This window comes from Salminus brasiliensis, chromosome 25, assembly GCF_030463535.1.
Source record: "Salminus brasiliensis chromosome 25, fSalBra1.hap2, whole genome shotgun sequence".
NCBI classification, from domain to species: Eukaryota; Metazoa; Chordata; class Actinopteri; order Characiformes; family Bryconidae; genus Salminus; species Salminus brasiliensis.
This window is the reverse complement of record NC_132902.1, coordinates 21,282,465-21,407,255: the sequence shown is the minus strand read 5'-3', so window position 1 is coordinate 21,407,255 and position 124,791 is coordinate 21,282,465. Positions and strand designations below refer to the sequence as shown.

Sequence of the window (124,791 nt, the reverse complement as noted above, 5' to 3'; positions counted from 1 at the left end):
GTGTCACTTTTCTTTCATCCTAAACAGCAAGTGTTGTCAACTATGTACAACATCAGCACTGCAATTATCATTGCAGTGATATTAAAGGTACACATGTATTCAATATCTTGTCCTTTATAAGATACATCCACTGCCTTTCCTAATTCTGTGGACATTATTTATAAAAAAAAACTATTAAATATTATATAAAATTAGATAGATAGATAGATAGGGGCGTGGCCACCGTGACCTGGTAGGCAGCGAAGTCAACAAGACAAAATGGCCCAAGTGAATGGCATCAGGCTGGTGTAGGGCTCTCTCCTGCCTCCTCACCTCCACAATATTTATATATATATGTGTCTGTATATATAAGTCCCTTTAATCACTAAGTAAGACACCTTAGAGTGTAATAAGCCTTGGAGTGTTAAGGGGTTAACAAGGCTGATTTAAATATTTGATCATTTATGTAAATGACCTCTGTTCTACATGGCTGACCTGTATTGGGCCTCCTTCAAGAAGCAGTCCAAACTTACTCACTTCTTGCAACTTCCACATGAATGGGTGGGGCTAAACTTCTGTAGACTGTAGACTGTAGAGGATTTATGTAAATGAGTTAGAGCTGTTTTTGCGACACCATGCATGCAAAACACTCATATCTCCAAAATGGCAAACAGGAGAGGCAAAAAAAACTTCTGAACTTCTGAATGGAAGTCAATGTAAAAAGGCTGAATTCCACATGGTTTTGGAGGATTTCTATTGGTCCATTCATCATAAAATTTGGACATGATGCAAAGAACAACTGCCAGCATTGTATTATAGATTATATATAATATATATATATATATATATATATATTATTATATAGATAATATATATATATATATATATATATATATATATATATATATATATATATATATATATATATATATATATAATATAAGTAAAAATGTTTGGAAAATTTATAGCACCAATTTTAATTAAATAAATAAATAAATAAATAAATAAAATGAGAAAATAAACAAATGTTTGCTTTTGCTTTGCACATAGTTTTCCAACACTTCACATTTGACATCTGAAAGCCTTAAGAAAAAACATGATAAGGGGAGAAAGGGGGTTACCCCAGCTCTAATACGGCCCCAAAATATAAATATGATATTATTTACCTCTGAATAATTATTTTAAAAGGTCAAAATGTTTGATATACAAAAGTGGTAGCTATAAGTGATACCATTTGTGTGTGTGTGTGTGTGAGAATGCGTGTATGTGTGCTACATGGGCTGTACTGAAAGTTCAGGCTGTGAAGAGGATGTGTTAAATCAATGATAGCTCAAAGGGTAATGACCTCTACCCTAACTGCCCAGGCCTCGAGCACACATGCACACACACAAACACACACACAAACACACACCAACTTCCTGTGGTCTGCTTCCCCTCTGAGACAGCCCTGAGGAGGGTTGTGGAATTTCAGTCTGGGTTAAGGATCAGAGGGTAAGGGTGAACAGTGTAATGCTGGAGGGCAGGTGCTTCCTATGGGTTTAATAGCAGGTTGCTCAGGGCTCTGGCTGGCTGCCTTTTCCAAGTAAGTATATATGAGCATCCACATATGCTAGCTGTGTGGAGCTGCCCCTTAAAGAGCAAAGGCCCATATGTGACCAGTGAATACACTGGTTATCTGGTTCCAATGGCATCAGTCAAGGAGTGGAATGTACATGTTAGGCAGTAAACAGATGGAAGCAGGATTGGAGGGTGTACGCATGTGGGCAACTTTGACATTGGTCCAATTGTGATGGCTAGATGACTGGATCAAAGCATTTCCAAAAAAGGCAGATCTTGTGGGGTGATCCAGGTATGCAGTGGTCAGTAGCTACCCAAAAGTGCTCCAAAGAAGAACAACAAGGCCCATTGATGCAATCCATGGAGGTCCCACCCCATACCTTACAGGCCTTCTACACAATCTGCTGCTAATGCCTTGGTGCCAGATACCACAGGACACCTTGAGAGGTCTTGTGGAGCCCATGCTTCAACTTGTCAGAGATGTTTTAGCCTTACAAGAGGGGGATCGGTGTATATGGGGATCATTCTTTAGCTCCTATGACCCAAAACCTCTGGTCAGTTATTAGTTCAGCTCTGCAAAATAAGGCTTAGATACTTTCTTTTAAAGATATGAGATGCACTGCTACAGTCATCAGGGTATGAACTCAAGATGTTTACTGAAGTTCTTTCATGTAGTGTTCTGACCTTCTCCTCATTGTGCCTCTGCGATTTCCTAAATTATTCAGGGGAAAAAAAGTTCTTTTGAGGCAGTAAGCACTTCAGACCTCTCTGAGGAGGACTTCAAGGTTCGTGTTGTGCACTCTTGTGAATAAAAAGATTAGAAAGTTGGGCCAGGCTGTAAAACTATGCTATGCAGATCTTCTTACTATCATTTAAAACAACAGGCAGTCAAATTCACAACAGTGTTTTGGGCTATGCAGCAAAACACATGTTTACTGCTTAATGTTCAACACACTGCATTTATTATTATCCACTTAATAATGGTACAACTCAACCAAACATGCGAACGTGGCTGCAAGTGAACGGACGCTTGAGGTCATTGATCAGCATGATGCCATTTGTCTCTTATTTCTTCTATAAGTTGAGTCCCAATTCAGGGGCTGCATCCAATGGGTGGATCCTTCTTCAGCCAACATGTCCCAAAATTCATTGCATGCCAACTGTAGCCGTCAAGGTTGCTCAGTGACGGGAGGGGCGTTTCATGACACAACGGGAAGGGCAGGAACAGTGGTGTAGGAAATCCCCCATAGAGCAGACTGTCGTATTTCAGTTCGGCAATTGCGATCTACGCAGCCTTCGAAGACTGCACCTTCGTTTTCGGCCTCCTTTGAAGGATGCAGCTCCCTGATTGGGGCACAGCTATAGTTTGTAATTGTGCTATTGTTTCATTTTGGTACAAAACTGAAAAGTGCTACAGAAATAAAGAGTATTGATTTATTTATTTTATTGATTTAGTTACCAGGGACATTAAACATTACCCCACTTTTAACATTAACCCTAAAAGTGTTGTTACAAACCTCTAATACCAGAGAATAGCCCCACCAGTTTGTACAGAACTGTAACAGTAACTATATATCATCATTATTATTATTATTATTATCATTATTATTATTATTGTTATTGTTATTATTAACAATATTATTATTATTAGTAGTAGTATTGTTATTGTTATTATTAACATTATTATTATTATTATTATTATTATTAATAATAATAATAAATGTTGCCTATTGTGTTTCACCCACTGCTAGCAGCAATAGCATATTGTCAACTTTTCTTTTAAAAGGAAGTGACTGCTATAGGACAAATTGACATCAGCTGACCTCACATCAGTCACAAGCCCACCATGTGGATAACCTTCCCTGTTGTGCTTTAATTACACAAAGATTTCATGACCAAGGTAAACAATTAAGAACACCTTTCTGATTTTTAATAGAAATTATCGTGGCTTAATAATATAGATTTTTCTTTGTGTTGCCTCATGCTCACTAGTTTTAAGACAGTTTGATGTAGATGGCTATCTTCACCTCAGACAGCTGACCAAGGAAATATTTCACAAATCAAAATTCCAAGATTAACTTAAACCCTATAAACTCTGCATGTAAGCTCACTACTTTCAGAATTGACATCAGTTTCATAGGCCATAAAATAGAACCCTGTGGGACTCCAAAGTGGCTTTACAGTCATTATCGCTTTAATTTTAGTAACTAAATCATGTCCAAGCCAATGTTCAAGCCTGCATTGTAAAACATGGCCTAGAACTCCAGATAGCTAACAGATTAGCTCGTTAGCAAGCTCATGTTACTTATCCTTAAATTCAGCTTGAGAGGACACGTTTTGTACAATCTGATTAACACCCTGCTGAAGAATCCAGCTCAAGACCAGCTTTTGCTGGTAGCTGGTTTTGAATGGTCTAAGCCAGCTGATGCTCAAGGAGGTTGAAAGGCTGCTCATCCTGAGGAAAACCTACCCTATGCTGGTAAGCTAGCTGGGGTTAAACAGCTCATGATGGTCATACAAGTTGGTGATGCTGGTCAACCAGGCAGTTTTAAGTTTTGTATAGACATGCATTAGACAATTATTGTGTACTACGCATGTGAGGTGGGGCTGAGCAGACAACAGCTTTTGTGCTTTTAGTGCTAATTTAAGTTATAGAGTAATATTTGAAAAATTAGACTATTAAAATATTTTTTTAAAGGGAAAATCATTCAAATAACCAACAATTCTACAAAACTAAGCACTTCTGGGTGGCTACAAACATTTGTTTTGCTAGTGCAGACCACGGTCCGAGATAGAACAGGAGGGTGGACTTGGAGTGATGGAAGAAAGAGAGAAGATGGGGTGGAGGTGGGTGCAATGTTTGTTGGGCACAGAGTTGGACTGAGAAGTGGTGTTATATAAGGGGTTTAAGGGCCTGGAGTAGGAGTTTGGGGTGTGGGCCTTCTCCCAAAATTCAATTATGTCAACTTCACTTATCAATGTACCACCCGTGGCACCCAGATGTTTGGAGATACAGTAAGTTATAATCCCATAATCACACATATATGAGATTCAGAACTCAATATAGAAAATATGCAACATTAAGTGCATTCTCAATCCCCAGAGTACCCAATGGAGATGAATGACAGCTTACCAAAGCCAGAGATGGACACTATACTGAGTAGTCCTCCCTAAAGGTAAGCTTAGGTGTGAATATCCAGAACTAGGCCAAAATGACAAAATGTTAACTGAGGCAAAGTAGTCTGTTGAACATAATTAGCCTGCTGAACGTCTCGCGAGGACTGGCATCATTACCTTTTAAGTGCATTGCGTTGTTAATGAGTCAAGGGAGCATTGTTCTACTGTAGGCTAACAGCAAACAAATACCAAACCATAATGTCATTAACTCGCTAAAGCAGAGCGAATAATAAAGGAACAGTCAGCCTGGATTACAAGGGACAAGAGTGTGGGATCAGATTCCCCATACAGAAACATGATAAATGACCATAAATGTACATAAAGGATCATAAAGGATCTGAGATATGAGCATATATATTGTATACATGTAGGTATGTATCATACAGTGGTCATATTTGCATAATGTATGAAACATACACATATTTGTAATTGCATAAAATTAAATATCTATTATTGTACATATATATGATATATATGATAATATGATACATGCCGCTGCTGTCCTGCAAAGACCTCAAAACCCTGTTCAACAAATATACACTATATACATAATGTGTCCAAATATTTGTGGACACCTTTACTAAATAATACATGCAGGTACTGTAAGTCACACCCATTGCTGACACAGATGTGCAAATGCACACACACACAGCTTGTCTAGTCCCTGTAGAGAGGTATCGCCAATAGAATAGGACTGAAGCAGATGCCAGGCATGGACTAGAGGGGCTTAAAGCCCCCCAGCATTGAGCTGTGGAGCAGTGGAAGAACTGTTTTCTGGAACGATGGTTGGTGCTCCATCCAATACTTTTGAGACGAGTTGGGGAGTTGGGGATGAGGTGGAGTGGTGATCATCCAACATCCTGACCTCACTAATGCTCTTGTTGCTGAATGTAATCAAACCATCACAGCAATGCTTCTGCAAAATCTGGTTGAAACAGATGTTCCCTGTACATAAGAGACAGTTACTCCAACAAAAGCTGGATTAACTGCAGGATAAACAGGCGTTCCAATACTTTTGTCCATATAATGTATGTTAGATTTGAAGGATTTTCATATTATGATGTTCCATATGGGACCACTGTGATTAGATTTCTTTAAGTTCTTTGAGGTGGCCCTGGAACATGGTGGTCTGACGTCTATTTCAGATATACCCTTTTCTCTCTCTCTCTCTCTCTCTCTCTCTCTCTCTCTCTTTTAACACACTGAAGTTGAAACAGAGCTCAGCAGTTGCTGTATTTTTTTCACCCACACAAAAGCATCTCATGCTGGGCTTAAGTTCCACCATTAGCTTTCTGTTGGAAGGCAGATGCATTATGGAACAAAGTGAAATTTTTAAAGATCACAGAACATTGTCATAAAGCGTTGCATAATACTCTGCTGGTGAGACTGGTGGAGAAAATATTACTTACAGTCCCGTTAAATATTGCAAGGCAAGCAGTGCTCATACAGGATAACGGAAGCTTTGCATGCTCTGTGTTACGGCACATTACCGAGCATACACTGAGCATAATGAGCCTAAAAATGTGTCCATTACTTACAATAGCAAAAATGAAAGACTGGGCAGTAGTTAGGGCTGGGCGATATGGTAAAAATATCAAAATCTTGATATTAAAATTTTTGTGATACATGTAATCATACTACATAATCAGACTAGCGACGATAATCAGTAGCGACAGATTCTCCCGCACTGAATGCAGTGACTTTTCTTCATCATCTGCTGCCCTTCATCTAATTAAACCAGTCTAATTACACTGTTAGTAATGTAACCTGCAGCTGATCAGTGTTTATGAAGCACTAACAGTCTCCTCCACATGCTTAGAAAAGCTTATTGTTATCACCATAACAAAATTAATCACGATATGATAAAATATCATCATATTGCCCAGCTCTAGCTGTGGTACCTTCTTAAATGTTGGACACATTTTCACATCAGAGCACCTTGCAGCGAGGCGTTGGTGGCTATTTCTTGGCTGCCTTCAAACCTGCTTTCTTATTACCGAGAGCATCTCTCGCTATTCAGAAGACTGTACGAAAGAATCCAAACATGAGTATGAGAGGAGTAGGCTGATTGTGGTGTCTGGCACAGCCTGCTGCAGGAAGGAGAGAGACATTGAGCCAGAGAGAGAGAGAGAGAGAGAAAGTGTTGAATGACTCATCCTGACCCACTTTAAGGAGCGAGCTGGGTAAGCAGGCATTGGGCTGAAATATGCTAATGAAAGCCTTTCCTCTTTTCTCTCTCAGAGCCATAGACATTTCAATGGGGGTGCAGTTGTGCTATGCTAGCATTTCAGCAGGTGGATAAACCCGCATGTTCTACCCGAAGACTCTTTAAACATGAGGGCAGTAAATCAGAAATTTAATCTTGACAGATAATGGGATGGGAACAATGTTAGCAAGTGAAACTGTTGATCGTCTTTGGCGTTGAGGGACTTTTGGGGATTCTTATCTTAAAACTGTGAAGGAACCTCTTAAGATGCTTTGAGGAACCTTCAAGCAAAGTTTTTTTTAGAAGAAAATAGTTCCTGGAAGGTTCCTCAAAGCACCTTGAGAGGTTCCTTCACAGTTTCAAATCAAGGAACCTTCAGAAGTTCCTCAAGGATCTTATACTTGTGACAGTCTAGTGCTGCATTAAGGACAACTGGGAACTGCGAGCAGAAAAAAGGATGCTCACAGCAATCTAGCGCTTGTTTGGCAGCTGTTTGGGCATGAAACAAAGTGCTTCACACGTGAATTAAAAAGTTGCTTTGATGCTTTTTTTTATATTAATTTGTTTGCTGAATGTTTCCCTTTTTCTCCAAATTTGACACTACTGCCAATTGTAGCTCCCAGGTGCTAACAATGCTGCCGACACTAGGACTGGTGTACTTGGTAGTACTGACTTGGGGAGGACAGGAGGACACCACAGCGTGGTACGTAATGCATTCTGGGATATTTGGCTGTGCCAAGTCCACACAAGTCACGTCCTGATGCATCCTCGATAACACGGGGGAACAAGAACACGGACTGCACTTGGCTAGATGTGAGCTTTTGAATGGAACAGGACTTGGGCTGCAACTGATGAAAACTGACATTTGCAAAGTCCACAGGAACCCAAGCACAGACAAGAACGCAGATCGAAAATCGGCCTAGGAGGGTAAGGACATAGCACGTCTCCTCCGATACATGCATGTGTTGAGAGAAGAGAACGCCATCTACATGCATGGAGAAAGGATGTCTAATTGCTCTCTCTCAGATTTTTTTAAAGCCCCCCCTGCATAAAATCTTGTCCATGCATTCTTGCCAAGAAGCTGTGATTGATTAATGTTGCTTAATCACCATGGTGGTGTGACATAGAAAAATTATTTCAAAACTTTTGAGAAAATCAACTTTTTAAGTGGGAATTCAAATCCAAAAGTCCAAATGAATTTTTGTTCTACTTGGAACCGTCCCATTTCCCACTTGGCCTTGAATGCAGCATGGTCTCCCAAACAGTTAGCTACATTAGTCTTTAGCTGTGGTGCTAAACTACAGAAGCAAATTTCATACACCAAACATGTCTTGGCTGGTCACCCTGCTAAAGAATCCAGCTCGATACCAGGAGCATACTTCTCAGATTGTACCAGTCAGGCAACCGTCATGCCTAGAGTACAACAAACACAAGGCCCTGCACTGGAATGCAAGCAATCACCTCAGCCCAAAAAGCTGTCATTAGAGCCGTGGTTTATGTGTCGCTGTGACCCTGCCATATGCAGCCCAAGTCTATTTTGGAGTGTGTGTCTCTCCAGCTCTGTAATATCACCCTCATGACTGCTCATAAAGCTGGGATTCAAGCCTAAACACTCAGTCAGGAATGGAAGTAAAACCCCAGACCAGTCAAAAATGCCCAGTGTTTTACTCAAGAGCTAGTTAGTGGCTTGTGGTATCATGTAAAGACCCAGTGGCATTCTGCAGACCAAAACACTAATATTAGCTCTACATAACATGGTTTAGGATGGTGAGCAGGGGGAGGGTTTTAGCTGTTTACTAAAGGTTATCGCTTCTCACAGCCAGATACTGGAGTGTAGTGCAGTGGCCTCAGTGACACGTCAGTATTGGGACGACTAGACTATGGACGGGACCCCTGAAACGAAGGAGAGGTTTTCTTTGGCTCATGGAGGATGAAATATTTTCCATAGATATTTGACACATTAAATCATTTTAATCACCATTAGAAACCATCCGTAATGTAATGAACTCAGGAATGCAGCTTTTGGCCGACGTTTCAGCCCTCTTTTTGGAATTAGTCTCTCGAGGTTGCACAATGTATTTGGAATTTGGTTTTGACTGCATTAAACAGAGAAAGCAAAAAGAGAGACATAGATCACAGGTGATATAACTTAATTTAATAATTTTAAAGGGATAGTCTGGCAAGGCATCAGCCAAGTACAGGCAAAATTAAGGCTCAGAAACCACTCGAGGCTTGTGTGTAACACTTTGGCATTGTGTTTAAATGAAGCTAATTGCTGTGCAGTAGGGCTGCACGATATCAGAAAAAAATTAAATTGCAATATTTTGTTATTTAGTGATATTCATATGCTGCAAAATAAAAAAAAATCCAGGAATTTTCACCAGATTTCACCTAAAAAGTCAATGATCCATCTGATGATTAATAATGCACTCCATGTATCCAAGATTGGAGCAAAATAAATAGTATAGGGCAGATATAAGCTGCCTTAGGGGCCCAGAGTGCTCCAGCGGAATAAGGTGCTGTCACTATGACCAGAGGATCGCTAGTTCGAATCCTGGTCATGCTGCTGGCCATTGGCAGCTGAAGCCCCAAGAGAGCACAATCTGCATCGCTCTCTCCAGGGTACCAGCCACTGCAATGCTGGCGTATGCTGGTCGATGCATCAGAGCCAGGTACACGGCGCGTTGGTTGCCTGGTGACATTGCATCAACTGCAGTTCGGAAAAAGAGGCGCTGGAAGCACCTGGGTTGTAATTCACCACATTGAGGCCAAGATGGGACCCATTTCAGATTAAGGTAGGCTGTAAAGATGGGGCCTATTTGGGTACACAAACTGGGTCCCAGTAACACAATATGTACAAACCCATCTGGAACCCACCTAGCCCACGTTCCACCCATGTGAGCCCCACATGAGCAAGTTCGCTGTAACATCATCCCAAACACATCTGAGTCTACAGCGTTTCGTTGTCTTCTCACAGTGGAAGGATGGGCCGCAGAACCTGTGGATGTTGTCATAACTGAAGCCACATTGGTGGTCTATCAAATAAAGTAAAAGGTTCTCATTGATTTTCTATGTGAAAGTATGATAATGTGATTTTTGTAAACTGGTTTCCCATCACTGATTGATTTAATGATCATTGCTTTAAAAACCCTAAACTGTCTCTAGATGACAGTATCCCATTTCCCTTAAGGTCAATGGCTGAAATACAGGCCCGGCAAGCCCCTCACACACACATACACCCAGAGGAAATAGCAGTGTGACACATGGAGGGTCACATGGCGTTCAATAGCGCTGAGGCTGAAAGTCAGGGTTGACCCTTGACCTGCTGTGTGGGCTGAATGAACTGAGTCCTTCAGAAGAGGAAGAGGAGTCAGGAAGGAGAGCACTGCACAGAACAGCCTGTCCACAGTCATACACACACACTGTATATCCTGCATGGTTCCCGTTTCAGCATCAATCAGTGTTAGGACACTAATGTGCATCTTATTAGACATCGCATCACAGCACCTCTAGAGGTCTACATTGTCCCAAACGTTCATTCCACCCATCTCAGCTCCCCCCCGCAGTCTAATCAAGCTGGGGTGCCGTTCCGACAGGGCGATATCCTGGTATTGTAATGCTGAGTCAGATGGACAAGGACAAAAAGACATATCTGATCAAATCTCCTCCCCTTGTCTCATCACTCATGTAGTCGTGTATGTCCTTATCCAAGCTCTCTCTCTCTCTCTCTCTCTCTCTCTCTCTCTCTCTCTCTGTATCCCCATGCTCTTGCAGAACCCCTGGTGTGATTTCTGCTCTCTGTTATCCAGGGAGACTTCGGTAGAATGTGGACCATATGTTATCAGTTTAGCCCGCTCTGTCCTATCTGGGCCCCCTTGTCCATCTGCTGCACATGAATGGGGAAAAGGTGAAAGCGGAGCAGAGGGGATGAGACAGCAGTGAGGCGGGAGGTGGAGAGCATGGTGCTATGACAGCATTGGCATTTGTAGAGTAGAGGAGAGAGAGGAAAGGCAGAGTGTGAAGGAGGAAGGTACCTAGAACACATCACTTACAGCCAAACAAGTTCCAGAAAAAGGTAGAAAAGAGGTTTAACTGATATATCAACACCATCCAGACAAAACCTGGTATCTCCACAGTGGTATGTTTAAGGAGAAGGCAGACACATTTTTAACCTCTAATGTGGGTTGATGCAATGGTGGTACGTGGTTGCTACGTGGTTGCTATGGTATTCCATGTGGGTGCTAGAGTGCTGCCTGATGCTTGCCAGTGTGTCGCTTGCTGGTTGATAGAATGTTTCATGTGATAGCTAGGGTGTTGCTATGGTATTCTATGTGGTTGTCAGAGTTCAGCTTGCTGGCTGCTAAAGTGTTGTTTGCTGGTTGCTATGGTGATCCAGGCCATAACCAGGTTGTTGCTTTGGGTTTGCTACAGTATGTAGGCTATGTGGTTGCTATGGTATTCCATGTGGTTGCTGGAGTGCTGCCTGATGCTTTCTAGAGTGCTGTTTGCTGGTTGATAGGGTGTTTCATGTGATAGCTAGGGTGTTGCTATGGTATTCCAAACAGTTGCCAGAGTTTGGCTTGCTGGCTGCTAAAGTGTTGTTTGCTGGTTGCTATGGTGATCCAGGCCATAACCAGGTTGTTGCTTTGGGTTTGCTACAGTATGTAGGCTATGTGGTTGCTATGGTATTCCATGTGGTTGCTGGAGTGCTGCCTGATGCTTTCTAGAGTGCTGTTTGCTGGTTGATAGGGTGTTTCATGTGATAGCTAGGGTGTTGCTATGGTATTCCAAACAGTTGCCAGAGTTTGGCTTGCTGGCTGCTAAAGTGTTGTTTGCTGGTTACTATGGTGATCCAGGCCATAACTAGGTTGTTGCTTTGGGTTTGCTACAGTATGTAGGCTATGTGGTTGCTATGGTATTCCATGTGGTTGCTGGAGTGCTGCCTGATGCTTTCTAGAGTGCTGTTTGCTGGTTGATAGGGTGTTCTAGATGAGGGCTAGAGTGTTGCGATCTGGTTTCTATGGTATTCCATGTGGTTGCTGGAGTGCTGCCTGATGCTTTCTAGAGTGCTGTTTGCTGGTTGATAGGGTGTTCTAGATGAGGGCTAGAGTGTTGCGATCTGGTTTCTATGGTATTCCATGTGGTTGCTTGAGGGCTGCTTGTTGGCTGCTTTAGTGTTCTTTGCTGGTTGATAGGGTGTTTCATGTGATAGCTAGGGTGTTGCTATGGTATTCCAAACGGGTGCCAGAGTTTGGCTTGCTAGCTGCTAAAGTGTCGTTTGCTGGTTGCTATGGTGCCCCAGGCCATAACAAGGGCGTTGCTATGAGGTTGCTACAGTATGTAAGCTACATGGTTGCTGGGGTATTCCATGTAGTTGTTTAAGTGCTGCTTGTTGACGCCACATGTTCCAGATTTGGTTGAAAATGCTGGAGTGCTCCTTTAAGCACTGGATAGGCGTTAGCAGGATGAGTGGCAGGTCTGGGCATGGTGGGAACACTCTGTGGAGACTGGCAGGATGCTGATGCCAGCAGCTTCCGTCATGCTGAGTAATGCACAGCCTGGCATTGGGTCCCCTAGAGAGCGTAAGAGAGAGAGAGAGAGTGAAAGGGAAAGAGCAAAAATGAGAATGAACACAAAGGGAAAGTCCATCAAAGATGCTTTAATATACATCCAGCTCAAGAAGGTCCCTCTGTCCCTGAAGTGTGTCCCTTTGTATGACCTCTGCCCTCTTCCTGCGATCCACAGCTTCACTGTCCACTCTCCCTCGCCCTCCTCAACCTCTGTCTCTGTCACAAGTCACAATTTCATTGACATTTCATTACCCTTCCTCTGTGCATAATATTCCAACTTATGGAACGCTGAAATATGCAGGCCGGATCTTTTCCATTATTATTTTTTCAGACTGGAAACAGTGGTGGCTCAGTGGTTAGAGCATCCGGCTATTGATGACAGGGTTGTGGGTTCGAAACCTGGGCTCGGCAGGCTGCTACTGGTTAGCAAAGCTGACTGTGTGTTTGTTTGATCAGTAGTGTGTGTGTGTGTGTGTGTGTATGTTCACTGCACTTGTGCACTTGACTCGTTGTCTTTCGGTGACAGAAATGTAGCAACAACCAATGGTTTGAATCAAATATGGTATTCTGTAGAGTCTGTAGATCCATCTTGGTGATCAATATGAAGAGGGTGGGGGGCCATAACAGGCTCTACTGGTCCTAAAAGGGATTACACTAGTTGTTGGAGCTTTGCTGTAAAGATCTGATTGCCTTCAGCCACAAGACCATTACTGAGGTCAGGTACTGATGTTAGACGATCAGTTCCGGATCACAAACACCACTCCAGCCTATCCCAAAGGTATTGGATGGAGCTCCATTACTCCAGCGACTGCAGTTCCACTGCTCCACAGCTCAGTGCTGGTGGGCCTTATAGGCCTCTAGCTAACACTTAGCATTAGGCATAGTGACCAATGGCTACAACAGAGCAGCATTGTGTGTGCACAGTTGAGCTCTTGTGTCAACAATAGTGCACCTTAAAGTGTCTCGGAAACTACATTTCCCACAATGCACTCAGGTCAGTAATTGCAGGTGTCTGGATATTTTTTAGACTTGCAGTGTATGATGGAAAATAACAGAAAATGTGAAGAGAGCTTGCAAGAATGAAGAGGGTAGCAGTATAGCAGAGTACAGAACACCATTGTCCCTTAATGCAGAAAGGCTTATTTCTCAGAGTAACTGCAGAGACGTCTGTACAAACTGTTGGGGCTGTTCTCTGGTAATAGATATTTGTAATAACAGTTTATAAGCCGGTGGGACATAGGCTGTTTAAGGGAGTTCAGTCCCTAAGACATATGATAAATATGAAAGGCTTGTGTTTCCTTTTGAGTAGACTATTAAAAGTTTTAAAAACTGTATATATATATATATATATATATATATATATATATATATATATATATATATATATATATATATATATATATTATTTTATTAACATTAAAATTAACATTGCAGCATTTTCTGGTGCCCCTCAGCACCCATGTACCACTGTCATTTATCCCTCTCTAAAAATAATAGCTTGATCTTTGATTATTTTGAGGAAGTGACATCATCAAAATCTTTTGACTGTATGGTTCTATATATCTAGAATCTATATATTAAACAAAAATGGCTCGTCAAGCTCAATATGTTCCTATTTAAAATCTTAGTTAACAAAATTTCTCATAAAATGATCTGGCATATCACCTAGTACATAAATAGCTCACATTCAAGCATAATTTGTACAATAGCTTCTGCTAGCATTAAAAAGCATCAGCCACTTTAGCACAAAAAACACTTTGTCACTTTTTCCTTATCTCTGAGGGGCACCCGTTCCTGAGAGTGACTCATAAAGCCATGCCCAAATTTGATCATCATGTATATGCTTTTAATTATTTACCCAAATGAATGTGACTGATTGACGTGAGCCATTATCTGTTTACACTTTATACATAAATAAATCCGCTTCTGTTTAGACTGTATACAGAAATACAGGTAAAACAGGTTCACCGTAGTTATGAGGCTGGTGCTACAAAACATTTGCAATGACCCCATGTCTTTCTTCAATATCATTATTAGACCCCTCCTAGGTCTCTCCTTCCATATCTGTTTTGATGTGGGTATGTGTATTTAAGTCTTTGTGGGGACTGAATGCTGCCTTGATGACAGGCCATGTGACATTATTGGGACATCTGGGTGGTTCCCATAAGCAAAGCTGCAGCTTTTATTTAACCATGTCAAAGTGGCCAAATATTTGCTCTTGGTTCGTGAGGCTGAGGTTGGGGTGAGGTTGGGTGCAGCAGCATTTAGCTATGCTCATACAAAAGGCAATGGGAATGTCCAACAATGCGAGAAATACAAACTAGGGTGTGTGTGTCTCGTCGTGTCCCCCTTCTTTTTTCCTCCCCCCTCTTCATGTGACAAGAAATCTGTCCTGCCCCCTTTCCATTCCCATGGATCAGATTACTGCCTCAGTCGTCCACGTTTTTATTCCACCTGCATTCCGGCAAGTCCCGTGTACCGCGCTGGGATTGGTGGATTGCTTAGTCGGAGCTACTAAACGTTTATTGAAGGTTATTATTATTATTATTATTATTTTTAACATTATTATTCTCACTAGCAGGAAAGAGAAAACACAGCAGCCCGACAAAAACACAAGCCTTAAACAGCCATTCTTAGAAATATCAACGAATAAGCGCAGTGTTGCGTTTCGCTTTGCATTATGGGAAACGTAGTTTCTGAGACGCCCACTCAGCGCTAATCGCGTTGAAATAAACTACAACTTGAAAAAAACGTTGCAAATCAAACTCGAGAGAGCATCAAACATATAAACGTATGATAATCATTTATTAATGAACAAATAATTATTCATTATTTATATTTAAGTCAATTCAAATTCGCGTAATTATCTCATTTTTGTAAAAATAAAATAAAATAAAGGGTTGTAAACAAAACAGGCTCTTACAAAAAAAAAACAGTGTTTATTGTTATTGTTATTAAACATAATTTTAATTAAAAAATAAACAGATATTTATATTTATATTGCAGCCAATCCCATCAGGCTGGAGGCGGGGCTTGTTTGAATACGGGTGGGGAATTAACACACACACAACACCGTCAGTCTGAGTCTGCACCGCAGCTGAGCTCGCGGCATCTCCTCACACACTCGCACCCCCACACCTACACACACACACACACACACTCACACTCTCTTCCAGCGTCTCTCCTCCAGCTCCTTCCTCACCTCCCTATCCGAAGATGACCGTGATTGCTGGGGTGCTCTCAGCGTGCCTGACCTCCACCCGTGGGGAGTAGACCCGGAGCTGGGAAGAGAGAGAGTCTCTCTCTCTCTATCTCACTCACCCACTCTCTCTCTCTCTCTCTCTCTCTCTCTCTCTCTCTCTCTCTCTCTTTCTGTCTCTCCCCTCTTCCCCTTCACCATAGTTGCCCCAGATCGCAGGGCACTGGGGTGACTGCACCGCTCCATCCTTTTGCTCTACCGACCACTGAACCATCTCGACATCTTCTTGGGGGGGTTCACACGCACCTCTTTACCTAACGGGAGGGACATCGGCGCGCGCTGCTATCCTGGAAATCGTTCTAGAGGGGGGCTGATTTTTTCCCTTCCACCCTTTTCCTCTTACTTAAGCCGTTAAGGCTCCCTCACAGTCAGCCAAGCTGGATCCTATAAACATGGAGACGGTGGAGAAGGAGTGCGGGGCGCTTGGTGGACTATTCCAGGCGATTGTCAATGACATGAAGGTAGGTGGTGCGTTCTCCGTGCGTTTTTCCTCCATGCAGAAGCTTCCCTCATAGCTGAGCACATGCAGAGCCTATTCTCCCCTCCCAAAGTGCACGCCTATATGGTTTAGGTGGAGGTTCTTGTGCTTTCCCTCGATGCAAATCCCAAAGCTTTACGTGCAGATAGATGTGCCTTCTCCACCACCACCACCTTCCATGCAGCTCCATTCAGTATGCGCATAGGCGCTTGCTGCTGCTGCTGCTGCTGCTGCTGCTGCCATTGCATGGTAACCGGGGCTGCTATGCCATTCACTGAGCCATGCTGTGGTATTTGAGGGCAGCCAGCCTTCTAACAGAGCCTCCACTATGTGCCAAATACGTATGGCTCAATGTAAGGCTCCTTGGGCAACCCATGCGAGGCGTTTAGACAGGGAATACCAAGTGGATGTTTACGCACACAATGAGCCAGACGTGTGGCCGGTCTGCTGCTGATTAAGCAGATGCAAAGCACGCCATTCTCTGCCATTCACTCTCTCACTGTCTTCCACTATCTCACTTTTTACCTCTCTGTCTTATTCCAGGCTCTTTTCCTTTTCTGTAGCCTGGAAAGCAATCCATGGATCTTTTATTTTTTTAATGATTATTATTTCAGACCCCATGATAGAGCAGACACATCAGATGTAGGACACAGCCATGGGGTGTCCAGCTATGCAGCCTGCTGTGTTATTGTCCCTTCATATGTGGGAGAAGGTGTTAGATCACATTGACTAAATATACCAGCACCGCCATGCTATTCTGATGTCTACATGGGATACCGGATAGTCGTATGAGGTATGAACAGCTATGCGCCCTGCCTTATCTGTCTGCACAGTCTGGATTGGGTGGTCTTCCCTCCTCCTGGTACCCCTGCCCTTTCATTTATAAGCGATTTAAGACCTTGATTAGAGGCTCACTGCCTCTCACTGCTATTCTGATGTCTTCTGGACAGTCATGGGCAGCGGTGGTCCAGCTGCACCCTACCCAGTGCACTCTGTCCTGTGTCCTTTTCTGCAGCCTGGAAAGCAATCCATAGATCATTTTTATTGAAGACCCCATGATAGGGCAGATGCTTTGAATCTAAGACGGTCATTGGGGTGTCCAGCTAGGCAGCCCGCTGTGTTATTGTCCTTCCCCATGTTGTAGACACACTACATCTTATACATCCAGCTCAATGGACCTAGGTGTTCCATCTTGACCATGTTAACCAGCACAGCCATGTCTAATTGGGTTGGGGGGTATTCCCTTGTCCTGGTACTATACTGGTAATATAAGACTGCCGCTCCATTCTAATCAGTGCATAAGAGATTGGACAGCCATGGTGTGACCAGTGACCTATGTGTCAGGCTGGCCTATGCTTTGTTCTTCTCTTTTATGTGCCGGCAGAACGAGACTGACCATAACAGAACAAGGTGTTGGGTTATGAGCTACTCATAGCCAGTGTAACCGACACTGCTGTGCCATTCGAATGCCTACTGGACAGTAAGTGGTGTTGGTGGTCTAGCTGCACCCTGCACTGTCTGACAGTATAGCCTGGCTTTGATGTTATACAATACAATACAAGACAAATAGCCAATCTGACTATTAACACACATCAACATAATGAGAACCCTTGTTACTAGCCTTCTAATAGCATTCTAGGCCTTTTCCACCCTAGCCAGCTGTATGATGCAATGCCAGCAGTTTCTCAACTACGTAGCCTCTCGCCTCCTGTCTGATTTAGTCAAGCAGGACTATGCAAGCCCTCTCATTCCTCCAGATCACACACAGACACACACACATTCATCTCATTCATAATTTAGCCCCAGATTCTCCAGGTTGCATGCTGATGCTGATCACTCTGCACCGGGAGATTGCAAAATGTGGGTCAAAACATGAATCCCCACATTCAGCTCTGCGTGACGAGGAGTGCAGGGTGGGCTATAGGTTGGCAGCGACGGTGGTGGTCGTGGTAGAGGATGCTTTTGTCATAAGGCTACACAACACCTGCATAAGGTGTTCATGATGAGTCATGTAAAGCTGTGTAAATGTTTATAAATGCTTATTCCAGCAGGCCAGTGAGATGCCCTCAGAATTGAGCCTTTATGAAAACTGATGTCAACTTGAATTAAGCTTCTACGAATGGCTGTGCAAAAGCATTATGTAGATGGAAGCGCAGCCTTAATAACATGTTAGTGAAATCGAGTCCTGTCTGTTGGTCAGCCTAAATGAGTCTGGTGTTCCACTTAAACAGTGCCACAGGGCGCATTAGCAAAGCCAGTGGTTAAAATAGTCCAGTCATATGTGCTACAGTTCAGGTTCTCAGTGTGTTGGCAATGCCTCAGAGCGCCTCCTACTTTGGTGGCTTGGTCACTGATCTGGATGTGTGTTGGACCTTTAATTGTGCACCAAGTTAAATAGTGGAGACTTGAATGGGGCTTGAATTATGACATTATATTGAAGTTTATACATTATATAAGCCCTTTATATTGAAGTTATAAAGAATGTTTTAGAATGCAGCACAATACAGGAGAGCCAATCAGAACTGAGGTTTATTAAATTGTCCTTGGTTTGGATGTATGGTTCTAGGTAAGATTCTAGATAAAGGGGCCTATAGCTATTTGAAATAAAATGTCTTAATGATGTCACAACAACTGGGACATTTACATTACTCCACTTACTAAGCCTTGAGTAGTTTAGCCACACCCCTTTACATTGAAGTTATAAGGAGAGTTTCAGCCTAGACTGCTTTTAGAATTAAGCAGAATACAGGACAGCCAATCAGAACCAACCGAGACCATATATATATATATATATATATATATATATATATATATATATACATAATGTTTAATAATGAGGGATAGAGAGAGGTTGGGAAATGGTTATGGAAAAATAAATTACAGCTGGTTTTGGTCTAGAAACCCACCCAAACATAATGAGTGGACTCAAGTCTTTTAATTAAGATAGTAGAAGTCTTCTGTGTAAGTTCTTTAATCTTCAAAAAGGTTCCTTACACATCTCATCTACATGAAGTAGGTTCATAAAAAAACATCCATTGGAAGAGTATTTTATGAATGAAAGCTGGTTCCTCTGTGGTGCACCTCCAAAGAGCCTACAGTGGTGGGACAAGCAGCAGAGACCTGAAATGGTTAAGATAACAATGGTAAAATAACAATGATTCTGTATGCTGCGTATTGAGTATTGCCAAACTGAGTATTCCCAAATTTCCTCAGTCATTAAAGTGCCATTAGTGGGTATACTGGGTGAATTCTCACAGCTAAGCGTAGTGACATTTCAGTACTCTTTGAAGCCAAAGAGGGAGATTATTATGATCAGATGGACCCAGAGAATGTCGGTTATTCATTGTGGCTTTGCTCATTCTTTACGTCAGTGCTGGGATTGCTTCACAATCACTGAGATTTTATTTAGCGTCTTACCGGATGCTGCAGTTTCTTGGCGATTTCTCTGAAAATGGGATAATCAGACATCTGGTTTCTCTGGATATGCAGACGCCAGCACCACTGCTTCTTTTGTTGCATATGTGAAATGCAGGCTCTGTATGTGTGCATGGCTTATTGAGCTTTTGATCCGTCTCCTTTGCTCTCCGATTCCCTGCCTCCCTGCCCGTATTCCTTTGTTGCTGGGGGTTGGCACCCTAAGGGCACGCCTGCTCACTTCTCGTATGTATCTGACAACGAGCATGATGTCTGGGCTGTCTTTGTTCTGGTGGAGGAATACAGTAGGAACCCCATTAAATCAATCAGCCCTGGACTCAATCCACTCTTAATCATCTGTGTTGTCAATAAGGATATGATGTAAGTGAAGAATGATTAAATATCTCTATTAGGTCCAACAATTGGTCCAACACTCTAAAAATAAAGGTGCTAAAATGAATGAATGCCATTGAAGAAGCAATTTTGGCTTCGTAAGGTTGTGATGCCACTTTCGGTTCTCTAAAAGATATTTACAATGGATTTGTAAATTATACCTGAGTGTGAACGAGCATCCACATAATGTAAGGCTTCTAAGAAGACCATTTAAGCTGGTATGTAAGGTTTAGATCATGTCCAGGCTCATTTTTCAAATATGGTTCATTGCCATTGCTCAAAGAACCCATATTTTTACGAGTAAGGCCTAACTAAGGCCCAACTTTTCTATGTCAGTATTGACACACACATACACTAAACGCTGTTAAACCAGATGAGTGTTGGTGAGGCCTGTCTGTTTGATTTAAGGTATTGTAGTAATTCTACAAGCTGAACACTGGCTTGGATTACAGAGGAGAGTGATTGGATTTAAGTCTAGGTAGAAGGGTCATATGCTGGGTCAGCTGTCAGCATGTCCTGTGTGCTTAATTCATAGAGCTGTGGTGGAGGGAAAAGGCAGGGGGACATGCTGGGAGACCTGGAATAGAGGCCAGTGATGCAAGCGCAAGTGGTCATGTGTTTGCCAGCTGGACTTGCCATATATATCAGTACTGTTTACATTTACTGGCCTCACGCTGGGTTGTGCATACCAGTGTATAGAGGAGAGGCATTTGGCACGCAAACATAGACAAAGGTAGCTCGGCTTTATGTGTGCTAAGATTTAGTTTAGGTCTATGTTTAGACCTCAGTCTACATTTGGCTGTTCTGACTATATACATACATACATACATATATATACACATTGTAAATACAACAATGATATAACATCCCAATATGTGAATGCACTTTCATCACCGCTGCAAACAAGTTGAAGTGGACATTGAACATTAAAAAAAGCCATTAAAAGACTGATGTTTAATGTTTAGTCCAGTGATTGTTGTAATTTCAGCATTTACTACCATCAACCAGCCGGTTGACTTGCCCGGTTAGGGTAATTCTAGGCATGGGCTCACAGGTATTACAGAACAGTCATTGTAATACAATAGTTTACTGTGCTAAATAAAACATGGACAGATTTGTCAGTTCCTTTGATTATAGCCACATATCCATGTTCAAGTAAAATGTCATGTTTATAGCTGCTCTATTTAATGCAGTTCTACCCAGTGTTCTTCTGTGAGGACCAGCTATGATGGATATGACAGAAAAAATAGCCGGTACAATTCTTATTATGTAAGATTAAGTGGCTTTAAAGAGATGTAAATCTGAAGGTAAAACATACAACACATGTTGAGCTAATGTTAGCTTAAAATTCTGTGTACCCTAACTGGGCAACTCAACCGAGCGGTCACACATGCTTTTTGGGGTAACATAGAGGTATATTTTATTGTCACGTTTCTGCCATTCAGCAAGAAAGGAATTATAAGTGGGTGTAGAACATGAAATTCACAAAAGTAAATAGCTGCAATATGCTGCATTGTGTTTTTTCCTTGGTTTTCAATTATATAAATTTATGATCATTTGATCTGTTCTATTCAATGAGGGGAATAAGGTCAAACTGTCAAAGATGGTTTTTTTTTATGATTTATTTAATTTATTTATGATTGATTTATTTTTTCCCCAAAAGTTCTACCCAATTTGAAAGGCCAACTATGAAGACTAGTACTTCTCCAACACATGAAAAGAAGCCATCGCTTCTTTTTGACCTGCTGCTGATGCAGCGCTGCTAGGTGGCTCTGTAGCATCGAAACAACAGCTAACAGATGCCTGTGCTCACTAACATCACACTAGGAGTTATGTAGGGAGCAAATGCCATCAACCAACACCTAAGGGGTAGGCCAAATATGCTGTCTTGGCTGCTAATGGCAAGCAGCATGACCTGGGATTTCAATCAGTGCTCCCTGTCCAGTTTTTATTACAGCAATTTGATCACAAACAAAGATCTACCGTGCAGTTACGATGGCTGTTTAAGGGTTAGGGGCCTATTTAGGGAATTACGTACTAAGAGAGCATTTTAGGAATCGCCAGATTTTAAAAAATCCATCCATGCATCCATTCATTTATTAACTTTAAACTGTACAGAGCTGCTGCTGGTTTGTCCACAACGTCTACGCACTTTGCTCTACGTTTAGCTGCTGTAGTCGCCTACTGGGTACACCAGAAGTCACGAGTGGACTGTGGGAGATGGTAGTGCCCTCACAATCACTTTGTATTTCCATTTTACGAACAGTGAGAGAAAAGTGGGCGATGTTCCCACCAGAGCTCTACAGCACAAATATGGATCCATTTCAGTTAGAGCCAGACAGTGTGCTCTGATGAAATGTGTCACGATAAAAATCAGACATTGCCCACCCCCAGTGAGTTCTATACCATTGTTCAATCCCAGTCTGCCTTGGGCTAATCAGCACTACATCTTAGCTTTAACATCCTTTACCACCGACAGCACATTTTCAGACCCTCATCTATAGCCTCAGCATTGGCTCTGCTGTAACCCGAGTTGTCCAAGGGGCTTACTGAGTGGACAGCATCCACACAAACAGTGTTATTCGCAGGGCTAGAGAGCGTGTGAACGAGAGCACGTGTTCCCCCTCTCAGTTCCACTCCTTTTTCGCCCCACCAGCGAGGCTGAGGATCCTCGTGAGGCCGCTCTTCGTGTTCTCTCATTTATTTATTTATTTAGTCGTCGGGGGGCTGCCGCTGCATTCGCGTGAGGTTTGCCGTATCTGCATGAGCACGTGTTTCTCGCAGCCTTCGTTAGGCCGGTTAAAGATGAATTGGCCCGTTTTGGCCGGTGGAGCCCTCTCTGGAAGTGTGCCAGCTCGGCTGAGGCTTTGTTGGACCTGTCAAACCCATCTCGTCTTTTACGTCTGCTGACTCGAGGGAAAGCTGCTGAAGAGTGATCGCTCTGTGTAGTAGGGGGGTGAAATATGGCGGATCGAAGTGTGTGTATTCCAGCTTTCCATTTTTTCCAGATCCTTTGCCAAGGGTTATATTATGCAATGGAGCTGTAGCAAATTATTTTTACAATAACCGATTCATCTGTTGAATATAATTTGATTAACAGATAGTTAATCAAAGCACTGTCATCAACGACAAAGCCTTTTCCTCTCCTTTTGCCCCCTTTATAGTGCTGCCATTGTTTAGCTCTGAGCAACCAACAAGCCAATGCACTGCAAAAATGGTATTTTGGCAAGTGAAATAATCTTAAATCTAGTGGATATATGTAATACTTTCTATTTTGTAACAAAAACATATTTAATTGGCAATATATTTAACCAATTTCCCTTGATAAAATGACTTAAAAGAAGTAGGAAATGTCCACAAATAAAGACGCCATAAAATGCATTTACTCAGTATCTTTGTTTGATGTATAAATAGTAGGTATGTGACTTGGTTGGGGTGAAAAATGCTTAGATGCAGTTTTACAAGCCTATTTACCACCCTGTTATTATACCTCCTAATGAAACACGCTGAATTTCCTTAAACGATGGGCACCTGAATAAATTGATGAGCTCTATTTTTATTGGCTGGTTTACGACACTGCGGCAGCTCACAGGAGCCACATAGCATAGCATAGCTTTGTCTTTAACACTGTAACAAGACCACTTCTCACTTCCCAGGGTTTGCTGTCCTTGCGCTGTATAGCGCTTTTGAGTTTCTCATCAGATGTATAGCTAGTTTCTGAGGGAGAGATAGTACCAGAGAAAAGAGTAGCTTTTAGCCTGGCATGGACACTCTATCGCTTTCCTTGCTTTAGCTTCCTCGCTCGCAAAGTTCAAAATACCCTTCTGTGGACACTGGCATAGGAAAAGCAATGTTCACGAGGCCTGGATTGCATAGGAACCTGTTGTCGTTTACTAGCAGTCGAGTGATGTTCATGTTCGTCTCAGAAAACTGACTAAAAGTGTCAACACCACCATATTCTCCTGAAGTCTGAAGTGGTTGTTGTGTTTGGTGTTAGGTGTTGAAAGGCTTTTGAGGGTGGGCTTGTCTAAGAGGAATCAGCCCATTTTGGTGACCACAGAGTGGACCGTTTCAAAGACAAACAAATGAGAGGGGAACGCCAGTAAAGGCATTTAGCATCTTATAAGATTAAAGACATTTATTAGAAAGAGAGAGAGACAGAGAGGGGGAGAGAGGTAGCGTTTCTCATGGTAAGTGAGTTTCCATTATTCATTAGAGCATGACTGCAGGCAGGCTGCAGTGGTAAAAAAAAAGCTGGACATCACTCATTCACACCTATGAGTAGGTCATGCAGTCTGGGAGTCCGCCAAACTGCCTATTTTCATCCTCAGCCCACAAAAGCAAAGAGCCAATCAGCATAGACTCTGCACAGCCCAGCGGAAGTGGCTCAGCCAATCAGCCCATCTCTCCTGGAACCTTCAGTTGAGCCGTTCCAATGTTCAACCTTCTGTCCGTTTGTCAGTGATGGAGGAGGGGGTTGTGAACACAAGAACCCAAAAAACAAGATGTTCTTCTCAGTGTTTGTCTGTTGTGTAACGTCTGCATGCCGTAACGTCAAGTCCAAGAGACAACATCCTTATCAGGACACATCGAGGTCTCTGGGACAAAAGGCCGAAGCTCGCTGTTAGTCAAGGATGCGGGATAAAAAGGAAAGAAATAAACATATTCATCTGTTTGTGTCAAGGATTTCAGCAGAGGCTGACGATTCATCAGAGCCCCGTGGCCAAAAGGCATCAGCGTTATCATTGCTTTTCATTAGCGCAGCGAAATTGCTGCGCTCTCCAGCTCATAAATTATGCAGCATACAATTTCTCTGTTTCATCTGACAACAACTTACTGCCTGTCTGCTAATGTAATTTGATTGTGGTGATTTGCCAAACGCAGTGTTTAAGTAACCTAATGCACACTGGATGCACTGTTAGCAGCACTGCTAGTGTACTGTTTTCAGGCCACGTGCTGTAGCGCCTTTTGTCTGCGAGCTAACGCCGTCCCAGAAGAGCTTCTGTTTGTGGAGTTACAAATACTGCTATGTCATTTCGCCTGTCGGTTTAAGAATCTGTGGCTGGGAAAGATTTCAGGAGGGAAAACAGCTGCAGGATCTGCAGAGCTTTGTCTGTATATTTCATCACCACCAACACCTGCAGGTTTTCACGCCAAGCTAAGGGTCCATCTATAAATTGTGGGAAAGATATTACGTAACAAGACATGCGCATAAAGGTATGTGCATGGGAAATATTGAGTGTAGCAAATCATGGAGGACCTTGAGGTCGACAGCATAGCTTTAGTTGCTGCATTGGTGATAGTGCTGGCCTTAACATGGTCAGAAGTGGTATGTTTAGTGGTGTACTGGTGTTAAATGTTAAATATACTGGACCCCAATCCAGTTTATTTAACCCCTGATCTTATCTTAGTACTGTAATTCTGAACATCGGCCAAAACTGGTCCAACCCTGGCTGATCTTTATGTTTCCATAGATTATACAGCCACATAGTTTAGGGAAGATATGCTACCAGTTAGTATATATCACTGTTATAAATATCTAAGCGCAGAACTTTATAAATGCAATATGTTGTTCCTTTACATTCCATTAAAACGTTCAAGCTGAATGGACCAATAGAAATGCTCCGAAGTGACTTGAAGAGCATTGGCATTGTAGAGATACAAGGTTTTTTTTTTTACGGGCCAGCGGCGATACATAGCTGTGTATAATACACATTAAACGTATAGATTACAGTGCCAGTACCCCCCTTTTGTTTTTCCTCATTGGCGTCTTTGTTCCAGTGCCTGATCTGGTTCAGTTGTAGGGATGGAATTAGGCTAATGCGGTTCCACTTTTGTCTCCCTGGATCCCCACTGCAATCAATAGGGAAGAAAGGAGAAATGAAGCTGTATAGTGAGCTATTCATTTTAGTTGCAGAAATGAAAGTGATTCATTTGAGCACTGACAGAATTTGTTCTTTTAAGCTCGCAGGCAGTGTCTGCTCAATGGCTTTTCATTAGCGCAGAAGTTAGCGAAGAGAAGCTCTTTGTTCGGAAAGATGGGCGATTGTAAAATCAGTCTTTTCTGATGGTACAGACTGTTATGGACAATTGGAGCCGGAGACGAATGGAAAGCAATAACACTGAGAGGGGAATGCCACTAAAAGAGAGGCTATTCATAGTGGGATATAAAAGCAAAGTTGACATAAGACTGACATTCATCCAGATCAGATACTTACCCTTCTGCATATATATTTTTTATTTAGCTTGAGCTGGAAATGCTTCGGGATGCACCACACACAAACAATGGAGTGTATACTGTGCTGTCCTACGGCTGATCAATAGTAGCATTGATCAAGCAGCAGATTGACCTACTATGTGCCTGTTTCTATGGATCCGTTTAATTCAGTTCAATGGTAATCCTCCTCAGGATCATTGTAGTGTCCCAAGTCTCAGGCTTATTGTGATCCTGGCATACTCCACTATGGAACAGGATGCCTTTGTCCTTTTATCATATGCCAGCCTTCTGGTTGTTTCCTTGCCCTGATTAAAATGCACCTTTAATGCCTTTCTTCTGCTTGGTTAGACTAAACAGAAAATAGCCTGCTTCCTTACCCGGCATCTGAGCATCCCTCGCTGCGGAGAGTGTGCAGCGGAGGCAGGTACTTATCCAATTGTTTGTGGATCACTTGGTGAGTCAGGAAAGAAAAAGAGAGGAAAAAATGGCAAGAGGAAGACAGGAAATCGCGAGGGGTGTGTGTGTGTGTGTGTGTGGGGGGGGGGGGGTGAAAACGAGCCGGTCGATGGTCTTTGCATAATTGGGATTGCCCGGCTCTCCTATTGGATTAGCTGAGCGAATATGCTAATGAGGTGCGAGAGGATGTCCTGGGATAGAGGAGGGGGGTCATGCCTCTCTCTTTCTCTCCCTCCTTATCTCTCCCCCACAAGCCCCCCTTAGTACGACGGACCTCAGGCCTGCACCCCAGATTAGAGCACTTCAAACAGTGCAGGGGGGGGTTCCACTGGGAATATCACGCTCCGGTTTCAGAGCGAATTAGCAGACATCAAACAGGCCGAATGAGACAGTGGATCAAACGGGAGATGCCCGCAGTCTCCCTGCCCGAGCATTCTTTGCTTTGCTGCTGTCACCAGTGACTCTCCATTGTACCCTCTCTGTCCTGGGCAGGTTTACTGTCTATTGTTCCTCTGTCTTCACATTTTACACCTCCCATCCCGGGACACATAAACTCAACATCTGGGGTACATTTTTTTTGTGGGCTTTTTCTCTCTCTAAATTTACATCAACAGTGCCAGTACTGATTCAGTATGTTGGTTCGAAGCATTAGATGGGCAATTCTGGTCCTGGAGGGCTGGATTCCTGCACAGTTCCTGCTTAAGCACACCTGATTCAACTCACCTGTTAATTGCTGATTGGTTTAGTAGGTCTGCTACAGCTGGGTAATCAGCAAACTGTGCTGGACATTGGCTCACGTTGCCCACCCTTGGTTCGGTGTGTCCTAGTGCCATCTATCTAGAGCTGATCTAGAGTCTCAAGCCATACCTAAAATTACATGTTCCCACCCCTGGTCCTGGAGTACCCCATGCCCTGCTTTACCACAATTTTGGTGGCACACTGGCGCAGCAGATGAGGTTGTGGGTGGTTCCGTGTTGGTCTACCAAAGCACACATAGTAAGGGAATTAGCCAGCGGGGCTGTGTGTGTGGTACTCTGGTATGGGCACAGTGTCCAGAGGGTATTCCTGGTAGTATCTGGACCCACCAAAAACCCTACAGGAAGAAGGGAATGAGAAGATGGATGGATGGATGCGTTACCACACCCATTCAGGAAGGGCTTTTTAATCCACTGATTAGTTGGACCAGAAAAACAGCGTCCATCTGAAAAATGTGCTGGGTAGAGGTTTCTCCAGGACCAGTGTCTTAGATCAACAGCATTCATTTAATTTAAGGGTTTTTGTTACTTTGAGCCTGCCAACAGTGCCCCTGCACTCCCCTGTACCCTCTGCTGGTTTGGAGGAGTTGCCAGTTAGCCATTGTTCATTTTGTCAGATATACCTTCTATATAGGAACATTTGCAGGTTTATAATTACTGATTGTATGTCATCTGTTGGTGTTAGGTGGTGGTCCATTCTCGGCACAGCATGGACACCATGGTAGGGGCATGTTGGGATCAGGCACAGCAGCATTGCTGGGTCTATCCTATTGCCCTTTGCCGGCTCCTTCTCTTCCAATTCCATACTCTTTTGTCTCCCAAGGCTGACATTTATATAGATCCGATAGTTACCCTTCAGGAACATGGACCGTGAGGCAATACCTTAAATCAGCAACATTCATTTCCTTTGAAAGCCTCAAGAGGATTATTTTTTTCACTGCTTTCACCAGTGACTCTCCTGTGCCCTCTCTGTCCTACGCTGGTTTACTGTCTTCTCTATTGTTCTTTATCATTCCCTTCTCGTCCTATTTCATACCCTTTTGCAGCTTGTCTCCCTTCCCCCTGAGTCAGACCTTTTCATTTTAAATCGAAATCATTCCCTTTATGTACCCACTGTGTCTTTGCCCCCCTCCCCACCAAGCCCAATGAAGTGCTAAAGGCTGAAGGGATGCGGTATTGGGGTGAGGGTTGCGGTGGCAAGTCAGGAGGGGGGTGTAGCAGTGTTTGGGTGGTGAGGCGAGGCAGTGTGTGTGTGCGTGTGTGTGTGGGGGGGGGCGGTGTGTTTGTGTAGTGGCGATAGTGTGAGGAGTGTTGAGCTGAATCCTGACCTCCAGCTGTGCTCTCAAGTGAGGCTAATTTCACCCCTCGCTACGCAGCCGTCTGATCTGCTGCACTTAAAGCTTGCCTAAGCCTGCACACTAGCATCGCTAACAAAGAGGACCATGGCCAAGCACACTTACAGGTATGCAGGCACAGGAGCCAAGACAGCCATGGGCGGGGCTCTGTATAATGTAGCAACTTGTCAGGTAACTAGTAAGTCTATTGGTCCAGTCAGCATGAAGTATTCACACAATGTAAAATGTGTTGTTTTCAATTGGTGTATTAAAAGGAGCAATGCCCTAGAATTGACAGGGTAAAGTCAACGTCAGTGGCGTTTATCTGAGGATGTTATGATGCACATACCGAGCCATGTAGGCCCATGTGGAAATTCCTATCTTACTCATAAGAATGCCACTTGTAGCCCATCCTTCCCTGATCATTTGTCTGTATGAGAGGATACTATTACGGGCCTATGTGAAGCCAGTTGAAGATGTTGCCCCACTTGTAGCCCATCTTAGTCCCATTAGTGAAACCTGGTTTGTCCAGGTATCTTAAATATCGCTATCCCATGTGGACCCACAAAGGCCTTACATGTAGCCCACTTGTGTGCTCATCATTTGCCCATATAAGGGAACACTATATGATGTGTGGCAAGTCTATGATTGCCCACATGGGCCCCACTTGCAACCCAGATTGGCCCCATCAGTGACACTTGGTGCCAATAGAAAGCCAAAAACCACCCAACTTTTGTGGGCCCTAAATGGACTGCCCAAAGGGGGCCCAATTGGCAACTCATATTTAACCCAGGTGGGGCCCACATGGGCATGTTGGCTGGATAGTTGACTAGCTGACAATATGACACTCGTCAGACATTATTATCAGGATTATAAATATTTCTAAGTTTGGACTGGGCTGAAAATTGCAGACATTTTATCCATCAAAATACAACTGGATTGGCACTGATCTCGAACCTGGATCAGATCGGGACGTAGATATCTCAAAAAGTCTTGTTATTTAAAGTAGCAAAAAATGAGGAGGAGGGTTAAACATATTTTTAGGATTTATATTTTGGTAACACAGAGATGGGTACAATGGTATGTCGGTCTTGATGATCCCACATTGTGAAAAAAACAGCAAACCAGAATTCTGATTCAGCGATTAATCGTGGTATCGGCACAGCTGTAGTGGACATAGAGTATTCTGCTCTACAATAATTAGCTGTAATTACTGAGGCCATTACGGAGCGCCATTGTCTCGAATAAGACGGTAATCAACACAAGATGCTAATCACTAGGTTGGGTGTCCCTGTGATCGCGCTCAGGCTTTGATATCCTATTTTACTGATGGCGATGTTGGGTCGAGCCACTGCTGCTCTTTTTTTAAGCAGACATCACAGAAACTGGTGTGCCCTCTCTGTTTCCGTGGTAACAAGGCAGAGAGCCTTGTATGCGGCTTGTCCTCTTATTGTGGGACGACACCCCTCTTCCTGCTGCAGGGCAACTCACCCCTCCTTCCTGATACTGACATACACACACACACACACACCCTTTACACACTGCATACATCTAGCATGACTATGCCTGATACTCAACTGCCAGTGTCAGAGCATTGACCTTCTAGCCTCTTTCTGTTCTAAAAGATGTTATAACATTATGCCAGTGTTATAACAGTGTTATAACATATTGTAACAGTGTTATTCCAGCTTGTATCAACACCACATAACAAAAGCTGGTCCACACTCTGTGTGTCTGTCTGGTCTAATGCATGCCTTTGTTCTGTTGCAGTGTTCATATCCTGTCTGGGAGGACTTCAGTGCCAAGGCTACCAAGCTGCACGCCCAGCTCCGGTGAGACCACCTGTCATTGCGAGGGCACAAATTAGGGGTTTAGGACTGTGGATTAAGAAAAGCTAATGTCATAACTTCTGTATTTATTTCAGAACCACAGTGCTAGCAGCAGTGGCCTTCCTGGATGCCTTTCAAAAGGTGGCAGACATGGCAACCAACACACGAGGTAGGATGGGTTGTGTGTGTGTGTGTGTATGCGTGTGTATGTGAGAATCGGGATCATGCTGGAGAGGAGGTCATGGTTTGGCTTTCCAGACTGAGGGACTTTTGAAAGCACTGTGTTGGATGGACCAGTAAGCAGCCTTAAAAATAAAGGTTCTGTACTTGGATGCTTCACATTAGGTGGACTTTTTAATAGTGGTTCCTTAAAAGTTGTTATTTGTTCCATTCCCACTCCCAAAAAATATTTTTCCTGATCACTATATATTTACGTGGGATGCAATTTATTGTCCCATTACAACGTTCCAGTTCTCTGTTTATCCCTTTGAGTTAAACATGCTGTTTTTGTTACTGCAGTATGTAAATGAGCTTGAGACACAGTATGTAAATTCTTGACATCACATCTTTTCATTTCAAATTAAGGAAATTTGGGATTTTTTATGATATGGTCTGGTAGCACGGTGGTGCAGCAGGTAGCATGAGTGTCATGCATAGCATGAGGGGGTTCAATCCTTGCTCTGGTTTCTGTATGTGAGGAATTGTGTTTCCTCCCACCTCCAAAAAACATCGTCATGGTAGGTCCCTTGGCTGTGCTAAATGCGCTAGATGCTAGGTTGTGTGTGTGTGTGTGTGTGTGTGTGTGTGTGTGTAGCACCCTATGATGGATTGGAATCCTGTCCAGGGACTATTCCTGCCTTGTGCCCAGTGATTCCTACAGGACAGGGTACCCATTCCTACCTGGAATCAACGGAACAGCCTGGTGTTCCTGTCTAATGGTAAAGTACAGTAGAAATCACAGGAGTTCATCTTACCTCCGGGTAGGCAGGGGTTAAGGGGAATGCAGATGGAGGGAAAGAAGAGTGACTGGCGTATTAAAATTATGGTTTTGCAAAATTTCCCTACACGGAATTACAAGGAGCAAGGCAAGAATACCCCCAGATAGGGTAGGAATAACTGTTCATCACAGGCCTTCCCAGAATTATAATGGGCAAGGCAGGAATACCCCCCAGACAGGGTAGGAATAACTGTTTATCACAGGCCTTCCCAGAATTATAATGGGCAAGGCAGGAATACCCCCTTAGACAGGGTAGGAATAACTGTTCATCACAGGCCTATGTGGAATCAATGGGTGCAAGGCAGGAATACCCCCCAGACAGGGTAGAAATAACTGTTCATCACAGGCCTATGTGGAATCAATGGGTGCAAGGCAGGAATACCCCCTTAGACAGGGTAGAAATAACTGTTCATCACAGGCATATGTGGAATCAATGGGTGCAAGGCAGGAAAACCCCCCAGGCAGGGTAAGAATTACTCTGTGACCTAAGACAGTCCTTAGCCTTGGTAGGCGTGACACTATGTGGCCAATCAGTGACATTAACCATTCCCTTAACTCCTTTACTGGAAACTGGATTCAAGGTCCAGATTTGAGGAGCTCTGCTCTAGGGCACGAGGAATGCGTTTGAATCTGGTGGATTTTGCATGGAACGTTATGCAGTAATGTCACATAAGATTAGTGCTGCCTTAAAGTGCATTTTTTGGAAAAACTAACTTCACCCTAATTGTCTTTGGCATCCCCTTCAGAAGATTTTTATCAGGCATGATAATTATATTCATTGATTAAAAAGTGCAGCCCTACTTATTCAGCCCTTGAGGTACACTTGGCTTATGCTCATTTAGCTACTAGTGACAAAAAGGCTGAGGTTGTCTTTGGGAAAAAAAAAAGATGGATAGAGTGCATGAAGCGGAACAAAGCTTCAGTTCATAGCTGGAGAGCGAGCGGGAGGAGGATAGAGGTGGTGGGCGTTGAGGTTATTTTTGGATTGCCTCTCCAGTCATTGTCAAGTCGAGATCCTTTAGGGAAGCGGGCTGGTGGTAAGGAACACACGTAAAAGGATACTGAAAATCCACTGCCGTTATTACGACTGTAATTGTCTGCCGGTTCGCCTTTGTAGGGAGGTTCTCTCAATCGTTTTCTGTCATCTCGTTTTAGGCCGCCTCAGGTTATGGTCATATCCTGTCCCGAATGAGTGTATGTGTGTTTGTGGATGTTTGTGAGGCTGAGGAAGTGTGTGAAAGAGATGCAGACAGGCTCGGAGACTTTAATGAGCTGACAGGGTTTTGGAGCTTTCCTGTATGGCCTCTTAAAGCAGCAAGGGGTTCATCCTACCTCCCCTGCAGACGGGCTGGGGGGGGTAAGGGGTCTGCAGATGGAAGGAAAGAAGAAAGACTGCCGCATTGAGGTGATGGTGTTGCAAATTATCAAGTTTGCACAGTTTGTCTTTTTAATCAATCTGCAGATACAAGGCTAATGTTGCTAGCAGCTAATGGACGCTTTGGACCATGATAGTGTCTAAATCGGGGACACTTGAAAAGATAGCATTCATAAACCTACACAAGACCTACATAAGCCTTTCAGGACAGTTAACATACACCTGGATGAACATTAATATAGACTCATTTCAACATTTCATCATTTCACCTGAGTTGTTCGAACGCCTGATAAGGTCATTGGACATCAAGGAGTCTCACTCGTCTCATTTGTTATAAAAAAAGTCTTTATAAATGTTTATGTAGACCTTAAATTTACATTTATGGCATTTAGCTGACGCTCTTATCCAGAGCGACATACAAGGATACTCGTATTACAGAGGTGGGCAGCGTAGTGTTAGGAGTCTTGCCCAAGAACTTGCCCATTGGCGTAGCACAGCATAGACACCCAGACCAGGAATTGAACACTGGTCTCCCTCATGGTGCGGTAGCTCACTGGCAGGTAAAATGGTTATCTGTTGCGTCACACCAACCAAAGTTTCGGGTGCGCCGACATTGACCCCACTGACCCCACAGGGCATTTACATTTACAGCATTTAGCTGACGCTACTATCCAGAGCAACTTTCAAGGTTACTCGTATTACAGAGGTGGGCGAATGTAGTGTTAGGAGTCTTGCCCAAGGACTCTGTATTGATGTAGCGCAGCATAGTCACCCAGACCGGGAATCGAACCCTAGTCTTCTATGTGGTGAGGTAGCTCACTGGCAGGTACTGGTGTTGTCTGTTGCACCACACCAACCACTTAAATCACTTGTCAGGAAAGGCTTATGCACAGTACCTTTAACAATGTTTTGTACAAAGTCATATTTTCATGTAAAAGTATTTTATATATTTACATTTTTTATTAGGAGTGTAGCAATACATAATTATTTTTTAGGGGTGTGGCTATTCACTGGGTATTCGATACGATTCCCAATACTGGGTTCACAAGACGATATTCTCATGATATTTTGAGCAAAATTGAAATGAAGAAAAATGATGACTGTATCCATGTTGTTGTATAATCTACTAGTTAGACTAGAGCTGGGAAGCGAGAGGCACTGCTGCTAATTGGTGCGAGTTGTTTGCAAATTGTGGTTTGCATTAAGACCTTAGCTGTGACAGTGAAAGTCAAGCAAACCATTATAGGCATGATAAACCTTGGTTGAGCTACAATGGCCAAACCGTATGCTTACCAAAGTCAACACTGTCGAGAAGAAAGAGAGAGCTGCTGAGCTTCGTAAGGAATTAGCAAAATTAGATGTGAGAGGCCTGTCTTTGTGGGCTCTTGAGGATAGATAGCTCAGGAATGAGCGGCTCGGCTCCATCGAGGCTGTCCTCACAAACAGCAGCGAACACGCTGAACAGTGGTTTATAGAATGAGGCGAAGCCTTCACCCTGCAACCTCTGTGATGTTGAGCGCTCAGCCGGTGAATGGGACTGTCGCAGATGCTTGCTCGGCTGTGATTCCAGCAGATCTGTGTGCGGGCAGTGTTCACAGCTGATCTGCTGAATGTAGGTCAGGGACACATGTCCCCAAAGAATAGGCTGTGAATGATTGTTCAGTTAAGGGCAATTTCGAATGCTTGGCATTTTTATCTGTGTTAAATGTTCATTACATGCATGTATTTAAGAAGATTTAGGGATGGACAAAATATCCTATATGGACAAAAGTATTGGGACACTTTATTTCATTGTTTATTCCAAAATCAAGAGGTAATTCTGTTGTTGTTGGATTAACTGTCTCTACTGTCCAGGGAAGAAGGCTTTCTACTTTGAAGGAGCATTGCAATTGATTGGATTGCAATCAGCAACTAGAGCGTTAGTGAGGTCAGAATATCATCAACTCCCCAACTCATCCCAAAAGTACTGGTTGGAGCATTACCATCATTCCAGAGAGCACAGTTCCACTGCTCCACAGCTCAATGCTGGGGGACTGTATGCCTCTCTTGCCCATGCCTGGTATTAGACATGGTGCCAATAAGCTCCAAAGAGCTCCAGAGAGTCCTATAGAGTACTTCTCTTCTGGGGATGTCTACAAATATTTGGACATATAGTGTGTGTATATATACTGTTTGCTGTATACTGTTGTTTAGTTTAGTAGTATTGACAGCAGGATTGTGTTAATTTGTACAAATTACACCAGTAAAAACCACAATCATTGGAAATTAGGCCAGTGCCAGCAACACTATCCTATTATTCTATTAACAAAACTATGAGAAAACTCACACCTCTCCACACCTCTCCACGTCTGCTCCAGGGTTAGGGATCATCCAGAAATTGTTGAAAAGTGTTGCTATTATTATCTCTGTAAGAACATCTGCTGATGGTTCCAGGAACATCTTTGATGATGTGTCCAGAATAGCTCATACACTTCCATATCTTCTACTAGTATTGCTATTGCCACTACTACTGCTAATAATGACAACAGCAAGACATTTCCTTCTGGTGATTTTTAGGTAGTCCTACTGAACTACTGAAGTGGCTGCAGGAGTAACCAGTGATAGCACCTCAGTTGACGCATAATTTGAAGGCTCTGTGACAAAAATGACATTTTCTGAGCAAAAACAATTAATTTGTGAGGTGCGGTGTGCACTAGCTGCTAAACAGAACCACCTCCTTTTTTGTTCTGAGACCTCCTCTAGACTGCGATTGGTCCTAATGACTGCTTCGTTTGATCCAAGACCTCCTGGTCCACAGAACTGGTTCACATTTCACATGGCCACAATTCACCTCTGCGTGATCCAGGCCTTTAGCAGCACTGAGTGATTTTTTTAAGTATGCTTACAAACACCATGTTTGGCAGTAGTTCAGTTTGGTTTAGCCCTTTTTGTCGTTTGAGGTGCACTGCCAGCTTAAGTTATTAACTGCTCCAATGACATTTTCTATTAAAGGCCTTGGACTGAGTCAGTTCGAGACGTTGTTGTTCGTCTCTGACTCAGATTCGAGCCCTAGGGCTGGCTCAGGCCTCATCTCAGGATTAGAATGGGCTGAAGACAGATGCGCTGTTGTTCTCTCACTGCCATGTACTTTCCCAGATAGCTCTTGGAGCTCTAAGTGGGCAAGAAACGGCGTGACCTAGCATGATTTTTTTACACTCTGATGTTCCAGTGATCTCAGCTCTACTCACAGTAGATTTTTAAAAGCCCCCTCTTTCTCACCAGTTCTAGGAGATCTCCACTGGTTTATATGTGTTAGTGTGAATGGCTGTGTCACTCTCAGGCCAAGCACAGCTTGGGGGCCCTGGCCTGCCTGTTGGTCATGTGATGTGATCAATGAACATGCTGGATGCCAAAGGACAAGCTCTCGCCAACCGTCTACACACCTCACAAACCTGCCCAGGAACAACATCAGAGAGAATCAGAGAGCGAGAGAGTGAGAGAGAGGCATTTAGGCTTGGGATCAAACAGTCTGGACTACACCACAGGGCAGCTGGAGGGGATAGGTGGAGAGCAATGGAGAGACAGACAAAACAAAAGAGAGAGTGAAGATAAGTGGAGGTGAGGTCAGAGTGGAATATTATACGCTGGTGCTTCTCAAACTCGTCCTTAGGGACTTCCAGATGGTCCCTATCCCTATGCTTTATCCCTGTGTGTTGCGCGTTGGGTTGGAGCAAGGATATTGACCTTCTGGGGGTCCAGAGGACCAGTTTGAGGACCATGCCGCTTTGCCATCAGCGTCCAGAGTCCGAGAGAGAACAATTGACCGCGCTCTCTCCCCTTATCACTCTTAAGAGATGTTGGCACAGACGTCTGTTATCTGGTGTGGCAGAGTTGGTGTGGCGGAGCTGGAGACCCAATGGTTTACTCAGCGCGTGTCGGCTGCCCGGCAATGCTGCAGGTGGGTGGAGGTGGTGGGTGACAGCTAGTGCTAGGGGAAGCTACGAACGTGGGTGGGTTAATTGGCAGAACTAAATTGGGAGACAAAAACTGAGAAATTTTAAAAAGGAAACCCTGCATATAATATAAATATATATATTTGAATTCTATTTTTGCTGTTTTATTGAACAGTGCTGTCATTTTTCATTATTATTCTCTGATTAATCAATGAGTTAATAATCAATTACTCAAAAATATGGTGGGCTGGTTAATTAATTTTAAAAATTGCTAATTGTTTGCATTTATGAACCAATAATATCTCAGCTGACAATATATTAAGCATTTCTAGGATTCATCAGAACAGTTGCTGATCAGTGCTGATTGGCCCTCGTCATCTTACCTTACCATCTTGCCTTATCTCAGTTTTCAGCAGCATACATGGGTGCAAAAGTGTAGAGGCAAAATAGCAGTGAACCATTTTGTAATGGAAACAAATACACACAAAAACACACACACACACACACACACACACACACACACACACACACATACAGATTCCAGACCTTCATCCTCTCAGTGGGGGTCTGCTGTGGCGAGGAAGGAAATGAACGCTTCCTGCCAGTAACTGCCTTTAATCTGCTTCTCATTTGCTATCGTTTTACTGCTCTTCCTTTGCCTCTATTCCTCCTTCCGTTAGTCTTCCTCCTCCTCCTCTTTTCCTCTCTTTTGCTGCGCTGCTCTTCAAGCCTCTTGTGTAATGCAGGAACACTTGTGTTATTGCGGCTGGCTGGGAGCGGAGCTGTTGAGTTTCTAATGATGTTGACTGCAGCCTGCCTTTGCTTTAAGGGGAATTAGGAGCTTTATGCTTTATGAGATATGAGTGTATAATATGTGGCAGTGAGAGCGAGGAGCACTGGGAGGACTTACATGGATGCTCTATATAGATGGAGTCAGTCTGGCCTTGTGTGTTTGCTTTTGTGCATTTTCATGGCAGACAAACCAACCAGATAATCTACCCTATCAAGACCAGCAATGGCCCCAGGTTTCCTTTTTCAGAACTTTTTCAGAGTCTTTTTTTTGGAATTGACCCATTTTACAGCTCTGTTTTGGTTGTGGCAGATTTTCTTTAGGTCAATTCCTATTCGGTAAAACTCAACATGCGGCTTGTGTGAAATTCGTGAATTATGGATCTTTGGAATTATGGCTCTTTGCCTGCTCTCCTCTGTTCTTCTTGTTCCCTCGCTTTCTCTCAGTTTCACACTCGTACTCGCTCTCCTCTGGCAGCCTCTGCGCTCACAGCTGTGCTAGGCGTGAATATTAAAAGTGCAGGGTCTGGCCCAAACAGCCTGGCACGGCGGCGCTCGTAAAGGGAGAGCATGCAAATGTGTGCCGAGCGCCTCACCCGCCACTTTACTGCCTGTCTGTGTGAGCCCAATCGCAGCCACCGTAATGAACGTCATAAATCTAATTTATACACCAGGGGGCAAAATGGCTCCCCTCCTCAGACACACAGAACAGGGGGAAAAATGTCCGCCAGCTCAGCAACTGGCACAATGGGTCAGGTTGTATTTTGCGGTGCTGTGTGTGTGTGTGTGTGTGGGCTGGGGGTTACTGTTTCTCCAGATGTGAGGAAAAGAGTTGTGTAGGCAGTAGGGTGTTACTGTTCACACAGCCATGTTAGCAAATACAGGCTGAATAGGTCCCGGTGGGGTGCCGTAAGTGGACTGGGCCATGTGCTGGAACTTTTTGGAATTGAGCTACTCAAAAAGGGTCAGTCCCTCGGGTCAGCGAGGGCCCACACCCCCGTGCAGAACACCCAGCTCTTCTTCATCTTTTGAGAAAGGCTACTGATAGATCGCAAGGCTGCAGTCTGTACGTAGCACAATTCAAACAGTGGGCACACACACTCAGAGCAGGGTTAGGCTGAGATGGCCTTGCTCAGAGTTGAGGCAGGAGAGGGTGCTGTTCCTTGCCCTGTACTCTTGCCCTGTTGGTCCAGGGGATCAAACTGGCAACATCCTGGTACCATTCCTGCTTCTCTGACCTTTAGGCTATGGCTGTCCCCCCAAAAATTCTTCTGTTTGCATGTCCCAGCTTTAAAGCTACACACTGTCCATAAAGACCCACGTTTGTATTAGAGATTCTTCTTTAAACCTCTAAAGGGTTCTTCACACTCACACCTCTCTCTCTACTGCTTTATGGAACCAGAAACTGTTCTTCTGTGGTGTCGCTCAAAGAATCATTTTGGTGGATGTCTTTGCTGGACATTGGAAATCTTTAATGCATTGATTTAAAGCCAGGACAAATGTAATTGGACACCTGCTGGACACCATTTATTGTTTGTTCAGAAATCAAGGGTATTAAAAAAGTTTATCCTACTTTTACTGTGGTAATTGTCTCTACTGTCCAGGGAAGAAGGCTTTCTACTAGATTTTGGAGAAGCATTGCTGTGGGGATTTGATTGCATTCATCGACAAGAACATTAGTGAGGTCAGAAAACCTCATCGCCAACTCTCCAACTCATCCCAAAAGTTCAGAGAACACAGTTCTTTCACTGCTCCACAGCTCAATGCTAGGGGGGCTTTATATCCCGCTATGGCGATAGAGGACTATAAAGGCCCTCAGCATTGAGCTGTGCCCCCAGCATGGTGCCACCTGGTTCGTGGGTTATCTGCTCCAGAGTCTTATTCTATTGGCAACACTTCTCTACAGGATGTGCATTTGCACATCTGTGTCAGCAGTGGGTGCAACCTAAAGTAGCTGAATGCAGTCATTAAAAGGAGTGTCCACAAACATTTGGACATGTAGTGTATGTAACATCATAGCAACCTACCACAGCAAAACTACCACAGAAAACACACTGGATATTACATTGGAACAGTTGCCTATAGCAACCACCTAGCAACCACTAAGCAACTCCATAGCAACCATCTAGCAACACCATATATCATATATTTTATGTAATTTAAAGGCATAATAGGGTCAGAAATGTATGACAGTGTCTTTTTATGAGCAAATTTAAGTAAATGGACAGGACTGGACATCCAAGGCAAGACTTATCAGCTCTGGCTGTGATGAAAGAGCAGTTTAGCGAGTTGAAACAGTACTCACTGATTTAGACAGTCGTGTGTTTGTCCATCCATATCAAATGGCTTATAATCTTGCAGTGTCTCTCTCCTCTAAAGAGTTCAGTGTCTTCAGTGGGCCTGTCCCAGTACAGATATGCACTATTATGCCTGTCCCCTTATGTCTGAAATGAATGAAAGAGACTGGGATTGACTTAAGGAACAGACTGGTTGGAAGTGAGTCTAATAGAGGAAGTTTGGAGAAATGGTTTGGTTGCTTATGCACGGGTCACATGGCGGCAGTGTAGGGAGGAACTGTAGGGAAGGAAGGCAGGAGGGCTGTGAGAGAGAGAGAGTGAGTGAACGAGAGCGAGAGAGGACAGAACATTGTGTCAACTGGTGTCAAGGTCGGCCAGAGACCCCGAAGGTTGGTCTCGTGTGTCTGTACATTCATGCCAAAGTAAAAAAGAAGGGAGAAAAAAGCTCTTACTAAGCACGTCCGGCCGGCACGTTCCCCTTCAGCACTCCTTCATTACAGGCAACAGGAGAGGAGGTTAAGCACTCTAGTTCTTCTGGGTTGGTGTAGGTCTTTAGGACCTCCCGTTGGCAGAGGGCTACTGACTCAGCTTTTTCCATGCCACCCCCTCACTCCTTCCCCCTGGAGAGCACCTGTTTCTTACAGAGAGAGTTTATGTGGAGATCAGCACTCTTAAGTACTCCTTAACACACACACACACACACACACACACTCACTCACACCATTGCTGTCATTATTATCACCTCACAGTAAAGACTATAAAGAGCATAAAAAACCCACATTGGATTGCACTGATTCAAATGTGCATGTCTACGTCAGTGCATCAAGAAATGCCAAATGTTTGTGGACACCCCTTCTGGAATGACAAAAATGAATGCAGTAAGCTACTTTAAGTTGCACCCATTGCTGATACAGATGTGCAAATGCACAGACACACACAGCTTGTCCAGTCCCTGTAGAGAAGTATTGCCAATAGAATAGGACTCTCTGGAGCAGACACATATGAACATATTGCTTAATGCCAGGCGTGGGCTGTAGGGGTATAAAGCCCCCAGCATTGAGCTGTGGAGCAGTGGAACTCTATTCTCTAGAACAATGGTCTAGTAGAAAGCCTTCCTACCTGGACAGTAGAGACAGTTACTCCAACAAAAGCAGGATAAAGTCTTTTTAATACCCTTTATTTCAGAAGAAACAATGAATGAGCAGGTGTCCCAATACTTTTGTCAAGATACTGTAGGTACACGTATCTCATATGTATAAAAGCTCTCATGTGGTCTCTGTCAGTGATGCTCTCAGAATTTTAGGCCAGCCAAACAGCTCACAATAGACCCTCACCAATGGCTCCTCAGAGTGATATTCCGCAGAATCTATGACCCCCTCATAATGAAGACCACCCATGGTGTCCTCTCATAATGAAGACACTCATCTTTTCGGTGTCATGCTCTATATAAACAAAGGAGCGAACAACCTCGCCTCTGTCCATCTCTTGGCAGCCATTTTGTCAACACCTAGCGCCAAGAGTCCCCGATCGTTAATTAGAGGAGAGGAATGTCGATTTCCATTAGAGCTGCCGGCCACCGTGACCTTTGGGTTCACATGGCCGAGATGGGACGTGTTCTTTATCAGGCTCGGCCCATGATGGGCACCCTTGGTGGTTGTTCTTTACCTGTATCTCTGCTTTTCAGGTGGTAGTTCGAGATTTCTCAAGGTTTACTACATCTGGGTATTCGTTACTCTTCGTCGTTTCGTTTGTTCCCTTCCCTTATTAAGGTGTGGATGGATGGAATGGATTTGCCTCTCCGGTGTCTGTGGTGAAATGTCCACGCTCTGCATCTTCTCAGTGTTTGAGTTTGTAGGTGGTTGTATTTTCTATGAACAAATGTGAACTCTAATTATAATGACCTGTTTAATTAGTCTATGTTACCCTGATTTTCTAATTGACTATGTTTTTTCTTCTGCTGCTAATGGCCTCTCATTGTGGAGACCATGGAAACAACGTTCTACCACCAAGGGCCAAGTACACGGTCACAAAAACTGCCAAAAGCATTCAGTGTTTTTATGATTTGGGAAGCGTTTAATACAGATTCAAGGCCAGGCAAGTTTTGTAGAGCACTGTCGGCTCTTTTTCACTATAATTCCCCCAATCAGCTAATAAGCATTTAGAAATGGTGCATAAAAGAATCCAGCTCCGTAGTCAATAGAAAGGCAGAGTGCAACCTTTATTTCTGTATAAAGTATACAAAACAGGTAAAGACTAAGGCACTACATGTAATGCGTTAGCCTGAGACAGCCAGCACTCTCCAAAAGCAGTCTAAACAGTGGGGCTCCTCTTGGGCCTTATATACAGTCCTTATCTAGCTGTGGCTACCCCCACGCATATTTTTTTATTGTAATATTTTATGGTTGGATCCGCTTATAATACTATGGGAAGCCCCTTACTCCTTAATCTTGTCACTATTGTATTCGCTTATATCCGTCGTTTGTAAGACTTTGTTTTTTAAAAAGAGCGCTAACACCTGCAAGGTCATTTGTGCTGACGATCGCACTACTGCAGAATTTTGGGTGTTTTCCACTGAGTTTACCTCAGATTCACCCCAAGTGGGCTCTGCCAAGCCCCCCTAGGGAATTTACACTAATCTTGAGTACAGAAATGCTGACTGGCTCAGACTTGGTCATTATAGCAGAATACACATACAATCATGTTTATGAGTACATAATGTGTTCTTACACACAAATAATCCATCAGCACCTTTCATAAACAGAGGCAATTTAAAGTGCTTTACATAAAGAGAAAATACACAAATACATAACTAAAAATAACGAAAGCATTGCAATGCATTAATAAATAAATAATTAAAAACCAAATAAATAATAATTACCAATTTTTAACTTTTTTTGGAAAGCTGTGCTAGCAAACATTTAAGACCTCCAGGAGCTAAAAAAGATTGGATAACATGACCTTGAATTATTTCCAGCACCCTCAGTGAGGAAGATCAACAAAAATCTCTAAGCTGTTAAAGGATCTTTAGGATCTCTGTGCTTATGAGACATATGACGTACTAGAGATGTATGTATGTACATGTAGAGAAAATGTGGTGTGTGGTTCTTCTATAGCATTGCGCAAGGAACCCTTTGTAGTGCCTTTATTTTCAGCAGTGTAAGTCAGGAAGAACAACAGGGTGCCACTTTCACCTGTTGGAGCGTACTTACCACTTTAACGTCATTTCCAGCACCCGGAGTGTGAGAGATATTTAGAGTTTGCCATGTTGAATATCAGACATTGCCAACACCCTGTGTGGGAGGTCATCAGAAGATACGTTAAATAGCAGCCATAACGTACATAACTATCCTCTAAGCTGTTAAGTAATCATTGAGATATCTCTGCTAGTAAACTTTTAAAACCTCCAAGGAGTTGATAGAGCTTAGGAGAACATTTAGATGTCGCATGAATTGGAAGGAAGGAATAAGAATAAGAATAAAAGAATACAAATAAAGATTCTGTTACTGGTTAGATGTGTTGTAGAGCTAACAGTGTTTTAATGTGAGGTCTGCCTAGAAATTCAAGAAATCAAAGAGCTGGACAGATCCAACAAGGGGTCTGCCTGGAAAAGCAAGAAATCAAGGAGCTGGACGGATCCAATACGAAGTTTGTCTGGAAAATCAAGAAATTAAGGCGCTTGATGGATCCAATATGAGGTTTGCCTAGAAAATCAAGAAATCAAGGAGCTGGACGGATCCAACAAGGGGTCTGCCTGGAAAATCAAGAAATCAAGGAGCTGGATGGATCCAACGAGGGGTCTGCCTGGAAAATCAAGAAATCAGGGCGATGGACGGATCCAACGAGGGGTCTGCCTGGAAAATCAAGGGGATGATCAGTGCAGTGCTGAGTTTAGTAATGAACAGTAGGAAATTTGACTGGTGATTTTCTCAGAGGAGGAGGGAGAAAAGGACAGACATGGCCGATCCAGATGGAAATAAAACAGAGTAGCACTTTGAAGAGATTTTTGTGCTACTGGAGATACGAGGAATTGATTTCATCAGAACAGCAACTTTTATAAGGGGTAACCCCATAAGGGGTTTGCAATTTGCATACCGTATAAACTCTACCAGTTGCTGATGTTGTGTTCAAAACATCTCACACTAGTGCTTCACCAGCTGCCCATTTCAAATGATATTCCACACCACCGCGACCTTCTCATAATGAAGACCACCCTTCCCTATCCTCCCATAATAAAGATGCTCCTCTTTTCAGCGTCAGGCTCCATAAAACAAATGGAGATTTCCAGAGGTTGACTGTGTCTCGCTCTGTGCTTTATATTGCCCATCCCGGGAAGCCCAAATTCCTATGAAGACCCTGAAAAAGCAGAGCCTCTGCAGCAGGGCTCTTTCATCTTATTTCTGATGAAATATTAACACAGGTTTGGATTGCAGAATTATAGTGCTAATTAAGATGTCTGCCTTTGTAGCCCCTCCAGCTATGCCCCCCTGAGAGCCTGCTCTGCTGGGACGTGGAATGGAGCTCAGGACCAGAGCTGGAAGAGATATCAGAAATTCAATGAAAGGCTCTGCTCCCTATAGGTAGAGCGTGTGGTTTCTGGCGAGTGTCTGGAATGCCTTAACCGGTCTGAAAGTGCTGATGAGGGGAATAGACATGCTATCTCTGTGTGTGTGTGTGTGTGTGTGTGCGTGTGTGTGTGTGTGTGCGTGTGACAGAGTATTTCCTTGTCTGTTTCCATCCCACAAACGATGGAGGTTGATGATGTTGCAACCTCAGCTGTGCTTTTTGGAAAATCTGACACTAACTACAGCAAACAATGGAGGGTCGCTGGGTTGGGAGGGGGCTGAAGGGGGGGGGGGGCAGATGCAAGTCATGGCCACAGACGGGGGTTTTGTCAGCCTCCCCCTCTGTCTGCAGCATCTCTCCTCGGTTTTATTTCTTTCCATCTCCACGATTGGTTTTGACAGCTCAATATGGCCAAAGCGCTCGTCATAATGGACTAATCCATGCTGCAGGAGGAGGAGGAGGAGGGCGATGAGGTGGGTGGGGTGAACTAGGTGGCCCAGCTTATAGGTTGGCTTTGTGTTGGGCCGGACTCAGTCAGTACGTTCATATCAAGACCTTTTCATTCTTACTGTTTGATGCATTTTTGTTATTATGTGCTGCCCTTGGTGTTGTGTGAACATTTTCAGGATGCATGGGCCAGTAGAAATGGTCTAAAACTTGACATCTGATTTGTAGTATTAGCACTGTCAGATTCATTCAGAATGTACAAGATGAAGAATGGTATTAATGACCGCATGGAATCACTTGTCATTATTAACTGCTGTTATTTTATTCAATGCCAACTGATAAGTGTACGCACATTGAATATACTGTGAGCTAGACAGCAGAAGGTACTTCAAGACACTATTAGGAATCAATACGTTATTGAATAAAGACGTCATCTGTCTTGAGATTTGATCTCAGACAAATCAAGATCAATACAAGACATGTTGGATTTCATTGTAACTTCCTTGTTAACATACTGCAGCGTTCTCGGTTATTATGAAATTGTCAAGCTCTCCTTTCATCATTCTGAACACATTTCTTCATTTTGATTTTCTTCTTGAAGCTTATTTTTGTATTATAAAATACAGTCAGTGCGTGTGTCACACAGCTCCAGGGACCTGGGGTTGTGGGCTTGTTACCCCCCACCTTCCACAAATACACACAGTAGTTGAACTGGCTTAATTTGCTAAATTGAAGAACCTAGATAAGTGTGTGAGTGTGTGTGGTACCCTGCGATGGACTGGCACCCTGTCCGGTGGGTGTTCCCGCCTTTTGCCCAATGATTTCGGATAGGCTCTGGACCCACCCTGACCCTAAACAGAAACAAGAGGATGGATGGATTATAGAATTGGTGTTATTGAAATGATTGCAATGATTCCAAATTTTTGAACTCCTGTGTACATATTTATCTTATTCAGAGTGGCTTATAAGTTGAATTTAGTGTGTGTTGAGTATTTACCATGAGTTACTATTGATAGACTGTTCAGCTGCTGAGTATTCCAATAGTATTCCACCTGCATTTGATCCATATTATCAGATGTAGTGTTTTTTTTTATGTATTTCTTTTAATTTTAGTGATTATTTGTGAATATATTTGTATTATATTTCAGACATTAAACAGATACAAAGGTGCAATACTTACACAGAATAATAATAATATTCATAATAAAATAATAACACAGTAAATTAATTAATTAAATACAATACAATACAATTTTGCACTAAGCACAACTTCATATTTAACTAGAGATGCCTTTAACAAAATCAGTAACTTCAGACCACTGTTCAGTAGCGGCAGCCCTCGTGTGATGTAGAGATGGCAGTGGCTCATATTCCAAATTAGGTCCCAGTCAGAATCTCCATCCCCTACAGGAAGACCATGACTCCAAATGTTTACTATGGCAAATGTTTGTGGAACGATAGATTTTATAGACCAAATCATGGGAAATCGATTAAAAAAGGAGCATCTCATGGAAAATATGCTCATATAGCTACATAGAGTCTGAGATATAAAAAAGTTGGAACCTGGAAAGGAATAATTTTACAGTGATGGTTTCAAGCTACAATTTCGTATTCAGACCAACCTGATCAGGTGATTATGCGTCACTTTTGGAGCAAATCTTGTACGTCCACAATAGTGACTTTACAGAAGAAAGAAAAAAACCTTTATAACTTTCAATTGAACTCAAGTAATTTTAGAGCATTTCTATTGGTCCATTCATCATGAAATTTTGGCAGCATGTAAAGAATCACTGCCGGATTCACTATATGCCAAAAAGTGAAAAATGGCAAAAATGGAGATACAAGGTTTTTGTTGGACAGCAATAAATGTTTAGTTTTAGCACTCTTGTCCGGCATTTTTTCCATGAATAATTGGTTCCTGTTGCAGCACCTTCCTAATAAGACATATTAAGTCCCATCCCTGTTGCTGCATTAAGGAATCCGTGTATTGGAATCTCTGCTCCGCCTGTTTTCTGCAGCAGCACTGCTGTTCCCGTCACTACGGATCGCTGGGCTTCGTAATAGCAACACTTTCTCTGAGAGTGTTAGATGCTCCACAGTGGAACATCATTCAGGTAGACACAGCATCAGGCTGCCAATCAGCTTAACGCACTGGGAGGCGGATCTCGGCGCTGTTGCTTAGCAACAGTGACAGAGGTGCCCCGGCTGCTTGTAGTGTTGCTAGGCGACTGGGAAAAATGTCACTGTCAGTCACAGTGTTTGGCGAGTAGCAGAGAGTAGCAGACTTGGTACAAATGGATGCATGTGTTGTCCCAAGCTGTTCCACTGTTGTTTGAGGCCTCAAAAGGTCATCAGGGAACCAAAGTCCTGTCCAGGACTGCTTAAAAAAATACTGTGGCAGACACTCTTATCCAGTTACCGTTTGGTCATCTTACAAAAGCCAGATGAACGTAGAGCTATGAGCCTTGCCTAGGGATTGTTTGTGCTATAGTTTGGTGCTCCGGCCCAGTCTGCTGCCCTGAGGGCAGTGGTGTTACCCACTATGCAGTACCAGCCATTCCTTTGCTATCTGAATACCTGTAGACCCTGCTCTGTCTATTACAGACCATTCAAGGTGAACGCCACGTGTCCAGTGGTTTCCAACCCTCGTCTTGGGTCCTGGAGGACCTCCTGTCCTGCACCTTTTAGGGGCGTCCTGCTCTAACGCTCTACATTCAACTCAGGAAGGGCTTGTAAAGGGCACCTAGGGCAGTGGTTCCCACCCTATTCATGGATGACCAGGGGATGCCTTAGGCCACAGTGTTAGGTGGCAATGTTAGTAACGCTGTACTACATCCTGCTAAACACAGTAAACAAATTATCTCCATATCCAGTTCTGGCCCACACTTATACTGGAAGCCAGGCCACATACTGGCATAGAACAAAGGAGATGACTTTGTCTGAATCCTGGTTCAGGAACACAACCACATCCACTTACAGTTGGGCCAGTTTTGGCTCAAAATAGAAATGCTGTACAAACACTTGACATGGTAGGTTGCATGTGGGCCACATGTGGCCTGGATGGAAAACCCTGAATGTGGCTGCTACAGCTGGGCTGGTTTTGGTTTCCTTGATGCACTTGCCATTGTTATCACTGACCCACCAGTCCCGTAACTGGGCCGGATTTGGCTTGGAGTGATGTACTGTCTGGGTTACAGTCATAAATTGGGGTATCACCTTTATTAGTTAGCTAGGAGTGAGAAATAATTCATGTTGAATTACACTATGCACTGTAATTACTGCAGCTTATAAGACACACTATATGGACAAAAGTTTTGGGACACCTGCTGATTCCTGTATCTTTTATCTTGTGGCATTAGGCATGGAGCAAATTTGTCATGTTTATCTGCTCTTAAGAGTCCTATTCTATTGGCAGGACTTTTCAACAGGGACTAGACCAGCTGTGTAAGTGAATTTGCACATCTGTGTGCCTAATGGGTGCAACTTAAAGTATTAATGCATTCAGTAGAAGGAGTGTCCACAAACATTTGGACATACGGTGTATAATCTTTGACATTGGTCACATATGGACACTGGTGATCAGCAAACACGCCCATGTGCTTTTGTCACTTCACGAGTCATGCTGTGGGTCAGTTTGTGATATTGTGATACACACACACACACACACACACAAACTGCTCTCATTAAGAAGAGAGACGACTTGGCCTTGGCGACGGAGGCCAGCTTGTGCTGCTTCCCACGTACTTGCTGCTGGCTGCGGACACAAAGAGAGCTTGTGACATAAGGAAGTGTCCTCACAGAGCAAAGAGACAGAGCGAGAGAGATAGAGAGTGAGAGAGAGAGAGAGAGAGAGAGAGAGAGAGAGAGAGAGAGAGAAGCACATAGATGAACATTGTGACTGGAGCTTAATTAAAGACAATAATGTTGTTTTTGTTGCACATTTTCAAAAACAAAGGGGCAGAGTGAGGGAGCTGGACATGGCCTAGATACTCCACACAGAGAGAGAGAGAGAGAGAGAGAGAGAGAGAGAGAGAGAGAGAGAGAGAGAGTGAAGGACTCTGAGAACTTCAGCAAAAGAAGGGGTGATAGTGGATGAGATGGGATGTTGCGCAAGCTGTGTCTAGCAGCATATCTTTGTGTATTGGGCTTCATGTGCTGGGGTTTGTAGTGTTATTTGTGCATATCATACCCTAATCTCCCAAACAGCATTTCTGTTGGTCCATTTTTATTATTATTATTATTATAATTATTATTGTTATTATAATTATTATTTTTTTAATTTTTTTTTGCTTGTTGAATTTTCCCTTTTCCCCCCAACTTGGTACTGCCAATTAACCCCCCTAGCACTAGCAATACTCCCAACACTGGGAGGGTAAGGACTTTAAGGACAAGGACTCCCTCCGATACATGCAAAGTCAGCCACCACCTCTTTTCAAACTGCCACCGATGCGGCATCGCCGGGCAGCCGATGCACCCATTTAACTTTATGAGAACATATAGCAGAGTTATTAATTGTAGAAGTCTTTTATATGTGTGTGAAAGGCCATACAGTTTGGATACATCAGGTGTAATTTTTATGTAGAGTTATGTTATGTAATGAGTTAAAACATTAGCATTTTCAACGTACCTAGTTTGAGTTACCTTAGACAAAAGTATTGGGACACCTGCTCATTCATTGTTTCTTCCAAAATCAAGGCTATTAAAAAAGACTTGGAGTAACTGTCTCTACTGTCCAGGGAAGAAGGCTTTCTACTAGATCGTTGAGCATTGCTGTGAGGATTTGATTGCATTTAGCAACTAGAGCGTTAGTGAGGTCAGGATATTGGTTGATCAGCATCCCACCTCATCATCCCTAACTCCCCAACTAGGGTAAGACTCTGGTAAACCTGGTTTTGAGCACCAAAACAATATGTGACTATTTCTCCAGACAAATTAAGAGTTTCTAAAATCAGACTTCAAGTTTAGGGTCAGAGTATCTCTTCACACAGTGCTCTGGGTCTCATTGGGTCTCATTATAGACAGAGCTGAGTTGAAAAGTATTGGATGGACAGTGGTGGCTCAGCGGTTAGAGCACCGGGTTATCGATAACAGGGTTGTGGGTTCGATTCCTGGGCACTGTTGGGCCCTTGAGCAAGGCCCTTTACCCTCTCTGCTCCCCAGGCGCTGGAGTTGGCTGCCCACCGCTCTGGGTGTGTGTGTGTACTCACTGCTCCTAGCTCATGAGTGTGTGTGTGAGTGTGTGTTCACCACCACAGATGGGTTAAATGCGGAGGACACATTTCTGTACAGTAACAAATACATGCACCTTTACCATCATCATTCTAGAGAGCACAGTTAGTCCCACTGTTCCACAGCTTAATGCTTTGTATCCCTCTAGCCCACTCCTGGCATTCAACATGGTGTCAGAAGGTTGATGTTTATCAACCCAGAGAGTCCTATTCTACTATTGATGTTTATCAACCCAGAGAGTCCTATTCTACTGGCAGTACTTCTCTACAGAGACTAGACAAGTTGTGTGTGTGTGTGTGTGTGTGTGTGTGTGTGTGTGTGTGTGTGCATTTGCACGTCTGTGTCAGCAATGGGTGCCACGTAAAGTAGCTGAACGCATTCATTAGGAAGGGTGTCCACAAACATTTGGACACGTAGTGTAACATTTAACTTCAACAACATTGGCTGTGTTTTAAAAACAGAAACTCAAGGTTATGTTTTGGACCAAAACAGCCCTGAGTTTTGTGCTACAGTTCCTCATCAAGTTAAGCGAGGTGTTTGCTGATATTGCGGGAAGCTTGTCTGAACGTGCCACTGTTGCTTTGGGAGAACACATTTGTGGGTGTTAATATTTGTGAACAGGTCACTTTTGTTGTTGGTGTGATTGGACAGCTGATCACACTGGTTCAGCTGCTGGTAGTCTGGCCTCATATCAGAGGTGTCAACACATTTTCCAATAGGTTTGCAAGTATAAGCAAGACCTTTAGCTGGCTCCTGTTAAATAGAACTTTTTAAGATACTTGGGTTTCAGTTATTAAGCAATCCTGAGCAACATCAGAACTGCTGTCTGAAGTCGTTTTTAAAGCTTTTAAGGCCCTTTCTGTCACAAACTCCATTTCCCAGAATCCTCCTCACCTGACATCTGATCTATAACACCTGTTTTACTTCTGATTAGTTTATTATAGAAGCCTGGGCTTTAGACTAGCTCATTGCGAAGTATTGTATCCCTGTTTTGGCGATCTACTGAGTAATTATCCCTGATGGTATATTCAGTGTATGACTATGTTTTTTTTTACCTTGCCTTTTGCTTACCCCTTTTGGACTTTCTGATTGTGTTTCTAGTACTTTGGATTTCGACCTACTGCCTGTATTTTAGGCTACATTTTTTAAACATTAATCCAGTTTGCCGATCCATTTTTTTCGGTTACGATACAGGTACCAATACAAGACTGATCTGATACCATAGTTGAATTAATAAACCCTATACCTGACCATCTGGGAGAGACTTAAGGCCTCAGGATTGATGTAAACATTCCTTTACTAACTTTGTAAAACAATAAATAATATAATAAATGAACCTGATTTCTGTTTGTTGGTCACTAAAGTGAATAACTGTGCTGGACCTCAGCACAGTGTTGTTTGGGCTCAGGAATTCTGAAATTCAAAGTCTATGAGACTAAAGAGGAGCTAGCAGCCCCTCCCTTATCAGTTTACCTTATATTGGAGACGAGCTGGATTCCTCGCTGATAGTTGATGACAGGTCGAGGGCACCATACTGTTTAGATGGGGATGTCTTGCTGTTTGCTATGATGTGTGTATGATGTCTGTAGGTTACTCTGATCCTGGGTTATGAAGTTTTGAATACCAGCAGTTCCAGAATTAGGTTCAGTGAATGGATCGGTTTTCCTTGGATCAGACTAATTATCCGATACCTGATCCTGCTAATTTTCCATGCTTTCCTCCGAGTGCACTGGCTACTTACCGATGCTGTATTCGGCATTTCTTGCTCCAGGGATCCCCCTGCAGTCGGGAAGTGAAGTTCATGTTTTGAGCCACCAACCATAAGGTACTTTTTTCACATGGATTTTACAGACTGAGAGCTACAGAACTGTCACTGAAAGTGAAAGGAACTGAACTGTTATATTCTTCATGTAACAGTTCAGTGGAGAAACACAATGATTTTGAAGTTGATATTTTAAGGTAAAAATGCTACATATTGTTGCTTTAAATCAAACATTTTTGGCCCTTTTGCTGCTTGTTACAATAGAAAGTTTCATTTTCCATTATACCTGCTACTTCTTCGCTATTTTACTATTAATATCATTAGCTTATCTTGGTTTATTGACCCTATTGATGACTGCTGGTGAAAAATCTTTCTAAATATCGCAAAAAATATATATATATACTGCAGAACAACAAAATATTGCAATGTCAAGTTTTCCCAGTATAATACAGCAATATCATGAATTATTGGCTCTTTGAATTCTAGAGAAATCTGATGAAAATTCCTGTATTGCAATATATACCACAGAACAACAAAATATCACAGTATCAGTTTTTTTTCCGTAATCGTGCAGCCCTATGCTCACCTAATGCTCATAGTTTTATTATAGTAATGTTTCAGTAGGAGTACTACTTACTCTCTTTTGCTGACTGAAAACAGAAGCCTCCAAAAAAAGGCATTTCATCTTGTTTCAGACCAAAATCACTTGAACAGAAATCTTTTCGTACTTACGAGCTCCAAAGTCTTAAGCCTGAACTTCCTAGGAGGACCTGAGGGCAGCATAAATCCCAAGTCAGACTCAGTTTCAACTTTTTTCAAGCCTCTAAAATCACTTTTATTACTGAATCTGCTCTGAAAATACTATTATATAATGTAACTAACATTATAAAACACATCAATCAAAAAAAAACATTCCGACCACTGTATAAAAATCAAATTTTTCGTCTCGTTCATGTCCTAAAACAGATTTACAGATGGGTAATACATCCTGGATAGTTTATTCTGTTCCGGACATTAGTTTGGAGCCTTGCTACACAGTAAAAGCTTATCACAGTAGTTCACAGGTTAACATGTAGAGCATTTGATGACTGATAAGGACAGATACCGAATGTAACAGCCAGAAAGTAGATTACAGGGCCTGTGTTAAGATTACATGTGCGCTAATGCTTCATAAGTCCCATTAAATTCTCTCCATTTTAGGAACTGACTGGGCCTCTGGCCTGGCTCCTGTTTCACGCTCTTTCCTGGTAGGCTAAAACAATAAAACGCAGCGGACAGCAAGGCCCAAGCAAGCTGCAGTCTAGTCTGGTCTAGTCTAGTCATGTAGATAAAACCACCAGACCCTTATGATGGGAATACTCTGTTAGTGCTCAGCCTTGACAACGGTCTGCTCCCAGGGCCTGTGTGACACAAACACACACACACACACACACACACTCATTGCACCCAAGTTTATGTGTGTGTGTGAGGGTGGCTGAGGGTGTTCAGACAGGCCAGGCCAGGCCAGGCTGGAGGTAATCCTCACTATTAAGTGTTAGTAATCAGGCGTGTTCTCCCTGCTGCTACTACTACTGCTGGCTCAGCTACTGCTATCATCACACGTTTTATTAACCCTGCTGTGCTCTCTCGCTCTTCTCTCTCTGTCTCTCACACACACACACACACACACTGTCACTTTCTCTCTTGTTATCTGTAATAAGACTGCATTATTCGGATAAAACCCCATATTGTCCCTTTAAAGTTTCCTGCATGTTCAGAAGTAGAATAGGAGCAGTAGACTTTTATTTTGAATTTAGTTAAAAGTTACCGTACCTCCTTTTTTGGGAGAAATAAAATGATTATTATTTTTTTCTCCTCTCTTGTCTGTCTCTGTGCGACTGTCTCTGACTCTCTCGCTCTCTGTCTCTCTTTGGCAGTGTGTGCTGTTGTTGCTTTGTGTCTGCTGCGTGGCCCAGACGCACTGTGACAGTCCAGGCTCTTTAATCTTTCTGCTCTTTGTCTGCTCAGCTCTCTTTGTTTCTCTCTCACTTTTCCTTCATTCCAATACATCTGAGGCTCTCTGGTGCCCTCATTTTATCCACCATTACTTACCATCTCACACACACTCACACACACACATAAAGATCCCCTGATACAGTGACAGAAGCCAGTAGTGCCAGTCGTCCTTCAGCCTGCCCCATGCTGCCAGCACAGACTAGGAAAAGACAGGGTCGGCAGGTCCAGGCAGAATTTCCAACCCATATATATATATATATTTCCCCCCGAAAAAGCCCAGGCTGTGTTTTGGAGGTATAGGATATCTCAGTACTGTCAGAATGGTGTAAAAGTGTCAGTTTTGGATCTAAATGTAAGGAAGGACGGCTTGGCTCGACCTGCCATCCCTCAAAATCCATGGAAGACGAGCGTCCAGACTTTTTTCTGTCCTGCACCGAAGTGGTGGAACGAGCTTCCCCTGGGTGTCTGAACAGCAGAGTCACTCGCTGTCTTCAAACCCAGGCTGAAGACCCTCCTCTTCGGAGAGTACTTGGACGAATAGCAGAATACTATGGTCCCCCTATTGACTTGTGCTTAGTAGAGTCTAAACTTAGAGGTATCTTTGAACTATTAGTCTATTCTAACTAGCTGAGGTTTTTCTTAAGTAAATAGCAAAGCACTTTTGTAAGTCGCTCTGGATAAGAGCGTCTGCTAAATGCCTTAAATGTAAATGTAAAATGCAATGATAATTGAATGTTAGCAACATATTAGTCTGGCCTCTTAACCTGCTCACTTATCAAAACATCATTATAGTACGAAGTGCCTACAGTAAAACAATGCCAGCATGAATTCACTGCAGTTGATCTGACCATCATCCCCCAAATGCATATTTTTAACAACTACTGCTAGGCTAAGACAAGCTAGGTTAAGCAAAATCCCACTCACCCCAACATCTATTGAGAGACTGCTATTGAATTATAAAATACACCATGCTAATATTAAAGTTTAAAATATATTAAAAATATTATGAAAAAAAAATATTTAAAACACAACAAAAATATTCCTCTGTACCATAGAAACTATGGATGTAACAATACTGCCTATACATTATACAATTGTGCCATGCCTGACGTATTGTGTTAGCTTTGGCCAACATATTAGCTTGTGTTATGTCAGGTCACTATAAAGCCCAGCTTTATAAACTGAAACTGAAAATGTTGGCATATTAGCATGAATCCATTCAGTCTTTTTGCTGTATCAAAAATGTATCAAATCAAGACCTGTTCCAAATGTTGCTCCTAGTAGACCTTTGATTTCAACACATATAAGAAAATAATAACAAAACAAATAATAATATTATCTTGGCTAAACTCATGTATCATTTATCACGGAAACCACTTTCAATGAGACAGTAAAGTGGGCGGGAACAGGGAGGGGCTTGTTACATCCATGACACCCATCCTCAACTGACTGGACTTTTTATGAATCAGTCATAAATTCTAGGATTTGTAATGTTAGGGTTTTGTTTAGTTCGAGAGTTTTGTTTAGTTTGATTGTTACTAATGTAGCTGGCCAACATAGTGTTAGGAGTCTTGCCCAAGGACTCTTATTGGTGTAGCACAGTATAGCCATCCAGACCGGGAATCAAACCCCCCACATGGTCTCCCACATGGTGTGGTAGCTCACAGGTGTTATCTGTTGCCCCACACCAACGTGGCAGCATATCGGAAACCGCTATCTTTGTGGGATGTTCGAGAGCCGTCGTAACAGCGGCATAACAACGGTGCCCCTATGGGCCATTGATGCCAGGGGGGAACGACGACTCTGGTGAGTGGTACAGAGCAATCGACATGCCACTGTGGAGCAGTTACCCTCTATATTGAACTCCTTCCATCACCTGAAACAGTCAAGTTATAGTTGGTACATAGTTTGTTAATCCCACTATTGGGTAGGTGGTCTGTCATTTAACATATTACCATTTACACATGAACACAAGGCCCAGCACATATTCAGGCACTGCTTATTTCAGCTTATACTCTACTACAGACTAACTGGAGTATTAGAGGAGCAGATCTGGGCCATTGATGCCAGGTGGGAACGACGACCCTGGTGAGTGGTACAGAGTAATTGACATGCCACTGTGGAGCAGTTACCCTCTATAATGAACTCCTTCCATCACCTGATACAGTCCATGTCATGACGTCTCGGTAGTGTCATCCGAGCCATAGTTGGTTATTCCCACTATTGGGTAGGTGATCTGTCGTAAACATATTAACATTTACACATGAAGGCCCAGCACATGCTTATTTCAGCTTTATCAAAAAAATTATTTAGACACCACTGATTCGAATCGTATTGTGATGAATTCTGAATTTTGTGAATCGTTACACCCCTAGTGTGCTTGTATGGAAATCCGCTCTACTGATTTCACTTTGATTCATTTAATAATGAGTAATTGTGGCTTAGTTTTGAACTTTTAAACAATGAACCTGGCAACCCTGAGAATATAGCATGCAGCGTGACTACTCTACTACAGACTAACCGGAGTATTAGAGGAGCAGATCTGGTTGCTGTGAACTTAGATAGATGTGGGATGTATTTAGCCAGAAACGTCTTCAGATTCCATGCTGTTCTGCTGGTGCTGTTTACTCTGCTCCAGTCTCACATCTTCTCTGTCTTTTGTTCTTTAATTCTGTGCTTCTTCTTCTTCTCTCTCTCTTTCCCTCTCTCTCTCTCTCTCTCGCGCGATTCCTCTCTTTCCCCCCCAAGCAAAGCTTCTTTATTTATAGTGCCTTTATCTCCCTCTCTGGGAAACGGCTTGCTGTTTTTGCTCGGTTCCTTTCTTTTTCCCTCGTCCACTCCACCTCGTTCTCTCTTCCTCTTTTTCCTGTTTCCCTCTCACCCTCTTCTTGACCTCCCACACTTCACTTCTCCCTCCTCTCTCTCTCTTTCCCACTTGGACAGTGTCTTTAAAAGGTCCCAGTCTGGGCACGCAGCTGTGTTGTTTGGTCCTTTGGGTCCGTTGGCCTGGCAACTGGTCCGTAAGGGTGTACATATAGAGCGCCTTTCTTTTTCCGTGAGTGTTTATGTCTGTCCTATGTGTTGACAGTCCGTGTCTCGGTCTGATCTCTAGTCCCGGTTCAATATTGACTGACAAAATAAAGGCGTTTTTTTAGCCGGAGCCTTCTTTAAGCCTAATGTGTTCATATATCTAGGAATAGATGCCGCTCTTTCTTGGATAACACCCGGCTAATTGTAGCCTGTGATTGTCCGACTTTTCCTGTGGAGAGCCAAAAGGCTGCATGTGTGCGTAGGCGGATTTATGCTCCATATACTGTAGCTGAGAGCTGGAAGATTAGTGCGAGAGTGAGAGCGGATGGGCTTTGGCAAGCCCTCTCATCCACCCCCTCCTCTTAGTCCCTGCTTGTGGTGGAGGATTTGTGCTCCCCCTCTGGAGGTGTGAGGAGTGCACCAGGGTACAGATTTCGGCCCCTTCAGGTTTTTCCTAAATGGCCTCCTTTTGCTCCCCTCCTGGTACACTGCCATTGTCCCGTCACTCTTGAATCGTTGAACACGGGAAAGGTCAGTGGGGGCTCAGGGTTTTCAGGCCTGATGAAACGATTACGGAGCTCTGCTGTCCGGGACGCTTTTCCCACACTCCGCACACTGAGGCAGGCTGGGCCTGGGCCAGACGGGCCGTTCTGAACGCGCCCATTCTCAGGGAACCCCTTCAGTTTAGCAAAACAGGGTGATCTGGGGAGCTTGTTTGGGCTGGGAAGGTCAGGGTGAAGATACTGAATTTTTATACGCAGCTCTGCAGTGGCTTGTAGGTAACAAGTAATGGAGGATTCATATGTTGAGTTGTTAAAGGGCCAATGTTTCATATTTTTTGCATATTTTATATTCTTCCCAAGCTCTACTTATAACATCCCTGTGGGTTTATGTTACAAAAACACTGTAATTCACTTTTACAAAACATATTAACAACCTCTGTTTATCCCTTTACAGTTAAACAGGCTGTTTTTGTTACTGTGCCTTTAAGACTGATATGTAAATTAGCTATATTATATATTGTGCCTGATTTATAACAGTAAACAAGCTCTGTTCTGATTGGCTGGGCACATTGACACATTCCTTTCAATGTCCAGCTGAATAAACGAGGTTAAACTGATGTAGGCAGAGTAGGTGGCTATATGGGAATTCAGGTGGGTGGTAACGATGGGGCCCATTTTGGAAGCCCAACTGGGTCCCAGTAACAACGCATGTACAAACCCATTTAGAGCCCACGCCTAACTGGAACCCACCTAGCTCCACTCATGTCCATGTCTTGGCTGGGAGGAGAACTAGCGAGGTCAGGATGTTGGATGATCACCTCATCCCCAACTCCCCAATTCATCCCAAAGGTTCACTGCTCTACAGCTCAATGCCCCCCTCCCCGTGTGTGTGCATTAGCAATGGGTGCAACCTAAAATAACTGGGGTGTCCACAAACATTTGGACACATAGTGTGCCATACAGTTTCAGAAACTACAGAAGTTCAGTCTGTTGAGAACTGCTAAGGTGAAAGCTGTGACCTCTACAGATCACTCTGTTTTGCTAAGCAGATATGTATGTATATATTGTGTAAAATTAATTTCCCATAGGCAATTCCTGTAAATTTCCTCTCTTCAGTTTTCCCATGTCGGAGTCTAGCTCACTCTTCTCATTTCCTTTGCCCCAAAACCAAAAACATGGTCTAAAGTCCACATGATGCTTGAAAACCTGCATACCCAGAACCACTTCGGAATCCTCCAGTGACCCCAGTGCACTGTGTCGAGGTCCCTGCAGAGAGTACAACTCAGTGGATTTCCCAACAGGTCTGCGGGGTCAGCGCCCCTCTGGGAAACCCCTGGGGGGAGGATCTGAATGTTCTCTGAGTTCTATTCTGAGCTCTGTAATGAACTTGATGATACAGCGATTCTTTGTTTATCGGTCACAGTTGAGTATATGGTGCTCCAGGATGTCATTGTTTTAATGATTTGCTCCGTGTTTGACTTCATCCGTTTGTCACAGTAAACAGATCCAGGACTGTATGACACAACAGGAAGCAATAAGGGAAAATATGATTCCAGCTTAGTGAGGAAGGACGTGAGCTTCCATTTTGGGGGGGATGAAAGCCCCTCTTTGAATAGAAAGGTGTTGGACCTTTATCTTTCATGATAACTGGCTTCTAAAGCACTTTTGTTTGGGGATTTGTGTGTGTGTGTAGGTGCGGAGGAAGATGCCTGGCAGGCTGCCGAATGTAGATGGGACCCATGTGAAATTAAGGCTGTAACGATGGGGCCCATCTTGGAAGCACAAGTTTGGGGGAAGAAAGCCCCTCTTTGAATAGAAAGGTGTTGGCTGTTTATCTTTTATGATAAATGGCTTCTGGTGTGCTTTTGTTTGTGTATTTCTGTGTGTGTGTGTGGGTGTGTGGGTGCATAGGAAGATGCTTGGCAGGCTGCCGGCTGTAGGAACTGACTCGGGCAGTCTTCACTTCCCCTGATTAAGGTGGGCTGTAACGATGGGGCCCATTTTGGAAGCCCAACTGGGTCACAGTGTACACATGTACAAACCCACTCAGAGCCCATGCCCGCCTGGAACCCACCTAGCCCACGTTCCACCCACGTGAGTCCTACATGAGTGTGTTGGCTGGGAAGAGTGCTAGTTAGGTCAGGATGTTGGATGATGATCACCACCCTACCTCATCCCCAACTCCCCAACTCATCCCAAAAGTACTGGGTGGAGCACTAACCATAATTCCAACACAGTTCTTCCACTGCTCCACAGCTCAATGCTAGGGGTCTTTATACGCCTCTATTCTACACCTGGCATTAGGCAGGATGTCATTGTTTTAATCATTTGACTCCATCTGTTTGCTACAATAAACAGATCGAGGACTGTATGACACAACAGGAAGCAATAAAGGGAAAATATGGTTCTAGCTAAGTGAGGAAGGACATGAGCTTTCATTTTGGGGGGAGGATGAAAGCCCCTCTTTGAATAGAAAGGTGTTGGGCCTTTATCTTTTATGATAAATGGCTTCTGGTGTGCTTTTGTTTGTGTATTTCTGTGTGTGTATGTGTGTGTGTGGGTGCATAGGAAGATGCTTGGCAGGCTGCCGGCTGTAGGAACTGACTCTGGCAGTCTTCACTTCCCCTTATTCTCCAGAGCTGCAGGGTGTGAGTGCATGGGGTCAGACATCATCTCACATCCATGTCAACCACACCCGAGACAGACAGCTGAATATTAAGCGAAAAGCAGAAAGCAAAGGGGTTTGTGTTAATGGACAGTTTCAACCTAACCTCTATTGATTTCAGTGTATGACCGTTGATTGCCACACACCTTGCATTTCTGATGTGGACGCTGCTAATGAAACCTCGAGTATCGCCTCATATCTCTGATATCATCCGATTCTGATAAATGAAGCTTTTCCACAATTTGTCTCCTCAGTTCTGCTTCTCCCAGCTCCCACCCACTAGCTAGGTATTCCCACTATCACACCATGCCACCAGCACTGGGAGGGTGAAGGCTAGCAGGTGTTTCCCCCAAGACTTTTTGACCTACTGCCATTGCTGGACAACTTGACACACTTTAGGGAGGCCTTCCTACCCACCCAAAGAAAGGCCAATTATGGTGTCTTAGACTCCTGACCATGGTTGGCTGTGGCATCCCCCCAGGACCGAATCACATTCTCCTGATCATAAGGCCATCGGTTAGACAGTTGCTCCACCTGGGAACCCCCCGAATGAGCTATTTTTAATTGAAGCACTTCACTTAAGACCGGCAACTAACTACACAAATGCTCAAAAGTATTGGGACACCTGCTCATTCATTGTTTCTTCTGAAATCAAGGGTATTTAAAAGAGTTTATCCAGCTTTTGTTGGAGTAACTGTCTGAAGAAGGCTTTCTAATAGATTCTGTAGAGCATTGCTGTACATTCGATTTGATTGCATTCACCAACAAGAGCGGTAGTGAGGTCAGAATGTTGGATGGTCATTACCCCAACTCATCCCTGAAGTTCATGGTTCCCATGCTACACAGCTCAGTGCTGAGGGGCTTTATTTCCCTCTAGCCCAAACTTGGCATTAGGCATATATATATATATATATATATATATATATATATATATATATATATATAATGTAAGTGTGGAATCTGCAGTTTATAGGAATCCTAGGCAGTTAATTGCAGGATTATTGTAGGAGTAATGGAGGGATATCATACACAGCATGGTATGTGTGTGTTTAGTGTGTATGTGTGTGTGTGTGTGTGTGTGTGTGTGTGTGTGTGTGTTTGAGTGTAATCCTCTTTTCCGTGTCGTGACACACAGACCGAGTTATTCTGACGACCTGGCGTGCCTCTACAGATGAGTGTGTGTGTGTGTGCGCGTCTGTCTGTGTGTATGTGTGCTGGGCGGGGCGGTGCCGCCGTAAGCCACTGGCAGACCCTGGCTCTGCAGATGGCGCGTAACCACGGTAACCATCTGGCCGTAGCCGAAAGGGAGGCGGCACGCGTGCAGCAGTGTGAAGGTGGACACGCGTGTGCTGCAGCCATACACACACTTCCTAACATGCACCACACACAGACAGACACACACTTACACACTTACACACACACACACACACAAATACACTTAGCATTCAGAACAGGAAAGCACTGCACCATGGTGAGCGATCAGTATGCAAGCACATAGCATTGAGAGAGAGGGAGAGAGAGAGCATGAGAGAGAGAGCATGAGAGAGAGCGAGACCTGATTCTGATCTGGGATCAGTTTATGCATTTTTTCATTGAAAAGGACTGAACAGGACTAATGAGACCTGGGGCCCTATCACACACACCCTGCGCAAGGTGCGTCACGATGCTCATTGCCATCTTCATACCCCAGTCTTTTCACGCCTTCCGCCTGCACCGTTTAAATAGCAGCGGTGCTTGCTAATGTATCTACCCCTGATGGGCGTGGTGGTCTCCAAATGAGGTGTGTTCAGGTCAATTTCTGGCGTGCTGCTATCCTGGCAACAGAAAACACAGGAGCTCCACTGACTGAAAACAACGTAGGCAGATGTCAGCAGTCAGACGTTCGTTGCTATCTTGGCAGTGAATTGTCAACACAAGCGCATGCAGCCCAACGCACGTACACCCCCGCGTGTTACACACACATGGACATGCAGCGTGCCAGTTGGCAGCTATGCAAACTTTTATATCAATGATAAACAACAATACAAAATAAAATAACATTATTCTAGAGGCGAGGTGCTACACTGCATCAGCAAGCCTTCCCAGACAAGGTGCAATGTGACCGCACCTGGCTCTTTAAGGGAACGGTGAGTGGCACGCTGATTGGTTTATTGCACGTTATGCCCAAAACACGCCCATGATTAATTAAGACACATTGCTTTGTGAGCTGCACAAGGCATACTTTTTCCATCGCTACGATAGCAAAGACACACTGACTCAAAAAATAAATAAATAAATAAATAAATAGGCGCTAAAATAGGACCCCTGATCTTGGCAAGTCGAGCCCAATGGGTTCTTAAAGGTACTTAAGCAAACTGAAATCAGTTATTCTGTGAAATTGCTCCAAAGAACCCTTTTGGCACCTGTATATCCAGGAGTGTAGATGGTAGATGGATCACTCCTGATAGCTACAAGAACCACAACAACAACTTTGTGTTTTTATGGAAATTTAAGAACGCCCAGTGTGAGGCATTTGTTTGAAAGAGCACGGCAGAGTGAAAGCAACTGGCCAACATAACCGCCGTTTATGTCGTCAGACTGATAACTAGAGTTGGAAATCATCTTCAGACAGGTGAAGAATCCAGAAACCTCTGTCTGCTGGCAACAGTAACAACAGCAAACATGTATTAGCTTCAGTGCTGGCTTCTTCAGTCCAGTTCAAACTACTGCTCTCTTGATCTGTGCTGAACTTCACGATGAGCAGATTATGAAGCTGATGTTTGGCTGTTTAGTCTAAGAACGTTTCATCTGGCAGCTCTTTAGCCCAGTGTCTTACGCCTGCTAATGTGATCCAGAAATGACGCAGTATCACTTTGCTGAAAACCATGTCAAATAAGCCGTTAATACTTCTATTTTTTACCTTACACCATCACCTAGAAACTTGTGGAGGATCGTCCTGGCTTTTGTAACGTCCTGTTGAAGATGTATGTGCAACATGCTAGCATGCTACCCAGATAACATGTCCATGTGGGGCCTGTATGTGTAGCCCACCCAGGAACCGGAACATTTTGTCCATGGGTTGGCCCCACATATGGATGCCCACAAGGGTCAGTGATGGGACCAGAAGAGGGGCCTCATCTGGTTCGTACACTGCACATTGAGGCCTAGATGGTACCTATGTGAGATTAAGATGAGCTGTAATGATGAAGCCCAACTGGGTCCCATTAACCACACATATACAAACCCACTCAGAGCCCATGTCCACCTGGAACCCACTTAGCCTGGAAGTACCACCCATGTGAGCCTCACACGAATACGTTGGCTGGATATCATTTTCAAACATAACTAGCTGTGTTTATGCGCTGCTGCTGGTCAAGCTGGTTAAGATGGTTGACCTGGTCTACAAGCATGATCAACCTGTCCAAGCTGGACAACCAGCATGACCAAGCTTGACCATGCTGGGTGACCAGCATATGCAGCACGACCAAGCTAGTCGCCCAGCATGAAAAAGCATGACCAAAATCAAATGCAACATACACTATATTTACTTGGGTGACCAGCTTTTCAACCACCTTGACCATCAAAGAGCTTGAGCTGGATTTTTCAGCAGGGTAATTTGATATTTATTGAAAACAGGTGGTCAGTATTTGGATTGCCATCTACTACTGCATTATTTAGCTCTAGTGTTAGCATTAGCAAAGTTTAGCTCATTAGCTCATTTCATGTAGCTTAACAGTTTGACTGTCCTGTCCTGCTAAAACTGTCCTGTAGAGATTTTTAAGTTCGCCATGTCTGTAGGCAGTGGTTAGTGTTTTAGGCTATTAATGACTGGGTTGTGGGTTCGATACCTGGGCTCAGCAAGCTGCCGCTCTTAGGCCCTTAAGCAAGGCCCTTCACCCACTTTCAACTCGACGGGCGCTGGAGTTGGCTACCAAAGAGGGGTCAAATGCGGAGGGCACATTTCTCTGTACAGTAACACTTTCTTGCACCTTCATGTTTCACCTCACAGTTCATGAAATATCTTCACATTAACTCTTCTTTATGGATCCAATCAGTTTCTCCTCAGGTAAGTTAGCATTACTTCCAAGCACTAAGCTAAGCTCGTGTACCCAAACCAATAATAACAACGGCCCTCTTCCAGACTTAGCAACTGTTGCTGAAGAATCTGATCTGCCTGCTGCTCATACCAGCATTAAAAGAGCTGAGGCCACGGTACCAAGGCACATAAGCTGTTTTTCAGTTCTGGACCACATGTGGAGAGTCATATGATACCAGAGAACGACCAGCTGTCATTTTGGAAAGTAAATAAAATGCCTATTTTTGTGTAGAGATTGCAACCACTGGATTCCATCACCACCACTGTAAGGAAATCTGAGGTTCTGTACAACCTCAGGTATCAACCATTTCACACCAAGTCATTCTGAATGAGTGTGTCTAAATGGATTTCCTTTTATAGCAACTTTATGTAGCAGTTCTGTCCTAAAACAACAGCTTCAGAACTGTAACAGGGAGAATGGCATCTCTGTCATGGCCACTCCGGGCCAGAACGCTGTTACTGCACGAGCGACAATTCTCCAGAACTGTGTAACCCTGCATAAGACATATTAGTGTGGTGTACAGCTTATGTATGCATATGCATATGGGGGGGGGTGCTCAAATTACTGTTATGATACAAATGAAATATAAAAAAGCTAAGGGACTGAAACAGGGGAGTGGTTTGTGTGTGTGTGTGTGTGTGTGTGTGGTGATGGCTTTCGTTTTCCCTACAGCTTGTCATTCTCTGGTATTATATGACTCTCCACATGTGGTCCAGAACTGAAAAACAGCTTATGTTCAATGGCCTCCACATTTATGTGCTGACCTTCTGTCTGTTCTTGAATTTGGAGAGAGGGAGTGTGTGTGTGTGTAGGAGAGAGAGTAGATACCATGATTAGTTACAGTTCCATGGTTACTTTAATCTATGTCACACACAACCCACATATATAAATGCAGGTGCATTGAACATATGTACCTCTAATATGCTCACCTATCTACTCACAGGTTATGTTGAGATCTTGTACATAGAGACCAGAGCCAACATGTAATTCAGTAGTCTCTGCTTCTGACATGGTTAAAAGATTAGGAGTCCTCTGTTAGGAGTCTAGTTTTGTTGTTGGTTTGTTATACTATAAGTGTTATAACTTAATTACATAAATAATTAATGACATTTGATTCATTTAATTGAATTCTATTCATTTTTAAGTGAAAAACAATGTGAAAAACTATACTTAATACAAACATAAATATGAATAAATGAATACAATACAATGAAAAAATCGTTAAAGGGGAATTTTACTGATTTGCCAGCATTGCAGCCAATAGAATAGGACTCTCTGGAGCAAATAAACATGAACCTATTGGCACTATACCTAATGCCAAACGTGGGCTAGGAGAAAGCCTTCGTCCCTGGAAAGTACAGACAACAGTTACTCCAACAAAAGCAGTATAAACTCTTTTAAATACCCTTGATTCCCGAAGAACCAGTGAATGAGCAGGTGTCCCAATACTTTTGTCCATGTATCATTTTGAGTAAATGTAAATGAAATTAAGCATTTTACACCAAGCCAATCTGAATGACTGTGTCACAACTCAGCAATTAAATGAATTTCCTTTTAAAGCAGCATTATGTAGTAGTTTTATCTCAAAGTCTGTCACTGACTGTAACAGGATGGCGTCTCGGTCATTGCCACTCTCTCCAGGCTCTGCCTGGAGCTTGGTCAGAACTATATAACACTGCGTACAGGATTTGTGAAAAATGATCTTTAATATTACTCTACCACCTTAGTCCACAATTTTTTTTCCCTCAGATGATGCTTCTGTATCTCTCAGCTTGTCCAGAAATGCGTGTATGTGTGTGTACAGCTGTTCATGAGGGGGTGCTTAAATCACAATTTGTATTTACAGCAGTGCAGTAAAAGTATATGACACTAAAAAGTGTAACAATTTTTGCATATTGCTGCTTTGATGTAAATTTTTCCAACACTTTTATTATCAATAGAGATAACTTCTAAGAGCTACCTAAGATTTCATGAAAAACATCAGGAGATCAAAGGATTTTTTGTATGTTTTTCACTGCTACAGGTCACTGCTGTCTATATTACATGTGATGCCGGTCACATGTAATAGAGAGGCCACTGTGAAATAACTAATCTTCTACAGCTGATCTGTGAAATCCGAGCTTTTAGCGTCAAATGAAAGTGGTAGAGCATTTTTCCAGCACCATATCAGTAGCCTGTTTGATCTGAAAAGGTGAGGTAAGGAGAACCAACAGTCAGCCAAGGCCACGGCAACCTTTCAAATAAGGAGAGAAGCAGTGCAGTTGTGTTTGGTCACTAAGCTCACATCCTGTGCTGATTCTACCGCCTACTGTACATGGCCTCGGCAGCTCGCGAGCCATGAAGTCAGCATGTTTCCAGAAATACCGCATCGGCTATGTGAAAGAGAGAAAGAGAGAGAGCGAGAGAGAGAGAGGTGAGGCCTCTCTACTAACTTTTGCACTTTTTTCTCCTTTCCTTCTCCGTAATACGAGGCACATCTGGACGGGGCAGTGCTGTTCAAGAATATTTTTAGCCGCATTACTGTCCCTCGGCAGAAACTTCCTTTTGGGAGTAAAATATCTTTCAGCCTCCGTCTTTTTCGCCTCCCCCCCACGAGCCCCAAGAGAGTCTCGAAACTGTGCGCTAATCAAACCCAGTCCCCGGCGTGGCCCGGCGCCCAGCTGATTCTAATCTGGCTCTGTTACACCACTGAAGTTAGTAACAGCTGTCCTGATTGACTGACTTGACTGTCTTTCTTTTTTTTTTTTACCCGCCTGGGGACCAATCATATGCTTTGGCTCATGCTAATGCAGGCGAGCTAATGCTTTGAAGTGTTCGCTTCAAGCGGACCTGACATTGTGGGTTTTCTTTGAGGTACAGCAGCGTTGCTACCCCCCTTTTGCATGTTAAGGTCATTTGGAAGTGAATGAAAATGTGGCAAAATGTCAAGAGATCATGGGCAGCAACTACATGTGCGTGGGTGGGTGGGGGGCTGTCATTGAGCTGTTTGGCCCCCAGAACTAAAGAAGAGGGGGCAACTTAGGATTGTGAAACGGCTAGAACAGTGGGAAAACAGAAGCGGTAGTGATTTTTTGCATTAAATAGTTGGAAAACTGCATGGATTTTAAGCTGCTGGGTCGCTACGGCAAGCAGAAACACATGGGGGAGGCATCAAGTTGATTTCCCCCAAAAAAAATAAACAAGGGGGAGGGCAAAGCCTTACAAATTCTACCACCAAGCATGAGAAAAGCAGTGGCTGTAAAACTGCTGGAACAATCTGAAAACAGCAGTGATAGTAAATAAGGCTTAAGGCAATATTTTATTGTATCGTGATCAATTTTGTTATTGTAAGACACAATATACTTTTCTAAGCATATCGAGAATATTGCCAGTGCTTGAAGATCACTGATTAACTGCACACTTTATTAATAACGCTGTAATTAAGTCATACTGTCATATACTGCACTTTTTAAATAGTACTACTAATAGCTGCTAATGCGTTTTGTCTGCGATCATGTATATCACAGTTTATATCGTGTATCGTGAAAATGTCTTTAAATACCAATATTTTTACCATATCGCCCACCTCTATTAAGGCTGTGACTGGAATGGCTCCCTATTTACATTACAGGCCAGTGTTGAGTATGTCAGCCATTTTTCTCTGAGTGTCTAAATTGTAAAGTGATTTGAGGGCTCTACAGTCTCCCACAATGCACTCGTAATTTTGTGAACAATGCAGCTGAATGGGGACCCAAATGCATTGCCCGTCTCTTCGTTACTGAGAAACAGCCAGTGGTGTAAAATGAAGCCGACGGCGTCACAAGCCGATGGAGGCTGTGTTTTTCACATATTTTCCCATGTAGATAAAGTTTTAGGGCAATACATTTGAACTATTAAATTTTTTTTTTAATTAACCTATGGGTCTAGGGGTTAAGGAAATGAAAAAGATGGTGTGAGGTTGCTGTTGGTATGGGCAGATTCTCAAGGTTGCAGAATCGGTATCGTGCCACTGCAGTACACCACAGTGTGTAAAATAGATAAAAATGTCAAAGTTGACATAACTCAAATATCCAGGCAGCAGAGCAGAGCAATCACATCCTCCTTATCTCCAGATTCTTCTGGTAGAACAGCCGGCGTAGCGTGAGAACCATGGTGCGTTGAGACGACGTGTTTATGTGTTTTCTAAATTGTCTGAGAATACGCTGGGAAAGACAAGTGTGAGACGAGGACGGTGGCCTCCTGACCTAGGCTCATGTCTAGCGAGCCAGGCCTAGTTATGTGAGGACACAGGGCCTTGTGGAGAGTTCCACATGTGTGAACTGGTGAGGAAGCAACATGATTGGCTCGTTAAAGGCTCTCTGGAGCTTGGTGTCCTCAATCAAAGTGGGCATTGTGGAAGCACAGACCTATTTTTTCTTTCGTCTTTTAATTAGTCCATGGAGCTGCTGGATAAGTGTAATGAGCAGATTTGGACCAAGACACCTGCCCCCTTTCAGAACCAGACTGACCCAGAATTCTGGACTGAGATGACCAGTGTGGCATTCGCATATCGGGGTCATTTATGAAAACTCAGGAAATGAATGAGTGGATTATTGTTGTCTAGATCAGAGGTTCCCAATCCTGGTCCTGGAGGGCCTCCTGTTCACATATTTTACGTGGTGTCCCGCTCTAACACACCAACTTCAGCTCAGGAAGAGCTTGTAAGTTAGCTGATTAACTGGACCAGATGTGTTTGGAGCAGTGTAAACCCTAAAATGAGCAGGATAGGGGGTCTTTCAGGACCAAGGATGGGAGCTGTAGGTCTGTGTTGAATGGTGTGGTCAGTTATGCACTATATGGTCATATGGTACTAGACCTTGGAGCAACAAGAGTGTTAAAGAGGTCAGGATGTTGAATTATCTCCAACCCACCTCATCCCCAACTCCCCAGGTCATCCCAAAAGACTGTATGGAGCACCATCGTCCCAGAGAGCACAGTTCCACTACTCCACAGCTCATGACTGTGGGACTTTATATATAGTCTTATTGTATTGGCAATACTTCACAACATCTCAACTATGACTAGACAGGCTGTGCGTGTGTGTGCATTTGCACATCTGTGTCAGCAATTAAAGTAGCTAGTGCATTCATTAGAAGGGGTGTCCACACACATTTGCACATATAGTGTATCACAGAAGAGATGCAGTATGCAAATGAGCCATGTTCTGTGGTGTGGCCTTATGGTACAGGCCTTAGGGACGTATGTAGCCTACACAAGATTCGCCAGCCAATCAGTGATGACTGCAGCCGAAGACTGCACCTTCCAGAGCTTCCAGACTACATTATAACATCACCTTTTGGACCTTTATGTTAATCTACTGCTGATTGTGTGTGTGTGTGTGTCAGCAAGTATTTGCTATGCTTGTTGCCAAGTCCTCATTTAAAAAAGCACATGCAATTCTAAGCTAATCCAGTCTAAACATATGTGCTTATTCAGAGGTAGACTACGAACAAAGCAGTCCTGCCTTGCCCCCGAGGCCTGCAGCCAGAAAAGACCGTTTTCACTTTGAATTAGGGTGACCAGTTTGCATCAGGGCGACATGTTTGGCCCACAAGCCGGAATGTGCTACAGTAGAAACTATGGCCTATAAGCTTTGCCTTCTGAACACAAAGAAGCCTAATGAGGCTCGCGCATTGCTTCTGTTCCAGAAAACTGGAATTAAACACTTCCTTGGGTTTGGGAAGCTAAAGTAGGTCATTCTCAAAGAAGAGCAGGTCTGTGTTTTTTATAGTCATATCTTGTATTCGTCATTGTGTGTTTGAGAGCAATGGAGTCAGCACTGTTTGGATTACATTTTAGTAAAATCTGATTTGGTGTTATATAGAAAGGAATACAGCATCACATGTGACTAGTTAATACACTGATGGATACATATGTCAGGTTCTATCAAGGTACCATCGTTTGTATTTTTCCAGATTCTGGTACCTGAGTTTTATCAGTAGTCATGTAACATCTGTGGTTCATCAGCGGTTCAGCAGTTCAGTGCTGTGTTTAATGTGTAAAAGGTGTGTATATGACTTTGTGACAGTGCCTGGTTACTGACATGCTCAGTTAATATAAGTTACTAATAAATAGTTGGTAATAAAATCCTGATACATTGAATTACATTGAGAATTACTATATATATATATATATATATATATATATATAGGTTTATATATTAATACTTTTTTATAGTATACTGTACATTGACTTTATATAATCATTTTAAAGTATGTATATTATACCCTGGTTTAAATGACTAGTTTGATTGTGTACATACTTTACTGTTGCTGCCACACATAATACCTTGTATCTCAAAAATATCTACTTAACAGGAGAAGAAAAACCCCTTCTTAAATTTCTAATGAATTGCTAATTGCTAATGAAGATTATATTGCAAGTCAGTTTGAAGCATTCCTATTGGTCCATTTATCCAGAATTATTCACACATGGTATAGGTCAGCTACAGAGTTCAAAGGATGGAGAAAACTAAAAAAGGACAAATGGACAAAAATGGAGATATGTGTTTTTCACAGCAGGGATATACTTCTAGTTTATAAACACTAGCTTTATAATATGTATGTATGTACCATTTATCAACTACACCATTAATATCCCATTGTATAATAGAATATATATATATATATATATATATATATATATATATATATATATATATGTGTGTGTGTGTGTGTGTGTGTGTAAACTATATACTGTTTTTATAGGAAATGTAGGCCTGTTCTGTATGTTCTATTTCTCTCAGCATCAATAATTATGCGTCTCTCACACACAGAGTGACACACTCATCAGTCATTTTCAGAGATTCCCCATCTGAAATGTGTCAGTGGTTGTGCTCGGCGTCAGTGTAATCACACACGCAGCCGCTGTGTTTTTGGGGCACGAGCTAAGAAGCCTGGATGCATGCTGAGCTGGGAATACAGGCGTGCATGAATTATTCTATTTTATGTGCTTCTACAGTCTCTTCCCGCTTCTCGTTCCTTGCTCTCATCTTCAGGCCTCTTTGTTTTCCTGTTGTGGATGGCTGGTCCTCTTGTTTTTAGCTGTGTTGTCTATAAAAAGGGGTGCTACTGCCGTGTCACAGCAGGATTACTCATACGTCCTTTGCAACAAATAGACATTTGGGGGTGAGATGAGGGGGAGTACACCTATAACAGATGGATTAAATTAGCTTGCATTAAGATTTTTTTTTAATTCACTAAAATTCAATTTGATTTTATTCAAGAATTTAATAATTTAAAAATACACATTAAAAATAGTGCCTGTTTACACAATTTTACATTAGTGAGAATAAAACCAACACAGCAGGCTTTTTATTGGATTTTATTGGTTTTCCATTAATAAATATTAATATTTTGGCCAATTTTTAAAAATAAATATTAGCAAAAGTGATAATAGTCAATCATAACTCTCAATGCAGTTGAATCATGGCCCTCAAACCGATGTACCATGTGTCACTAGTCCTAGTTCTTACAGCGTGTACTGCACACTTTCAGAGTGTGTACAGTGCTGTACAGTGCTGCTGGGAAAGCAGAAGAGCTTTAGCTGTGGCTGTTGCTGCTGCTGCTGCTGCTGGGGCTGCTGACTAGAGATAAGGGGGGTTGGCCTAGTTAGGAGGAGGCACACAGGAAGAAAACAAGCTGATGAATGGCTCCAATGTCAACTGCTGGCTGTTGATCTCTCCATACAGATCTGTATCTGCAGTAACTGTGTGAAGTCCAGTTCCTCTGACCGTCGTCTCAACCACACACACCCCCCTTTGTGGGATAACAGTGACCTTCTGACCCGTTCGAGCGTGAATATGTGTGTATCTGTGTGTGTTATTCACGTTGTCAAGAAGAAAAGATGTTTATTTTGACCTTGTGGAAAACAACATTCCTGTATAATGGGATTCTTCCTGGGGCTCATCCTAAAAGAGGACATGTAACATTACTGTAATCTTAGGATGTAAGAAAATATGAATACATTAGTTGGAATGAAGAGATAATATGCTTTAAACAGATATGAAGAGGAGGGGCAATGTAGGTCCTAGTTTGTGATTGGTAGGAGTTTGCTACTTCTTCTAAAATCCACTTCAGTCCAGACACGATCTCCGGACTCACCTTAAACTCCAGTCGTTCCAACTTTACTTCCTCTTCTGCCTTCTTTCCTTAATTTGGCCTGATCTGTATCCCATGGCCTCAGTTAATATACCATCAGAGCTGACTAACTGATGGATCCACATGGCTACCAGATCAGGGAGATTCTTGGAAAGGTTATTTCAGTAAAGTATTCGGACACATGCCTTATTCCTGATTAAGAAAACAAATTCTGGGATGAGTTTGATTACCTTTAGGCCAACAACCAACCTAATATACAATACCTTCTGTGTGTGTGTGTGTGTGTGTGTGTGTGTGTGTACGTGAGGGTGTCGTACTCTCGGCTGTCGTGCCGGAAAGGACTGCTGGCCAGTTTGCCCTCAGGCCTGTGTTCAGACTCATTGTGGGACAATGCTCTGTCTGGCCCAGCCATGAATGAGGAGTAGAAAGCAGCTCATGACCTCAGACGTACAGTCCTGGTCAGATTTGTTAGCATCTGGAGCAGATAAACAAGAAACTACTGGCACCGTGCCTAATGCAGGCATGGACTAGAGGGGTATAAAGCCCCCCAGCGTTGAGCTGGGAAGCTGTGTTGTCTGGAATGATGGATGGTGCTCCATCCAATTTTTTAGGGATGAGTTGGGAAGTTGGGAATGAGGTGGGGGTGATCTTCCAACATCCTGACCTCACTAACGCTCTTGTCGTGTCCCAATTCTTTTGTCCACATGGTTTCGCAGCGCTACAGTGACCCAGCTGTCTAATTGTCTGCTGGTCAAGAGAGACAGAAGCTAATTGATGGTTACATGAAGCGTTTGGAGACAGTTAACCTTCTCCAGGCCTCTTCTCGACTTTCTAAACAAGACATGCTAAAATCAGACCGGCACTTGGGTCAGACTGCATTCCTTATTTTAGTCGCTTCAGCCGATATGATGAAAGCTGATTCCTGTAAAATGTGCATGTGTGTGAACTTTGTGTGACTTGATTGTTTATATGCAGTATGTGGTGCTCATGTTGAGAGGCTGTGTGTGTGTATGTGTGTGTGTAAGAGTGTGCGCAGCAGGGCACCCTGGATGCTCAGTCACTTGTGTAAAGTGTGAGCTGAGGGTTTAAAGGCCCGACGGGCTGCTGAGGGGTACAGCGGGCTCTGAGAACTAGGCCAGTCTTGGTGAGTTACTGTTCTACTGGGGCCTGCAAATGAACACACTCACATACCAACACTTACACACATATATACACAGTCATATCAGAATATTATGACCCCTACCTAGTAGTAGGAATAACCACCCTTGGCTCGGAGGACACTAGCGAGACGTCGCGACTGTATTAGGTGACGGAAGGTGTTCATTATAGAGGTTAACCGCTCTACAGTGGCGTGCCGGTTGGAGTTGTCGTGCCTCACTGCCATTAGTGGCCCATGGGGCATCACTGTTATGCCGTTGGGAGGCATTTTTCTTTACACTTTCACCATAGCGGCTCTAGAACATCTGACTTCTTCATGTCTTCATGGTCTGAGATGCTACCACTGCACAGTACCCTATTATCATGCCCTTTTGGACCTCAGTCAAATCACAGCAGGAAGCTGGAAATATGGTCAAGCGTAAGGATCTGAGGCTACTGTGAACTCTGACGGCTAGACGACTGGGTCGACTGTGGGATGTTCCTGGTATGCAGCGGTCAGTACCTACCAACAGTGCTCCAACCGATTCATTCACAGAGGCCCCACCTCACATCTCACATGACTTAAAGGATCTGCTGCTAACGTCTTGGTGCCAGTGTTCTTGTGGAGTCCGTGCCTCGACAGTCAGAGCTGTTTTGGCGGCATGAGGAAGAGCCCACACATTTCGAGGCCGGTGGTTTTAAAGTTATGGCTGATTGGTGTACACCAAAATGCAAGTAGTGATGAATTCATAATGAGCTGGAGCAGAAAGGGACACATGAAAGGGAATAACCACATTTCATCTTCAGTCGTACCCACTCATCACACACACAAACACCCACACACATACACACACACACCTCCAGCCTATATAGGCCACATCAGCGTGTCTCCAATGATCCACTTTCTGCAGTTTGTGCGTAAGCTGTTGTGATGTGCGTCAGCAAAAATCCCACACGGTTCTCTCTCGCTCCTTCTGCATGTGGGAGCGCAGAGCCGGTCTTGTATGTATACTTTGTATGTTCTTGCCGTGTGTGCATGTGCGTGTGTGTGTGTGTGTGTGTGTGTGTGTGTGTTAGTACCACTGTAATCCTGTGTCTCCCAGCAGGAGAGTAACCCATAAAACTGAGCTATTAAAACTCCCCTAATCCCCCAGAGGAACTATTGATAATTAGTACCAGCTTGCTCTCGCTCTCCCTCTCTTTCCTTCTCTCTCTCTCTCTCTCTCGCTTGCTCGCTCACTCCAGATGTTTAAATGCTCAGAATGGAGAGAGTGTGTTTGCATGTGTTCAGTTAGAGAGGAGAGGCTGAGCTGCGTACCTGCTTACATGGATGTCAGTAGTGTGCCTTGACATTGTGGAGAGAGCCTCATACACCCATCCGTCTGTCCGTCTGTCCGTCCATCTGTCTGCCTTTCTGTCTGCTTCTTCCTGATCAGGGTCACAGTCTTGAGTCTGGTCCTTTGCAGGGCACCACACACACACTCATTCAGTCACAGCTGGGGCAGTTACCAAGCCCCTCACAGATAGAGATTGGGGCGAGAATCGAACCAACAACCCACACTACCTGCAGCACCACTATACCTCATAAAGCTGCATACGTCTGAAAACACCAGCTGTCCCGTACGTTGTGTGAACATTGCTGCTTCTCAGCAGATGTAAGGCTGATAACCAACACCTAGTTCAACAGCTCAGCGGTTCAGCCTTGACATGTCTTTGTCTCTCCATTGTCTCTCCAAATATTCATGCATCTTGGGCTTTTAGACACAAAAGAGAGGAGCATGAGATTTCCGTCTGCTCTGATAGACTTCTGAAAGATCTCTGAGATGTAGAAGAGAGTGTTATTAGAAATGAGGAGATCACTGACACTTATATGAATCTTATGCAGCAGAGACTGAGGTGAGATCAGTCTGACCAAAATGAAGAGATTAAGCCACCTGTGAGGCTGGAGCTGAATTTCAGAAACAGGAGAAAATTGCTTGTCTCACATTAGTCTTAAACTGGACTCCTCAAACTGCGTCTAGGAGAAATTACGAGACGACGAGGTTGTGTCACAAATGTCTTGCTGAACGGACCAATAGAATTTAGGATGCAGGAATGTGCAGGAAGTACATTTTTTGGTTCACTTTCACCACAGCGGCTCTAGAACATCCTACAAAGTCGTCATGGTCTGAGATGCTGCCACCCTTTGCACAGTACCCTGTTATCATGCTCTTTTGGACCTCAGTCAAATCATAGCAGGGAGCAGGAAAAATGGTCAAGCGTAAGGATCTGAGGCTACTGTGAACTCTGATGACTAGACGACTGGGTCAAAACACCAGGTTTTTGCATCACAGTGTAGGTATTGATCCACCTACCAACTGAAATTTACCAGAATTACTTGATAATGGACTTTTGCTGCATTCATGGAAATTGATGAATATGATATGATCGTTTCCGTCTTCCGTCCCCTATAGTTACTTCTTTAACCTGTTGTGATAGCAGCAATATATTAGTTTTGTGTGTGTGTGTGTGTGTGTGTGAGTGTGTGTGTGTGTGAATGGATGGCGCAGCAGAAAGAGGAAGGGGATCAGACGAGTCTCTCAGCAGATTTCATCTCTGTCGTTGCCATGGCAATGTACTAGTGGTAAGGCCATGGGTTTGAGGATGAGAGAGAGAGAGAGAGAGAGAGAGAGAGAGAGAGAGAGAGAAGGATAGAGAGGGAGAGAGAGAGAAAGAGGGGAGAGAGAGAGAGAGAGAGAGAGAGAGAGAGAGAGAGAGAGAGAGGAGGGGGTGGTACATACTGTGCAGAAACTACTAAAGAGTCTCTCATTGATATTCACTGCAAAAGAAGGGCTGTGTGTTTATGTGGTAAATTAGTTTCTCTCTCTCTCTCTCTCTCTCTCTCTCTCTCACACACACACTCTCCCTCTCTCTCTCTTTCTGAATGATTAGGTTTGTTTGAGGGTGATGGGACGTGTATCCCCTTTTCTGCCTCACTGCATTGAAAGAGAGCCTCTCATTCAGATGAATGAACTCCAGACCAACTCTGTCCAAACCCTGACTTACAGTCCAGAAAAAAAACCCAAATAACTACAAGACCCAAAACCCTGCTTTATAATTTACCAGGACTGACAGTTTCAGGAATGATGGGAAATGCAGTTCAACTTTTCAATTGTTTACATGCTTTCTATAATTGGTCTAAATCTGTCTATGATACATGTAGTTATTCAGTGTTCTGGAACATCTCCATGGTCATGCAAAAACCTACCCCCTCCCCCCCCCCCCCAAAAAAAAAAAAGCCTAGTTTAGAAACCTAAACTTTTAAAGAACGTTTACGGAAGTGTAAAAAGATTTTATTCCATGTGTCAATTTGGAGCTTTTCTTATGGTCCACTCGTCATAAAAGTTATGTCAGAAAGTAAAAATCAGGTGAAAAACAAGAGTTTTGCATGGCAGTTTTGAGATTTTCAACAAAAAAAAAAACATAGTGTATCACGATAGCGATATATTGTTGTAATGCCCACCCCTACTAATGACCCCCTCATTGAGAAAAAGTGTCCGTCAGTAAGACTGACTGATGATGCAGCGAGCGCGCAGTATTAGTTACTCTCCAGCAGTGCTGCTTTCTCGCTCTGGCCCATGTGCATTGTGGTAAAACAGCTATTTTCTGCTCATGCAGTAATCACTAAAATATGCATGTTCGGTTCATGAGACAGTATTCTGGATCACGCCATGGGCTTGAGTGCGACTTTAGAGTGGAGTTTGTGCTAGTATGTGTGTTTCATGTCTGTGTGGTGCTTTATACACCATATTTAATCAAATAAACCCGACAGGACCCCCAATAGTAGTAATAGGAACTATGCAGTGTATTCTTGGACCGTCTCTGTGTGTATTGACTGTATGTGTGTATTAGAGTGAGATCCATCTTGTCTGACCTATTTTCCCAGTCTCTCTTCACTGAGTGCTTGCTGACCCATTCTATCAGTCAGTGTGTGTGCACGTGTGTGTGTGTGTACTGTATTGGGATGAGGTTAGTCCTGACAAGTGGGGATGACTTAATCTGATTGTGTCATGCTCTTGTGGTTTGAGGGGAAGATGCTCCTACATACTGTCACTACATCTTCAGAATGACTCTGTATTCTGTGCATAACTGGCAGGACAACACACACACACAGAGGAGTGTGTGGAGTGTGTGCAGTTCCTCTTTGCTGTGGTGCTGCGGCTCGCTGCGTAAAATGAGCCTTGACTTCCAGGAAGCTGAAATGGGATCATAATGGATTGGAGTAATTGTCAATATCAGATCGATGGCATTCAGAGCTGAACTCGGTTCACCTTTATGGTATCGGCCTTAGTGGACATTACAGGATGTCAGAGGATCATATGGTCCATTAGGCTTTAATCTGCTTTAATCTGCTTTATTTGAGCTATTTTTTTAATGAGCATTAAGTCTGAATAGTGTCTTTGATTTGTTTTAGCATGAGCTGTGAAGCTAATTTTCTGAACCTGTATGAATTAACTGCTAAATATATAGACCGACCTGTAGGAATATGCCTAGTAATATAAACAGGTCAATATTAATTATGCAGCTAGTTTGTGTGTGTGTGTGTGTATATTGGTCTGTGTAGGAAGGTTTTGGACTTAGGAATGTGTGAGAGCTTGGTGTGAGGGTTTGGGGTATGTGTGTGTGTGTGTGTAAGAGAGAGAAAGAGAGGCCTGCAGGCTCCAACCTCAGTCACACTCACTCATTTCCAAAAGCTTCACACACAGTCATGGGGCAGCGCTGCCTGGTCTCATGACGGATAGAAGCGAGACATCTGGATTAATGCTGTGAGGTAGAGAGAGAGAGAGAGAGAGAGAGAGAGAGATGCACAGTGAAATAGAAGGTATATAGAAGTATATAGGTGTATAATATGTATAATATAATGTATAATATATTACATTGCTTGAATTGCAGGCTAGCAGAAGGCTTGCATGCTCTAAAGGCTGGTGATTCAGCCCCAACTCTAATAAACTGGGACTTGTTATGCTAGTTATGAATTAGGACTAAACAATATGCTAATATTTATCATTTTCAGTATCACCTGCTTGTTCCCCTAATCATACAGTGCTTCCAGCAGGCTACCGGAAGGCCTGCACATGGCTTGCATGCTCTGCACTACATCTAATTAGCCAGGACTAGTTATGCTCCGGATCAGCCAACACTTTTGCACTTAACCTACAAGACTAACGCAGCAAAGAAGTAACCGGTTCCTACCAGTTAGCACTGTGCAAACTGCAAGCCTTAATCGCCACAGCTAATTGCCTCAAATCGTGTCGTGTTGATTCATGTCGAAATCCTACTTGAAAGCCTGGGGAGCGGTTAAAAACTGGACCAGGCAAAAGAGCAAACCAGAGGAAGCCTTGGAAACAAGGGGGGTGCTTGGCTAAAAGCTAACCTCAGGCAGATTGGAGAAGGCAGGCGGGCCAACTAGAGGAAGCCTTGGAAACAAGGGGGGGTGCTTGGCTAAAAGCTAACCTCAGGCAGATTGGAGAAGGCGGGCCGACTAGTGGAAGCCTTGGAAACAAGCGGGTGCTCAGCTATAAGCTAACCTCAGGCAGATTGGAGAAGGCAGGCGGGCCGACTAGAGGAAGCCTTGGAAACAAGCGGGTGCTCGGCTAAAAGCTAACCTCAGGCAGACTGGAGAAGGCAGGCTGGCCGACTAGAGAAAGCCTTGGAAACAAGCTGGTGCTCGGATAAAAGCTAACCTCAGGCAGACTGGAAAATAGAGACAGGCAGACCGGAGGAAGCCATGGAGGCAAGCAGGTGCTAGGGTAAAAGCTAACACTAGGCCTACAATGAGGCTCATTCTGAGGCTAACATACTGAACAAATGCATTGAATGGCACCTTATTATATAAGTATTATTTAATATGAGCCTCAACACCAACTCAACATGCCTGCTTTGTGCAGAGGGTCCTCAGAGCCTGAATTAAAGGTAAACTAAGCAGACATGGAGCGATCCAGCAGGCAGCATTATGCAGCGTCATGCCGGCTCGGCCTGATTGATTTTTGCAGCATTCACTCCGCTCTGCTCTGCTCTCACCATCTGCACACCTTTGCCACTCCTTCCATGTGTTGCCCTGGAAACGAGGCAGGAGCCTTGCTGTAGCCTTCTGATGGATTGAACTTGCTGGAGGCAACAGATTGGATGGCTAATCAGCGGCAGTTTTCTGTACATTGAACGCTAGCAGTGTCTTCGGGTGCCACACTTAGTTCTAGTAGTTCCAGTAGGCTCATACACACGTACACACAAATCTGGACCGCACACAAACCTGGACCACTAGCAGATTGTGGGAGATAGCGGGGTAGCGGATGTAGAATGCAAGAATGAAGCATGATGGGCTTGGTGAAGTAGACTTGTGGTGGGGGTTTTACTTTGCAAAACACACACACACACACACACACACACACACACACACACACATGCAGAACTGATGAACTGGTGTATATTTATTTAGAAGGTGTGCACTTTCAGAAGATGATGCCAGGTCATTGTCCTTTTCATTGTGTGTGTGTGTGTGTGTGTGTGTGTGTGTGGGCACAGTTCTCAGCATTGGGTGTGTATGCTGTCTACAGAACTGGGTGTGCACCAATACCAGTTGGAGGGCCAGAGCATCTCCAAAACGGCAAATGTGTTATGCTGGTTGCTGGAGGAACTCCTCACTCCGCCGTGTGGCTGCAGACCAGTCAGAGAGCCCATGCTAACCCCTGTCCACAGTGAAATGTGCCTGCAATGGGCTCACAAGTGTCAGGACTGGAACATGGAGCAATGAAGGAACGTTTCCTGGTCTGATGGGTGAGCCGATGACCCGCGGGACGGGCTGGATCTGTGTCAGATCCGTGGTGGCTCCACCTTCCAAAACCATCTGATGCTATATCTCTATGCCTCTCTCTCCCTTCTTTTCTCTTTGCTCTCTCGCTCACACTCTCTGAGCTGTGATTCTCATTCAGTCTGTCATTCCTCTTCCCTGTTTTTTTACTCTCGCTCCCTCACCCTTTTTTTCTCTCTCTTTTAATCTGTCTCTCTTTCACTCTCTCACTCTTTCACTTTCTCTCTCTCCCTTTTCTGCTCTCTTGCTACTCCTCTCACTATTTTCACTGCTAATCCCATGGTGCTATAGTGTTGTGACACTAGACTCTGTGTCAGCTTTCTGTGTGGTGTGTGTGTGTGTGTGTGTGTGTGTATGTGTGGTGTTTGAATATGACTGTGTGTGTGTGTGTGTGTGTGTGTGTGTGTGTGTGTGTGTGTGCTTGCATGCACTGCATTAATGAATGGTTGCTGGGTAGAACAGTAGGCATGAGGCAGGAATGTGTTAATTATGAATGGAGCTTTTTTCACTGTGTGTAAGAGTGTGTGAGAGTGAGAGAGAGACCGTGTGTGTGTGTGAGTGTGTTCCTGTATGTGTGTTTTATGTGTGTATTTGCATGCGTGCATATTTTATAGTGTGTGCTCTGAGCAGCCGAGCAGAAAATCCACACGATAGTCAAGTTAGTGTCCTTTGTGCGAAGTGCACAGGAAATATCGACAGTAATAACAGGCCAGCAGGCGGTGATGAAAAGCGGTCAGTGTGTGTGTGTGTGTCTGCGTGTGTGTGTGTCTGCGTGTGTCTGCGTGTGTGTGAGTGTGTGTACAACACTGGAAGGCACGTTTGAGTGCTTAATACTTTTTAACACTGCTAGCCGGATTGTGATTGGCTCGAATCCTGCCTGATTGTGATGTCATAGTGGGAACTATATGTGACAAAGGTCATGTGACTCAGGTCGCCCATTGTGACACACTAGAGCATCTGTTAGAATGCTGATATAGCGTTATTTGCTCAGCAGGGTGACTGTATGTATGTGTGTATGTGTGTGTGTGTGTGTGTGTGTGTGTGTGTGTGTGTGAGTGTGTGTGTGTGTATGCTTGTCATTGCGCTTTCATGTGAAGCACCATGATCATCTTCTCAGTCTTCAAGGTCGCTTAGGGGTCGGTCAGCACACTGTTAGGTGAAAGCCTTTGGAGCCTGATTTTCTTTACAGCAGTTAAAGCTGGATGATCATAATATGAGGAGTGTCCAGTAGGGTTGGGAGGAATCCACTTTTTTCATACCGCCTCAAACTACATTTACATTGAAGGCATTCAAAGGCATTCAGGCTTCACTGTTTACTCAGAAAATACCCCTAGCTAGTTTGTATAGGCTAGGATCTAAAAGATCCCTCTAAGCTTAGATACTACTAAATACAGAAGCCAGTATAGAGACCATAATACTCCACACTACACTTCACCCAATTACTCTTGGAAGAGGAGGGTCTTCAGTCTGTGTTTGAAGACAGTAAGCGACTCTGCTGTTCGGACACCCAGGGGAAGCTCGTTCCACCACTTCGGTGCAGGACAGAAAAATATCTGGACGCTTGTCTTCCAGGGATCTTAAAGGATGGCGGGTCAAGCCGAGCCGTACTTGAAGCTGGAAAGGCCCTTGGTGCAAATCGGCTTTTGACCACTGCCATCAAGTACGGAGGGGCTGGTCCAGTCTTGGCTTTGTAGGCCTGGCTGAATTGTTGGTTCTGTTCCCCACTCACTAAGCTAAGCCTTAGCAGATCCTCACAGAGTATCAGAAAGCCCAGTGCAGCTGCTGTTTCACCAAGTGACACAAGCATAACAACGGATGTTGGAGTGACAGAAAGACGAGATGAGACACGTTCTGTCGTGTTTGGACTTGTAGCTGGACAGCTAAGCTTAGAGACGTTACCTACGTAGCTAGCAGGCTAAACACCACAGCACAAGCCGTGTTCTAGCTAACTCAGGCTGCGCCCAGAGCCCATGAGTTCAAACCCTATGTCGCTTTTTGCCACCAGGAGCCGGAGTCCAAGAGTTGACCGTGCTCTCTCTCATTGTTGCCAATATATTTATATATTTAGCGAATTTTCTGATTTATATAAAAAATTATCAATATAATGTGGGTCTAGAGTTAATTTGTAGTTCTAACACATTTATGGTGCTTTTTACTTACTTTTTTTCTCTCCCACAACGTTATTCTTTTATTCTACAGCTTCAAATATAAGCATGAACAATTATGCAAATTAGGCAATGACATCATCTAGCGACTTCTAGCAACTTTTAGGACAGCCAATAGCTACTTTCCTTACTGAGGAGTTGACACACTGCTCTCTCTCTCTCTGAATGGGTTAATGGCTCTTATCACTCTAATGTGATGTTGGCTGTCACCGGGGTCTGTTAGCTGGTGCAGTGGGAGCCGGGGACCCTGCGCTTTCCTCCGAGTGCATCAGTGACAGTAACTTTGCATGTCTAGGAGGAAATGCGTTAAGTGACTCATGCAACAATTTACACAGTAGTAAAATACAGCATTTTTACATACCTGTCTGGAAGCATGTTTAAAATATTGTCACTCTCACGTCAAAGCCTCATATCTCTATTTAGCGTTTTATTTTCACTTGTTGACATAATCAAAATTTCATGATGAATGGACCGATAGAAATGCTCCAAAATTACTAAAATGAATCAAATCTTTGACATTGACGCCTATTAAAAGTTAAGAAGGTCTTTCTCCTTCTTCTGTAAAAATGCTACGTTGGAGATACACTATAAGGACAAAAGTATTTGGACATTACGCATTACACCTACTTACACCTAAATCCATAGGCATTCATATGGAGTTGGTCCCTCCTTTGCAGCTCTGCAGATATTGAGCAGCAGAGCGTTGGAGACTTTTCTGCACTATGCTCTGAGCTCAGCACTCTGCCCTGACCCCGCTCTGTAACGTTACGTGGTCTGCCTCTTCATGACTGAGTTGCTCTCTGTGGTTCCTAAACGCTTCTACTCATTTTCAGTAATACTACTCACAACTGATGGTGAAATATCTAGGAGGTTTTTGCAGTGGTGGTCCACTGCTTGAACCACCAATTCAATGATTAAAAGGTGTCCCAATACTTTTGTCCATGTTGTAAATTTTTGTGTGCACAGTTTACCTCTCACTCGGCAGTGTTATCTTTATTCTGTTGAGTGTGTAAGACGCAAAGTGGCTGACCTATTTAAACCGCAGATCCTTCGGGGGGGCTTTTGTTATATATTACTGGCTGGGTTCAACAAGTGGGATAGTCGTATAAACACAGGAGAAGACAATAGCTTCACGGGCCACCTTCTTTGGAAGAGAGAGCTCTACTCCTTCCAAATACTGAGGTCAGGAGTTTCCAAACGCTCAGCCGACCGCTGCTAAAAATAGCTTGATATATGTCACTGCTACAGGTTTTACTCTCTCTCTCTCTTTCTCTCTCACCCACACACAAAAATAGCGGCTCTATTTGGACTGCAGCTCGGACTGTGTACATTACGAGTAAATGGCTGGACCATGTGTGTGATAAATATTTGAGGGACTGTAAGGGGGGGGGGGGGCTCACATGAGGGTCTTTGTAGAAGACAGTGGGTGGTTAGTGTGCAGCTGTGGCATGGTACTGTTGTTTTTGCAGTGATGGCCATGCAGACGCCTCGTCTGGTGGAACTGTTCTGATGGGTTCTCTGTTTGTTCCTTGTGTTTTTACCTGCAGGTGCCACCCGGGACATCGGATCGGCGCTGACCCGGATGTGCATGCGGCACCGCAGCATTGAGGCCAAACTACGCCACTTCACCAAGTACGGCCAGTGTTTCAGAAACCGGCTGCGTTTTGTGTGTATTAGGGGTATAAACTTTGTGGACACCCCTTGCTATGTAGGTTGCTCCCATTGCTGACACAGATGTGCAAATGCACACACACACACAAGTTGTATAATCCCTGTAAAGAGGTAATACCAATAGAATAGGACTCGAATAGCACCATGCTACCAAATGCCAGGTATGGCCTAGAGGGGTATAAAGCATTATGCTGTGGAGCATTGGAACTACGGTGTTCTCTGAAATGGCCGATGGTGCTACATCCAATACTTTTAGGATGAGTTGGGAATTTGAAAATGAGGTGGGGGTGATCTTCCAACATCTTGACCTTACTAACGCTCTTGTCGCTGAATGCAATCAAATCCTCACAGCAATGCTCCTCCAAAATCTAGCAGAAAGCCTTCCCTGGTTAATAGAGACTCTTTCTAAACCCAGAAAAAACAGTGAATGAGCAAGCGTCTAAATACTTTTGTCCCAATGCTGTCCAAGTAAGGCTTTCTACTAGATTTCTCAGCATTGCTGTGAGGATTTGATTGCATTCAACAGCAAAAGTCTTAGTGAGGTCAGTCGGTTATAATTGGTCAGGATAATCAGCACCTTACCTCATACCCAACTCCCCATTACAGTTCCACTGCTCCACAGCTCAGTGCTAGGGGGGCTTTATAACCTCCTAGCCCACACACTTGGTATTAGGCATGGTGTCAGTAGGGTCATACTCATCTGCTCCAGAAAGTCCTTTTCCATTGACAATACTTCTCCACAGGGACTAGACAAGCTGTGTGTGTGCATTTGCACATCTGTGTCAGCAATGGGTGCAGCTTTAGAGTAACTGATTGCCTTCATTAAAAGAGGTGTCCACAAACTTTTTTTTAATTCAATATATGTTAAATTCACTGAATTTTTTTTTAACCACATACCTCACCCTAACCTTAACCTCAACATGCAACCTAGACCTAACTTTTACCCTGGTCCTAAACCTAACCCTAAGTCTATCACTGGAGAGATCCAGCTAAAGTGAGCCTGGACCCTTTTTAGGTCCTGTAAATGTTCCTCCCTGTTTTCAAGACATTTCTGTCCTGAGAATGTCTTGACAGAAAGCAAACACACACACACTCACATGCATAACACCCCCCCCCCCCACCACCCCCACCAAACAGGACTTGGTCTTGTATGTTAGTGTATTAGTACAGCAGCACAGCAGCGCTCTGTGTTATGGTGTTCCACAGCAGAATTGGCGGAGACACACACAGCCTAAAAATCTGATGACATAGGGCAAAGAAGTGCACACACACACACACACACACACACACACATTCACATTCTCTCACCTCATTAGAAGACAGCTGTTGACAATTTCCATTGACAGCCTAATGAATGGAAGCCCCACTACCTTCAAAGCCACACTGTAAACCTCGCAGAGGGCCGTCATCTTTCACCGGCTTTTAAAATTCCACTCACATCGGCAGAAATCTCAGACAGCACGGGTCAAAAGAGAGATGATGATGATGATGGTAATGATGAGGGTTCCTTCCTATGCTAATCTTGCTATACTCATTTTTCAGTCTGGTGAACCCTAGAAGAAGTACACAGAGTAGAGTTATGTGTTACACAGAGTAGAAAATTAACTTTCAGTAAGGTTCAGTTTGTATTAGGATCTTTCTGATGTTTAATTATTTGTACATTTGTGAGAGATTCAATAAAATAACTGGCACAAATGTGGTAAATGGAGATACCATTTAGATTCATTTTAATAGGAATACACTATAATACAATAGTAATGAGTGATTACTTTTGTTTTTCTATAATATTTAAATATAATTACATAGTAATGTAATTTATTACAAAGTAAGTTACACCGATCTGCCATAACATTAGTACCAGTAAGTGAACAGTCAGTTCTGGAAGGTGATGTGTTAGAATCAGGAAAAATGGGCAGGCACAGACAATCTGAGACACTTTGACAAGAACCACATTTAAAGGCTATATGACTGGATCAGAACATCTCTAAGACATCAGGCAACCAGTGAAGCAGCAAAAGGGTCATTGAGGCGATTCATGGAAGCCCCACCTCACAACTTACAGGACTTAAAGGATCTGCTGCTAATTGGTTGGTCTTGGTGCCAGAGACCACAAGACACCTTCAGGGGTCTTGTGGAGTCCATGTCTCAAAGGGTTAGATCCATTGTAGATGGGGGGCCCAACTCGATATCGGGAAGGCGGTAGTAGTGTTATTGCTGGTCGGTGTACTTCTGTTTGCTGGCCCTTTTTTCTATAAAAAAAAAACATACAATAATTGTCTACAATTATTATAATCGAAACCATAAAAAACACACAATATAGCCAAAAGTTTGCAGACACCTGCTCATTGTTTCTTCCAAGATCTTATTAAAAATGATTATTATATTATATTTTATTATATTATATATTAAAAAAGTGGTTTACTGCAGTAAATTATTTTTACTAGATTGTGGAACAGTGATGTTAAGCTTTGGACAAGCGCCATTTTTTTTCATATGTAGAATTTCAGGACCTTTCGATGTGTCCATTCAGAAAGGTCTCTGGTCTCACTTGCAGCTATGTCACACTCCAAAAGGATATCACCCAGTAATCATGATGAAATTAGGAAACGTTACTTTCTGTTACTTTTGCTTTTGATTTCTGGCTTACAGACAAACCCTGGTCCTGATATTATTACATGTAACCCCCCTACTGAGTTTAAGGGTAGGTCAGGGCTAGGTGGAGTTTTTCAAAGGATGATGTGCTGCGTGTTTGGGCCAAATCAACTGATGCCGATTTCATTGTCTTGTCTGAAACATGGCTCAGTAAACCATGTTCTGATAGTGCCATCTCTAGTAAGGTGTACAATATCTCTATTAAGAAAGGAAGCAGGGTTGTGATTTATTGCAAATCTAAATTCAATGTGAAAGTGCTTTATACCCAAATAGCCAGAGCGTCCCTTTCTATTAGCGATGTCTTTCTAGGGAGATTATTCAAGCTGTGTAGTTGTACGGTATTAATTTTGTTAAAGAAAAAATGTCATGCCAAAATATTCGTTGACCTATTTTTTGTGAAGAAAATGAGACGAGAAATAAATTAAAAATAATATTTGCAAACAAGAACCATGAGGAGAGGAACTGTATCACGCTTTTCGCCAACAAATAAAAAATAACTGTTATCGATAGCCCGACGCTCTAACCGCTGAGCCACCACTGCCCACTAAATGACAAAATAAGAGGCGATGTAGAAACTGAGGGGCTAAGAAGAGGCTGCATATGGACAGTTCATGAGTTTATCTCTGCAAAGTCAACCCTCAGTCACTGTGAAACCACAGTGTAGGTACCCACTGTACTGTATCTGTTTAATTAGACAAACCTCCTGAGACCTGCACTTTAGCTTGGTGTGCATTTCATTTCTTCTGTTTGGGAGAAATTAGTAGGACTTAACAAATATGAAAACTAAACCTAGTCTTTGTACAGGATTGTTTCTCAAAAGAAACAACAACAATGTCCTCATATATATCATAAGTTTTAGTATCATGGTGCAGAGAAGCAGAAATGTGATGTCCTCATATGATTACACAGGGTCTCAAGAGGTTAAAGTTAATTAAATTCACAATGTATTTGAAGATTCAGACATTATTGTCTGAAGTCATATCAACAAATAGGTCTAAATGACATTTAAGTAACTATATAATCATTTGGTCCACTGTGTATCAGTGTGCTTTACACTGAGTGGAGCAGTTGGTTTATTTCTTTGAATGAATTAAAATGAATTGTCACACTTTTTTATACATATGTTTGCTCTTGTTAAAGTGTATTTGTATGGATATGCATCTATTCTGTAGTTGTTATTCAGGGTGTAGATTCTGTGTATATGTCCTGCTATCTTGGCCAGGGTTCGCTTGTTGAAGAGATTTTTACATCTCAGTGTGACTTCCCTGCTTAAATAAAGACAAGGAGGGAAAAAAGGGGGCCACATTCCTGCCATAATTCCGGGTGTTGATGTGTTATTAAATGCAACATAATTTTTAAGCTTGGAAAGTTAGCAATACATATGACCACTACAATAGTAAAACCTCAAAAATTTACTTTAGGACTTTAAATTACTAACTTGACTAAAACTAATGTACATTTTAGTCACAAGACTAAGACTAAAACTAAATCACATGCCAAAATTAATACTGTTTTACACCATTGTGTCAGCAATGGTGCACCTGGAGGTCCTGTAGCTCCATTTACTTGCAGTTGGGACCACCGACTTTAACCTAGAACTGTGACTTCTAAGAGTTAACAGGAGAGAGACTCTTTTGAGAGTCTTGGAAGTCTGACCAAGGTCTGCTGTGAGATCATCCTGGGAAACATGACAAAATAAAGTCTGCATCTCTATCACTGGATCTCTCTCTCTCTCTCTCTCTCTCTCTCTCTCTTTTGCTTTCTGTTTCTCTTAGTGCTCTGATGGAGAGCCTGATCAACCCTCTGCAGGAACGAATAGAGGACTGGAAGAAAACAGCCAATCAGCTGGACAAGGACCATGCCAAAGGTTACTCATGATGCGCCTCGGCTTACAAAAGCATTCAAAATGTTACACAGTTTAAAGATGCTCGATAATAGACACCCCATGAACCACATTATCCACCATTTTTTGCTGTAGAGTATAAACGGTCTCGCCATGAGATAAAGAAGAAATCTTCAGACACAATGAAACTGCAGAAGAAAGCACGGAAAGGTAGGTGACCTCCTGTTCTATATGCGTTGGCTGTAGCTGTAACAGTAACTGTGGTATACAGTTAATAACAGTATGCACGAAATGGGCAAAAGTATTGGGACACCTGCTTTTTTTCATTGTTTCTTCCGAAATCAAGAGCATTGAAAAGAGTTTATCCTGCTTTTGTTGGAGTAACTGTCTCTACTGTCCAGGGAAGACTTTCGACTAGATTTTGGAGGAGATTTTTGCTGTGAGAGTTTGATTGCGTTCAGTGACGAGAGCATCAGTAAGGTCCGAGTGTTGGATGATCACCAATCCACCTCATCCTCAACTTTTCAACTCATCCCAAAATTACTGGATGCACCAACCATCATTCCAGAGAACACAGTTCTACTTCTCCACAGCTCAATGCTGGGGGGCTCTATACCCCTCTAGCCCACAGCTGGCATTAGGCATGGTGCCAATAATTTTATGTTTATCTGCTCCAGAGAGTCCTATTGTATTGGCAGTACTTCTCTACACGGCCTAGACAAGCTGTGCGTGTGTGTGTGTGCATTTACACATCTGTGTAGCTGAGTGCGTTCATTAGAAGGCGTGTCCACAAACATATGGACATGGAGCACACCGTTAATGGCCTGGTTTTCAGTGCAATGAACCAGGCCCCGTTAAGCCCGCTGTAGTGCCCTCATCTAAGGCTAGTCTTTATCATGATTAAGACCAGGATGTGGTTTGGAACAGCTGGTCCTTCTACCAAAAGGTCACTGTGAACACTGTAGCTGTACTCTGAAGCATCTGATCCGCCACAGGAACAGCAGGAACTTTAGGTCCGGTTGCTATAACGACAGGTAAAGCTGAATGATCTGTGTTACATAACCGTCCCATGCTGCCTGGAAGAAATCTCAGCCTGGTGGAGGAACTCAAGGACATCACCTCAAGGTGAAATGCAGCGTCACCAAGCGGCCTGCGCAGGCACGTGCTGTTTGATTGACACCCATCATTTTTGGGGAAGATTTGACTTTGCCGGTATCCATGGTGACCTACGGTGGATGGCATTTGCATCTCTGAAACCTTTGATGCCTGTTTTCTTAAAGCTGTGGAGGAGACCGAGCGAGAGAACGAGCTCGAGCCTGTCGGTTGTGAGATTTGAGCAAGCTTTTGTAATGTGATATCTCCCCCTAGTGGTTGGCGGGGGAAACTACAGCTCTAACGTCATTTGTTGAGCCGTTCCTCTTCACATCTCGGCAGCCAATAATGTGTGCTCTTGCAGAGCAGATGATAAGTTGGTGTGTTACTAGGAAGACTAAACAAGGATACAGCATTGAACAGAAGTATGTGTATGCAAAGTGTACGCTACTCTCCTTCTCCTGTTATATTAGATCATATACAGATGATACATATATCATTACTGTTGTGCAAAAACACAAGATCCTTGTATCTCCAATATTGGAGCTTTACAGGAGAAGGAATAAATCTTGTTAACATTCAGTGGAAGTCAGTGTAAAAAGATTGTATTACAAGTCAATTTGGAGCATCTCTATTGGTCCACTCATCATGAACCTTTGAGGGGAGGGGGAGGGTGTGGCTCCTGACCCTGTATTTTTTGCTTTTTTTGCTTTTTACTGCCCTCCAAACTCTAGCTTTCGTATAACTGTCAGCCCGGAGGTTAATTATCTGGGGGTAAAAATTTGTTGAAAATGACCCTCATTCCTCATCTGCCCCTGTTGTAGCTCTTGGGTGGGTGGGGGTGGGCTCTAAATTGCACATTTGTTTCTGCCCTGTAAACCTTTTTTTTTTTTTAGAAAAAGGTTTTTGCATGACAGCGACAGTATGAAGAAATGCATAGACAGAGCAGAGGTGCAGTTTAGACCTGACAACCTCTCTGTCATTGCCACTCCTATAAAATGCTGCTTAACCCGAGTCATATTAGTGTAAAACCCTGTGCTATTTCCCTACCTCCTCGGTCCACATACTTCTTCACCTTCACATGCTGCTTCTGTATCTCTCAGCTTGTCAACAAATGCACATGTACAGCTGTCCACAAGGGGGAGCTAAAAGTGTGCTTCGTTTTTTCCATGCAGTGGAGTAAAGTCAATTACACTCCTCAAATGTAGGGGGAGCCCAGGAGCAAAAAAGATCAATTCTTGCATACTGCTGCTTTAATGTGTTAACGTGGCGATAATTTATTCTTGTTTTATCTTGTATATCATTTCTTTTACTCATTTATTTTCAATTCAGTTCATCTTTGTAGCTCAATTTTTTGCCTCTGTTTTTCACTAATAATTGAATTAAATTGAATAATTTAAATCTGTCTTTGGTTTTTTATATTGTCTCTAAATTGTATGATGAATGGACCAATGGCAATGCTCCAAAATGACTTAATGGACTTTTTTTTACATTGCCTTCCATTGAAAGTTAAGAAAGTTTTTTCCTTCTCCTGTAAAATTGACATTACGTGACGTTATGCAGGTTTTTGACAGCGACATTCATGAATTAGGCTGAAGAGTGAGAGGTTAAATCTTGTGTATATGCTGTTTTAGTAGGTGTAGGTTTCTTTCAGTTGGGGTTTGGGGTTTTTTGGTTGCTGCAGTGGTTTTGCTCTAACAGTCCCAAAGCACTTTGGCCGTGAAATGAGCTGTGATGGCTTCTTTATACTAACCCTAACATGGAGCTCTCCCCCTTCTCTCCCTCTCTTCCACTCTCTCTTTCTCTCTCTCTCTCATTGTCTCTCATGTTGTCCTTCACCCTCTCCTGAATGCCCCTGCCATCCTCGTTCCCACCTCTCTCTCTCTCTCTCTTTCTCTCCCATTGTCCCTCTGTAGAGCTGCAGGGTAAGTATGAAATTCCCCACAGACCTGCTGCTCCTCCTGAACATCTGCACTCTTTTATCTCACTAAAGGTGCACAATGGGTTCTTTGGAATGATGGCATAGAACAACCACTGTTGGTTCTCTAAAGAAGTCGCTCAAACCCTGGTGTCCTGCACATTTTACTGGTTTCAGACTTCAGATTCAGAGTTATTGGCCAAGTATGTCCACACACAAGAAATTTGTTCTGGCTGCTACAGCTACTCTACATATAATTTACAGGCAGTACACAACATACAGAGAACAATAGTATACACAGTATACATAGACTATACCAGGACATTTCTATACAGTGTGCCTTACAGTATATTGTGTATCCACAGCAGTGTAAACATGGGTGAGATGAGTAATGGTGCAGTAATAAAGGTAAAGGTGCACGTATTTGTCACTGTACAGTCTTGCACAAATGTGTCCTCCGCATTTAACCCATCTGGTAGTGAACACACACTCACACACACACATGTGTTAGGGGCAGTGAGTACACACACACACCCAGAGCGGTGGGCAGCCAAAGGTAAAGGGAGGGTAAAGGGCCTTGCTCAAGGGCCCAACAGCTTGCCGAGCCCGGGAATCGAACCCACAACCCTGTTATCGATATCCCCGCGCTCTAACCGCTGAGCCACCACTGCCCCATGCAGTAACTGTAAGATAAGAGTGATAATATCTATCAGTACTATCTATGACCTGTAGCTGATGATGGTGATCAACAGCAGATGCTGTTGAGGAAGGTGATGGCCTGAGGGTAAAAACTGTTCTTGTGTCTGACAGTCTTAGTGGACATAGTTCTGTAGCGTTTGCCAGACAGGAGCAGCTGAAAGAGGTTGTGATCAGGGTGCGAGGAGTCCGTAATGATTTTCTCTGCCCGTTTTCTGGTCCTGAATAGAGGGCAGAGAAGCATCGATGATTCTCTCAGCTGTCCTCACTGTTCGCTGCAGTCGGAAAAAACTCTTACACACCACCTTCAACTCAGGAGGAGCTTGTTAATGAGCTGATTAGCTGGATCAGGTGTGCTGGGGGCAGGGAAAACAGTCTTCAATGGCATTCTTCCGAAGAACCCTTTATGCACCTCAATTTGTAGGACTGTAGTCTCTCTCTGCATGTCTCTCTTCCTTGCTTCTAACTCACAAATGGCAACACACAGAGTTGACCCTAACAGAGATGCTTGATGCCATGGCCTATTAGGTCGCGCTGCATGATGTCAGGCTCTAGCCAGCCGCTGTGTTTCCTTCCTCTTCCCACAACGCTCCAGGCCTCGCTTCTGTTTTTTTTTTGTTGCATGACTAGCTGATGTTCTCTCAGCATGTTAGCTGTTTGTGAAGATGCTCTTTTTACGGATAACCAACTTATGCATCCTCAGTCAAGGTTACGGCCACCTCTAACTTTACAAGTTGCATGACTTAACGTTTGTTAACGTCCTTGGGGGGGATTTAGTTTTCGTGTACTGAGAGAGTAGAGGACGCTGGGGCTGTGTAGTCCATCATCTGTTTGTCCTCCATCAGCTGTGTAGATGCTAGTCAGATTCTAGTCAACTAGGAAAGTCTGTTCTGTGTCTGTTGTGTTGTTGTTTTGAGGGTGACTGTTTACTTTCCCCCACAATCCATCTAACCCACCCTTCTTTGCTCTCTTCTCCTCGACTTCTCCTAATATCTGTCCTTCTGCCTCTCCTGTCCTATCCCTTCTCCTTCTCTGTCTCCCCCCCTGTAGGCCGAGGGGACCTGCAGCCTCAGCTGGACAGTGCCATGCAGGATGTGAACGATATGTACCTGCTGATGGAGGAGACGGAGAAGCAGGCTGTGCGGCGCGCCCTGGTGGAAGAGAGGGGGCGCTTCTGCACCTTCATCAGCTTTCTGCAGCCTGTGGTGGTGAGATCTTACTACAGTCCTTAATTACAGATCAGTTATTGAGTTATTTCCTGTTGCGTATTCATATTGCGATATTTCAAATGAAGCTTTATATGTATTCATATAATATATCGTTTGGTAGAACAACTTGGCCGAAGTCACTGAATCAGAAAAGAAGCAGGAGTTTGAAGTATCTGCATGCTCAGGGTAGTTGGGAATGTCTTAGTTATGAAGAAGAATATAACAGGCTTTGTGTGTGTGGATATTTCTCCTGTCAGAATGGAGAAATTGCTATGCTGGGGGAGATCACACATCTCCAGGCCATTATCGATGACCTCACTGTGCTGACCACTGATCCCCACAAACTGCCACCCGCCAGCGAGCAGGTACACTCATACAGTGCCATTCAGCCATTCTCTCTAAATACTAAGAATAATAATAATAAAAGTGAAAATAATGAATGAGAAGTTTATGGGTAATTTTTTATATTATTACAGTATTACAGATTTCTCCATTACATTTATTACATGATATTTCTGTTATTAAAAGATTATATATTTTACTATTTTTTCCTTTTTTGCTGCTTCATTGTTTTTCATTATGTTATATTGTGAACCACAAGTGTTGACCATTACAGATCAAAAAGAAAAGTACTAGGCATTTTAATATATTTAATGGGTAAATATTTTGTGACCTTGCGTGTTTAAGGGGGTAGCAACTTCAGAATCCTGAAGATGGCAGGAGTAATTGCATTTAGGCGTGGCCAAAAACCATAGAGTGAAGGAAGTAGCTGAATCTTCAGGTGTATGGAAGAGTACGGTCATACAGGTCTACCAGCGGTGGCAGAAATCCCAGTCTACAGGAAATTCTCATCATTCTGGTCATTCTGCAGAAGTCAGAAAAGGCCTCTTGCATGCAGCTCTGCTCAATATGATGAAAATGTGCAGTTCCCTGTGGAGTGTTCTTCCAGAAATTGGTGGTGGAGGACCTGCCTTAACTTCTAGAAGCAATTCCTGCCTGGAAAGCGAAGCAATTTTTATTCACAATCCGTGAAACACGCCGATGGGCCCTGTCCATCAATGTCATCTTTTAGCCACAATTCTGACAAGAATTTCCTGTAGACTGGGAATTCCGCCACTGCTGGTAGACCTGTATGACCATATGCTTCCTTTCACCTGCAGATTCAGCTACTTCCTTCACACTATGGCCCTTGGCACGCCCAAATGCAGTCACTCCTTTATGCCAGTCATTACCATCTGCTTTACAACCCATTTTCTACACATCCAACAAGTCGCTCACTGCACTGTACCTAAACTCTTCTCAATCTGTGAATCCCGTCACACACCTGCAGGTATTTATAAACTGATCATCCTCGTGCAGTGCCATCTGCAGGAGCCTGAAGTTACTAACACCTTAAACACGCAAGGTGACTCTTTTTACATCCGGGGAGCCCCTTATGGTGGTGTTTTAGGAGCACTTTGCTTAAGATAAGCATCTAAAAGTAGGCTGTTATGCTCCAACTACTCAGACACTCACTACATCACCCTCAGGAAAGACCACATGGTTGTCAACATCACGTCAGATAGCGTGTGAGCGTCTGCTGTTTCGGGCTGGATTCGTTGCAGGATTGGATCAGATTCCCTCTTTTTCCCTCTGATATTTGAGCTAGCATTTTTGCTGGTACTGCTGGTAACACGTATAGCTGGCATTTCTAGATACAGTACGTCTACTTCATCCACGAAGTCTAAACTAAGCTGGTGGTTTATAAGCTTGAACTACCTGTTCCTTTACAGGAGTTTCTACTAAGAGAGCTCCTGAGTAAGCCTAAAAAAGCAAATATCAGGCTGAAACACATACAGTTAAGGCAAGAAGGACATTATTCTTATTCCCTCTCTCTCTCCCTCTCTCTCTCTCTCTCTCTCTCTCTCTCTCGCTCTCTGTCTCTTTCTCACTTTCCCTCAGGTGATAAAAGACCTGAAGGGGTCGGACTACAGCTGGTCCTACCAGACCCCTCCTTCCTCCCCCAGCAGCTCTGGCTCCAGAAAAAGCAGCATGTGCAGGTGAGAGAGTGAGATTGAGTGAAAGACAGAGAGAAAGAGAGAGAGAGAGAGAAAGATAAAAGGAGAGAGAGAGAGAGAGAGAGGTCATTCTCTCTAATTATTTGCAGTGTGACTGTTGTGTATTTATATCTCTTTTGATGGCGCTGTGTGTATGTGTGTGTGTGGGTGTGTGAGGGGATTTCTGCTAAAGTGGCGCTTGCATGTCTGCCTACCTGCTGCTCCGGCCCACACACTGCGCTCCCTCTGTCTTTGTATTTCTGAAGCACGTTGACATGTCAGTGTGTGATCCTGTGCCTGTCTTTGTGCCCATAACAACCCCGACGTGCATTAATGACCCAGCATGAGTGAAGCTCTCCGGACATATCAAACCATAGTTACGTGTGAGGGCTTGTTGCTGAGCGTTGGGCCTTTCCAAATTAGGTGTAATAGTATGTTGCAGGGAGTCTGCTGCGGGTTACACCTGTTGGCTTTTAGACACATTGTTGTGCCACTATGACACTATGAGGCTTTAGTGAATGCAATGCAGCCAATCAGATACGTGTCATTTACATAGATCAGTCTTAAGAGTACAGAAACAGAAAAACACGTTTAACCCTTCGCAAGTACGTCCTGGCCACCTGTAATGGTCCGTTCAGAGTGAGTTCCTATTCTGTGACTTCTGCACTACTTCCTGTGGCATTTTTGGGATGCGCTGTATGTTGTGGGAAGACTGATTAGTAGACTAGTGATTTGATTGCACTGATTTATGCGTCATGTTCGGAGCTGAACGTTCAGTATGACACAGATGGGGCCGTACTTGTGAAAGGGTTAAGCGTAAACAACAAAAATAGATTTAAATAAACAGTACTCTAAAAAAGGTACATGTGAAACATAGAATAAAAGAAAAAGTGTTATTTGTGTTAATTGTGAATTTTGAGAACCACTTTCTTCAATTATTCTTACTGTATCTGTTTACCTGCATCTGTTCAGGAGTTTTTACAAGTATTTACAAGTATCTTTTTGCTGAGATAAGTGGTTTTAAATAAACTGCTAAATAAATAAACTAAATAAATAAAAAAGAAACTCATTATTCAATGGGTTAAACTTTTTCACAGTTCCCTATTTATTAAAAAAAGTATTATTAGAAATTTATAAAATAAACATATTATCAGAAATATTGATTTACAAAACATTTACAATATGTTTCTGTTACTTTAAAAAACCCACAATATGTGTTTGTTGAACTGAGAATAAAATTAACATAATTTATTTCTTACCCCTGATGCAGTCAGTCAATCAAGACATGTTTACTATGTCATATGTGCTTCTTTAATTTACAACAGGACATGCTAGGCTAACCTTGCTATCAAACACTGGGCTTGGACTGTCACCGATCATATCTTGAATATATGCCAAATCTTAATTTATTTGCTTTTTATAAACTTGATCTTCTAAGAAATTAGTAAAAACTACATGGATACATGGAAACATTGATTCTACACGTTCAATAAACTACATTATGCTGTGCGGAATGATACCATACACTGTGCTAAGGCATCAGATTCAAAACCTTGACGCTGGCCTACAAAGCCAAGAACGGACCAGCCCCTCCGTACTTGATGACAGTGGTCAAAAGCCGATCTGCACCAAGAGCCTTCCGAGCTTCAAGTACGGCTCGGCTCGACCCGCTATCCTTCAAAATCCGCGGAAGACAAGCGTCCAGGCTTTTTTCTGTCCTGCACCGAAGTGGTGGAACGAGCTTCCCCTGGGTGTCCAAATGGCAGAATCGCTCGCTGTCTTCAAACCCAGACTGAAGACCCACCTCTTCCGAGAATACTTGGGCTAATAGTAGAGTACTATGGTCACCTTATTGACTTGTGCTTAGTAATGTCTAAACTTAGAGTATCTTTGAACTATTAGTCTATTCTAACTAGCTGAGGTTTTTCTTGGGTAAATAGCAAAGCACTTTTGTAAGTCGCTCTGGATAAGAGCGTCTGCTAAATGCCGTAAATGTAAATGTAAATGAGGTGAAAGTGGTTGCGATTACTTAGAATGCTTGATTTAAAGAATGGATGCATTTTGAATGGGTTCAGAGACATTTCTAAGCATGTGTTTTAAAGGAATGAGTTTGGTGACAGTCTAAGTCCAGTGTTTTCTAGCTATGTTAGCCTAGCATCTCCAATTCTAAAGTAATGAAGCAGACATCAGGCACAAAACTGATCTAGGCTGATTGACTGCATATGGGATCAGCGATAAATCATGTCACTTTAATTTTTCATCAAACTATTCCTTTAAGAGACCAAAAATAATCAGCAAATTTAATAAAAATATAGATACCGATGTCAGGTTAAAAAATGGATGCGTCAGAAGGCCCATTCGTAAAGCACTGGAAGCTTTCCAGCCAGCTGTGCTCTGTGAATATACTGTGGTATGAGTGTGTGTGTGTGTGTGTGTGTTTGTGTGTGAGTGATGTGTTAGCAGCCTTGCATGAAGGCAGGGGTGTGTCGATGTAGGGACTATTGAGACGGGTCACTGTGGACACGCCCCGTGCTCTCCATGCCAGGCCCCCTGCGCTATACAGTGTCAGCCCATGCCTGGATGTCTCTCGTTCTCACACTCTCTCCAACCTGTGTCTTCCATTTGCCTCTCCCTCCTGCCCCAAAACACCCTCTTCATCACCCTCCTCTTCATCCCCCCAACTTTACTGCCTCCACCTCCTCCACCACATCCTTGCGACTTGTATCCATCCATTGATTTCGACCATTCTTTTCTTTCTCAATGACATAAACCTACATCCCCCTTTTAAATGACCTGAACCTTCTTTTCTATCACCTCCATCTCTATTATTCCATTTGACTGCCTTACCTTCATTCCTAACACTTACTCACTTTCTCCTCATCAACATCTCCATGTTCCTTTATGTTCTCAACCTTATAAAACCCTCTTCAATGTCATCTGTTCCCTCCACACCCCTCTTTGTCTTCGTATCCGTCATTCATGCATTTTGACACACATCCCTTGTTCATCACCGCCATCTTCCCACCCTCAACCCCTTTACTCCCTTATACCCCTCACACCCTCACACCCTCCATGTCCTCCTCGTCCTCCTCCTGGCCCTGCAGCAGTGTGAACAGCGCCCACAGTAGCGCCTCTCGCTCCTCGGGAGGCTCTCAGACTCACTCACCCAGTTCGTCCTGTCGCTACCGCAGCCTGGCCCAGCCACCACCAGGGGGCGCTCACCGCCTCAGCAGCGTCTCCTCACACGACTCTGGCTTCATCTCTCAGGACGCCAACGTCTACTCCAAGCCCCCCTCACCCATGCCCTCGGACATCACCAGCCAGGTACGCTATAAGAGATTAAGCCTTAATCTTCCGTGGAAAACTCCATTCAGACTGCAGGATAGTACAAGACTAGACTTAATCTGTGTCCAGGAGACTAACACCTAGATGTCTCTAGAAGTGTGTAGACACCTGATCATCCAGTGTTTCTTCACTGAATGATCTCCAACTCATCCCAAGGGTACTAGATGGAGCTCTGGAGAACATAGTCCCTCTACTCCACGGCCCGCTGCTGGCGTGCACTATATACAACCTCCTGACCTCACTAATGCTTTGGAGTGTCACCTGTAGAAAACCTTCTTCCCTGGACAGTAGAGACACTGTTACTCCAACAAAATCAGGATAAACTCTTTTTAATACCCTTCATAATTAAAACAATGCATGGGCAGGTGTCCCAATACTTTTGTCCATGTGGTGTACAATATGTGCAACATATATATTTTATAATATTCTGCCTTTTGATGAATACCCAGTGTCTGGGCTATACAGAATTAAGATTTTCTGTGACAGTGTTCTCTTGCTCTGTACTGTAGAAGTCATCAAGTTCAGCTTCCTCAGAGGCCTCTGAAACGTGTCAGTCAGTGAGTGAATGCAGCTCTCCTACGACGGTAAGTATAGACACACACAGACAAACTCCTCCTCTCCCACAGAAAGCGGCATGGACGAAAGGCCTCATTTTAACCATGTTAGCATGCCTTATTGAAAAAGCATTGTACATCCGTGATGTGGCGTATTGATATGACAGCTTGAATGTTTGTCTTTTACTGGTCTTATGAAAATGCATTACTCACATCTAAATTAACCACTGTTAACACTTCATGTACATTAGGGCTGCAACTAACAAGTACTTCTATGACTGATAGATCTATTGATTAGTATTCAAGTAGGCAGCTAATCAAATCACCGTGCCCTCTGCCGTTTTCTCTCACTTTGCCCTAATCTCAAACATGGCATCAAAATTCTGGGCTACAAGCAGTTTCTCATTTTATAGTGCAGGGTACCAGTTAGGGATGGGAATCTCTAGGCACCTCACGATTACAATTACCCACCCAGCACCAGACGTCATATGGACATTGTTTTAAGGGCTAAATCTGGTTGGCCCATGATGGACAATATTTAATTAGCTCAAAAAGACATTTGATGACTGTAGTTCGTCTGATTTGGTCCACATTTAGCTCAAAGGGGACTGCGTATAGCCCTAATATATCCATGAAAAAAATGGCACATAATTAATTAATGTAATCACTGCTGGTCGAAAAACATAATATATTGATGCTAGCTTTTAATCCAGTGGGTGCCAGTCAGATTTCCTGCTCATCCGTCTTGTGTCTCCGTAATGTTTACGCCAGAGATTGTCTTAGTTTTGCATTCCTGCACTTCCAAATTTCCGCCTTTCGCGTTCCATCAACATTATGTTATTAATGAACATTCAATTTTTGATTCAGTCCATTTCCGTGTCACCGCCCCCCCCCCCCAAGCCATAGTGGTATGTCATCAACATTATAGATCAAAAACAGGCACTTTTGAAAGCAGTTACACTTACAGGAGCACTCCAGGGGCTCCCGGGCGGTGCAACTGTCTAAGCGTTTGTCCTATTATCAGGAGACTGCTGGTTGGCACTTTAGAAGTCCCTGGCTGGAAGTCCCAGAGAGAACAACAGGCCCTCCCTCTCCCCCATCACTCAGCACAATGCAAAATTGGCAGTGTTCTCCTTCAAGCGTGTTGAGCTTTCCAATGGCGTTGCATTAGCAGTTGTTCAGAAAGATGCAGTGGCTCTTCTTCTGACTTGATCTGACACATGCTAGGCTTTACATTTCCAGCACTGTTTTAATGGGGGAGTCCTGAATACTGAATGTTAGTTGGAAATGGTACTCTAGACATTGCCTCATACAGCTGTGGGCCAATATTCTAGAGCAGGGCTGCTCAGTCCTGGTCCTGGAGATCTACCACCCTGAAGAGTTCAGATCCAACATAGCTGACTCTAATGTTCAGTTGCTCCTGAAGGCCTTCATAATCTGGATCAGGTGTGTTAGATTTGGGGTGGAGCTAAACTCTAAACTCTGCAGGGTGGCAGATCTTCAGGACCAGGATTGAGCAGCCCTGTTCTAGAGTCTCTAGTTTAGTCTAGATCCTTCTTTAAAGACCAGGAAACACCACTTTTGATGTAGTTGGCTTCAAGCCGCTTCAAGCCAACAATACATACTTAATATTTACACATCAAACAGCAACTTTAAACATCAAAGTTTTACCATATTTCATAATCAATAATCAACCAGTAATCATTTTTTTTGATCAGTTGTTGCAGTCCTAATGTAAATGCAGTAAATACATAGAGGTGTATGTATCCATTCCACTGGTGTACTGATGACGGCTGAATGTCTGTATTTCACTGGTGTGTAATTGTGGATGGGTTATGGCACAGTATGAGGCACGAGTGGACTCTCTCATAGCCCTCACTCTTCCCTCCGCTCATCTGCGCTGTGCTCTCCGCCCTTTTGACCTCCGTAGCCGTTTGCCCCTCCAGTGAGGCAGCCGCCCCTCCGGTCCTGGGTCACGAGGGGGGCGGAGGTCTCTGGCTACTCTGACCATCTCGATCTTGTCTCTCCGTTCCGCAGTTTGGCTCGTCCTTCGCTACCTTCCGCCCTGCTCTCTCTCACACTGGCTCCATCAGGCCTTTCTCTGTCATACTTCCTGCGTCCCCACCCTATAACCGCTCCCCCGGATCCAACACTTCCTCTCCCACATCAAAGGTTCCTTGCTGGAAGGTTTGTTCCCATGGGCACTTTTTCTTTGCAGAGATTTTGCTTTATTTTGATTTTTTTATTTTATTTTATTTTTTTTATTATTTTGCTGTGGCTGTGTGTCTATCTGTCTGTCAGTGTGTGTGTGTGTCTGTTAATTTCGCTTGTCCTTACTGATGCGGATTTGCAGTTGTCCTGCTTTAATTTCATTTCCTGCTTAACTTCATTCATTACCTCATTTTGCTCCTTAACACCAACCTTTTCTGTTTTCCCGGTTTCAAATCTCTGCCTTAGAGATTTGCTAAACTGAGCAGGCCGATGATGGTACCTGTTAGTAGTCCTTTCTGAGCCCAGTGGACTCAGAATGACACTTAACAGTGTATTGGCCAGTGCTAAAAGCACGTAGTTCTGACATTTGCAAGAATAAGGACGCTCAAACTGCTGGATAGTGGGCAGGTCTCCCCTCTCGGCCGAGAGAGAGCAAATGCTGTTAATTATTTAGACCTGCAATGACCCCGCCCATTTCTTCAGGACTGGTCCAAGGCAGGTCCGCATGAGCAGCCGCTGGTCAACACACTCCAGAGGAGAAAGGAGCCTCTGGATAGGCTGAGGGAGTCTGAGGCATCGCCCCAATCACAGGGCTATGCTGGGGTCCCACCTGATGACCCCCAGAGGCCAAGGATGACCCCTGCTACCATAGCCGCTAAGGTAATGTTGGCGAACTGAATGTAAGTTAGACAGCCAATCACCTGTCTCGATTTTGGAAAAAGTGCATATTGGCCTTACAGATGCTAAGAATTGAAATATGGTATGATAAAAAAAGAGTGACAGGGAGAGTGCACAGATCTGGCTCATGTGGGGCTCACATGGGTGGAACGTGGGCTAGGTGGGCTCTGAAGGGGTTTGTACATGCATTTTTATTAAGATCCAGTTGGACTTTCCAAATGAGCCCCAGTGTTACAGTCCACCTTAATCTCATATGGGTCCCATCTAGGTCACAATGTGCAGTGTACAATCACTGTCCTATCACTGACCCTGGTGGGCATCCATATGTGGGACCAACATGGAACCCATAGACAAAACTTTCTGATTCCCATTTGGGCTACCCATATATTATATAATATACATTACTGTGCGTGGGTTATAAGATTGGTTAATATCACATTTTTTGGGGTTGTTGGCAGTATGTAAGTCAAGTAGCCACTCCTATCGCAGTCAAAATTACATCACTTCACCTCCCCCTATAAAATTAATCTCATCTGAATTGGACTTAAGAGTATGAAACAAGAGTGAGACACCAAAAAAGGGTGAGAGACCATGCAACAGTGAAGGGAGTGTGTGAAAACACCTTAGAAAACACACCTGGGTCTGCCGTACAGCCTACACCTGATCTGAAAGCCAGTACTTGGCCCCCACTGGGCCCCACCAGGCTTGGGTCAGCTAGCAGACCTTCTTAGCGCAGAGCTATTTAAGCCAGCTGGAGATTCTTTTGTTGAGCTAAACAGTTAAGACTCGGACCACAATGTACAAAGGTTCATTGAGGTCTATGGTATTTTCTCTAGTGCTCGGGGAAGTGGTTGGGTCCTACCTCTCAATTGTGAACCTGTTTGGGTCTATGTTTTTCAAGTGCTGCGTGTGTATTTGAGTGGCGCTCTGTGTGTCGCAGCATGGTGAGGAAGTGTCCCCGGCGGCCAGTGATTTGGCCATGGTTCTGACCCGAGGCCTTAGTATGGAGCAGCAGAAGAGCAGCAGAGACTCGCTTCAGTACTCCAGTGGATACAGCACTCAAACGACCACACCGTCATGCTCTGAGGACACTATCCCTTCCCAGGGTAACACCCCCCCTCCCACACACACACACACATTTCAGTGATCCTCAGCAGTCATTCGTTTTACATTTGGACAGTATCGACTGAGGCTTTCCTAGATGAGTCAGTTCATACATTATGGGATGTAGACTGGTTCAGTATGAATGTGAATAGACTTGTGGTGTCTGGGATGCGCACAGTATATCTAATTCTATTCATTTAGGCTAAAAGGCAGTGAACATACTCTTCATCTGACCATCTTCACTCCTCAACATACAGCTTATGTTCCTGTTTAAGCAGCTAAAATGCTGATCTGTGCCAATTTAGTTAGCTATCACCCTGCAGAAAAGATCATTAGAACCATTAGGATTCAAATGTGATGACTTCCCAATGGGAATTGGCTTAATGGTTACCACTGGCAGTGGGGTACCCTCAGGGCCTTCTAAGCCTTTAGAGAAGGCATAAGAATTTATAGGGATTTGAAGATACTGTCTGAAATATTTAGTTAGTTATAAATAGAATCATACATGTATTGAAAGGATGCATTTAGGATCCACTATAAAAAAGATTACATGTGGAAAAAAACGGTACACAGTCATTCACAGATCAGCCGTTAAACTATTAGGGTCCTTTACACTATCATTCCCATTTCTAAAGGAACTGGTGGCACTGGGCATGCTTTAACAGTGCCAGTGAGGCTAGCTACAGCTAGCTACAGCCTTAATCACCAGGGAGGTCAGTGTCCTTCTACAGTTATGCAGTTGATTAAGAGATAGGTCAGCAAAGTAAGCTTGGTCTGGGACTCCAGACTTCATTTTTGAGCCCTTTCTGAGGTGTCATGGGCAATGCCTATCTGATGACCCCTGTGAAGAGCTTGTGAAGGAATGTAGTGGGTGATTAGAAAATGGGTGAAGGGGATGGGCTGGTCCCCGTATGAAACCTCAAGTATTAGGTGCAGGATTTTGTCCTGGAGTATTTCACTTGCATTAAGTGGTATAAGCAGCTGCTTAGCTCTTCCCAGCCACCAGGGGAACCTGAGAAGTCCACTTTTAAAATGTGTTGAGTTATCTATAAAAAGGGGGTGTTGGTAGTGCTAGTGCTTCGTTATCGAACCGTGACAACCATTTGAATGCTTAAATCACTGGTCAATGGCCTCTTGTAGAGAGTTTGTTGTTGAATCTTTTTTTTAAGGTTCTGTATAACACCAAAAATGATTTCACTATTAGGAGACAGAAACCTTTTTGCTTAGATTGTGGAGGATCTGGGACCCTGTTCTAAGTACTGATGGTCAAAATTGACCCTGATTACATGCACAGGCTACTTCTCCAAAACATAGATGATGCTTTTCCTATTTTAGGAATTCAGACACAAGGAATTGTCACTAAAGCATAGGTTCGTTCACCAATTATTGACAATAGTCCTCTTCAGTAATGCATCCGTGTTTTTTTCCAGTGTTTCATTCCTCTCTGATCTTGCCCCCACCCCATAGGCTCTGATTACGACTGCTACTCTGTGAATGGCGACACCGAAGCTGACGGCCAGGCCGATTTCGACAAGTCCTCCACCATCCCTCGCCATAGCAACATCGCCCAGAACTATCGCCGCATGATCCAGACCAAACGTCCCGCCAGCACCGCCGGCCTCCCCAGCGGGGTGGGTGCTCAGGGTGGGCCTCCAGGTGCCAGCGGAGGAGGAGGTGGTGGAGGTGGAGGCGGTGGGGGATCAGGGACTCCAGGCACTGCCACCATCCGTCGGACGCCGTCCACCAAGCCAGGCGTGAGACGTACCCTGTCTAATGCGGGCCCTATCCCCATACGTCCACCCATAGTGCCAGTGAAGACCCCTACTGTGCCCGACTCACCAGGTGGAGCCTATCCTGGGCCTCCAGCCCGCGTGGGGAGCGAGGAGTGCGTGTTCTATGTGGCGGATGATGCCTCTCCCAGTGCCCTAGAGTATGTGAAGGCATCTCCCAAGCGCCTGAGCCTGCCCAACACAGCCTGGGGAGCGGGGGCTGTGGAGATGAGCGTGTACGGCCAGGCCGGAGAAGAGGACCAGCTGCTGGCTGCCAACCGCCACAGCCTCGTGGAAAAGATCGGCGAGCTGGTGGCCAGCGCCCACGCCCTGGGAGAAGGTCAGTTCCCCTTCCCTTCCCTCCCTGACCGGCCTCCTCCAGGGCCGGAGGGCCAGGCTGATGAGCAGGGGGGCGAGGACATGCTGGTGTCCATCCGTCGGGGCGTGCGGCTGCGCAAGACCGTCTCCAACGACCGCTCGGCGCCGCGCATTTTGTGATGGGTTCTGCGAAGGGAAACCGAGGCAAAAAAAAGAAGAAAAACAAAAACACTACACGTTGTGGACTCTGTAGAGAATGACCTATGAAAAAGAGGATAAAAAAAATCTAAATGTTTAAAGAAGTCGTTAGAATTAAACACGTGATGAAACGATAAATAACGATAAAAAAAAGTAAAAATGCTAAATAACAACAGGCTCAGGCCACTATAACTCTTTAGCGTGTCTGGACGCATGTTTGTCTTATTAACACCACCCAATCACGGCGGGATGTAGTCAGACTATAGCGAGGCGCTGGGCGGCTGAAAGGAGGAGGGACTGGGACCTCAGGGGGTCCTTTATTGAAATGAAACTTATGGGTCCTGTACAACCAACCCTCTTAACTCTGGACCCCAGGAATCAGTGCTGGAAAAAGCTCATGTAGGGAGAGGAGGACTGGGGTGGGCAACCCCCCACCCCCAACTATATGCCCCACCCCCCACCTCCAGCTCTCTGACATTACACTGCCAGCTGAAAGCCTTGCTGATGGAGTTGTGTTACTGTGCGTTTGTCTGTTTTGCGATTGGTCAGTGTGGCTGTCAGTCAGGCTGAAGGTGAGCGGGGCTTCTGCTGCAGGTCAGCTTGTGGTTCTGTAAAGAGGGTGGGGCTTGTCTTCTGTTTGTTGTCTTAATTCTTCTGTTGTCATTTTAAGCAATTAATCGTAATCCCAGATCCTGACCCAGAAAGTTTGTGTGTGATTGTGTGTGTGGGAGTGTGTGGGCGTGTGTGTGTCAGGTGTATGTATTTTGTAGACATCAAAAAATTGCCAATATAATGTGGAGCAATAATCTTTTCTTTCTTTTTTGGTTGGTGGAAGAAGGAAGAATTTACGAGAGTAGCTTTTTTAACGTGTGGAAGGCTGTAGTTTTCGCCAGTGTAGAAGCTGACGTGGTCAGCAGACGAGCTTGAGCCTTGTCCAGCTTAGTCTTGGTCATATTATGAGGGGAGCGAGTTAAGGAGGAGGTCAGCAGACGAGCCTGAGCATTGTCCAGCTTAGTCCTGGTCATACAGTATTATGAGGGAAGTAAGGTGAAGAGGAGGTAGAGCACTTTTGAAGACAGCAGTGATAACACTGACCACAAGGTGTCACTGTGGCTGCACCGTGGGGGAAGAGGGAAGAGGCACTTACCCTGAAGGGGCGCAGAAGGTAAACAGGAAAGGCAGGATGGTGAAAAAAAGAGAAGAGAGAAAAGGAAAGTGAAGTGTGAGGGAAGGAGGTGGGGTGGTAGATGATTGGTATTTTATAAATATTTTTTTTTTACTGTTCCAATAGAATAGAGCTTTTCCATAGAATCCATAGTATCTTCTTCATGATTCATGGTGGGTTGTATCTCACCATGCTCCCGCAAGCATCAAACCACAGCCCCCCTGACTCAGCTGTATGTGCTGGAGGTGGGGCAATGAGCTAAGATGAAGGCACAGACCTGGTGGACATGTGAAGAAAAGACAGAGTCTGGGAGTCTGAGAGGGACCTGGTGTGGAAAAAGTAAAGAAGGGGATGAGATGAGGATGAGGATGAGCATGAAGAAGTAGGGAGGTAGAGAGAATGACTTCTGGCAAAAAAAAGGAAAGCAGTCCAGTTCTTTACAATGCTCACATTCCACTGCCTGATATAGAACCTAGAGCAAGTTACGAAGTCAACCACTTGAAGTGTGGCGTGGAGACACCCTGTGAGTACCCATTTTTTTGAGAAAAAAAAAAAATATATAATAATAAGCGTGAGAACAAGGATGACCATTGGTGACTCTGGACTCTGGAGTAGTGTATAGTTGGCCAAAACCCCCCACTGTTTTAGTCCTGTAGTATCTGTCCGTGAGTGACTTTCTGTGCTCCCATGATTCATTATAACCCCTGCCGTCTCGCATAGCTCTGTCGCTCGAAAATGACCACTACATGTGCGACTAAATGGACACTTAATACTTATTAATATAATTTTTTTTCTGTTGTTGTTTTGTTTGTTCATTTTGGGATTTATTTATTTTGCATAAATAGAGCACTCTGTTTTAGGAATGCCTGTAGCTAATTAAAAAAACACACACAAAAAAGGTGTACCTGCTTTGCAAGAGTATATAAGACTGTGCCAGAATGTTCCACCCTTTGCTAGGTGCGAGCAGGCAGCCTAGCCACAGTGAACCCCCTCCTCTCCCCCCTTCCCTGGCCATGAGGTCGGCCCACCGGCAACCGGAGACTCTTCCAGAAAGCACAGGTCATAACTTTGTATATATAGTGACATATATACGTACATGTACTGTAAAAGGAGGTGGACGGTAACTGTACTAGCCTCATCGCCTAAATAACAACAACTATGAAAAAAAACTACGAAAAAAAATGTCTGACACAAATCTTCTAACAGTCCTGGAGAAGAGAAAAAGAGAAAAGCAGGTCAAGTGGCACAGGATATGACAGCAATATGGCATTCAAGTTTTCTTGAAAAAAAAAAGTCTTATCAGTTTTTTTCCTCGCTGTCACACAAAAACCTTGTATCTCCATTTTTGCAGTTTTTCACGTTTTAACCCAATCCAAATCTGCCCGTTGTTCTTTAAAAATTTTTTCAACATTTAATGATGAATGGACCTATAGAAATGCTCCAGAATTACTTGGAATGAATTCTTTTTCCAATGACTTCCATTGAAAGGTGCAGAGTTTTTTTTCCTTCTCCTGTAAACTTGCCGGAGATAGAAGTTTTTTGGCGTGACAGTGACGGAGACTTGTATGACGTTTCTTCAATGTGCAGCGTGCCAATTCAATATGGTCTCGGGTTTCCTTTCACGCCTAATCTGCCCTGACATTTCGCACTGGCTTTCAAACAAGTCAGTGCAAGGAGCGAGAAGAAAGGCCCAGAAGCTGAAGGCATGAATTTAAGAGATAGGCCCAGGCACCGGAAAGACCGGTACAGAGGGCATACGTATATATTGCAGCAGAATGATTGAGACATGCGGCCAGTAATGGGAAATGACTGGGTGGGATTGGAAGTAGCGGGAGAAAGAAGAAGAAGTGTTGAACATCACTGTGGGAGGGAAGCTAATGTTCATCTCAAACCAGGAGCACAGCTCTGCACAGTTTTTCTGCACAGTGTTTTCTCTGTGTAACTGATTGGGTCTGATCTGTCCATGTTCTGCTCACAAAATGGAGCTATGACATAGGATTGTCATCACCGTGATGACATTTTCATACCCTGCCACCTTCTAATCTTCTCAGTCTTCTTGAGTCCCCACCTCTGTTCATCAAGGGGGATTCATCATGCTAAAGGCATGGGTTCTTTCATAGCTATTGTTGCAAGGTTGGACAAGCTTTTTTGAACATTGAGAAAAACCCACATGCTTGTTGTGAGCGTGACCCACTCACAGCTAAGCTTCAAGTCATGGACAGATACCCAGATAACCTCTTAAAGAATTTGCTGGTACAGCCCAGTTCACAGGTTCAATAGCAATGGGAGGCCGTCTTGATCCCAAGACAGCAAAGCATCTCCTAAACTATGATACTGCCACCCCCATGCTTCACGGTTGGGATGAAGCTCTTATACTGAAGTGCAGTGTTTGATTTTCACCAAATCAGACAGCTTCAGCTCTAAACAAAGTGTTCTAGGCTGAATGTCCAGCCTGGCAGGAGATGCTATGAATGAACACATTGGTGAACAGAGTGTGAAGAGGTCGGTTTACCTGACGACCAGGTGTGTTAAAACAGGAGAAACTCCAAAACTGTGGAGTGCTATGAACCTCCAGCTTCGACACTCTTCCCTTAAACTGATGTCTGTCTTGATGTGCTTTTTTTGGTTTAACCGTTTTAGGCTCATCTGTTGGTAACCAAGAGCAAAGAAAACAAGATCAGTAGCCATATTTCCAACTCTCTCAACTCTCCAACTCTCTCAAGCACAGTTCATGCAAGCTTATAAAAGTTTACAAAAACATGAAATTATGCAACAAAACCATATTGCTTGCATTTCCTATATGACACAACTAAAACAGACAAGCATCTCAGCATTTTAGCACAAGCCAGCTAGTATAGAATTACTTGAGACTTGTACAACTATATATATATATATATATATATATATATATATATATATATATATATATATATATATATATATATATATATATACAGCTCTGGAAAGAATAAAGAGACCACTTAATTTTTTTTCTTCTTACATTTACATCTCTACATGTACGTCAGCTATTTTATTCCAGGCATTTCATCAAACAAACCTTACCTAAATTTGCAGACTATGAAAATCACCCAACAGCAATGTAATTGGCAGTCGAGGTTATTTCATAATTTCGTTATTTCGTAGTGACTTTTGAATGCTCTCAAAGTTCAAATATTAGTGCTGTGTTTAAATTTCAATAATAACTTCTTTGCATTATAATTATAATCATTTATTTGCATTATTTAAGCAGTTGTCATTTCTGCAAATAAATGCTCTAAATACCAATATTTGTATTTGGAATTTAGGGGAAATGTTGTCCATGGTTTATGAAAACCAACGCAAATGCTTCCCTAAACACATTGCCCATAAAACTGATAACGTAGGGTGGTCTCATAAATTCTTCCAGAGCTGTATATATAAGCAATGCCATGCAAAAAGTAAAATGTGCTGTATTAAAGGAATACTGTCGCCGGGAGATGTGTCAAAATTGTTGTTTACAATAACCAACATATGTTGGCAAATTGGCTAATGCAAATTTGCATATATTATCATCAACAAGTAGTAACTCTGCGAAACTGCAGCAAAACCAGCCTATAGCCGACTTCAGTGTTGAAATCTTAGGTATCCGTCGGAACGGAAACACACAGCTAACATCATATCAATCAGTGTGAGTGTGTGCCGTTTCCAGGCTAGATCTGTTATAGGACTGAATCGGAGTAGCTCTTTTTTTCCTAATGATATCCGATTTGGCACTTTCTACTGTTATCAGCCCCCTATCAATAACCACTGGTATCAATATGCCTCTCTATTATAATATTGCTTCAGGTCTCCATATTATCCATTCTTTTCCAAGCACAGGGACACCCTGGAGGAAGTATTCCTTTAAAATGGCACTTACTAATAGATACACTGACAGATCCCATATGGATAGAAGCATAGCACTCTGTCTTAGCGCTTGCATGCAACTGTCTGTTGAGTCGAACCTGGATCAGAAGGTTTGGGGCATCGTTATTCCAACAAATTGGATGGAAACCTGGCTACTGTCACTTTTGCGCAAAGTCCTCAAGTCGGTGAACTCACACAAGCACAAACACATTCACACAGAGCTGTACCCTTTCTCTTGGTACTCAGGTGAAGAGGTGACACACTGTCTGTCTCTCTTTCCTCTCTGACATACCTTTGCCATGTTTTGTATCGTTTACCATTTCAGTCATATTCCTGATGTTGCATGCTTGTTAAAAATTCCTGCGATATGCATTATTCATGCTCTGCCTTATTATAAGCCAACCATTCGAATGCCAGATTTCGTGCCAGAAGTGTGACGGCGATTTCCTCAAAAACGGCACTGCGCCTGTATCCTGTGAAGCCGGCGCGAGGGAGCGTGAGAGTGATGCAGTCTCCCTAAGAAAGGCTAATGTTGCTAATGAAAATGCTCTCATTAATATTAATGTTTACACGCTGAAGAATTTGTTCTCGCCTCCTTTCATAAGTGTGCTCCTACTGTGCTAGCTGAAGTTTGCATAACTTTAGAGCAGCTTAGACAGTTGTAGGAGGAATGGGGGATTCTGTGAGGGACTTTATATGTGCGCTCTCCCCTGCTGGTCAGAAGTCACCCGAAAGCATTTTTTCTGTACACTGACGAGAGTGCGGGCGTTTATTTTGCCTCTGTAACGTTTCAGATATCTTGCCTTTTCTTTGCTACTCCATTAGAAGCATTAGAAACAGCTCACTATGCCTTGGATACAAACATTGCAGCTCATTGGCAGCTTTGACTAGCAAGACGAGCATATTCATTTCCATGAGCCTGTAACTGTGTAGGCTTGCTATACTAGTTGGCTAGCCTGATGATGATGGCGACGGCGACATCTTTCTTTTAGGGCTGGCCTGAATAGTTTGAACACTCAGTTATTTATTTTTGATTTTTTTTAATTGGGTATGCAGAAGCCAAACTGAAATGTAGCCTATGCCACAATATATATATTTTTAATAGACCATTATTAATTCTTAATGTAAGGAAGCAGGGGGTGTCCATGTTTTTCCCCTCAGATGGCTATGAATCGCACCACAAGCAGGAATTGACACTAAAAGAGCAAAGACAGCTAACAGATCACCAACGTAGAGCACTTTCAGTTATTAGACAATAAGAAAACTGTGCAGATATAGCCTGGTTATACCATTAAGCATCTTGTATATAAGCAAATATGTATATATAAAGTGATTTGTATCCAATAACGCTTAGGTTACATACCTTACAAGCCTGTTAGCATCAGAAGGTAAACGTGGCTGCATTCCAACAGTGTACTATGCACTAATAATATAAGGTATATACTATATACTGACTTTAATAGCACAGGTTTGGCAAGTTAGCACACAAAAGATTAATGCACATACCTGTTTTGCGCGCACAGGAACTGAGGTAGCGCTGCTGTGCCAACATGCGTCACTGTAGGCCAATAATAGGCCAATTATTCCAATAATTGTTCCAGGCGTGAGTAGCCTCGCCCTTTATGTTTCACATTGCATTGTGGGATAATAAAAAATCCAGATTTTGCAGAATTCCGGTTCTGAGGATGCATCTTGGATATTTGAGTATACTTTATAACTTTAGCACTTTTATCTGTACTACATACTTCATACTCTAAAACTAGCTAGTGTTAGTAATTTGTACCCGATTGGGACGCACCCAGTAGCTGCGTTGCAAAGCCTAGGACTGTCCCATGAAAACTCCGTCTTAGTAGCCTATTGGTCACACAAATGGAACAGTCCCAATAGGCTGTGTAGTGAGACTTGTGAGCCTTGTCATTTCATCACAAAAAAATGTATAATAATTATAAAAAATTAAATCTTTAAACCAGTTCTGCTCGGGAGGTTTTGTTTTCCACTGTTTTCGTGGTGCTGTTTCTAACCATATCTAAGCGAGGGCTGGGAAGATTACATCAGTTAATTCTTAATGTAAGGAAGCAGGGGAGTGTCCATGTTTCAACCTCAGAGCATTACAAATCGTACCACTTTCCAAGCAGGAATTAAAATGAACTGTATCTAAGCAAAGGCTGGGAAGGATACATCAGTTGCGTCCTCCAAAACACTCTGAAGATAGGCGGCCTTTTTGGGCTGTATACAATGGGTCCTTCACTTTGGAACAGCCTTCTGTGATGTAGCGTCAGAGAAATGCAGCCTACTTTGGCTTTGTTCGCGGCTAATTTCAGTTCATTCGTGCTACCACCAGTATACATTGTCGCCACCTACTAATACCTTACCTACAATTATGGCTAATTGTGAAATATGAGTATTATTAAAAGTGGTTTAAAGAGTAAGTATCCAGATACTTCTTTGAAAACACTAAGTAACATGCTGTTCGGGCCAGCCCTAGTTAATGTAGATACTGTACATGCTAGCATGGTTGTAACATTCTGGACATTAGGTAGTAGCTCCAAGACTCCAACTAATTTGCTTTTTGAGTTTTCACAATGCCTTTTGACTTTGTGTTTGTTCTTTCTTAATGACTAAAAGAATCCATAAAATCGTATTTCACAGCCTTTAGCAGTAATTGCTAATATAATTGCATCATCTCCAGCTCCAAACTCAGCCCCATACAGATGCTCGTACTTTCATATTACTTCCATTTTGGGTGTATAACGATTTTTCACCGTGGAGAACGGGGTAAAATAAAAAAACGGGAGCTGAAAATAACCCAATTACTATACAGCGGAGACCCTTCATAAGAACTGCAGTTTTGTTTATTGCTAAATGAAAATGCCTATTGATGCAATTTGCCACTTATTTAGTCTGAAAACAGTGCTAAATTACAAGGATGGCAAGGCGGTGGCTATTGTTCTTTGTGTTCTAATTTCAGCTACCAGGTAGCATGGGTGTAGTAAGCCCGCTTGCTGATAAGGGGCTATTTACGTTAATAAAGGAACATCAGCAAGACAGCTGGATGCCATAAGTGCTGGTAATTGTAGAAGCGTACGCCGTACACATCATCAGTCCTTTGAGCAGTGCGTCCTCAGCTTCGCCTTGTTCATCTCATTGGCCTTGCATTGTTTCTAATGTGTCTAAAAGGCAGCACTTGACTTGGCTGTGTGGATTTGGGCTCGGTTCTGCTGACGGGATTCATTCTGGCCTGAACACATGCAACACCCACTCAGTCTCACCCACACACACTCTGTTGTTCACAGAGGCCCTGAATCTCACCCAGCAGTGGAACCTCTGCTTTCTCTCTCCACATAGACACACACAGACACACACACTTCCCTCTCAGCCGAGATGGATGCTCGGCAACCTGGCGCCATGGTAACTCAGCTGAATGTCTTAACAGGCGTCACTCTGCGCTCTCTTCTCCTGCTGCACTGCAATCTCTCTCTCTCTCTCGTTTATCCTTCGGTTTGCTCACGAGCCCGAACAATAAATAAATAAATAAATAAATAAATAAATGAAGAAATAAATCAAATGAAATAATAATGTGAGCCGGCTCTTCGCTGTAGCTCTCACCCACTTTTCTTATTTTCATTCCTGTGAAAAGAAAATAATGTGCGCATTGGTTTTTGTACAAACCCTCCCCCTCCTTCCTCCAATGGAAGTCAAGTAACGCTACAGGTGCTGTCGTCTCTGTCCTCCTTCTTCTTTATCTCTTTCTCTTCTTTCACTTTAATTTATTGTGTTCTCTTTTTTTCTAAGGCTAATTTGCCTCTGTTGCTGATGACGAGTTCCTTTCCTTTTTTGTAATATTTATCCTCTTCATTTCGTTAACTTTAGTCACTGCTAATGTAACAAAACGCACTGTGATGATTCCAGTATTAATAAAAGTTGTACTTAACCTGTGTTTCTGTCTGTGTGTGTGTGTGTGTGCGCGTGTGTGTGCGTGCAGTCATTTTCTTTTGTGTCATTTAAAGTTTTGTGTGGGAGGCGAAAAAACGGCAGTGCACAGCCCTGCGAACAGAAACCACTGCAAACATAAGAAATGAGGCCTATAGATCGGCCTGTACTGCTGAAAAGCAGCTGTGGTGTAGGAGTGATCCCAGCTAACATGCTCATGTGGGGCTCACATGGGTGGAATGTGGGCTAGGTGGGTTCCAGGTGAGCATGGGCTTTTTACTAGGACCCTTTTGCGCTTACCAAACGGCCCCATCATTACAGCCCACCTTAATCTCACATGGATTCCATCTAGGTTCCAGTGTGCTGTGAACAACTCAGATAGGGGGCCATGATTAACCCCTCCTGGTCTCATCATTTGCCTGTACTGCTAAAAAGGAGTTAGTGTGAAGTGATCCCAGACTCACATGGGGCTTACATGGGTGAGGCTAGGTGGGTTCCAGGTGGGCATAGGCTCTGAATGGGCTCTGAATGTGTTGTTACTGGGACCCAATTGGGCTTCCCAAAAGGCTCAAGTCGTTACTGCCCACTTTAATCTCCCATGGGTGCCATCTAGTTTCCAATGTGCAGTAAACAACCCAGATTAAGCCGATGTGGAACCCACAGAGCAGGTTTCATTTGGGCGATGGGTCTTTCTCAGCACTGCAGTGACACTGACGTGATCAGCACACCTCAGCGCCATTGCTGGACTGAGAACAGTCCACGTACCAGAAACATCCAGCCAACAGCGTCCTGTGGGCAGCAGCGTCTAGATGACTAGAGGATGACCAACAAACAACAAACTGTGCCGCAACGGATGAGCTTCTGTCTCGGACATTACCTTTATCTACAAGGTGGACTGGCTAGGTAGGACTGTCTAATAGAGTGGACAGTGAGTGGACAGACACAGTGTTTAAACACTCCAGCAGCACTGCTGTGCCTGATCCACTTGTACCGCCAGCGCAACACACACTACTAACACACAACCACCCTGTCAGTGTCACTGCAGTGCTGAGAATGATTCACCACCCAAATCATGCCTGCTCTGTGGTGGTCAGTCCTGTGGGTGGTCAGTACTTAGCATAGAAGAGTGAACTGGATGCTAACAAAGTATGCAGTCTGGACTACAGTCTGGAATTTGTCAGTATGGTCAGTGGCACTGATGCAATGGACAATGAGTGTAGAACCTGGGAGGTGGTTTAATGAAGTGGCCGGTCAGTGTAGATAAATATACTACAAATAACTGTATATACTGCAAATATAAATATACTGTAAATATACTACTTAGGAACTGTCAGCTTTATCAAAATTCCAAGTCTCATAAATTCTTGACTTTTCAAACCCATTCACCTGTTAATTGCCAGGTTTTGTAGATGAAAGCAGGGAAAATAGGCAAACTGTGCTGGACACCAGCTCCCGTTGCCCACCCCTGCACTAAGCCAAAGATCTGAAAATGAAAGTAATCAATGCACAATGCGTAATCAAGGCAGGGAAAGGCTTTAAGAAGACAGCGGTTCCTGCAGTGCAGAAGTGTGTGTGTGTGTGTGTGTGTGTGTGTAAGACCAAGAAAACCAAGAAACAGTGGGCAGAAACTACACATTACTCTGTTAAATGTAAAAAAGATCCTTGAAGTACTTTTCAGGAGGTTTTTCAGTTTGAAACTTGAGGAACCTGCATTTAAGGAACCTTTTAGATTACATTTTTACCCAAAAAGGTTTTTTGAAGGTTCCTCAAAGCACCTTTAAAACCAAAGAAGCCCTAAATGTTCCTCAAGGATCGTATACTTTTGACAGTGGAAGAATTGTGCGACGTTTAGCTGCTACTAAAAGCATCTGCAAGCTGACAGACTCTGTAAGGTGCCCAAACTTTTGCACAGGCCACACTGATGACTTAGATTTTGAATTGTGCATCAGAATCTGCAGATAATATAGTGTGTATGTTCGATTAGCTGCAGAGGCTGTGTTTACTACTAATACAACTATGTATCATTTTGCCAGGGATGCTCAAACTATGTGTGTGTGTGTGTGTGTGTGTGTGTGATTGTGTAGTTTAACTTTCAGAAGCCAGGGGGCAGCAGTGACCTTTCAGTTAACTACCAGCATTTACAGCTGGATCATACTGTCAATAAACTTTTCATTATTCTTCCCCTATTTATTAAGTATCGTTAGAATGCTAACTGAGGACTAGCACTAACGATACGTCTCCCACAGAAGTCTGGTACATTGTTGGCACAAGGCCACGATAACTATCCGATATTGGTTGATGGCCTGTTTTTTTTTTCTTTCTTTTTCTTTTTTTTATAAGTATATAAGTGAATCCCAACAGTGCAATAGAGTTCTAGAGCTCAAGTGTGTGCCTTTAATGATAGTAGAGTCTCTCTGTCTTCATATAATACACTAACTTAATGAGGACAGATCCTCTTACCACATCATCTCTCCTGTGACTTCTTAAATTACACAAAGGCAACTTTAATTAAAATTAAGTAGGCCACAGTTAATTTGAAAATAGTTCACAATGAAATTCGGTGTGAGCGCAGAACCGCACGCGAGACTCTCAGGGTGTGAAACAGAGGGATGTTTCATATGCTGCTTCGGCTTATCGTGCTATTCTGTAAAACTAATTAAATGTTGGAAGGAACATGTCCAGCTGTGTTTACAAAGACATGGCAAAATCAAATGCTCAATTGAGCTATCACCCCATTATTGGCAGTGGTGAAGGCTGTCAAGTAGAGACAGAAGCTCGGATCTAAGTCTAAGGTGACATCTGCACCGGCTTAGCTTTGATTTGACCGGCTTTGAAAGAAGAGTGAAGCTCCAAAGCACTCGTAAATATACAGGTACCAATAGGTCCTTTTGAGCAGCGCCATTGAAAACCCATCTGGTTTCTTAAAGAAACTTGTAGCACATGGTTCTCTTTAAGGCGGTGCAGGAAACTTACTTCACAGCTTTGTCGAGTTAAACCAGCTTGTGGACAGCAGAGTTCACCTTGCTCAAACTTCTCAGCGTACTCAAATTCCTCTTTTTAGCTATTTATTCGTTATTTTTTACGTTAATAACGTAGATTTATTTAATGAACCCATTAGCGCAGAAAGCCTTATTACACTACAGGGACTTCTGTACAAACGGGTGGGGCTATTCTTTGGTACTAGAAGAACACTTTCAGCCTGCCGGTGGGCCATAGGCTGTTTAAGGGGTTACATTTTCCCACTGGATGGGATTCCTTTTATCACGCAGATAAGCAAGGCTCAGATTGGGGCTTGGGCCAATGCATAAGGAGTTCCACCACTTCATTTGACTGAACATCAGATTTTGAACATCAGTGTTACCTTTGGTTTGTTACATACACTTTGTGGACAGAAGTATTGGGACACCTGCTTATTCGCTGTTTCTTCCAAAAACAAGGGTATTAAAACACTTTATCCTGCTTTTGTTGGAGTAACTGTCTGAACTACGGAAGGAAGAAGGCTTTCTATGAGATTATATAGCATTGCTTTGAGGATTTGATTGCATTTAGCGACAACAACATTAGTGAGGTCAGGATGTTGGATGATCGCCATCTCACCTCCTCCTTAAATCCCCAGCTCATTCTAAAAGTATTGGGTGCACCAACCATCATTCCAGAGAACACAGTTCTTCCACTGCTTCACAGCTCAATGCTAGAGGGCTTTACACCCCTCTAGCCCATGCCTGGCACTAGGCATGGTGCCAACAGGTCCATGTTTATCTGCTCCAGAGAGTCCTATTCTATTGGTAATACAGAACTAGACAAGCTATGTGTATGTCAGCAATGGGCGCAACTTAAAGTAGCTGGATGCATTCCTTAGAAAGGTGTCCACAAACTTTTGGACATATAGTGGACATATAGGTGCATTTCCCAAATGACAACTTTGCAGAAGAAGTGAGCAACCTTGCGGTAACTCTCTGGGTGGGTAGATGGATAGACTTCAGTGTGATGCTAGGCGGGGTGCTGGGCATTTGCTAGCTGATGCATCAGAGCTGGGTACCCATAGCTTTCCTCCGAGCCTGTTGGTTGCTTGGTGACGTTGCATCAGCAGCAGTTCAAAAAGAGGCGGTGGCTTGGTTGCACATGTGGTGGAGGAGGCATGTGTCAGTCCTCACTATGTCAGTGTGGGGAGCATTAGATGTGGTAGGGGGAGAGTTCTAATTTTGACACAATGGAAAGAACTGCCAGATTCAGACTGTGTCAGAAAGCGAAAAAGAGCAAAGAGGGAGATACAACATTTTCGCATGACAGATGATTATGGTAACTTACCACAGACAATAATTTACACATGCACTTGGTAAAATAACTGAACATCATGTCTGCCAGTTGGCTTTAGCAAAAGGTTGTCCAGTACTGAGAAACACACTTGGAATTGTGTCCATGGTGCAGCTGATAGTTATTAGATTGGACATGATGGAGTATTACTTTAAAGAACTGTCGGTTGAAAGCTTCCTTTTAAGGAAGCAATGTTGGCACTACGGCACTGCTCCAATCTCTATAGCATCCTTATTTTTAACAGTATGGTACTGTATGGTGGAAAATGTGGAACCAAATAAGTAAGAGAAAAAATATGCAATTAGTTTAAAAGCTCTCCAGCTGACTTGGTTTGAATGGTTTAATTAAAATGATGTCATTTACTGTATATGAGATGCCCCTGATCGATTGATTAATTAATTGAATCCTTAGTAGAACCTCAAAGATAATTAAACTAAATATCATAGGATGAAACGAACCCCTGTTTTTCTGCAAGATAAAGGAAAGCATAATAAACAGCACTTAGCTTGCCCTTTTAGACATCTTTCCAGCCTGAAACCCTTCATGAAGCTCAAATTTCCCATTTCCACCCAAGCACTTAGTTTGCGTCATCTCCATCGACCTGTTACACATCACAGCGGCCCACTGGGAACTTCTAGGGGAAATGACCACCCTTCATCCACATCATTTGAACACTTCAGTCCACAGCGTGAGCAGTTTAGCAGTCTAGAGAGGGATAGAGACAGCTAGAAAAGATATGTAATCCCTGATAGTCTCTGGAATCTGCCAAATGTCAGAGACGATTTGCGAGATCTTAAAATGCTTAAAAGTAGTTTAGGAGCATTTGAGTTCTGGAGTCTCGCTGCCAGTGTTTTGCTTACAGGCAATTGCATTGGCGATTAAAGGTCTCTAGGTTGCTGCAATTTGCATGGATCAATCCCTGAGTTAGTTGGCATCCGGATCAGTCCTCGGCCTGCCATACAGAGTCAAAATATTGATGATTTTTCAAATATGCAACTCTGGGCCGCGTTTAACTGACACCATAAGGCGCGATAACAGTTATATTTAGGAGTCTTGCCCCAGGGACTCTCAAGGTATATCAAGGTGTTCTTGTCCAACAGGGCAAACTGAACACCTACATGGAGTACAGCAGTTCTCCGGTTTGTTATAGCAACTGCAAAATACTCTGCACAAGCCAGCACACTTCATCATGTGTGGTAAATTGTCTTTAAGCTTTAATTTGAGTAGCTGTATAGTTACACTATATGTCCAAATGTCTGTGGACACCCTTTCTAAGGAATGCATTCAGCTACTTGCTACTTCAGCTACCCATCGCTCATACAGATGTGCATATGCACACAAACATAGCTTGTCTAGTCCCTGTAGAAAAGTATTACCAATAGAATAGGACTCTTTAGAGCAGATACACATGAACCTACCAGTACCATGACTGATACCAGGTGTAAGACTAGAGGGGTGTAAAGCCCCACCTCCCGAGCATATGCTGAATGACCATCTCTGTTTTACCAACTGCAGAAAGTTTTGTCCCATCCAGTTAATTACAGAAAGTGAGTCAAAGGAAACCATAGTTGTTTGGGCAGAGGGCCAAGTAAATCTGCACAGCTCTGGTAAGACATCCCATAGGCTTGTAAGATTTGGCCGTAATGAAGCATGTATTACTTATATAAGAATGGCCCAAGAATCGAACCCTGGGGGATACCACATGTTTCAGATACATTATTTTCTAGTTCAACAAAGTAGTTCCTTCCTTGAATGTATGAAATAAACCTTTTTAGTCCCTGCAAAGAAACTAAAACCTACAAAAAAGGCTACATACATGCTAGCAATTAATGAATATGTTATGTAAAGCTATACGCTATAACTTCAGTATTATATTATATAACAATACAGCCACTCAAACTGCTGCCTACAACTGATTTCTCATCAGGTTATATAGGGTTTTGTCATCGCCTTCTTTGAAACCTGTCTAGCTCTGCAGCAACAGTTACAAAACAACCGAGGGAATGTATAGGTCAGTGTTTTTTCCACACTACTATGAGCAGTCTCCTTCTACAGTGACCCATGTAGGCTGCACATATGCTCGGACCACACTGTTAATCACTCCATGGGAGTTTTTCACCTACCTCCATATTCCACACTTCAGCTTTTCTCTTGTGAGACGTTTCCAACTTGCTCTAGAGTGGTGGAGGTCTGGTTAAAATGGGCTTTCTGAAAAAAAAAAAAAAAACAAGGATGTGTTTGCTCCAACCTATGACCCAGAATGCTTGGTGGGTACTTACTAACCAGGCGTAGGATACCAGCATGACTCGACTGCAGTACATGAACAAGCCAGCCTTTATTTATTGAGGCATTTTAGCACGTAGATGAAGCTGAACTACTGTATGTTCCATATTTTGACCTGTAAAATGTCCAAGTTCTTGATTCTTGATCTCTAAACAACTGCTTGTACCACTTATTTTATTAAATGCTCAACAGTCCACAATGTCCGTAAGGTTCAGGACCAGAGTAACACTGTTAAAAGTATATGTTCCTTGAGGAACTGTTGGAGGTTCTTAAATGTGAAACTGTGGGAGAACCTTCAAGAAAAAGTTTTTAGAAGAAAAAGGTCCCTTGAAAGGCTCCACAATGTTTCACTTCTTCAGCATTACTGCAATACAGGCATTTGGAATGAAAGAAGGCTCATTTGTGAAGATGAGCCCTCAAACAAATCACCATTTGTTGTGTTCTGAGTGTCCTGACCCTCCTCAGATGTTCTAGATGAGCATTTCTGTGGGTGTATTGATGAATCATTCATGTGATCCATCAAACAAACATAACCTAAGCATGTCACATCAAAGGCTCACCAGTGTGGTTTTTAATAAAGTCTATTGCACAGCATATTGCAGTGGCAGGACCTGGCAATGTAGGCCTAATCAATGCATGCTGTTTTGTCTAGAGTGTGCAGAGCTGCCTTCCACAACACGATCATACATGCTCCTTTATCGACCACATTCATTAACCTACACCCATTAAACAGTAAGCCCTTCAAAATCTGAAACAGGAGAAGAAAAAAACCCAATACTATATTGACAAAAGTATTGGGACACCTGCTCATTCATCACCGTTTTCGTATAAAAATCAAGGATATTATAAAAAGATTGTATCCTGGTATTGTTAGAGTAACTGTCTTTTAGGGAAGAAGGCTTTCTACTAGAGTTTGGAGCTTTGCATTGATGTCAGGGTTTTGGATGATCACCACACCACCTAATCCCAAACTCTGCCAACTCATCCTGAAAGTATTGGATGGGGGTGGAGCCCCAACTATCATCCCAGAGAACACAGTTAGATCAACTGCTCCACAGGTCAATACTGGGGTGCTTTATACCCCTCTAGCCCATGCCTGGCATTAGGCATTATGTGCCAATAGGTTAATGTTTACCTGCTCCAGAGAGCCCTATCCTCTTGGCAGTACTTCTCTACAGGGACTAGACGAGCTGTTTGTGTGTGCATTCTGAATGCAATAATTAGAAGGGGTGTCCACAAACATTTAAACATATAGTGTAGAACCTGACACATTTGGGTTTAATATTAAATTCAGCAAACAACTGTTTACTGTGAATTCAATGCTGTGCAGAGGTGTGTAGAAAAGAAATACTTAATTTTGCTTGGAAAATCAGCTAAAACGATTACTAAACTTTTGCACATGGCTCTATTTATTTGTATTTATTTATTTGTATTCATAACAGGCGATCAATGTCTTTGTGGTTTTGCACCTATTGACCGCATGCTTCTCAGTCACTTCGTCTTGCTGAGGCAGTTATGTATAATGGGTTTTTAGGATGGATTACAGGAAACATCAGCCAGGTTTTGCAGGGGGCAGTTGATAGCATGTACACTTTATCGCCACCATGCTTGTGGAATTAAATTTAGCTCCAGGAATCCACAAGCAAATCTGCGCAGTAAAATGGGAACTAAAATTTGTGTCCACTTGAATAACACACAGCACTCTGTGTGCTGATTACCCTACCCTGGCAGAGCTTGGAGACCCTGGGGACATTTTTCACGCCTCTCTGTTCCACCTACACGATTGAAAGCAGTTAAAGGCAAGGGAAGCGTGAGAATGACATTATTTGTTTTCCTTAACCTGCCTGTCTCCTCAGTATTCACGGGCTGCGTTTAAGGGCCTGCACTTTACAAAATTGTTTGCTTTTATTTAGTTAACCTTGTGGTGCTTAAGATTAGTACACCTGTAGCGTACTTTTCTTTAAGCCTTATTTTCAATTGTGGAGTAACCTACAATTGAAATTTCTCTAATTGCTACTCAACACTGCTGCACTATGGTCAAAGTACGCTTTTAAAGGTGCCCTAGAATGTCAAATAGTATTTTTCTTGGCATAGTTATATAATGGGAGTTCGAACGCTGCTATTTCTCTTTCAAAAGAAAATCCAACATAACCAAAATAGGGCTGGAAAACAGGTCAATTGCAAAACCACCAACCTGTTACTTAACAGTCTTGACTTGTTGGTATTTACAGCCCTAGTCAAAGCTTATGGAGAATAAAGCTTACTGCTATAGAGCAGTTCTTCACCTCCAGACTTTGCTAATTATAGGAAGCTTGCTACAAGAACCAGGGCTCATGACCATGGCATTTCCTGTTCCAGTATCCTCAAAAGTGGAGCTCAAACCTGACACACGAAGCACAAAGTCAGCTTATTTTTTTAACGGTAAGACTCGAGAAGGCCAAACTGGGGGAAGCAAGGATGCTTAAAGAAGATGACAAGCTACAATCTCTGCAGCTGGCTACCAGCTGATGAGGTCAGGTATTGATGGATGATTAGTTCTTGAACTTCCACTCATCCCAAATGTATTCGGTGGCGCTCTAGCACAGTTATTTCTTCACAGTGATTCTTACAGTGATTCTTCAGTCTACTTGTACTTCCGTCAAGCTACTAAAAGCAGGGGTAGTTGTAACAGGGTTGTAAATAGGCTTGTTAAACAACATTGTGCATTTTTCACCCCAACCAAAATCACATACTTACTGTTTATACATAAAGGACAACTTTGTAATGCTCAATACATGCATTGTAAATAAACTCTTATTTATCAGTCTACTCTGGCTTTAGTAGAGCTCAGTAACACTGAGATAAATAACTGATCAGCAGTGATTTATCAGTCTACTCAGACTTTAGTAGAGCTCAGTAACACTGAAATAAACAACTGATCAGCACAGTGATTTATCAGTCTACTCTGGCTTTAGTAGAGCTCAGTAACACTGAGATAAACAACTGATCAGCACAGTGATTTATCAGTCTACTCAGGCTTTAGTAGAGCTCAGTAACACTGAGATAAATAACTGATCAGCACAGTGATTTATCAGTCTACTCAGGCTTTAGTAGAGCTCAGTAACACTGAGATAAATAACTGATCAGCACAGTGATTTATTAGTCTACTCAGACTTTGGTAAAGCTCTGAAACACTGAGATTAATGACTGATCAGCACAGTGATTTATCAGTCTACTCAGGCTTTAGTAGAGCTCATTTACACGGAAATAAATAACTGATCAGCACAGTGATGTATTGGTCAACTTATGCTTTAGCAGAGCTCAGTAACCCATCTATAAGACAGATCTCATTCTGTTTTGTAATGAGAACTGGAGAAGCATTTCACTATGAA

General features: G+C 43.3%; 1 protein-coding gene across 4 annotated transcripts; it reads left to right on the top strand.

The window, feature by feature from the left end:
- Positions 1-15,572: 15,572 nt before the first annotated feature.
- On the top strand, positions 15,573-114,828 carry mtss1lb (MTSS I-BAR domain containing 2b). 4 transcript variants are annotated; one of them, XM_072671718.1, is made up of 15 exons: positions 15,573-16,209; positions 30,566-30,627; positions 30,720-30,793; positions 84,098-84,182; positions 88,649-88,740; positions 88,852-88,926; positions 93,473-93,630; positions 93,888-93,995; positions 95,572-95,669; positions 98,858-98,990; positions 99,521-99,595; positions 101,603-101,752; positions 102,260-102,436; positions 103,395-103,560; positions 105,026-114,828. In XM_072671718.1, the coding sequence occupies exons 1-15, from the start codon at positions 16,141-16,143 to the stop codon at positions 105,823-105,825; spliced, it is 2,322 nt and encodes a 773-aa protein (XP_072527819.1). In that variant the 5' UTR covers positions 15,573-16,140; the 3' UTR covers positions 105,826-114,828. The 4 variants fall into 4 exon arrangements, with proteins under 4 accessions (XP_072527819.1, XP_072527818.1, XP_072527821.1 ...); XM_072671717.1 differs by having other exon boundaries at positions 98,771-98,990; XM_072671720.1 differs by lacking the exon at positions 101,603-101,752.
- Positions 114,829-124,791: the final 9,963 nt, after the last annotated feature.

Excerpts from the sequence above, each read along its gene's own strand:
- mtss1lb (XM_072671717.1), top strand. The coding sequence starts at position 16,141 with ATGGAGACGGTGGAGAAGGAGTGCGGGGCGCTTGGTGGACTATTCCAG. Across the intron at positions 84,183-88,648 it reads AAACTACGCCACTTCACCAA|TGCTCTGATGGAGAGCCTGA; the intron begins GTACGGCCAGTG and ends TGTTTCTCTTAG. Across the intron at positions 99,596-101,602 it reads AATGCAGCTCTCCTACGACG|TTTGGCTCGTCCTTCGCTAC; the intron begins GTAAGTATAGAC and ends TCCGTTCCGCAG.